Source organism: Catharus ustulatus, chromosome 7 (assembly GCF_009819885.2).
Source record: "Catharus ustulatus isolate bCatUst1 chromosome 7, bCatUst1.pri.v2, whole genome shotgun sequence".
NCBI classification, from domain to species: domain Eukaryota; kingdom Metazoa; phylum Chordata; class Aves; order Passeriformes; family Turdidae; genus Catharus; species Catharus ustulatus.
In genome coordinates, this window is record NC_046227.1 from 37249059 (window position 1) to 37393237 (window position 144179).

Sequence of the window (144179 nt, forward strand, 5' to 3'; positions counted from 1 at the left end):
CAAAAACCTTCCACACAGGAACTGTTAATTAGGTAATTGTCATCCTTTTGGGAAGGAACTTGCTATGAACCTAAAAGTAGTCCCACTTTCAGCCAAATGAGTGCACTTCTTTAAAGAAATTGTTTTAGAATTGCACTATAATCCATATTTAAAGTCCCTCTCCCTGATATTTCTTTATTCTGAGACTGTTTCTAATTTGTGATTATGCTTTCTACCATACTAAAACTGAAATCTTTATTCCAGTCAAAAATAATCACCCCGTAATTACTGTGACAAACTGCCCAAGCTGTATCATTGTGGCCATTCCAACTAATGATATTGTATTAGAATGCCGAGCAATAGACTTCAAATGGAAAATATAATTATGTGCATTAGTTTGTCTAAGCATTTATAAGATCACATATCCATCAGTTATCAGGTCTCATAAAAAAAGCCATATATCACTGTCACTGCTGGTTTTGTTATTGGAAATGGGGGCTGTTATGGACTCAGCTTAGGATGTGTGGCTCAAATTCCACTTTTTCTGTTGTCCAGTAAATCCTCGTGAGCTGAACTCCTGTAAAATGAGCAGAATTTGTGGCTGATGGCACGGGAACAGATTATTTGACGGTCTCACCCAAGTTTAACTCAATGTTTAAGGTGCCAGAGTCTTGGAGATGTGTTTGGCTTTACTGTGCAGAAAGTGGATCACAGAACCAGAATTGTGGGATCTCCCTGAACACGGAGTCCAAGCTGTGCCCACCTTGTCCCCAGTCCTGAGCACTGGGTGTCACATCCAGGAATTCCTTGGATAAACTCCAGGGATGGGGATCCAAACCCCCCTGGGCACTTCCAATCCCTGAGCACCCTTTCCATGGGGAAATTCCTGCTGTGCCCATCCTGAGCCTGCCCTGGGCCAGCCTGAGGCTGTTCCCTCTGCTCCTGTCCCTGTTCCTGGAGCAGATCCCAAATCCCCCCTGGCTGTCCCCTCCTGTCAGGGAGTTGTGCAGAGCCACAAATTCCCCCTGAGCCTCCTTTTCTCCTTCTGAGCCCTTTCCCAGCTCCCTCAGGAATTCTCCAGCCCCTTCCCATTTCCCTCAGGAATTCTCCAACCCCTTCCATTCACTTCCCTGGACATGTTTCTGCCTCTCAGGCTCTCCTCTCTTGTCAGGAGGGGCCCAGAAATGATGCCAAGATTGGAGATGCCTCATCAGTGTATAAATCTTTTCTGAACATCTCAATTTCTCCCATTTTCCAAAGCTAAGGAAACTCCTGAACACCTTCTAAGCATCCTGAGCAAGCTGAGCACCAACCAACCCAGCTTCACCTTGGCAGAACTGCAGCTCAATTTCACTCAGGCTCCTTCTCAACATGCTTTGCTTTGGGAAACTAAACTGTTCAGGAGATTGGTAGGGAGAGTCCTTTCCAACCTAAACAATTCCATGATCCCATGTCAAGGAGGATACATGGAATCGTGGAATAACAGAATGGTTGGAAATAACAGAATGGTTGGGGTTGGAAAAGATTTTAAAACTCATCTCATTCCACCCCCAAAACTTTCCACTATCCCAGGTGGCTCCAAGCCCTTTCCAGCCTGGTCTTGGACACTTCCAGGGATGGGGCAGCCACAGCTTCTCTCCTGTGCCAGGGTCTCCCCACATTTCAATAAAAAACAAGGATAAGTTATTACATCACCTATTTCTACATAACAGCGATGAGCTACCCTCAGATTATATAAATAACATTTTTCTCCCTCTTTTTGGGTCATCTGAGCTGCATCTCTGTGGTTTTGACACCCTGCTGAAATAACACTGTGCTGCATTTTGGTGCCAGTATAAATTTCAGCCATCCAAACAAGGCTGTGTATTTGAACTGACAAAGAATAAATTATTTGCATCTGGCATAACTGATGGTTGTGTCAAAGCCCTGGCATATAATTCTTAATCTTATAGATGCCTGTTTACTTGTGCATAAGATAGCAGAGCTGAGTCTCTTCCCAGAACAATTATCAAGTTGTTGCTACGGGCGAGCCTGGAACTTCCAGGGAAAGCCACATGAAAAGCATCCTGGAGCAGTGTGAGAGGGATGTTTGGAACCAGAGTTCACTGCCCTGCTTTTCTCCTCTGTGCTCCCAGGAAAATGGGAATTGGAGCGTGCCAGGCAGGCACAGAGCTGCAGGTATTGAACTTTGGGTATTTAACTTTGCTTCCATGTGCTTCCCAGGACCCCAAAAAGCAGGGGAGAAATGTCACTCACCCTCCTCCATGGGTTGAGAACATTCTGGGATAAGCTACATGCTGTAATACAAGATTTTTTAAAATGGAAACTATCTTTTAGTGGGCAAGGAGTTGATTTTTTGAGGGTTCTCTTTACGGTTGGTTTTAATTAACAATGATTTTTCTTTAGAAAGAAAATCCACCAATGCAGACCTGGGGAATGTTTAGGATATGTTGTTTTTCCAGGAGAATTTTCACTGATTTATATTAATCCTGTAGTTTGTGATGGCTGGGTTTTATCTGATGTTGTGTGGTTTACACTTATATTTAGATTTAATAACCTATTGTAATTGCTACTCAGATATGCAACAAAAGAGAACTACAAGTCCTCAAAGGGACCTTCACTGCATCCACCTGATTTTACCCCAATAAAGAGCTGGGGCTCGGTTTGGAAAGATGAATAGGCCCTGAAATTCCTGCCTCTTTATTAGCAGAATTAATTTTAAAGGGTCAATGTACATCCTAGAAAATTTGTCTCCTATTAAGATGTCCAGATGTTTTTGGTCTCTCTGTCTGACATTCCCACCATCAGAATAAATTGTATTTCCAGCCTAATGCAATAGATAAGAGAGAGGAATAAATCTCATCCAGTTCAGTTGATAAAATTAACATGCTGATGATATTTTAATGTTTCCATATAATCAAGGGAGCATGGATCATGCCTCCATCAGTTCCAATGTAATTCTCTTCTTTAATCTTTTCTCAAGAAGGAAAAATCGGGCATTAGGGAGGATTATGAACCCAGTTCTTGGGGTGAGTTGTTGGCTTTGCCCAAAGGTATCCAGAGATGGGGTCAGCTCCAGTGCCACCGTGTCCCTCACACGTCCTGGCTGTGCTGGGGGAGCTCCACTGAGCTGGAGAATGGCTTTAACATCTCAGAGCACTCAGCCCTCACAGGGCAGAGGGCATAGAATCATCCTGGGGGCGCACGGAGGGAACGGGAGCGGATCTGGAGCCAAGGCTGGAGTAGGGAACTGGAACAGCTGGAAATAAAACTGCATTTTGTGATCAAAGGGGAGGTAAAGACAGTGAAGGCAAAGGAAAAACAGGGGGGAAAGGGAGGGAAGGGAAAAGGAAAAAAGGGGAAATGAAAAAAAGGGGGAAGGGAAGGGAAGGGAAGGGAAGGGAAGGGAAGGGAAGGGAAGGGAAGGGAAGGGAAGGGAAGGGAAGGGAAGGGAAGGGAAGGGAAGGGAAGGGAAGGGAAGGGAAGGGAAGGGAAGGGAAGGGAAGGGAAGGGAAGGGAAGGGAAGGGAAGGGAAGGGAAGGGAAGGGAAGGGAAGGGAAGGGAAGGGAAGGGAAGGGAAGGGAAGGGAAGGGAAGGGAAGGGAAGGGAAGGGAAGGGAAGTTTCTGTATCAAACCTAGGAATTATTCCTACTTGGCAAAAATTATTGTTTTGTGGCAGAGTTGGGTTTAAAAGACCCAATTCCCACTACATTTTGATGCTCTCTGAGTATTTAACTAGTTCACAGAGCATTCAACTCCTTTAGTCTGTACTGTGAGAAACATCAAGATGCATCCCCTTCACAAATTTGCAAGGGAAACATTCATCAGGTCCAGGAATAAATGGGAGACATCAACAATCAGAATATATTCATATAATCTCCCTACTGTGTGTACTCAACTTCCTTTGGCATAGTTAAAAATAGAAATGTTATATGAGGAAATTGTTGTAACATTGTTATAAGTTATTGCAACAATTGTATCATTGTTACAATTACTGTACACATGGTTAAAAACTAATTTAGAGACAACAACAAAGAGAGATTGTCCAAACTGAAAAATAGGGGAAATTCTATTTAATAGTATGAAAACTTGATTCCAAAATAACTCCTGTGTGTTTGCAGGTGGTCTGTGAGCTGGGCAGAAAGCTGCTCAAGAGGAAGGGAAAGGCAGAGGTGACAAGAAGAGCTGTGCTGAGGACACACAGCTCGGTTGGGGCCAGTGCAAGACCCAGGGACAACTCACACAGCAATTGTTCAAACCACCTCCAGTAGGAATTTCTACAAGGAAAGTGTGGATAAACACTGGAAAGAGCTGCCCAGGGAGGTTTGGAGTGCTCATCCATGGAGATGTCCAAGCTATTCATGAGAACTCAGGGTGGGGACAAGGTGGGGATTGGGACTCCATGACCTTGGAGCTCCTTTCCAATCTGGGATTTCCACATCAGAAAAATATAACCGCAGAGAGGAGTTCTGGGAGGATGAGATAGAGGATGCACAGGCTTGAATCTCAGTTATACCCTACAAACCCCAAAAAACCATTCCCATTTTCCTCATGGCGTTTGCAACCCCACCCTCTCACCCATCATCTCCCCATCCCTGGGGGGAAGAACAGCAGCACCAAAGCTGTGCCACCCCCCAGAGCTCCCCACGTGCCCAGAGCTGCCCAGCACGTGCGCTCCAGAGCTGCAGGGGCAGAATCCTCACCCCTGAGCTCGTCAGTCACGGCTCTGGCGGTGATCTCAGCGCTCCTGGAGCGGCTCAGACGCCGCGGAAGCGCTCGGAGCTGTCAGCGCTTTTCCAGCAGATTGATGGCCCCCAGGACCTCCATGTGGAGGGTAATGCTGAGGAGCTGCAGTTACTCAGCTGGGGCTGGGATGAGGGATGCCTCCTTTCCAGGCCTGGTTATTGAATTTGAAAACCCTCATAGGTTTTGCTGTCACTGGTGTTGCTCGAAACGGACGATTATAGGGATGAGTTGGGAAGGAGTGACTGGGAGAAGAAGCTTAAAGGAAAACGAAGATGTATCTTTATGTTTTTGAGGTTAACGCAGCGACAAAAAGATAAAGTTTCACTGTAAAGTTAAAAAAAAAAAAATCATTGTGTTAGATTCTGGTTCTTAGAACAGCCTTTTTTTTACAGTCAAAATCTTAGTGCAGAAGAACAGAGACAAAACATATTTTTATACAAAAGTTTACCCTAAGTAGAGGCTCACCATGAACTGAAATGTAATTTCCATATTCTATTTCACTGATTTTATTCTATTTCATAACGAATAGTCTTCAGCACCAGATTAAAATAAAAAAAAAAATTAAGGATAGAAAACAGGCTGTAAATAAGTGCCAAGTCATACAAATATTAAAAACCAGACCAGCCAAAAAAAAAAATCAGATTTATTTTCTAACTTGTTACATTTGAAAGGAAAAGAACTATTGATTATCATTTTCTCTATAAAATCATTTCTACTCCTGAAGTAAAATATATTATTAACCCTCTGCCTTCACAATCCCACACATTTCTTCACTTACCCAACTCATTGAACTGATCATGCTGCACATTTGGCCTTCAGTGCTCAAGGTATCTTGGTGTAATGAACACTTTGTGCAACTTAATGAGTATAAAATGTCAAAAAATTGGAATGGGAACTTATGAAAAATCTTGGAGCAACAGATTTAATTCTTAAGTGGTGAACCTGGCTGTACACCAGTAAATTTGTGAGAAATGTGGTTCTAAAACATAATAATATAATCCTGAATATGTATCTCTCATTCCTGGGGCTGGTTTCTTTGCACCAGAAAAAAAAAAAAAAATTGTTAAATTACAAGTACATTTATTATTAAGCATCAGGAAGTAGCCAAAATTATCTGGTATAGATGGAAAGGAAACCTTCCCCATAAAATGAATAGTTTTGAAAAGTGTTTCTTTTCTGAACTTCCATCTGTGACCTAAAACCAAGGGCTGTCATCTCATTTTGATGCTTCTGACTGGGAGCTCTGTGGGAAAAGCAGGATTTAGTGAATTTTGCTGGGAATTAAGTGCTTAAATTTCTCATCCAGAGGTATTTTCCTTTGCAGAAGAAGGCTGCTCCTCTCTTCTTCCAACTTCTTGGAGATATTTTAATTCTTCACTCTTTACCAAGCTTCCATGAAACCACCAGCAGGTTTTTGGTGGCTCCAGCAGGGCACTAATTATCCACAAAATGGACTCATAAATTCAGAGAGTGATTTATTGCTCTGGGATCCCTCTTTCCCTCTGCAGCACTGCCTGGAGCACAACCCACCCCTGCTTTCATCTGGTTTTTCAGCCACTCAAGACACTTTGCAGAACTTCTTCAGTGAACCAATAGCATAAAACTTCCCCTATAAAACAAAAACCAAAGCTGCTCACAAGGATTTTTTTCCTCTTCTTTTCATCTGTCAATGAAATATTTAATGAATCAATCAATGGAAAGTCTCTAGGCAGGAGGGTTCTAAACTCACTGCCATAAGTAGGCATTTAATTTTGATTTACTGAGGTGGTTATTGCTTATTAATCAGATAACATTATGAAAGCTGAGTACGTGTGTGTCAGCTGTACATTAATTAGTTACTAAAGTAAGAGAAGCTAAAGAGCACCAGGAGCTGCTTCCATGTCCCCTGAATTAATTTAATTACAGGGAAAAAGTTCCAGAGCACATTCTTCCACTTGGGTAACCATTCATATGAAAACAAATTGCAACAAATAGTGAGGTCTGCAGAAAAAAACAGCTTCTGGAAGTCACATAAATAGCAGATAAATGCTAAAACTTCATGGAAAAAAAAATTCAAGTAATTTTTTTGTCAACAAATTTATCAAGTGTTTGCAGGAGAATCAGAAGTTACCTTTTTTTTTCAGAATTCTCCATACACTGTGACTTAGGAACAGTTTGGTTGTAAAGCTGGACATGCCATGCTAAGGCCAGATTACATCACAAATTGGAAATTTGGAAATTCCCAGTAACTCTCAGTGGCCCATCACATCTCACTGTATTTTCACTTTCTGTTTAAATGTTTCTCTGAAATATTCATTGGGTACAGCTCACAAATGGAAAATCCCCAATACTGTCAGTGTTCTGCTCTGCCAGGCACCCCACACTGCTCCTGCTGCAGGGAAATGTTCTGGGATTCATGGATTTATTCCCAGGGGTGAGAAGTGCCCTCACTTGCCTCGCTTTCCCCACCACTCTGGTTTAGGTTCCCTCTCCAGCATGGCTGAAACAAATTTTCTAAATTTGTAATAGTTTTATAAATTCTGCAAATTTGGCTGTTGTGACAACATTATTTCTTAGGAAGCAAAGACATATTTACACCTAGCATACCTAAATAATTTGCTGCAGCTGAGTGTTACTCCCAAGGACTAATTCCAATTATTTTCCTGGTGATATCCCAGTGCAGCCAGGTAAGGAGGCTGCCAGGTTGGTGTTTGTCCTCCTCTGACACCTCCTGCCCAGCTGGGCCCTTTCCCAGTGCCAAAGCCAGCACCTCTCCAAGTCCTGGGAGTGTAAAAACAAGCAACAGCCTGTGTCGTGTGGTGACAAACCCAGTTCAAAGTGCCATTATCACTCGTTCTCATGGTGATAATTAATCCCATCATCATTATCATAATGAGAAACCACGTTCTGGAAATGCTGATTGAAAACCTCCAATATAACAAATACAGTCACTCACTGCCCTTTCAGCCTGAGGGATTCTTGCATTTGCTGTTGATTAGCACACAGCCTTCCAAAGAATTTTTATGCCCCAATCCAAACTTTTCTAGTGTTCTTATGTCTCACTTCGTGATTTTTTAAAATGTTCCATTCCAGCATGAAGTGCCAGGATTGCACTTTTGTTCATTAATTTGTGATGGATCTTTAATCAATTTTTTTTTTCCCCCTGATTTCTCTCCTCTCCCAGTGATGTGGTGACAAAGGAAGACAAAGAAATTGAGAGATATTGTCATGGTTTAACCTCAGCCAGCAACTAAATCCCACACAGCCACCTGCTCCCTCCCTCTCTGTGGGATGAAGAGGAGAACTGGAAACACCTGTGGGTTTGGTAGGACCAGATTATTAATTGAAATCAATTATGACAATGATTTTATTTATCATAATGAATAATAATGAAGTAGGAATATAAGGAAAAAGGGAAGGGAAGGGAAGGGAAGGGAAGGGAAGGGAAGGGAAGGGAAGGGAAGGGAAGGGAAGGGAAGGGAAGGGAAAAGGAAAAGGAAAAATGGGGGAAAATTTTTTCCAAAATTGAAAAATGGACAAGTGACCTCTGAATTGCCATAATTATTTAAAAAAAGAGTTGGCTTTAGGAAGTGGCCCCATGTAATGCCATGGACTGGCCCTTGATTCCAGTCCTTCCCACCAGGCAGAACTCCAGCCCCTCCTGCAGCTGCTGAGCATCACCTTAACACAGACTCTCTTTCCAACTCTTCAGACATCTTTATGGAAATTTTGAAGCTGATAAATAACCCAAGCCTGTCCCACAGACACTCCTCGTCTGCAAGGCTGATAAGGCAAATCCAAACTACATTAGATAAGCATTGCATTTTTAGAGGGCTCAGATTTGTCTCCAGTTTTAAGCTCACCATTGGGCTGTGCAAACATAAAATGAGGTGTGTGAAATCCAGATTTCCCTGTAAACGACCCAGTGAATCCTGAACTTCAAAAATATTTGTGAAATCTGTTCTGCACATATCATATTTCCATATTCTACAGATCTAGAGCCATGGAATGACCTGATACTGGTGAAATTAAAATCTTACACTGTAAACAAAGGTAAATTGATTAATCAGAGGGACTTCTCCCAGGGTTTTTATCTGTTCTGGATATATTATTGGTTGTACACATATGCACAATCATTACATGACAAATTAAAAAGGGGCACATAATAAGCTTAAGTCACCATAAATCATACAATAAACATCTGAATGAGAAAATTTAATAAGCAATATGTTCCCACAACAACTTCATCCCCTTCCATTAAATCCATAAACCCCCTAGGACTTGTTCTACTACTCTCAATTCCTGGCTACACATTATCTATTAAAGGAAGCAGAAAAAAATAAAAAAGCACAACTCACCATGCCTGGGTATGTCTCTTTCTCTCACATTTTGGTCTGGCAGTTTGTTTTCTGTGGCACGAATTCCAGCCTGTGGCTATTTTGGATGGAAAATGGTTTCCTCTGACATGAAAATTCCCTTCATTTTACAAATGTTTCTAATCTGCATCAACAAAAAACTCAGTGAATGGGTGAATGGGACATTGCCAGGGAAATATCTCCTTGTAGATTGTTGTTGTGCCCTTTTAAGCTTGGATTTGGGATTCCTGCATCCCATAGGAACAGGGATCATTCCCAAACAACTTCTCCAATAATGACCAGTGCAGATATTGCAAAATGAAGTTTCCTTTTCTGCAAATATTTTGTTGCAGCAAGTTCTGTCTGTGCTAGAAATAAACCACTTCTCCCAGCCTAAATCCCCTAGAACATATTTTCCTTTAGAAAGAAAATGGGTGTTCCTCTGGAGAACACAGTGGGATTTAGACCTTTTCCTTCACTGCACTCCAAAGTGACTTTGGACAAATCACTGTTAATCCTACAGTGCTCAGGTGTCAGAACTGATCCTATTTAACAATTTTGATAATTAACTTGACAGAGGATGCGACTACACCAATTACATTGTTTTCCCTGACATGAATTTGGAAGGCAGCGCCGACTCTGAGGAATTTTGGACGACAGGTAAATGAAATGATCTGGGGACTTCAATGACAGACATAGGATAACATTTAGTAGTACAAAACTTCCAGCTCAGGAATTTAGGAATGAATAATTGGTATTTTTGAGGTTGTTTGTGGAAATGGAAGAAGAAGGCAAAGGTTTCATGATATTCTAAGTATAAATCACTGGTGCAACAGCCCCATGAGCAAAAATGGTGGGTGCATCTTATGATGGGGAAGGAAAAATATTCTCATTAAAAACAGGAGAATATTCCCATTATTCTATAAGCACCATGTTGGGGCTGCCTAGTGCTGCAGACTGCTCATAGGCTGAAGAAAAATTCATCAAAATGTGGAAAGGGATACATGGGGAAAAGTCCAACTTCTCCTAAGTGATGAGAATGAAACAAAATAATTTATTCAGGCAAGGTTGGTGCAAACATGAACTGGCTGCAGATTAATTCAGGCTTTTAAGAGAACATGTCTAAAGGACATTTTTAGGAAGCAGAAAGGTTTTCCTTTGGTAGTGGAGGCAAACAAATGACTTTAAATTACAGTGGTCACTTTATAAACCCAACTCCATTGTACACTTCCCTGGAACAGCTGGGGAATTTTGCAGCCCTTGCTGCCACTTTGAGTATGTTGAGTATTTCTTGTCTATTCCATGACATTGGAAACGAGATCCTGACATCTTTAGAATTGCTCCAAAATCCCAGGTAGAACCAAAAGATGTGAGGGTTTGGGTGCACCAGATTTATTGGCACTCTTTGAATTGGATCTGTCAGCCAGGAGGGAGGTTTGGATCACATGTGGATCCTCACAGAGAGCTATTGCAGCACCTCATGTCTCAGTGAATATAGATAAATATATAGCTAATGAATATAGATAAGAAATATAGATAAGAATATACTATCTATATATAAATACAGATAATCACAGGTACCACATAGATGAGCCCATGCATGGCACAGGCATGCACATGCTCTCTAGACAAGAATGGATCTCAAAGTGAGGTGTAAATGTGGGTTTGAGATTTGTATTATTATCACATTAAACAATAAATTTGTGTTAAAGAGCCTGTTTTTGTTATTTCCACTCATTCTAAACACAGGGTGCAGCCTCCCCCCTTATCCAGACAAACTGCAGAGACAACCCAGGCTCTTAAACCACATTTTCTTATGTTAAAACCTTCCATCTTTTGCAGAAAACTCATCTGATTTTCATGATCATAAAGAACTGGATAACACTAAATTATAACAACAGCAATCAGGGGCATGGGGAGCAAGAGGATCCTCGATTGCAGCCCATGCATCACTCAACAGCCCCACAGAAGAAGAGATTGAAAAGCACATCAATTCACATAACTTCCTCCCAGTGCCCATTGTCTTTTTCAGTTCCTAATGATGCTGAAGTGTCTCCATGATTAAAATTTAAAGGTTTCCCAGTAACCAAGTAATTTGCCCAAAACTCCTTATCTAGCACTCACCACGAAGACTCTGATTTTAATATACCATTAATCAAGCTCCAGCCAAGTTTACTACTGATACTTTCAATTACAGAGGAACTAACTCCATTCTTCTCAGTGTGGCAGTGAGAGACCACTTCTCTGATTAGCCACAGCCCCTAAAAACAGATGGATAACAGGGCTGGGCTGGATGCACTTTCCTGAAGGAACTATTTGTCGGGAATTACGATTTAGCAAACAAAATTGGATCACTCTGCCGCAGGATAAACTCCAGCCAAATTCTGAGCCCTACGTACCCTAATTAGAATAAAAACTGAGCCGGTTTCGAGTTTTACGGTGTGACAATAACGTGGGGGTTTGATGGAATGGGAATTGAGGCGACGCTGAATCGAACGGGCGAGCTCCAAACATCCGCGGATTTCCCACCACAAACATTCCCACAAAATGCCCGCGGTGCTTGTTTAATTGAGGCACATGAATAGATCCACAGTCTTCAATAGGACATCTCGTGCTCTAAGTGATGCACGTGCACAAGTGATTGCAGGATCAGTTATCAGAAAATGATCCCCGGTACAATTTATAAGAATTCCAACAGATTGCAAATAGCTATGATTTGTCACACAACATCTGGTCTCTTCTCTCCACAATCAGATGGACAAATGGAAATAACAATACAGGCTGTGAAATCGCAGCTTGGAAAAAACAATTAGAGGGAAAGGGACCCCTACCTCACCCTGCCGGAGTGATGGAATTTGCACGGGGCTGCCTGGCTCAGCTAATGAGGAGCCAGTGCTCGTTTGAGCTTCGGTGTGATTGCCACAAAAGAAATATTTAATTCTGAAGTTGTTCCCACACCTGCAATCAAAATTTCAGACAAAAAGGGATGGTCTTGTTACTGACCTAAGAAAAACTTCACCTGTTCTGAAGGATTGATGTCCTGTCAAGATGGGTGACAAGATGAACAAAATTGTAATGTTTTATTTAAATATATCAGCATTATCATTATTTATATATATATATACATTATTACTATACTGACTATATGGTTCTGGATACAGCTGACCATTAATTCTATTTAATTCACCTAGAGAACATGACAGCACATTCCTTCCAAAATTGCAGCTGAAATGAGAGGGATGAGTAACAATTAACTGAACTGCAAATTAGGAATATCCATCACTGAGCTCAGGTTCGTGCAATACAATTTAAACTGAAAGGATATATGTAAAAATGTTGAGGGAAAAAATGAGAGGGTGTTTACAATAACAGCAACTGAGACAGATTTCCATTGACAGCTCTACTCAGTCTCTGGATGGCACTGTCTGCTGGTAAGTTTGATTATCTGGTGAAAAATCAGTTTGATATTTAAGAAAAGAGCAATGAAACATCTGAGTTTCCTGTCATTCAAACCCAGCCTCCACAGAGGAGATGATTCTTCACATTAGTTAAATAAAAGTTTGATCTGTTATGTGGAAGCCTCTTTTACTTACAGGAGAGATATTTGAGTGAGGTAACAGATTTCCCTTACACTGATGTCCAAAGAAATGAAAGATTTGGGCGTTTTTTTCAAATAATGAGTAAATCTGTTCTTTTTGGAGTGACCTCAGCACTGACCTCCTCTCTGTAGAACACCAGCATGCATGCAGTGAAGCCGAGGCAACATCCAGGCAAGGAACTTCATTTTTTTTATTATTCATCCAAAAGTTCCCAAATTCCTGCTGCTTACTCTTCTTTCAGAATTTTTCTTCCCCAGCAATAAATGGAATAGATAAGGCATACAAAAGAAAAATAAAAGCACTAAGATTGTTCCTGAAGTTCTGCTTTATCCCAAACACACTAATACCTTTTTGGAAGATTTACAACGTTAACCAATTCTTTTCTGTCAAGTAGCAATTTTTTGGCAGGTCCCTTTTGCATGATTCATGAAGGACCAGTAAAAGGCTAATTGTTCAAATTAATTTGCGTAAATGACTAAGCAAGAGATAACAAAATTACATCTGCACTTGTTTGGCAAAGATTCAATAGCAGTGGCCCTGTACTGCCAGCTGCTTCCAGACAACACTCTCGCAGAAATTAAAAGCTACAAATATTAATTAATACACTTTTTTGGTACGTTAATTTGCACTGAAAGGTTCCGGAGTACAAAACTGCTGAGAAGATGAACCATGATAATTAGAATTAATGGGATGGATGCGTGTTTTTTGCAGCTGAAGTTTTAAAAAACCCATGAATGGAGCCGGGAACTTGGAACTGACATTCTCATAAATCTCTATGATAATGCTGCTATTAGTATTAGAAGGATTAAGCGCCGTGGCTCCGGCGTTATCCATCACATGACACGTTGTATCCCATCTGTCACCGCCGCGCCGGAGACGCGAGCGCTGTCCTTGAGGAAGCCGCGTGGAAAGCTTTGGGAATTCAAGGAATTGCAGGATGGATGGCTCAACCCCCTGACTCTCCAGCAGGAGTAATGGCCGGTGCTCTGTTCTTGTCAGCTCAGGGCTTGAGCAAACACTCCGGTTGTGGTTAAGTTAAGTTAAGTTAAGCAGCCTGAATTGGAGATAAATCAGCAGCAGTCAAATGTCGCGGGTTTTTATCGTTCACTCCTTCCCCTCGTTGGGAGTTGGACGCTTCTGGATCTGGTTTTTACTGGGGTTCACCCCATTAATTTGGCATTTTTTAGGGTAGCCAGCACCATTGGGCTCCACTCAGGGCACTGAAATAACAAATATTTTTTACATGAAATCACTAATCAGATTCTCTACCTGCTTCCCAATGTTATCTGCATATTTTCACAATGCAAATCCCTTCTCTGTGGAAATACTGTTGTAAGAAAACAAAATTTTAAATGTGTCCCGTCTTGAAATTTTGCCTGGAACAACACCTTCAAATTTTATCTTAGGGTTTTCCAAACTTTTAAGAAATTATTGTATTCTACATCCTAAAATACTTCACAGGGATTACAGATATGTGACACCATATTTCACTAATTACTTTTTCAATGCTGAGAAAGGTTGTAAATAAGGAAGTTTCAAGCTTTTACAAGTAAGAAATTATTAAACAGCACTATTCCTTCTATTTTGAATGATGCACACAGGCAGTAGAATTGGTGAGAAAGGCTGGACCAGAAGGAGTAGCTTCCTCACTCTTCCCAAAAACCACCCCATGGTATTCAAAACCTCCCAAAAAAGCCAAAACTGAGGAATATCTAATAGACAGTATGATCCAGAATATTTCCCCCTTTGAGTATTTTGCTAGGAAAACCCTCAGAATTATGTGATCACAATTTATTAGAATTATTAGAATTTATTGTTTGTGGACTTCTTGGGGCTACCTTGTGCAGGGCCAGGAGATAAGAGTCCCTTCCAACTCAGGAAATTCTATGATTCTACTCATGTTATTATTCCTTTATTCTTAATCATTGGATCATTCTGAATTATTGGATCATTTTCCTTTTGTACAACAACTCTACTTCTATTCTGCTTTTATTCACCTACACGGGCTAAAGAAAAAAATAAAAAATAACAACTTGTGTCCCTTCTCTGATGACATCATGGAATAAAATAAAAAACTCTCCTTGACCCTGCCCCTGAGCATGTAGGTTGTTAATTTTGTGCAGTCGGAGTCTCACAGCTCATGAGAACTCAACCCAAATCTTCCATTTCTTGGATCAGTCAGAGAGTATGGCAGCAAGGGTTGTGCTCAGCTCCCCAAACCCAGATTTTCACAGCCCTATTCAGCAAAAAAAAAAGCCTGGAAAACACAAATTTTATTAATCTTTCAGAGCTTATATTTATAGCAATAATAAAAATGTATTATAATTTATTAATTACTAAGAATTATAGAATATGTGAATATTTTCCCTCAACAATAGCGTTGTGTTTATGCTCCAAAGAATTCACCCAGGTGGGCAGAAACCAATCAGCCTCAGAAATTACTACATTTTAATTAATAATATGAATTTATGTCTTTTTCTTTTCTGCACTCTGAAGGCACAACTGTTCGCCCCTATGCAGAGATGTGAGACAGAATTGCTCTGTGAGTCATATGGGGTAAATACACAAAGAGGTTTTGAGCCAAATTAAATCAGGGTTAAAGAGAAAACTGAATAAAGTTGTGAACCACAACCCCCAAATAACACAGGAGGAGAAAACAGGAGCATGGAGAAAACAGGGCACAACACCAAGTCCTTCCTAATCATTTAAATTGTTAAAAAGAAAAGAAAATCTGAGGGGGAAAAATTATACCAACAACAAAATTTTACATTTCTGTAGCAGAAAATCCAAAACACTTCATTGATGCTTCTGTGGTTATGATCCTGATATTCCCAGAGGGAAAACCATCACCACTACAGCTTGGAAAAAGCAACAGGAAGGGGACAAACTTTGTCCAGAGCACAGGAAAAGCCCAGTGGATGCCAGTGCTGTCCAGGATGCTGATTTTCTGTCTTTAATCAGCACACTGCACTTGCTGAGACTCCCCAAAACGCAGGGGTTTGGTAATTTTTGGTGTTGATTTTGGCATTTTTTGGTGTATGATTTTGGCAAAACCTTCACCTTGTTCATGCTGCTGTCACTCCTCCCTCACAGCTGCACCATAAAACAAATTCCTGGCCATTCCTGACACTAAAATTCATGCTAAGAGTAACTTGAAGAGCTTAATTATTAATTAAATGAACTTCCTTTAGGCTGTAATAATAGACCAGCATTACTAGAAAGAGTACTTAAATTTGCATTTATGGCCCTTTACTGAAACCATTTGCTTCCCTTGAGACAATTCTTCTTTCTTCCATCTCATCAGTCTCGTGGCCCTGTACAGGGGATCAAACCTGTCATTATCAGTCTTGGTCTGATTGATACGGAAGATTTAGGGAATATTTGGTGTTTCCAGGGGTCTAATAGCAGTAAGTAGGAAACTGTCACCTAAAATTAGGGGAATTTGTGCCATGGGGCAGGTAGGAAATAGTGGTCAGTGCAAATATACCAAACTCTGCTCACCAGTGCTCACAGTGCTGGGATTCTGGACAGGTGGATAAATCCAATTTGTGGAGGAGTTTGACAACCATCAGACATAAATAAAATAATAAAAATATGCAATAAACCACCCCCAAATGAGAACATCCTGGGCACCAATCTCATTTCCTGGCAGTCTCTTGGTGACTCTTAGAAACAGCTCCTGGTGGCAAAGGGGTGGTACCAACTCAACCTGAATTCCCATGTGGAGAATTCAGACAGGGAGAATAGGAACCATCTTACAAATCCATTCAATTTTCCAATGGAAAATCTTTTCAGTGCCTCCACAACAGCACTAAAGGAGTATGTGCAGGTCCCTTTGAGGAAAATTTCCTCCTGGACATGTCAGTGAACCTGCTCAGGGCTGGTTTTCTTTTTTCACATTCCTTCATTTTTTTCCCCTAGGAAGTCAAATTACAACATGAAAGGTGAAAACATGCACCACAGCCATGTTCCCCTCTATCCTGCTGCACAGTAGAGCTTGTTCTCTGCTGTCTTACTGGGATTTTGTGGGGACCCCTGGTGACTCTTTAACACATCCTGTTTGTTATCCCTGTCCCTGAGCCTCAGGTTATGAATAAAACCAGGTGGGACCTGCAGCACTTGATGCTGTTACACAAAACATCTGCACAGAAAGCCTCGGCTTGGGATCCAAGAGAAGGCTTAAATCATGGAATACCAGAATGGTTTGGGCTGAAGGTTAAAGACCATCCCATTCCTCACCCTGCCATGGGCAGGGACACCTTCCACTCCCCCAGGATGCTCCAAACTCCATCCAGCCTGGCCTTGGACACTCTCAGGGAACCTGTGCCAGGGCTTCACCACTCCCTGAGCAAAGAGGACTTTCAGAGGTGTAAGAGATGGTGTTTCATCATGTTTTAGCACAAATATCTCTGTATCAAACACACTACTCTTAATTTCTCAAAGAGAACCCCCACAATGTCACTGAGCAATAAACGAACATTCCAGGTCAATGGTCTTGGAGAAAATTTGCATGGGCATTGCTGTTTATTTTCCCTCTAAACAACCTGCTGTGTTTGGAATATTTTGGTTGCTTCCACGAAGGAAACCAGCAGGAAATGAAGTCCTGCTTCCCCAGGGAGCAGCTGTGTCCGAGGGGCTGCCCTGATCCGAGCAGCTTACGCCGTATCAGCCCCGTCCTGCAGGACCCTGCCAGGGGTGGCGAGGAAAAACTGATTTATATTTGTGCCTCAGACACCCTAATTCCCTCATGCACACTTTCAATGGAGAGAGACACCACGAGCTTTAGAAATGTGTGGCTAATTATACATCTCATCAAATGCTCAACACTTAAACTCATGATGAGCACAAAGCACTTGTCTGCTCCGCCACCTATCCCCTTCCTGGGATGTCCTTTTTAATGGTCTCTTATGTAAAGAGAGTTGGCTGCTTAAATATTTGAAGCCTGCCAGTTTAAAAGATTTAAAGTATTTTTAAAATGCAGAATAGATTTGGGTTTTGTGCGCTCTTATCGTTCAAGAAAAACCTTCACGGATACTTTTTTTTAATTAAAAAAATCCCTTTGGGCTATGAATGCCAAGTTTCAGCCTGGAGGGAATTTTTATTGCAGATATAAACCCCTGGAAATCAGAGTATGTACACATCTACCACCGAGCCTGATAAACCCTTGACTGTGACACTGCTACTGAGGGCTGCTATAATATCTGATGACAAAACTGACAGATTACTTCTGATGAGAATGTGGAACCCTTTTTGTTTTTAACTTGACCCTGAAGACATGTCATAACATTTGTAATATCTGCAATAAAGTGTCAACTATACTGCTCTAAGACTGCTGGAGCTTGGAGTTAAGCATTCAGTTTAGTGCTCCTACAGCTTTCAATTTCAAATAAAAAAAGACTCTTAATTTCCTTTTGGACAGTCCAAGCCCAGTAGAACTGCACTAATCTGTCTTGGCAAATATGAAGCAGTAGTGGGGAACACGACTGCTGGAAAGGAAATCCAGAGGAACAGAACGAAATAAAATAAACCTATCAATCGTCTCCACATAAACTGGGGATTTACAGTTCAGCAGGAACAATCTTAAGAGGGGGTGGCAATAAAAGGAGTGTCAGTGACCACCTCAGTGGCAGGGCTGGCTGGATTTCAGTCTAACATTTCACTGTGACCCTCCAGCTGCACAAGGTTCAAGTATTTTAAGGCTGTTTCCAGAGGAATAAAAATGTCAGTGGTCTCTCTCATCCCATGCAGTCAGATGTGATGCTTTGGTTGTTCAGTTAGGGAGAGGGACCCCCCTGGTGAGTGTCCCCAACTCCTTTATCTCCCATGTTCTGGCCTTGAACCACACTGGGACCAGAGCATCACCAGGGTTTGGAAAGTCCCCTGAGACCACAGAGCCTCACCCAAAGGATGGGTGTACAAAGCCAATCTTGCCATGGATGCCACATCCCTTCGACTCAGAGACTGCATTTCTAAAGGTGCTCTGGAACAGAGAATCCCCACTCCTCTGATAATCTGGCCCCAAAATTAATAGCTTGATATAAAAGTAAGCACCAGGCACAAGGCTGTGAAAGACAATATTTTGCTGCCACTAACAAGGGCTGATTTCTTTGTCTAAGTGTACAATATAGTCAAACTCAGCTTTATTTCCCAAGAGATGAGATACTTCATTTATTTGCGTAACTTCCTCAGACTTTATATTCTTGTGTGCTTCAGGACTTCAGTAGTTGCCTTCTTGTAATATTTCAGCTTTTAAGCTGTTTTCTTGCCTCACTGAACTCACATAAGATACATCTGAAAGCTTTAGTACAAATTTACTTCGAATAAAGTCTTCAATTCATTTTCATGGCACCAAAAAGACAGCTTTAATAACTGCAATGACAAATAAACTGGAAATCATTCCAGGCCTTTTCACTTAACTGACAAGTAGAACGCTCTCATAATGAGCCGCAGGTTTTACGTTTTCTCTTTGACCATAATAGCTTCATTTAAGAGCGTCAGACCCTGACACTTCATCATTTATCTACATTATTTCTCATCTTCTTTCAAATAAATTATGGAATACTAGACTGAGCACATAAAAACAAAGTGACTTGTTATCTGTAAACAGCAAGATAAATTGTCCAGAAGTTCCTCATTTAGTTCCTTTTAAATTTAAGGGCAAGTTATTGGATGTACCTTTTTTTTTTTTTTCCCCATCCCAATTTTTTGCATTTTTTTACAGCCATCTTATTCTGTTGCCAGTGGCCTTTGTGCAGCCATCCAAAGCCTGATGATAGTGCAAAAGGCATAAAATAATTCCATTATCCCAAGGTTGGACAGGGTAGTGCAGAAAAGAAAAAAAAAAAAAGAAAAAATTGGAAAAAAATCAAATAAACAACTTCCATGGATATTTCCCTCCATCTGCAAAACTCCTCGTCCGTAATACATCTTGTCACCCTGGCAAATGTGACACATCCAAAGTAATGAACAGTGGGGCTGTGACTGTCCTCACCCTCGTCCTGATACTTCCCGCCAGCCAAGCCCCCCTTCCCGCCTGGAATACATTAATTCCTGGCTCTGAGTTCACATTTCCTTTATTTCCCAACCACACTGCCCTGAACACAATTAGCAACCTTGCTTTTGTGTTTTAATTAGCGGTGAAATCAAGAGAGGTTCTGTTTAAGGACACCCCGTGTGTCCCCAAGAGCCTCTCCCTGTGGAAATCACATTTTCCCGATATTCCAGGGTGTGGAGACCCCCCTGGAGCCCCAGCCAAGTCCTGAGCAGGAATTTGTGAAGCCACATGTTTAACCCTGCCAGGGGGGACTCTTTGGGAGGGCTCTGGGGCTATTCCTGCTTTAGGAACAGGGAACGAACACAGAGGATGTCTCCAGCAGAATTCCAATGGATAAATCCAACAGCCTCAGTCCTGGCTGTTTCCAAGCCTTGTGTTTCAAAGGCAAAGTGAAAACCGGAAAAGCAAAATGTAAGTGGGAAGTCTTCATCTTCACAGACTTGTCCCTTTTTATACCTTGAAGGATTTCTTTAAAATGTACAAAATTTTCAAGGGATTCGCTGAGTATTCCTCATCCGAAGAGAGCCTCTGTCACTCAGCACCATCCTTGGGAAGTCAAGGAACTGGGAAGGACATGAAAAACTGCAAAGGACACCTCACCCAAGCAATGCAGCTCGTGGGAATTTGGGTGTTGGTGGCAACTTTGGGCAGAGCTTTCACTGGGCTGAGACACGAGGACGTTCCCTGGTGTAGAGCCAACATCCCAAGCTTTGGGTGATGCTCAGTCTGAGGACAAACACAAGGGTTATTAACAGGTGGATAAATCCATCAACATAATAAATTCATAATTCATGTGTGGGTTCCATCAACCCCACAGAGCAGAAAGGCACCTACACATCACTGCCATTCCCACCATGAAGAATTCCAAGATTCCCAATCCCACAGGCACAGCCAGGATTGCAGAAAAAAAAAAAAAGGCATCATCAGAGGAAGGCTTTCATAGAACTCCTCAGCACATTTCAAGTCATACCTGGACCTGTTTGAATTTCCAGGTAATTTTATTTCCAAGCTTTTCCTTTCCCTCTCCAAATCCTGGCACTGTGGGCACCCAGCCATCTTACAATTCAATCATGTTCTCTGTGCAGAGCAGGCAATAATCAAATAAAGACAAAAATAAGGGTTTAAGCTGAGGTTCCCATCAGCTGCAATTCCATATACATAACATTTTAATTATATCTCATCTCCAGTGTAATAGTTAGAGATGCCATTTGATACAGCTTTTTTTTTTATTATTTTATTTGAAAAATTAACTCTAACTAAATTAGCAAAAATAAAGTAGTAAAAGTTAATTGGGAATTATCTACTCCAAAATAACTCTTACTGGTAAATGCTTTGTGTGGTTATAAAAGGCTGATAAATATAATTGTATTTATGTAATGAGTATCATGTTTAATTTACTGTACTTGGTTGTTAGACAGCATTTTATGCAGGCCTCATAAGTGAGCTTCAGATTATTGCTTGTATTGCTTTTAAAACAGAAAAAAAAAAAAAATCACCATTAGATGCAGCACACAGGAAACATCCAGATTTGAAACAAGGTGGTGATGAGTTGTTCAGAGAAATATTTGGGATGAGCTGCATCTGCCTGAGCTAAACCAGAGTGTTCAGGATGGGTTGTGCTCACATGGTTTAAGGACTGGGATGATTTCTGAGATTCACAGACAATCACAGCCCAGTGCACAACAAGAGGGTGATGCTTGCTCCTGGTACTGCTGGGAAAACAGGGAAATTCTCTTTTCTTTTTTTATTCTTCAGTTAATATGATTTTGGTCAGAGGTTTTTACATTCCAGAACGCACAAGTCAAAGCAGCTGTTTATTTTGTGGGTTTCTCAGTTTGCTCTGGTTTAGGAGCAGACTTGACACTGTGCCACCTTTCTGCTGCTGTGATTAAAAATTATCCACAAAAAGCCTTGGCAAACCTGGAAAGACTGGAAATCTGTACCTGCTCTGTGCTTTTTCATACCATTTACTCTGGAAATCTGTACCTGCTCTGTGCTTTTTCATACCATATACTCTGAAAATCTGTACATACTCTGTGCTCTTTCACAGCATTTAAAATAAAGAGAAACCCTAAAAGGAAAGTAGAATTTCTCTTTAATAAAGTCAATTTTTTAAAAAAATCCAAGGTTGAACAAAATGCTACTGGTCTCTGGAAAAATAAAAGTGAAATCCAGGCCCTGATCTCTATGGAGCAAACCAGTCCCCATCTCAATACTCTTAGTGACATCCTCAAAGCAGACAAATAAAGAGGCAAATATGTGCTGGTTTTTGTCACAATCTTAAGATTTTTCCTTTTTTTCCTAATTTCTAAATAAATATCTTTGAATGTAGAGTGCTGGCAATACCCAGAGACCATGAAACTCTCTAGTTCTAATTGATATGTGACACATGGAATGGAGGAAGTTGTTTAATTTTTTGGGAGAAATGTCACACTTGGCACTCTCCTCTTGGTCACCATTTACTGCATCCTCTCTCTGGACAAATTTCTGAGGTATCCTTAAAAAATTAAAAGCAAAAAACCTCTCAAAAATTAGTATTTTTATAAAAATTATTAATATTGAATGTTCAGATTTCCTTTCAAACCACTGCAGCTCATGTAGCAACTGAAAATCTGAGATTCTCATGAAATTACAGCAGTGGGGTCAGAACACAAACTCTACAAAATGAATACTCAAAATTCCAAAGCACATGTGGATCTGGAAGATTTTAGGCGAAGAATCCAACCAAAAATCCTCTTTTTGGAGCAAAGCAATTGGCAGCAACAACTTTTTGACTTGAATACCAGAAAATCACCATATATTTTTAATTAAAGAAAGAGAATGTTTCTCTTCAACTCCCCCATATCTCCTCCAGCTTGGCCTGGTTTCTGTTATTTCTGTTCTGGATACATGGCTGCAAGATTTATTGTATCAGATTAAAAGTAAAGGCTATTAATGTCAGATTCCTTAGGGATTTTTCGTTAAGGCTTCTTGGTTTTACTTTATTTATAAATTATCATCTTGAGGCTTGTAAAAAGGGCTTTCCCCCCTCTTATTCCAATGACATTGTAATTTATATTGCTTGTAGTTCCATAGGAGAATTCAATTAAGAATTACAATTTGTTTCCTTATAACAGCAGCTAAACAGGGACTGTGTCTCTACACGCAGGCTATTAACAGATTTTACACTGCTAGAGCTCAAAAAAATAATATATGGCATACCAACACCTTAAAAAACAGTTAAGTCATTCAGTTTGGGTGGACACAAATGTGATTGTGCAGTTTGTGTGATGTTTACCCACCTACCCAGCCCAGGAGGAGAAGCTTGTGGTGAGATTTTTAGCTGCTCCAGAGGAAAGATGGAAAAATTTCTCTTGGGTTCCTCTCCCTCTGCTCTCATTTGAGGCCACCTGCTTGGATATTGGGAAGGAATTCTTCCCTGTGAGAGTGGGGAGGAGCTGGAATGGATTTCCCAGAGGAGCTGTGGCTGTCCCTGGATCCCTGGAAGTGTCCAAGGCCAGGTTGGATGGGGCTTGGAACACCCTGGGATTGAGGATGAGCTTTGAGGTCCCTCCCAACCCAAACCATTCCACAATTCCATCATGTCTTAAATCCTGTAATGCCATTTGCTTCAAATATTGCTTTTCCCATAGCTTGAGTTCACAAACACTCTTTATGTTCCCTTGACTTTCTGCATCAGCAACCCTGAGATATTTCATGGAATATTATTTGATACAAATAAAGAGGATAAAAAATTAACCAAGAGTAAAAATTCCAGGCACAGAAAGCACTCAGGAAAACAAAAAGGAAGCTCTTGCCCCAGCCAGTCCTGTCCTCCAGTTCAGTGCCCCAGCATGAGGCTGCAGCATCACAGATCCCAGCAAAGGCCAGTGAGCACAGAAATCACACACATCTGCTCCAGATGTTTGTGCTGCATTGTGCATCAGCAGTTTTTACAATAGCCTGCAAAAGTTGCATTCCTCCTCTACAGCAGGTTGGTTATCATTCTCATTATTTCCAGTGAAATTAATGCTCATTAAAGGGATTAGATGGCAGCTGTAAAGATTGAGAGCCTTCCTTTATTGCCAGACAAACGATATTGTAACAGCAACAGCAGAGCAGGTTTTTCTCAATGCTGTGCACATCTGCACAAAATTATGGATTCCACAGTGTGGGAAGTTTTTATGGACATGGTTGGAACCCCCAGGGAGCCCTGGAATGGTCACACCAATCCATGGTTTCACTCAAGGACTGGTGAGGGTACAGTCAAATGACATGGATTACACAGAAAGGAGCATCCTGATCACCCAAGTTCTACAGTAAACTCAGCGATTTCTGGGAAAATTATGCTTTTATAAGGCTTTAAAGTCGTTTGGAAACACAGTATTTTATAGAACCATGGAGCCATTTGGGTTGGAAAAACCCTCCAGGATCGAGTCCAACCTGTGACGGCCCCCACCTTGAACCCAGCCCAGAGCACTGAGTGCCACATCCAGGAATTCCTGGGACACCTCCAGGGATGGGGACTTCCAAACCTCCCTGGGCAGCACATTCCTGTGTTTAACAGCCCTTCCAGTGAAGAAATTCCTCCTGATGTCCAAGCTGGACCTCCCCTTGTGCAGCTTGAGGTACAAATCCATTTTTCCTGACAGTGGCTGCCTACAACAAACATTTGCAATAAAATTCACAAACCTGTTCTCACAGGCAGAAAAAAATACTGATTTTTTTCTGTTTTGACACAGTTTAAGGTGCCTCAGACGCTGGAATAAGGCAGTGAAAAATAAAGTGATTGAGTCACGATGAGCTGGGCAAGGTAAGCGAGCATCAGTTTCCTTTTCCCTTTTAAAGCTGTCACACTTCTCCTGCTCCCTGCATTTTTAGCAGTGAAGGATCCCTGTGTTTCCCCGAGACAAAGGATGGGCTCGGAAACTCTGTCTTCTGAAGTGATGAGCTAAAGAACACCGCAGGAGTACTTGCCAAATCATGCCACCATTATTAATTCAGGCATGATGAAAGTGTTCATTTTAGCTATAATCATGTAATTCATCAAAATACTACTAGAGCATATCATTGGGAACTATTACACTGATAGAGCACCTTATTGCACCTTCCCCGAAAGCAGGAAATGTACTTTTTGATGCTTATCTGCTGAAAAGCAATTCAGTTTGGGATTTTGGAAGCGCTGTCTTATGGCACAATAAAAAAAAAAAAGGACATTTCAAACATATTTTCTTGTACTTGGATGGTGTTGTTATTATGTTTCAGGGTGATTATCTTCAACGATGAAGTTTAAAAATGGTGCAGCACTGAAATGTTGCGTTTACCCGGCGCTGAAGGAACGATTGGGTTATGAATATACAATATATGAAATGTAAATGTAGATTTTCGATCTGCCCACTTTTAAAATAACTTCAGAGGCCAGAATCTGGCTGCCACAAGAACCTTTCCAAATGGGGGGTGGGTTTGGAGTTTTTTCAAACTATGGTTGTAAAAAAACTGTATCCTGTGATAATTCTCAGGATGGTCAAAGGAATAGGAATTACTTGGGCTCTGAGGGAGTGCCAGATCCTGAAACCATCATGATTGCCCTGCCTGACTCCTCCTGAGCAAGATGGAACCACAGAAAAAAAACCAAAATGATGGAAAGAAATGTGAGATTCAGTCGATTCCCTTCCTGGATTATCCTGGGTACCACAGCTGTGCTGACTGAGGCACCTCAGCAATTTCAAAAAAATAAAAAATTATTAATTGTCCATGTCAGAAATGCCCTGTTGCAAACAGAAAAGCAAAGTCACCCTTTCCCATGCCCAGCAAATCACAGAAAAGAGGTGGATGCAGGTGAGATGCAGAAAAGGACACATTTGGGAGAGCTGGCATTGAGCTCAGAGCTCCTTCTTGTCTCTCTGCCCTCTTCCATCCTCCAGAATGGATATAAACTGGAATTTGGGGGTTGGAGGTGCAGGAATGACCATGCACAGGTCCTGCAGCCCCATGTCTACACGCCTGAAGGATCTTGCCCTAAACCAATGAGGTGCCAACCTCTCAAGGTTTAGTCCATCATTATTTATCAAATATCTTTTAATCTATGGCAAAGGAATGTGATGTAAATTCACAACCAACAGCTCTTATAAACACAACCCTCCCTTGGGGACTTGACAAATTTTTCTGGATATTACGCCCTGAACTATAACAGGCTTTTATTCTCGATACATCAAACCACAAACTCTTTTCCTTCAGGAAAAAGCATGGGGTCTCAAGTCACTTGCAGGGGGCAGAGATATGTAAAAACTCACCAAAGATGATGATGAATACAAGTATTAATATAATGAATGAGTAATGAAGATAATTCTAATATTATTAGAATAGAAATTAGGCCTCTATATGTGGAAATCAGAACCATATTTACACATCCAACTCCTATTTTTCCTCTTGGTGTGGGGATTTGGATTTGTCTTTTAGAATCTAAATCTGCTTCTACACTAAATGGATGAGTATTTTAACTCCAATACAAGCAGGGAATATGAACTTGGAGGTCTTTTCCATCACCTTAATAATTCCTACAGTGTACAGGTCTCCTCCACAAAACCCTCAGAATAATTTCATTTATTACAAATGTTTATGAAGCAGCCCAGTTTTACATGTATTTACATTAAAGCTGAAGAAACAGTAAATTATTGTTGGAAGCAATGTTTTATGTTGAATATTAAAGTAAGCTAATAACATTTACTATTCTATTCAGTAATTATTTCAGAGTAATTAGAAGCTAATAGCTGCCAGTTTATAGCTATTAAGTCTCTTCAGCACTCCAACTTGGCTTTTATGTGATCCTTTTGTTTATTTTCATGGCAATTGTCTCTGCAGAAGCCCCCATGCAAACACAACCCCCTTCTCCTCCACTCCTTAAAGATCTCAAAATCAGGGAAATCAGTTGGCCACTGAAAAAAAAAAAAAATTATTTCCCCTTCAAGGAAGCTCTTTCAATTCTCCAGCTGCAAAAGTGATTAAATTTAAGCATATGACTAATTATATGAAGTGATTTACTGGGATGAGCAGGAGTGTAAGGTACATCCACACACACCTGGTTCCTCCAGGATTTTATGTCTCATGGAAAAAGGGACTAAAGCTTCTTTTGTCCCATTTTCCAGTGAGAAATGGATGCTCCATTGCTGGAGCAATCCCACACCAGGAGGATGAAGCAATTTTACAGCAATGTGGAAGCAAAAGGAGGTTTTCACATTATTCCCTTTGAGCAAATTCCTAAATGCAGCAGTGGATCTGAAATTTTCCACAGCTCAAGGAGCTGCTGTCCAACTGCAGATGTGGCAGCACAGCTGGAACAGCACATCTGAGCTTGGGACCAAGGAGTTTTGCAGCCCAGGCTGGCCCTCAGCCTGGCACAGCTTCACAGACACATCCAGGTGGGCAGCAAGAAAATTCAGGATAAATGAATAATCATTAATTTCATAATAAAAAAATTCACCTGTCAAACAGCAAAATTCCCATGGAGCAAGATATAAATCCAGGCCTAAATTGATTACACGTGGAATCAGAGAGTTGGGATGGAAGAGACTTTAAATCTCATCCCATTCCCAGGGACATCTCCCACTGTCCCAGGGGGTTCCAAGCTGGCCTTGGACACTTCCAGGGATCCAGAGGCAGCCACAGCTGCTCTGGGAATTCTCACCCAGCCAGGAATTCCCAATTCCCAATATCCCAATACCCATCCCTGCCCTCTGGCAGTGGAGCCATTCCCTGTGTCCTGTCCCTCCATCCCTTGTCCCCAGTCCCTCTCCAGCTCTCCTGGAGCTCCTTTAGGGGCTCTGAGCTCTCCCTGGATCCTTCTCCTCTCCAGGTGAACATTCCCAGCTCTTCCCAGGTGGTTCCAGAGCAATTCCAGATCCTTATTCTGGGGTGCCAGAGCCGGACACTGCTCCAGGTGGGGCCACTGAGTGGGACCAGGATCCTAATCCAAACATCTCCTACAAGTTGAAGCAAACCCTAAAACTTGAGGATTTGGGGCCAGCTACCCTACAGACATTTTTATCCAGGAAATTTTCATTCCATTCAAGGAAAACTTCCAAAAAAACCCAAAAAAAACCCAAAACACAAAAAACAGCAGAAAAAGCTGAAGCAACCAACATTTACAAAACTAAGAGGAAAGCCAATATTTAGCTCCAAAAATCTGCTGTGTTGTGCTGAACCTTTGGAGGGAAAAACTCTGCTGTGCTTCCCAAGCTTCTCCACATCTGTATCTGGGAAAGGAGCCTCAGGACACAGAGCAAAAGGAAACCTTCAGCCATCAGAAAGTGGAAAAAAAAGGAAAAAAAGCCCAAATGAGCAGAAATAACCAAATAAGGTGTGACAGGAGCATCACTGCACTGAGGGGCAGCAGCCTGTGGGCCACTCCTCACCTTCCATCAGCAAAGTGACAGGAATAACCATGGATTTAACTACTCCTGAACTTTATAGGCTACATTTAGCTGTAAAATAAGCTCACTCGTGGTGTTTTGTTTTTTTAAAATCATTATCTAAGCTCATAAGTAATATTTCTGAAAGAAGAGACTGGTAGATATAACAAAATAATGACGAAAATCTCATTTGCTTAATAAAATTCCTTTGATTTTAAATCAAAACTGATCTTCATCCATTTGAACTTTAACTACCTAATTTTGTCTTGCATTTCAGATAACACACAGTAAATGCAATTTGTCATCATAAACGTATTATTATTTAATCATATGAAACTTTTGGTTTATCTTGAGAAAATATTTATGGTAGTTTTAATACACGGGATCCATTCTTGACAGAAATGATGAAACAGATTTATCACCCTTGACAAATTATATTGCAAAACGTCCTCTCCTGGCTGCTTACAACAAGAATATTAACAACACACACAACTGGAAAACCACCTGTGATCCTCATTTTTTAGGCTCAAATCCCCTTTCACAGACACTCCACACTACTTGGAATGTGAGTTACTTATAAGAGTAATTCTATGAGTGACTGAAACCTGTAGCCCTTTAAATCAAACTAAGCAGTGTTTTATTAAAGTGCCCAGCAAATCAATCTAAATCCAAGGATAATAAAGCCCTAATCAGGTGGTAGAAAAAATAATAGGTTGTCATGCATGAGGAAAAATAGGCAATCATGGAATGTTTTCTTTAATTAGGTTGTGTAAAGTGGAAGGACTGAGTAGGAACTGGCAAGACATTCATCATGAGCAAGGTGGGAAATTATTGAGATTACTGAGGAAGGAGAATTGAGTGTGAAATACTAAGATTTGACTGGACAGAAAATTAAAACTGGTTTGCTGCTCGTGTCACTTGCTCTTGGAACTCCTTGGCAGGTATGGCTTTTCCAAGGAGTGGGAATCCAGAGGCCTCTGTAGTTTAAAGACCCCAAAAAAGTCCTTCTAACTTATAATGGTATTAAAGTGTGCAGGTTCTGCCTGTGCCTCCCAGAGACACGGAGTGCAAATTCATGTCCAAGGAGTTTTAGATGGAAAAATCACGTGGATTCAATGGCTACTCCAAAGTAAAGTGGTTACTCCTCTTATCCCAGGTCATCTGGACATTGTCATATATTGGAGCCACTTCAAAAATCACAAACATAATGGAAGAGATTATTTAGGCTGATAATAAGATTTTCCTAAGTTAAGGAAAATGTCTTAGCCCATTAAATAATTATTAAATAAATAGTTGTTATTATAAAATTATTTCTGAGCCATCCAGCACTGAATTCACAACTGCCATGGACAAAAATATCAACAGTATTAAAGCAAGATTATAAATAGTCTTAAAAATATATATATATTCTGAAGCCTTTTAGAGACTTTCTAATTAAGGTATTTATATTGCACTTTAATTTAGGCAGTTCTTTTAATACCTGTCCTAAATTTTAGGCAGCACAGGATACACAGAGAACTCCTGACTTTTTCCCAGCTGTGATAAATTTTCAGTGTCAACAAGACAGGGTGACATCTTCTCTCTCATTTCATGAAGCAAATCATAATTTTGGAATTACATATTTATAAATGTGGCCATAATAGGTTTTGTTTTTTTCAGTATTGGCTTATGAGGGAGAGAGACCTTGACTCTTGCTGCTCCCTTCTCTGACCATTACGTTTGGTGGTGGTTCTATACCACAAAAGCAGAGAAAATTCCTGAACACCTTTAATTCTGATCTTACCAATGAAAGCTGCTTCCTCCTAAAATCACTACAAGAGCAGAAATAATTTTAAACTTAAGCTGACTTCAAACCTATCTTCGTTTAGGCAGAGTTTCTGTTTCATGAAAAGTGCTTCACTAAGATCTCCAAACATTTTGCTCAACTGAGATTTCACTATTTCCTTGCACAAGCTGCATCAGAGGGGTATTCACGAATTAATTCCACTCCACAGATTTTTTTGGGGTGGTGGGAACTGGGAACTCTTCAGTAAAAGGCAACAGACACTTTTGAGAAGTCCAGAAAAACAAACATAGGAGCAGGGCAGAGATTGACAAACCAAAATCTGTTATTACTGTCAGATTTTTATGGAAAGTTTGTTCAGAGAAAGTCTTCATGAAAATAACAAAATTTGAGCTTAAAACTTGGTATTGTTGCTCTCCAAATGAGTGCTCTCTGATTTTTCACAGGAGCACCGAGCAGGTGGGATAATTGACGAACGGAGGTGCTTTCCCTTCTCTGCTATTTTAAGAGTAAATAAAAAACGCTTCATAGAAGAATTTTCACATCAAAAAAGAAGTTTCAAGATCATTTTCTCCTTATTAACCAACCTGACCTCAGCCTGGCACTGAGGATTTTCCTGGGAGGCTGGGTGGGGAGGTGAGAGACCGCCCGGTTTGGGATCACGGAGTCGCGGAACCATTCAGGTTGGAAAAACCTTCAGGATCATCAAACCCAAGCCACTGCCACCTCCAGCCCACCCCTCCCGCAGAGCAAAGCCACAAATCACTTGTCACCAACTTTGATCTACCTTGTTTCAGGTGGTTTCCCCCCTCTGTCTATTATTTCTGCCAAGAGACCCGTGAAAATTAAATACAGCCCCCATCCCTGCTCGAGTGACCCAGCGCTCCATCATCCCACGGCGTAATGGCAATAAATCATTTCAACTTTAATCTATTGTTATTGATGAACGTACAATTATTTGTCATCTAATATGCTGAAAATGATGACCAAAGAAATAGATCAAGTTTTTTTCCTTCTCCCAAGTACGGCATTGATGGATTGTATCCCTAAACTGTTATTACACTTATAATGTACTCCTCTGCTATGACAGCACAGCTAGTTTTTTAATCATTCCATAGTAATCAACTTAAGACAACACAGCAAGACTCATAACTCATGTTCTTTTCATTTTTGGCAGTGATGGGAAATGAAAATGTTTTTATTCTTTTGAAATAATTCTTACCTGACTAGGCTGAAGATTGCTTTAAAATTGTAAATAAATGGTTGTTTATTGAGCTGGAACTGAAAAGTGACACATTAAAATGCCCGTTTTCTGAAGAAAAAAATATTAATTTAGGCCTGAGTGGAGCTAGAGTTGGTTAAAGATATACTTTGTTTTTCTTTTAACTGGTTCAGTGCTAACTAAAATCTCACTTACAGGTTAAGTGACACAAGCAAGGCTCTAATTTTCATATTTAGGAGCAGAGTTAGTCTGCAAACACAGACTGGTTCAGGAAAGAACTATCAGGGTGCATTTTCCAGAACCGCCTTTGAAAAATCTGTGGGCTTGGGAGCCACTTTGCTCCTTCAGTAACAACTCATAGGTAGGACACGATCTAGAAATTGTCATCAACTAAAGTCTGGCAGATTTATAAAAATCCCCTGGAAGAGGAAAATCTCAGTCATTCCTCCAGGAATTGTAAGGATGGGAAGATCAGATGCTGCTTTCTTGGACTTACCTTGCTTCTGCAAAATGTGTGCAATATAGAAGAGGAGAAAATACTTCGGGAAACTCTTGATTAAAAAAAATGATCTGGGAAAAAAAAAATGGTCTGGAAAAATCTGACATTGCAACCCTACCGAAAAACATACATGAATAACAACAAAGATTTTAAAATGTACCTATGGTGACTTTGTTCTGATGGGTTTATATATTATATATACATACATGCATATATATATAATTTTATAAATATATTATATATATTATATATGTGTGTGTATATATATATGCAAATTATGGGATTAGTCCCATTAAATGGACTGATAACAACTTTTTGAACCACTTTACTGCCCAACAGCCTTTGCACTGCTCACAGCAGATTTTCCCCACTTCACATTTACCTCTATATATTTCTATCTATTTCTGAGGCATTTTTTAACCAGTATGCAATGCCATATCCTTTGCTGAGCAAAATCCAACCTCCTTCCTTGCTTCTGCTTCTGTTGTGTCCCCAAGGTATGTCCCTCCCCACCTGGGCACTGGTGGCTGCTGCTCTGGGAGTGCCCTGGCCCTCCCTGGGCTCACAGGGGTGCCACACTTCTGCTGATGTGAGGGTTTGTTTCCAAAGCAAGAATTGGACAATGAAATCTGACATCACTTTAGCCTTGAAATCCCTTTACTCTTAGGGCTTTTACCCTGGGAACAAATGAAACCACATCCCGATTTTCCTCACAACCATTATGACCAATTGTTTCCTCATTCTCCAAGATTTTTCTTTTTAATTGCCATGAGTACAACTTCAGTAAAAGACCCAGAAACAATGGATAGGGCTGAATGTCCAAAGTGGATTCTCCATTGATGAGGCAGCACGGACCTAAAAATCCATCTGGTTCCACCTCACCACGGGCAGGAGCATCTTCCACTAGACCTGGCTGCTCCAGCCTTGCCTTGGCCTCACCAGCCTTGCCAACACATTTTTTCACAACGATTTTTTCACAAAATCTGATCTAAATTCATGCTCCTGCAGCTTAAAGTTTGTCCTGTCCCTCCCTGCCTTGTCCCCAGTCCCTCTCCAGCTCTCCTGGAACCCTGGAAGAGCTCTGAGCTCTCCCTGGAGCCTTCTCTTGCCTTCTTTTTGACACCTAAGAAAAATACTGCCCCACAAAACTGCCCTTGCTGCATCCTTGAGGAACTTGCAAAGGAAATTTTGCCAGGACCAATCCTCCAAAGAAACTCCTCTGACCAGGAGTGCTCCTTTAGAGCCTTTTAAAAATGTTAACTTTCCCAAGTGCCTTTAGCAGAGCTGGTCAGCACCCAGCTGGAAAAGGAATGGGAGTGAAAATGCTGCTGCAAGCCATGAGAAATGCAGAATCCCAGCTTTAACAAGGCTCCAAAAATCACCCCCAGGTCACAAAGGTCATCTCTGGCTTGGGCCTGATCCATCCCACTTGGTGCTGGCTGTTTGTCACCCAAAGAAGCAAAGAAATGGCTCCAAAACAACCCAAATCCCTCTGTCCTGGAACACAGGAAAGTCAGCAGTGGAGAGCTTGTCTGCCACCCTAAAAGATCCACAATTACCCCATAATCACCCCAAAATGCCCTCTTTTATATGCCTACACTTTCAAAAGTTCTTAAAGTCAATAGAGTTTTGTTCTTAAAATCGGTAAAATTTTGTCCTGATAACAGTACATGGTAAAACCACAGCGTGCAGTGTAATTTTTAAAAATTAGGGAAGGGATTTGGAGCAAGCATAGGAATGTTTGAAGTCACTTTGTGCTCTGTCCCCACTGGGAAGCTCACACATAGATTCCAGAGAACACATCAATCACCCCTGAACACAGACAAGGTACAGAGGAAGAGCTGGGCTGGTTCTGGTTCTGCAGAATTTTTAATTTTTTTTTAATTATTTTATGGGGAAAGTAGAGCAACACTTGCCATGCAAACAGGACAGCAAGTCTGAGCTCTGGAGTGACTCCAGCCTCACACACAGGGATCAGCTCTCCATGGGAGAATTGGGAATGATGGGGGATAAATTCATTCCTGTTTAACAGTTTTTCACCAACCCTTTGCATGGCCTAATTCCTACACAGTCCTGTGATATAAAGCACATCTTCCCAGAATGAGGAGCATTTTATTTTCCTCACCAGCCCTAATTCCCTGCCTGTTTTGGTTGGATTCCTCACCCCTCACTTGTTGCAAATGCCTGCAGCAATTTTCATCACACCACCTCCAGTGCTCCCTACAAAACATTTCTTCACCAATGCACACCACTGAGGCAGCAGAGATCCACTCCACAACTCCACACCAACAGGAATAACCAAGCCTGGAATATAAATTACTACATCTGCACCAAAAGCTCACAGTACTCAACTCCAGAATCTTGCTTTTGGTTACTAAATGTGGGAAAAACCATCAATCATGCTCGTTTTAATGGGAAATGACTAACAAATAATTAATGGGGAATGTTACACTTAAAACAACATCAAAAAGAGCCAGCAAACCAACACCCAAAGTGCTGCCTGTTTAGCCACCCAACACACCAAGCTCTATTTGCTTTTCCACTGAATTTACTTAGGGAATTATGGATGTTGCTAACTTGCTGGGATCTCCTTGCCTTTAGCCATCATTATCAGTTATCTTTAGGGGTAATCATTTTTCTTAAAATCATGACCCATTTGATATCTTAAAAACAGCAACATTAATTTTCATTTGTCACAGAGCAGGGTATAAATTGGCTAAATGATAATAGCATTCTTCTCAGGCAATCAGTTCTACATGATTAACCTAAATATTGCCAAAATATTGTTTACCATTCATTTGTATCCGAGGCAAGGGATCCATGAGGTAGAGCAGGATTAATTTGGGTTCTGATCTGTATTAAAACTTGCCACAATGATTCATAATCATCAGACTGGATATTTATCCTGACAAAACCATTTCATTTGGGGAGCTCCTCATCACATGATGCCCAAAAAGCATCACTGCTTGCTCTTGGTTGCAGTATACACCACAGAAAGGCAAATGTGGGTTTGGGGTTGGATTTGGGGTTTTTTAGGTGCTCCAAACTTTTTTCACTACTTCATTTTATTTTCTTCCTGCGGGAGGATAAAGTCGATGGTCTTTACCACCATCTAGTGGATTTAATGACTTACAACATGCCACAATTATATCAAAAAATAGGGATAAAAATATTCAATCTGTAATATAGATGGAATGTATCTATTTTATGGCAAATATGACATTATTTCTCACTTTGTTTGCATTCATGTGCATTGTGGTTTGTAATACAACACTCTGTGAAAATGGAGAAAAATTCTGAATCAGTGACTCACTGATACAAGCAATAGAATAGGGAAAAAATCACCTTAATGGCAGATTTAGGTTGGATATTGGGAAAATTCCTTCATGGAGAGGGTTGTCCAGCCCTGGCACAGCTGCAGTGGTGGAGTCCCCATCCCAGGAGGGGTTCCAAAGCCATGAGGATGTGACACTTGGGGACATGGGGCAGTGTTGGCCTTGGCAGGGCTGGCAATGGTTGGACTCAGTGGTCTGAAACGGTTTTTCCAACCCAAACCTTTCCCTGATTCCAAATTCTCCTTTTTAAAATGCCTGGTCCCTTTTTCCCTCTAGCAGCAAAACCATCTACACCTAAACCACACCTCTGAGTGACAATTTTTTTTCCCCCATTCTTATCAAAACAGATTCCAACTCCCCAAAAAGACTTTTCAACTGGACCCTGCTGCCCATGACCTGGAGGTGGGAAGAGGAGGGAGTTTTCCATGCTGGATTTACTCATAAAGGGCTGGGTGGTTTTTGTGCTACAGGATCCAGATATGAATTTTGAGACAGGATTTTTGGATTATATCCCTTTATCTGCATATTGGAGAAAATACCTCCCTTATATAAGGGGATTCCCCCTCCATGGTGGAAAAAGTATAAAAGGTTTGGCTGATTTAACAATATTTTTAAAATAAAGAATAATTGTTTGGCAATTATATAAACCTGGTTTTCTGTCTCCACATGCAGCAGGATGGACTTAAATTGATTCTTGTGCTTTCCATGACACCATAAAATATGGACCAGTATTTTATCCCTGAAGAACCAGGGACTTTTCAGATTTCTTGCCTCAGGAAAGGGATGGACAGCAGCCAACAACACCTTTGTGTCCCTTTTTTATCATTCCCTCTCACAATGCCTTTTGTGATACCTGACAGATCAAAAATGCACCTCCAAAACCAAATTAACTCAATATTTGCTTCCAGCCTTCTTCCAGATTGCTCCAAGCCCCATCCAGCCTGGCCCTGGACACTTTCAGGGATGGGACATTCTCCACCTTTCTGGAAAACTTTTGCCAGTGTTTCATCACCCTCACTGTAAAAACTTTCTCATCTCTAACCTCAACCAACTCTCTTTTAATTTAAAATGCTGAATTACCAGCATTGTCCTTCTCAGCTACACAGGGTTTTATTTTAAACTCTGGCCTTAAAAAAAAAAAAAAAAAAAAAAAAAAAAAAAAAAAAAAAGAGAGAGAAAAAAAAGGGAAAATGAAGCAAAACCCCGAAGCAGTTTCTCTCACTGACACCCAGCAGAGGATTGTGTCCTTCCTGGAGGGACCTTTTTGGATTTTGCACCTGATTAAGCCCCAGCTCAGGGTTAGAGTCATGCTTTCAGTGACTCAGTGCTCTGGTTGACTGCCTGACAATCTCCACAGGGTAGAGTGCAATTTACTTGTGTGCCCCAATTAGCAGTGCTAATTGGGGCACAAAATCTGTGTAAATCTTTTTTTTTTTTCCATTTTTTAAAGCCAACCACCATTCTGGGAATGGTGAGTGGGCACTGAAGGAGGAGGGGGCTGATGTGCCCTGTCCTTCAAACGTCTCACAGAGAGCAGGGAAAGGTAAAGGGTTTGGAGAATCATGGAATTCCGGGATGGTTTGGGTGGGAGGGACTTCAAAGTTCATTTTGCACCCCCTGCCAAGGACAGGGAGAGCTCCCACTATTCCAGAGTGCTCCAAACCTGGCCTTGGACACTTCCAGGGATCCACTGCACCCTGTGCCAGAGCTTGCCCACCCTCACAGCCAGGAATTCCTTCCCAAAAATCATCTAAATCTGCTATTTTCAGCTAAAATCCACAGCCTGTAGATAAAGGCAGAACTTTTCTGATAACATCAAGTTTCAGAAGTTTTTTCTTCAAACAGCCCAGAAGTATTTTTGATGAAAATGTGCAGAGGTTCATACAAAAATATTTCAGCTGTGTGCCAGATTCCACAGGTACTGAGTGATGCAGTAACCCTTTTAAAACCAACATTCTGCTGTTTCCACACAGAAATGGCCCTTCAGGTGCCATTAGCATGCATTAATCTTTGTTTTTAACCCAGGCTTGTAAGTTTGCCTGTGTAGAATCAGGCAGAAAAACCTCTGCACACTTTTGCACACACAAAAATCAGCTTGCTCAGGATCAAGTGACACTCACTGGATCATTGTTAGGGCTGATGCCCCAAAGAATCCCAGATTGGAATATAAATATTTATCAATTCAAAGAGGATATGCAAAAGAAACAGCCTAGAAAATGAGATGCTTTTTACTTTTCTGTGATGCCATTTGATAACACTGGAAAAGAATTATTGTACATTCCTCCAGCTAACACACTGCCCATTTCTGAAGTGCAAACTGAGGCGTTTTTATCTATTATAATAATAAAAGAACAATTATCTCTTCCCCAGAAGCTTCAAGCCTAAATCCTCTCGTGTGCTTAATTCAGGATGCTGTGAAAAAATCACAATATTTAGAAAGGAGCCCAGTCAGGAGCTGAAGGGTTCAAAACCAGAATAGTGACAACTTGGATTTGTTCTTTGTGGGTGTTATTTCAGGGTGGCTGAAACAGCACAAGGAAAAGCACTTCATCTGTGGAAAGTTTGTGAACATCTTGCTCCAAAGTCTCCATCCAAACCAGACAAGATGGGATGTGGAGAAAGGTTCTGAGAACTCGACTTTAAAAACCTCCATTGTTGCACTTTGAAATAAAAAATAAAGAAGATATAAAGATATGGAAAAAAAATCTTTATATATAAAGATATAAAATAAAGTAAAAAATAAAAATTAAATTAAATTATCTGCTTTTATAGCTCTATCCTAAATGTCAAGAAGAAAAAAAAAAGTTTGCTCCTATTTTTTTGGGAAATTATTTGTTCATACTGTTATGCTTAAAACAATTAAGCTCACACACCTGCTAAGGTGCCAGGGGGACAAATGTTGTGCCACCAGCATTGCCATCCTTTGTCACTCATCCCTTCAGCACCCAGAACCCACAGTGACATTCTTTATGCAGCCTGGCTCCTGTAAAATAATTCCCTTTCTCTGGCCAACATCTCATCTCATCTCCCAACCAAATTGCTCCAAGCCCCATCTAGCCAGGGATGGGGCAGCCAAAACTGAAATTCTGAACTTCAGAACTCAAATGCATATTCTGAAATTAATTGCTTAATTTATATTGAGAATTAAATTTATGTTGGGAACAATTCTTTCAGTAAAACAAATTTCCAACAATTTTTTTCCTCCCACAGGAAGATAAAAACTCAAAATGGTTCGAGTGTGATGCAGAGGAAAGCCCAAAGAGGAAGGAGCTGGGTGCAACTGAGAAGGAAAAACTTTTGGAGCAGTAATTAATATGAAATAATCTTCACCCAGCCTGTGGAAAGCCTGACATATGTTAAGGTCAGGCTTGTGCTAACTCAGAAAATCTTTTCTAAGCTGAATCCTTGAAGGAGGATGATTTAAATTAATAGGTACAAATACCCTCAGCTCCCAGTGACTGCAGTCAGGGGCAGAGGCCAGGGCAGAGGAAAGAAGATTGGACAAACATGGTTTGACCCGACAGCATCCTCTTGATGTGTGATTTTGGGGTTTGTGCAGGGCCAGGACTTGGACTTGATGGTCCTTGGGGGTCCTTGTGGCTCACAACATCCTATGAGGAGGACAAAGGCAGTTCCTTGAAAATCCAATGAATGGACACAGAGATGAGGAGCTGTAAAATCAGCATTTCTGCACCAGATATCCCTGCTGGGGGATGTTTGGGAAGAGCACAGAGGAGTGTCAGGGATCACACCCTCGCAGCAGTGACCTCTCTCCAGTGATCCCTCTGCACCTGCACAGCTCAGTCTGTCCCCTGATAACTCCTCATGTTCTTCCTGGGAATGACAAACCCTCTGCCTCCAACACCAACCAGGATTTCCTATGCAAATCACAAGGGCAAAAATATATTCAACATGACAGAGCTAATCAATGACAAGGCTGGGGACAGCTGAGCAGCATTTCCATGGAGCAGCCCTCGTTGGGGAAACTCTGGGCCACAAATAACTCATCTCCCCTTTATTAAATAATTAGATATTAGCAGAGAACCACTGATTAGGCTGCACTGCTGTGATGGTGTGTGTTTCCTCTCTTGACTTTGTCGCCGAGGTCACCAAACCTCCCAGAGCCAAGGAGCAGAGAGGGAGACAGAGCATGGGCATGGCTGGAGAGAGAAGCCTTTCATTAACCTTCCTGATCCCCCATAATTTTATGTGTCAGCAGCTAATCAGCCACTCACTGACATCATCAAGGGACAGGGAGAAAAGATGTCCCAAGGGAGCGATCACTTCTCACAGGAGAAAATCTACACTTGCACCGGGAGCGTGAGCGGATTTTGCAGATAAATAAAGTGGGTTTGCATTCTAATCACTGCTCCAATTCATGTTTATGCTGCTGGCAACCAAGATTTATATCCAGCATGATGGAGATCACAGTTAAAGGAGACAGTCCTTGATAGTCCAACCCAGACCTTGTCTCATGCTTTGTCACTTAAAAAACACAAGGAAATCATCTCCTTGCTGCTCCACAGCTTTATTAATGCCACTGGTTTGCCAGGCAGAAGAAGAAACACGAGGCATTGCTGCATTTTCCAGAGCTGGATTTTAATCATTCTGTATTTCCTTAATACTTTTATCCCGAAAGATTTTGCAAATCTAATCAACACAGCAGTTAATTCATCTACAGCCAAGAGGGAGCCCCTGTTAAGCAGATAGAGATGTGACTTTAACAGGGGTACCAAAAGGGCAGGGACATGGGGGGGCCACCCCATCAGCCTGGGGTCTCCAGGGCACAGCAGGTGATGCTGGGGGGTTGTGCAGCTCAATTCCCAGGGTTTGCATGGGATCTGCAGGGATAACACAGGGACAAACCCAGCCTGTGCTGTTCCGAAGGTTTCCCAAAGGAACGTGGTGCTGGGGGAGAAGGGAACGTCCTGCTGAGCATCCCTGGCTCTGCCCAGGAGCAGTGCCAGCTTGTCTGTCTGTCTGTCCTGCCTGGGTGGGATTTTTTGGGATCCCACTGGAGCTGCAGGGATGTTTCCAGCACAAGAGTGGATGGGGAGTGTCACACACGGAACAAGGAAGAGGAAGAGGCTGGAATGAGGTGCCTCACACCCCAAAAACCAGCCTTGAAACCCTGCTACACTCTGATGGGGATGTATTTTATATTTGGAAATAGGAATCCTGCCTGGATGGTCTTTCCACGCTCCAGGCATCAATTTACCAAACCCCACCTGATAATTTGGACTCGATCCTGAAGGTCTTTTCCATCCCAAGTGATTCCATGATCCATTTGGAAAGCCGGAGGCCATTCTCTCACACACTTCCCACAGTCCCTTCTCACAGCACCCTCAGTCCAGCTCAGCACCATGCTGAGCACAAACACGAACCAATAAACCAAAAATAATCTAAAATATCTATTCCTTGATCATCATAATCTCATGGATTAATGGATTTGTGCAGCTGGACCTGATTTTGCAGGATGCTGGAGCTCCTAAATCTTTAATGACTCCACATTAATGTGGTGCCCACATTTTCTGTCTCTCACTGACCATCCAGAAGGAGAAATCCCATGTGCCCATATGGAAAAATGTCCCCCACCCCAATTAGGCAACATAAATTCATAATTAACATATCACCATCAATAATCTCAATAAAGATTTTCCAAATAACCAGATCAGCTTGGATGAGGGAGGTTGACTTGTATCCAAAATTTAATTAAAATATTGCTTAATAATGGTTTAAGTGCAGAAGAACCTACACTTGCAGTCCTTCACAATGGAATAATAGAGATTCCTGCCCTGTATGGGCAAAGAACTTTGAAGAAATATAGAAAAGATATCATGGTAAGGGGAAAAAATATGGAAAAAATAATTGTGGAGTGTGGGGAATACTACTGTCAAATTCTAGTTGGAATTGATTATTGTTTTCTGCTGGAATAGATGTTGTCCTTCCAGCAAGCAGATCTTAGAGAGTAGATATCTACTGATTTTTCTGAGTTTTGGAGAGTTATAAGCTAAAAAATAACTCATAGAGGGACAGTCACTTAATTTTACTCAATTATTTAATGGTAATAAAGAATTGACAGCCCAAATCACTGAATTAAGTAACTTTACAAACACACTCAGGTGATAACATGACACACATGCCTGCAAAACAGTAGTGAAAGAAGTTATTTTTGTAAAGAGTTGCACTTCTTTTTTGGACTGTAATTATGTATTTCCAAATATATAGATATGTAAATACATCTATTCAAAACTCCATTTTTATTAGCAACTCTTCTCTTAGCACTGACAGATTCTGCACCTACTCATGTTTCTCACCAAGCAGCCCTAACCTGGGATTAAAAATGTTGGGAATCCAGAATTTCCCATTGGAATCTTCATTCCATTTGCTTTGTTGGACACAGATATTGGAATTTCTGGAGAACTGTGTCTAAATCTCTGTGTTCTAGCTCAAATCATGTATTACAACACAGAGCAATTAACAGCAGAGACAAAAAAATGCCACTAAGGATCAGCTGCCACCAACACATTCAAACCACACCAAAATCAAAGGTGAAACTGATTTTTCCTAATATTAAGAATATTTCCTCTAATTTTAAATGTTTTTTGTGAAGTAGAACATCACTGAGAGAAACTTTTGCAGCTCTCCCATGATTTTCATTTTCTAATGTGTCCATTTCCTCATTTTTAGTTCCAACTATGCTGCAAAATTCAAATTTGAAATAAAATAAATAAAAGAAAAATAATAGTGCTTTAATTTATTTGTTTTCAGCATGGGTTATGATTTATCCCATCCTAGACCTAATCTCTACTTACTAGGTTTTTTCCCCCTTATATCTGGTTCTTCTACAAGGTTCATTTACAAATAAAAAGCTGAATTTAGTTCGGTTTTACTTTAATTATGGAGGTTCATAATTGAGAATAAGGATTTTTTAACTCATGACCAAATACCCCATTTTTGTGTGTGATCTGGATATCATCTTTAGGCTTAAAAATAACCTCAAATGATCACATTTTTGGACAAAACTTACACAAAAAGATAAATGAGCAATAAACACAGCAAAGTCTAAACCCAAGGCAAAAATAGGATTTTCCAAGACTCATCTTTGCCATGGGTCCATGAAAATGAATTTGCCAAATGCAGCCCAAGGTTCCCCAGAGTTGCCATGGGATAGGAAATTCAGTAAATTTATGCATAAACAATATATAAATTCTCAGCATATGCAGAAGCTGCATCTGACACAGTCTCATTATACATTTTGTTCTTCTGGGGAGAGAATAAGTTTCACACCTAAAAATATGAACTTTCAGGTACTAAATGTTAAATATCTCCATTCCCACCTACCCCAGCGTTACCAAAATCTCTTTTTTTTTTTTTTTGCTGTTATCCACCTACCCTGAAGTTACAAAAAGCTGGTTTTTCTGCTATTAGTGCTGTGAAGAGGATACAGCCAATCTTTTAATTTTAATTTTCTCTCAGAATCCCCTTAAGGACATGGAAATTGTTTCTTTCGAGACACTGAGTGCTTTGTTTGGCTTTAAAACCAAACAAAACTGGGCTTCAATAACTCCTGAATGTCAGCACATCTCTGATTCCCAAAATATGTGGTTTAGGGAGGGATATGGAGCCTGTTCCAGCTCCAGGATAATTCCAGCATTAATTTTCACCTCTAATTGTTTCCTCCTCAAACAGCCCCACGGAGAGGGACTCCCAGCCCTGCATTGCACATAACTTATCACAGCATTAAATTTGCCTAAATTGTGCTCCAGTGCTGCCACACTGCTGACCCTTCAGTCTGTAAACAAATACATTTGTTCTCCATATATTTATGTTTTTGTCTTCTAAATGGTGAGAAAATGAGCCTGGAATCTTCATATTGTAATTGTATCATCAAAGCCTGTTGAGAATACGATAAAGTAACCAGGAGTTAAATTATCAATAAGAGTCATTTATTTTGCATTTTTATTTTAAAGAATACTTATGAGAATTGTGATAAATTAGCAGTGACAAACTACTTCTTGCAGGCTGATTTTGTGTGGAGAGTTTAATTAAACATTGCAGCTGTTTATCTCTATGGTGATTAAATTTTCATATGTAAATTACATGTATTAAGATCAAGATACTTATGTAAATGTCACTTGCCTTAATGTTTTGTGTTACTGTTATTAACATCTCACCATCAGCTTGTAATCTTCTTGTATTGCATTACGCCGCCGTGCACGACACGACTAAAATAAGTAGATTTATATCTTAATAACAAACAAGTTTTTAAAAAGAACATCTCGCTATGTAATTGAGATGTAGATAAAAAATAAAAATAAAAAAATATATCAACGAGGGGGAGCTGCTGGAAAGTTGAGAATCCCATTGGCTCGAGCTGTGTTTGTTGGTGGATGTGGCACTTGGGGTTTAGGGATGGCTCCATGGCCTTGGAGGGTTCTCCAAGCTGAACAATTCCCTCCCATCTGTCTGCAAACAATATTCCAACTGGGAAGCAGCGTTTTTACACACTGGGGCCAAGCACAGCCCCCAGGGGCAATTGTGTTACTACCACTGTGAGTGAGAACAGAATAATTTCACTGCACCTACCTGAGAACAAAAACTAGAGTTGGACATCTAAAAATCCACCCAGAATAACTCTCCCATCTGCTTAGAGCAACTGAGGGCATCATGTTTTATTATTATTTTGTGTTGTCCCCACAAACCAAAAAGCAGAATTCTATTGTAGATCTGATTTGAACACTTTCTAAATAACAACAAACAGATTTATATTTCAAGTAGAGAAAAAAAAAACCCTCAAGATCTGTCCATGTCCATTTCCAACAACCAAAAGAAACCCCTAAGAAGTCACAAATATTTCTTTATCAATAGAACTTTAAACTCCTAGATCTTAACAGTGAGTTTAAAGAAGAAAATTACTGAGATTTGCCATTTACTAAATTTTCTACGTATTTTTTCTACTCTTGCTGTACCCTGATGAGTATCATTCTTATTTCCTTTGATGATAAAGGTTAACTGCAACTTGGAGTGGAGATATAGGAAGATCTCCCATCTGATCTGAGTTACTAGACAGAGGGAAGTTCTTAATACACAAAGTTCCAGCTCTAAAGCAAGAAAGACTTTTCATTATGCCAGTCATGCTTGGAGCCTTCCGACAGGCAGACAGACATTGATAGCAGGAAATCAAATTCATCGTTTGCAAAAACAAATTAAGAGCCCAAATTGCAGTAGGCAATACACAGAAAATGAGATCAAACCACTGGGGATTAATTTCTTTGGAGGAATCCATAGGTTCTGTGTGATCTTGGAGTTTGCCCTGGCTGCTGTGATGGGCAGGAATAAAGGGAGAGATCCCTGGGAAGTGGGGGATTCATTTTCCCCCCACTGCCATCCAGAGCCACTGTCAAAGGAGGGCACATCCTCTCCAGGATCCACTCCAAAGCACTGAAACACTTTGAAGATGCCCCAGATTTAGGTTGGATTTTAGGAAAAAAAGTTTTTTACTGAAAGAGTGATAAAATACTGGAATGATGTGCCGGGGGAGGTGGTGGAATCACCATCCCTGGGTGTGTTATAAAAAGACTGGATGTGGCACTGGGTACCATTGAGGTGTTGGGGCAGGGGTTGGACTCGATGATCTTGGAAGTCTCTTCCAACCTTGTGATTCTGTGAAATAACTGTGTGGATGTTCTGATGGACAAATTGAAGATGTGGCTCAGGAGCAGTTCAGTAACTCTCAGTGCAATGTGCTTTGAAGGAGGTGCAGTTGGCACAAGGAGTCAGAAATTATTTTAATGGGCACTGTCCCTCAGTGCCAAAAATTCCACCTGATGGGAGCCTGACTTTTTACTCTCAGGGTGTCACAAACACATCTCACCCAACAGCTGCAATCCCTAAATCCACTCTTGAGTTGCCTTTTCATTTTAGAGTCTTCAGTTACACCCCAAACACACTTTGGGGATTAAATCCATTTCCTTACAGAATTTTCGATTTCCAAACTTAAACAATATCTAAAAATCCACTCACATGTTATACTGCTAGAAAAAGTGGGGGTTTTTTCCCTTTTCCCAGCACCAGATTTCAGGTCTTGCCAGAGGATGTTTGCAATGTTTAAACTGTCCTAAAATCTTGATGCTCCCACACACCCCAGCTCTGCTCTGCGTCCAGCACGTTATTCCACATTTTTCCTGCCTTCATTGTTCAGCTCAAAAGATGAGAGCAACATTTTGGATAGTACCAACCTTGCACTAAGGAATGTGATGGATTCTTGAAGGTCAATTGTTCTAGAAAGAATTGGTGTGGACTCCCATTCACTCTACTTTGAAGAGGCACAAAAAAAATCTACCCAGAAAACCACTGAAAATTTACCTTTGAAGTTTCTTTTTCAAGGTAAAAGTGTTGTGAGGTTTTGTTTCAATGAGATAAAAATCTGTGTTTGCAACTATTCTTTCCCATGGAAAAACTGCTGTGGCAGAAGAATAAATCTTTCCAACTTTTATGGATAGCAACAACCTTACTTAATTGGAAATTGAATTTTACAACATTTTGGGTTTTGTCTCCTGCACAGATCACAGCTTTGATGGGAAACTCCAACCTGTGACACTTCCCCATCTGAAATGGGACAGAATTTTTGCAGCTGCAGATAGACCTAATGCAGACATGGAAAACTGGATCTGAGTGCCTTTTCCAGTGTGGGAGAAGCCTCCCAGGCTACCAAGGGGAAAGACAAAAATTACAAATTAATTTCACAGATCCTTCCTCACCAGTAGCTCCACACTCAATGGATTTCTTGGACACTGAAGAGTCTTTCAGATGAGTGGAGGATTTGTCCTTGCATCCGCTAATGGATTCATTTTCTACCTCTGTGTTTGCAGCAGTTCAGGCTGGAGCATCCTGGTTTATCACCATTACAGCCACCACAACCCTGGCATGAAAAATGGAGTTTGGGACCATAAAGAGACAGAGACCAGAGAATCAGGCTGATGGTGAGGGAGAACATCCCTCCTTCTCCACACAAATCTCACTCATCATCCCCAGTCCAGGAGAAAAGGTGAAGTATTGTTTATGGGGGCTTTGGAAATGACTGCATTATCCTAAAGATTGCCTGGATCTCTCCACAGCTCTTAAACACAGACAGATCATGATGAAGTTCACCACGAGGCATTTTTCTTCAACAAGAAAACCTACTTGTGCTATTTAAGTTTAGTTTGCCATAAAACTTCCTCTATTCACTGGCTGACTGTCTACAGAAAATAATAACCCTGAGTAATGATCATAGCTGGGATATTTGGCAGCAGGTCCACCACAATTACCAGAAGTTAATTAGAATTATTAAAATAACAAACACGAGGCCACCAATATTGCACATCTACATTTAATAATGGAACTCAACAGTGCATCTGATTCATGAACTACATTTATTATTTTAAAGCCTTTTCTTTCTTACCAAATTAAATATTGATGGATTATACTCTCCAAATCAGTTGGTAGATTGGATTCTATTTATACAGGTCCTAAAAATTAAGCTTTAGAGCAGAACTATAAAGAGTCTCTTGTCTCCCAGAACAGTAAAACAACTTGCAGTTCATTTTTGCTTGTTGCTGCCCTCTCCACAGTGTTCTGTTTGGAAAATGAAATTCCAGACTTAAAACCAATTTGCCAGACAATTTCATCAAACACTGTTTCACCTCCTGTTGCTGATTTAATCCAAATTTATTTAAGGCCACGCTTGTAAGAAATTTCAAGTTCAAGTTGTCAACATCTTTGCACCCACGTGAACCCTAATAATTTTAACATGCACAGCCTCCACAGTTTCAATTTTCAAGGGCATTTCAACACTTCCCTGCTCCCTGGCATGCTTGGCTGTGCCCCTCCTGCCTCCTTCCTTCACACCACGATTATTTTAATCAGACAACTCGGAACAGATTGAACACGTGTTTACTCCACTCCAGCATGTGCACAGTGTTGTAAAGAGCCTGGCTTTATTTTTAGACCCTGAAAGTGAATTATGCAGCACATGGGATCAGGAGAGAATTTTTAAGCTTCAGCATTGGTGGGTTTGAGGAGGAATTGCTGACACACATCACGCTGCCTTGCACAGGCAAGCATTGTCAGGGCCATGCATCATCATGTTTTCTGTTCATTTTTTAAAGCAAATCAACCCCTTTTCAGACCACTGTTCTCCTCAGTCATCTGGCAAAAAAGTAAATATCAGTTTAATTGCAATTACTGAAAATCTGTGGAGCTCCCTGAGCTGCTCAGAAAGTTTTCTTTTGAGGTACAAGAAAAGTTCAATTCTCCTTTCCCTATCCAGCTATGTTGGTCACTAGCCTTCCTCTATCCTTTAGGAATGAGAGAAAAATATATAAATAGTTTAAAGTTTTACAAAGATAGATAGAATAGATAGATAGCATTATAGTTTCTTAATATTTTAAAGAAAACTATTGAAGAAAAATTTCCTAAAGGAAATCAGTGACAAAAGCAAAAATTCAGATGGTATCTATTCAAACGCCGAAAATTACAAGCCAGGTACTGGATTTGCATCCATTCTCCCTTCAATTACTTACTGTGGGTTCAAACGACCCTAAATAATTAAGGAAAAAGGAATATAAGATTCAAAAGAACCCTTAAAAATGCTGATAGATCTTCAGGCTATAAATTGCTTTTCCAAACTTCACAAGAGCAAAAGGGATGAAGAGGTAGGAAATGCAGCTCCACTTAAATGACTTAAAATAAAGATTTACACTTCCTATAAAAGGAAGTGTCTCCAGATAATTTTCACTCTGATTAAATCCCTTCCAACCCAAACTATTCTAGGATTCTACAAAAGTTTAAAATTAACAGAGGAAGGAAAGAGCAAGAGGGAAGAGCTTTAAGAGCTTTCCATGTAGTTGGAACTTGAACCAGATTTTGGTGTCAAACATTGTGGGACCAATCCATCCAAGGGGCTGCTAAAGCAAAACCCACCAAAGAGCTGAACTCCCAAAAAAAGGTTCTGCACAAATTCTGGGGGTAATACACGGAGTCTGGGAAACAGCTTGCTGTGAGAACAAGCTAGAGACTCTCAGCCTTAAAATAAAAGTTCAACAACCACTTGCCACAGCATAAAAGCCCTAATAAAGATCAGCTTTAAACAGCAGCTCCCCAAAACGAGCCCCACACAGCAGATCCAGCAGGAAACACAACTTGAATTTTTCCTCCCTCCTCCAGCAGCAGCACGAGGGCTCCCACACTCTCTCCTTGACCACTCCAACACTGCCCCCCTTCCAGCCTGCTCCTCGGTGTTTCCCAGAATATCTGGGGATTTTCCTTAATTAAATGATTTCACACCATGTTATCTGTGGTTAACACGAAACCAAGCTTTGCTAATTTGATCTCCACACGTCTGGCACCATTTGTTCAGGCTCTGGCACCACCTCTGAACACAGCCTGGGTTTGACCTCTTGGGCTCAGTCCTGAACCTTTCACAGGACCCTCGACTGCCCCAAGCCAAGGGTTGAACAAAACCCAGCATCAGGACTTAGAAAGCATCCAGCTGAATTGTACTTTGACTAGAAAATCATTATTTTTTCATAAATAGGCATAATTTTTCAAGGAAGTTTGTCCTTGAAGTGAAGCACTGGGAAAGAAGGGAATTTGGGACTTCATGATCCTCTTTTTCCTCTCTTTCATGCTCACCATTCCTCTTCTTTGTTTCAAAACTTGGCCACCGTGGCTGAACAGTTCCTTTGGTTTTCATTATTGGGAAGACACATTTTTTATTGCCATTCCATCATTAATTATTCCCATTTTCCTGCTGTCTGTGGTGAGCCTGAGGTTGAGCACATCTAACGTGGACTCCTCTGAACACGGGGAAAAATCCAATTTATTCAACTTTTACCCAGAGCAGACACCTGGATTCCTTTTAAAATCCCCCTTTTGTAAATTTTCAAGAGTTGATGTCAGGTTTGCTGGTTAGGGCAAGAGGAAAGAGCCCCAGGTTTTGCCAGGGGAGGTTATGTTGGATATCAGGAAAATCTGTTCCCTCAAAGGGCTGTGCAGCCCTGGCACAGCTGGAATCCCCATCCCTGGAGGGATTTCAAAGCCATGTGGATGTGGCACTTGGGGATATGGGTGGCTTGGCAGTGCTGGGCAGAGTTTGGATGATGTGAAAGGGTTTTTCCAAAGTTAATTCCTCATGGGATTCTGTGATCATCATTCCCTGAGGATGCTAAACCAAATTTTATTGGTTTTATTTTTCTCCAGTCCAATTGCCCACTCTGCATTCCCATGAGAACCGCTCCCTGTCAGAAAACAATTAAATGATCCTTGAAACTTTTCCAAACTCTGCGACATCACAGTTTGAACAGCTGAGAAGTTTGAAAAGTAGGATCCCTCACCAAAACCTACACAGCCAGTTCTGTGAGCACCCAAAATAACAAATCACTGAAACTTTGGGGTGGGGGTGTCGTTTTTAACGCTGATTTCCACTGCTGGGGCTGAGTCAAAGGGAGCCTTGTCACCGACTCTGAAGTTCCCATGAAGCCAGGCCTTTGTGCCCCAGCTCCCAAATCAAAATTCCACCCAGCAGAAGTGTGAAAATATTTTCAGCGTATTTATTAGCACCTCCTCTCGCTCCCAAGGCAAACAGAACGACGAGATTTCAGCAGAGTGAAAGACAGAATATTAGCCCCCTGTGCTGCCAGTGCTCCCAAATTTCTGCCAATTCTTGTCACTCCCGACCCCGGGCGGCCTCACGCGATTTTATTTAATCAGCCCATTTCCAAATCCTTCCGAAAAAACAAATGAAGTTAAATAACAAATAGCATAAATATTTTAATAGGCCTTCACATTGCCAACTGCCAGACCAGCTGTCTAAGAGTTTTGGTGGGTTTTTTTTTAATATATTTTAATTTTTTAATTTTTTTTTTTACAAAGCAGAAACACATACGTCTGCGCCTCCAAAGGCATCTGTCTTGGGAGAGATCCCTGGCCTCGGGGACTGGGGCACAGATGCTCTTTGGGGACACTTGGAGGGTGCTGGGTCCCATCTCTGCAGCCTCTGCACGCTCCCATGGCAAGGGGAAAGAGGACAAAACGAGTCCTGAGCTCAGTGTTAAAAGCTCAGATTCCTCCCTGGGTAATTTTCAGCAGAAAACAGAATGGAAAATAATTCCAGTATTGTATCAGGCAAGAAGAAGCAGGTTTGCTTGTGGTTCCCTACTTGTGGGAAGCCTGGTTTTCCACAGCCATGATCCCAAAGAGCAGATATGAATTCATCCAGAAAGAGGTTTTGAATCTGTCAGTGAAATACCTGTCACTGAATTGAAAATAAAAATGGAAAATCATAATAAAATACTCCCAAGCCAAATGCCTTTTTCGGCAAATCTGATTTTAAATATTGTGAAACTAGGAGACAGGAAACTTTAATTTCTCAAATGAATAAAATAACTACAATTAAAAAAATATTTGGTGATACAATTTTTGGCTATGAAATCTGAAAATAAACTGTCTCACCCCCTCTTATGACACTGAAAAAGTGAGAGGAGGATGAAAATTCCTTCATTTTGTGCCTCATCTAGGATAAACGCCATGAAAATTCAGTTTTTAAAGACAGGATTAATTCCCACTGACTGCAGAAGAGAGATGAGCTCACCAACTGAATTTTAGGGGAAAAGTTCCAGTACAGAAACTGGAAGTGTCCCATGTACTGGACACTGAGTAGACCCAGGTTCCACATCCTGGATAACCACAGCCAAATTTTCCATCTGAACTGATTATACTGAAAATACATCTTACATATACATATTTATATAGACAGTTTTAATGATTATAAATATATAAAAATAAATTTTATATATTTAATGCATTATCAGTTCATACATAGTGTGTCTCTATGTGATATATAGACACACTATATATACTGATGCAATTTAATTAATATGCATGAAGCAACAGCAGTTGATTGCCAAATTCTGCCCTATTCTCAGCACACTGATTTTCATTAGGAACGCTGATTTTCCTACAACACCATATTAATAACCTGCTGTTACAAGTTAAATAACCTGTTCCCTACAAGTTTAAGTCAAAAACTTATTTGGAGCCTCGGGAATAGTTAACATTCAGAAAAGTAAAATCTTTAAACACTTACTATTGCTTAGCTTGAAGTTGTCAATTGTGCATAATAGAAATCTTGTGATTTTTTGGGATTAGATTCCTAGAATGGTTTGGGTTGGAAGGAATAGAAGAGCTCAGTGATGTTTTCTCTTTTCTCAGCCTCTCCAGCAGTGGAAAGGTCCCCACACAACTGTGTGAAAACTGCTGGGTTTGGGAGAAGAACGGGGAATTTTGGGTTTTCCTTGCAGAGGAAGCAGCTGAAGGTTTTGTGGTGCCACCACGCGAGGGAGCCCTGTGCTCAGAAATTCACATTTTGAGGGGAGAACAAACAAAGCAGGAGTGATCCTGCATTCCCAGGGGCACACCAAACACCAGAGCCCTGGTGCTTCACAAACCCCAAATCATCCCACCCAACTGGGAGAGAGGAATCCTCAACTGGTGAGAAAAAAAAATTTACTTTTTTTAATACCATCCTCATTTATACTTGAGGAAGTTTGTAGTTAAAACAGTGAGGTGCATTATTTCTGTCTGAAAACCAAGATAAGATCAGAATAATATCAATCAAATTCGCAGGCAAAGAGTAAGACAAAACTGAGCCTGGAAATACGAGAGCCACAAAACTTTTAGATTTTGCCCCATAAATTATGTTTCTATCCCCCAGTGAGTATTTTGAAATATCCACACAAAAGGGTTTAATCACACAGCCCAAATGTCTCCCACCAACCTGCTCTGACAGAATTCATTACCAAGCAGGGGCTAAAACAGCCAAGGTGGTTTTCCATCACACAGAGACCTTTACAATATTTAAATCACAACTTCAATGAGTCAAATTGAGCTTGCTCCTGCATCGTGATCCTCCCTCCCTGCTGCTGTCATGTGCACTGAGCATGACCTGGGGTTCCCATGGAAAAGGGGATTGTAATTACAGCCTGAAACACCACGAGCAGAGCAGGGAGCTGCATGGGCTTCCCACAGCCTTAAATCCACTCCTTCCTCATGTCAAACCTTCAGCTCCAGCCCTAAACAGCAATTTCCTGCAGAACAGCCCTCCCTGCAATCCTGGGCTGTTTGTGCTGCAGAAAACCCCACAATCAACTTGTGAACGCTCATCTGCCATCCCACAGATCTTAAATGGTTTAAGGTTTGGCAGAAAGTCATGGAAATTAGGTGTTGTCAGCAGCACTCAGCCCTCCCAGTGCTGCTGGGCACAATGGGGTGCAGACAGCCCCTTCCAAGGGTGAGGGATCCCCTCCCAAATGTCAGAGCCCCAAGGAAAAACCCAGGAACCAGAGGAATTCCTGTATTGGAAAGGGCCATGGAATCATGGAATGGTTTGGGTTGGAAGGGACCTTCAGGATAATCCAGTTCCACTCCAACACCTCCCACTCTCCCAGGCTGCTCCAAGCCCCATCCAGCCTGGCCTTGGACATTTCCAGGGATCCAGAGACAGCCACAGCTTAACCTCAGCATCCTCCCAGCAGGAATTCCTTCCCAATATCCCATTTAACCCACTCTGTGTCACTCTGAATCCATTCCCCTTGTCCTGTCACTCCATCTCTTGTCCCAGTTCCCTCTGCATTCTCTCAGAGCCCTTCAGGCACTGAGCCCTTCAGGCACTGAGCCCTGCTCCACCCTGGCTCCCCTCAGACACATCAGAACAGGTTATCAGAACAGTAAATCTGAAAAAGAAAATTATCAATAACCAAATCTCTCACTTATCAAGAGTCTTCCTGAAATACTAAAATACAAGAATGTTTCTGCTACCTCACATCCCTTCACAGCACCTTTGTATCACTTCCAATGTTTTGCAAACTCTAATTATAACAATTACTTTAAAAAGGTGTCTTCTCACCGCCAGCCAAAATATTGGGGAGCGTGATTGCACACCTGTCCTCAGTCTCTCACTTCTTTTACAAGATCCCCACGATCCAAAAGCTTCAAGACAAAACTTCTGAGGCACAACCTCCACCCACCCCCAGCTGCTGTGCTCCCTGATTGATCCCTGGGTTGGAGGCTGGAGCAGGAGGGGAGCAGCACGGTCTCCTACCCTCCAATTACCAGGAAATGGGACAGCTTTGACAGTGCACTGTATCCTCCTCACAAGGGTCTCATTTTCTCTCTTTACTTGTATTAACTAACTTAGTCTGTAATTAAAAGAGCTGTGAGAAAGCAACACAACTGCTTTACTCTTCATTTCTTCTCTCCCTGCATTATGCCACCCGTGTCACACCATTAATCCAATTAATAAACAATATTTCATTTGTTTAATGTGTTTATTGATGGATAATAATCACAGAATCTGAATGGTTTGGGTTGGAAGAGACCTTAAAGCCCACCTTGTTCCCTTCCCCATAGGCAGGGACACCTTCCACTGTCCCAGGCTGCTCCAAGCCCTGTCCAGTCTTGGACACTTCCAGGGATGGGACATCTCCAACTTCTGGGTTCTCCACCCTGCCCACAGGGAGCAGATTTGGCAATGGGAGCTCCACACCTGTGCCAGAGCCCAGGGAAGCCAAGGATGCCTTCAGAGGAGCAGTGCTGCAGCCAGCAGACATTTAGGTGTTAATGTGAATTTAACAATTTGTGAAGGCAGCACGGCGTGCCCAGGAAAGAATGGAAGGCAAAACTCTGCTTGGGTCAGCCATGCACGTTTCCTCCTCACACACACACTGGATTTCAGTGGCTGGATCAAGCTCTCAGTGCCTTGTGCTCCTTTTCTCCCCAAATGAGATTTGGGAAAAACTAATGACTTGACAAAGAAACATCCTCCTGCTTTCCTAACAATTCTATTTTCCATTTCTCTAAATTAACCATTCAATACATCATCACATCAAGCTCTCCATCCCTTGCTGGACTCCCAGCCCCAGCAGGGCTCTGCAGGAAGCTGTCACCACCCTGCCCATCCCTGACCACACGGATTGGGAAGGGATGCTGCTCACACCACTGAATTCCCGTGGTTTCACCCTGGCTAAGAGTTATTTCCTTGGAAGCAAGCAGAGGACTGAGCAGATTTATAGAGGCCTGTGTGGTCTGCACACAAATCACACTCTGTGCTCTCCCTCCCTTTGATCATCCCACTCCCTTAATCCAGGACTGCTCCCAGGATGGCACTACCAGGGGAGGATGGGCAGCAGGGCTGGCAACACCTCATAAATCACAAAAATCACAACTCCATGTGATGGCATCGAGCTGCCATCAGTGCCTGGAGCTCCTTCCCCGAGCAGGGGTGGGATGAATGAGCAGAGCCTTCCCTAATTTGGCACTCCCATCCTGTCAGGAGCGCAGCACTCGATGCTCCCATTCATCTCATTTTGCCTGGCGGTGTCAGGCTGCCCACAGAATGTTCTGTTCACAATTCCACGTGCACTGCTGCAATTACTGCTCTGCCCACGCTGCTCACCTGGGGCTGCAGAGCGCCAGAAAACTCTGGGCATGCACATAAAACACCCGAATTCAAGGACAGATTAAAACTTCACAGCTTTGTCCTGAAATCAGCATTAAATCCAAAATGTTTAGGGACATCTAATCTCTCATGCACTTTGGTGACTCTTCCTGCTTGAGAAAAAGTAAAAGTAGGACTAACAGATTTCATGGACAGGGATGTTATTTTAATTTCATCCTTTCTTAATTTCACACATCCTCAGAACTGCCCCAGGCCAGGTTGGATGGGGCTTGGAGCAGCCTGGGACAGTGGAAGTTGTCCCTGCCCATGGCAGGGGTGGAATTGGGATGAGCTTTAAGATCCCCTCCAAACCCAAACCAGTCTGGGATTTTAAGATTCTGATTCTATTCCTCTCCCACACGGACCAGCCAAGAATTTCTACAAGTATTTGCTTAGCATAAAGCCCAGGAGTTCATCTCTCACACCTAGGAATAGGAAGCCAAGGTTGGAGACCTCTCAGATAATTGATAAATACCAGTCAAATCTGTCCCTCATGACAAGGTCACTGATGTAGATACTGAAATACCAATTAAAAGCCTCCAGGAATTTCATTTACACGTTTATCCAGAACTCCTGTTTGTCTGGGAGCTGAAAATAAATAGATTTGTTGACATTTGTGATAATGACTGCTTGAGGAAATAAAATTTCAGATCTGAAACATCTCAAATTTACAGAGAGGATCCTGGGACCATCACCTGCCACAATTTACATGGATATATCATTAATCTCTCAGAAACAAAAATTACATTTGGTAAAATCAGTAGAAAGCAAACAAAATATAGCCCATGCTAAAGAAAACATAATCACACAAAGCATTATTCAATTTTTAGTAAAACATAAGGGTTGTGATTGCAGCAGATTTTGCAAAGCATATGAAGCATAATCATTTAGCATTAGGTTAAGTTGGATTTTTACATATCTGAAGAAACAACACTAAGAGAAAAAAACTTAGGAGTGAAACACCCTCATTCATGCTGAACCAAAACTTCTAAATATCTAAAACATTCTTTTAAATCATTTTTTCTCCACTTATTAATGGAGTTGCCAGGTCTTCCATCTCCTTACAATAAACTCTAATCATAGTTAGGTTGGAACTGAAGGGAAAATGTCCAGCACTGCCATGGCTCAGATTAAAAGTGGTTTCTCTTAGCCAATTTTTCTGCTTCCAGAGATGACCCTTTTGGAGAATATCGTTATTTTAATTTTTTTTTTTATAAACTGCTGTGTGAATAGCCTGCTCAGAATATAAAAGACAAACAACTCTTCCCTCTCCCTATAACAATTAGCAGCCATGATAAAGCTCCAATTTCCAACTTAGTTAATTTAGCATGTCAAAAAGCAATCTTTGCCTGGTAATTTCAATGCACTGAATGTCACAGAAAGGCCAAGTGACAGATTGCTGCATTTCAGTCAGAACACTCATCCTACTAAAAATGTAATCACTGATGTTCAGATCTCATTTGATATGCACTGTACAATATTTGGGTTGGGGGCAGCCTTTGGCATCTTTTTTACCCCCCTCTCATACCATAAAAAATGAATTCATGTTGCATTCTGAGTTCCACCATCAGTTTTGATAATCGCATGGACAGGTAAGCCTAAACCATAATACTTCAATGTAATTCTGAGTTTATACTGAACAATCTGGAATTCACTCATCTCTGAGCAATTCTGAGTTCAGATCAGTAACACTGGTGAGAGCTGAAAGTCTGATTCCTTGTCAAACTCAGGAGGCTGCAGAGTCCATCAAAAATCAATCAAAATACTTTACCAATCATTAGCATGCCCTGTGTTTAATCCCATTCTTAAAACTCCACCATTGCAGGATGGAGAAGCTCCAGTTGGAAGCTGAATTTTAGGGCTCTCGTGCCCCATCTTCCAGCAAGCTTTCCATGAATCTATTTGTTACAAATTATTTTGGTGTACCAGAAATTTATTTGTCTTCTTTCCCAAGAATAGCTTCATAACCTCACCACATTCCAAATCTAAATAACACATATGCTCCATGTTTAACCAACTCCAGTTGGTGCTTCATATGTGTACTTTTCCTTTTTATTCCAAGGAAATGGCTGCAGAGCACTGGGGATCAGGCACCAGCGTGGGTGCACGCTCTCTGAATCCCTGCTTTCCAATTGTCAGGCAGAAATTGACTGAAATTGGGGGGGAAATGATTGTTCTGACAAGATTTGATAAGCCATTGGCTCCAAAACTTTCTTTTCCAAGTCTCCTGTGCCTATCAGATGCTCATTCAGGAGTGTGGATCTCCTTCTTGCAGTGCCCATCACTGCCCTGGCACCCTGAGCTTGGTGCCTTTAATTTACACTTCAGGTGTGAGGGAATGGGGATAAATCATTGATTTTGGATAAATCATTGATTTTTTGCCCAAACTGAAGCTGTCCCAGATGGAGCTGTGTCAATAAATAAGTAGGGAAAGGAGCTGTGCTGGAGGATGAAGAGCTACAAGAGTGAGGATCTAAGGCACAGTCGTTTATGCAACAGCTCGTTCTGACTCTTTGCAATATTTACACCAAATCCTAGGTCAGCTGGAGTGGTGGGCAGGAGATCAAGCCCTTGATGAGGCATTAACTGCATGTCCCCACCTGTGCATGGGAAAGCAGCTGAGATTATCTCACTTCAGGCTCTGCTTTTCCCCTTCTTCCCCTTCCCAGCTTCTCCACGTGACCTGGCACACCTGGACAGCCCCACCAGAAAATTAATTAAGCATTAAGATGAGTCCTGGATGGAGACAGGACCACTCTGAGCCTCTAGACACCAATGTATGGAAAACAGCATTGGAAACACAGGTGTTCCCATCCCAGCCCTTATTAATCCCCTAAGGAAGTGCCTCCTGCTCAGTATCAGATCATAAACAGTAATGAACACTTTAATTAACATTACCCCACTGCCAGGGAGAGATATCATATGTAAATTCAATAAATCATGGTTCTTCACAAGCAGGGTTGATGCAAGCTGAAGACCAAGAAGGGTGGTCTCAATCCCCAAAATGATCTCAAACAAATTCCCTGGGTTTAAACACAGATCTGCATCCAAATCCTGAGACCTTCCCAACTGGCTTCTTAATACAGATCTCCTCATTTAGAGTCATTTTTATTCACTATAAAGAGCTCAAGGTACAGGGAGAAACAGCAAGGAGAAAGAAGAGTGAAGGAATTTCCATAACACCCCAAGATTCACAGAGGAATGTTCTTTAAGTAGGTTATTTCCAAGAAATGGCAGCCATAAATGCACATTATGTTTTGTGTTCTTTCTGGATGGGTAGAAAGAACTGCACCTCCAAGTAATAAGAAAAACTTTAGTTCATTAAACAAACCTTAAGGGGAAGAGCAAATGAGAAGTGTTTTATATTCAGTGTCATCAATTCAGCTGAAAACATGTTTGTACCACTCCATGAAATGAATGCTTTTTATAGCGCCGTTCCTGCCAACGTTGCCTCATGAACATAATAAAATTAAACATGTAAAACCGACTCTGGAGATGGCAACAAATAAATTCCAGAGAAACAGCTACACAAAGTAAAACACATTCCTAAACAAACAGTTTGTGGAATAAAAGGAGAAAAAGTAGGTGAGGAAAGAAGAAGTGAGGAAAGCATCGTGTAGGGGTGGACTGAGTTTATACAGAGGTCAGGGAAAGGATTTTTCAGCCTTTCTGAATTTCCAATGCATTCCAGCCTTTCTTTTCCAATGCCTTAACATTACAGCATTGGCAGCACCACCCCAGACCACAAATTAATTACAGACATTTCTGCACTTGACCCGCTGATGGAAGTTACCATCAGTGAGGGCTCAGCTCCATCCCCCAAATGTGGCCTCTGACCACTGCTGAAGTGACCCTTGTGCCATGGAATGATGGACTCACATGGAAAAGATCTTTAAACCATCTTTGAGGCCACATCCACACGGCTTTTAAATCCTTCCAGAAATGATCAACTCCATCATTGCCCTGAGAAAATGATGATTTTTGGGAAGAAATTGTTCCTAAATCCAACCTGACCTCCCCTTGCCCAGCCTGAGGCTGTTCCCTCTCCTGGGAGCAGATCCCAAATCGCCTTAGCTGTTCCCTCCTGGCAGGGAATTCCAGAGAGGGAAAAGATCCCTCTGGATCCTCCTTTTCTCCAGGCTGAGCCTCTGAGCCCCTCCTGAAGCTCCAGCCCCTCCAGCACCACAGCACAGCAGGATCAGCACTGCTGCTCTTGGCCATCCTGTCCATGGGGAAGGGGAGGATTCACCTGCCAGAAATTCACACAAATTCTCACATTTCTGTTCTCTATTCCTCAACAAAACAAACAAACAAATAAAAAAACCCAGGTAAAAAGGAGGATGAAGGAGGTGGTTTAATTTTGGGGAGTTTTCTGCAGGTTGTTTTTGGGATAGAACAATCCCAAATCCCTCCTTTCACATCCCTCCACTCCAAAGGCAACAAAGACAAGGCAGATCTCTGCCTGCCCCCCAGTGATCTCCAAACAGCTGAGAGGAGGCACACAAAGCACACAAAGTTATGCCACAGTCATCAAATACCAGAGGCGTTTGGAAACCACTATTGTGGCCCCGAGTAGGAGCAAACCTCTCCAAATAAGGCAGCATTTCTCCTCCAACGTGCAGGAATTGGCAGCTCCCCTGCTGGAGTTTATGTAAGATTTCTCAAACAGATCAGCCAGCTAACAAATGTCAAAGAGCCCTCCTGGCTTTGGAGGGCAATCGCCAGATTTTTGTCGCAGGAGGGGATTCGGACCAGGTTTGGAGCTGGGAAATGAATTTCCATACTGCCAGGATGGAGGTGAAGGAGGATTCCAAATTCCAGTGTTGAATTGTGACACCTCAAAGTGTCCCCTCTCAGATTCCCATAGGGGTAATTTCCAGAAAAATTGCATTTCCAGAAAAATGGGGGTTCAGGGTCAGCAATGTGCTGCTGGAGATCAAGAGGACCAAAAGTGACAAATATGAAATACTGACAAACATGAGATACCACTGTGATCATAATATGGAGACAAAATATTCCAGAAAGGTCTCAGAGAGGTCAGGCAATGCTGTATTTTTAACATTTTTCTATATCTACTTATCTCAGAAGATTGACCAAGTAAATTCAGCTTCACTTTCCAGCAAAAGGCTGCAGGACATTTACTAAAAACTTACTGGGGAGGAGATCTTAAAACCAGGCTATCCTGGTTAACCAAGACATGATATGGCAAGTGCTTAGCAACACTCTCTCCCAATTTTTTTAACCTCCACCAGCCTCCCACGGAGAATGACAAGGAGTTATTACCTCCTGACAATGAGCTCTTTCTTCTGTTTCTTGTCCCATTAGGCCCTGATCTCTGCTGCTTCTGCACAGGAGGTATTTTGAATATCTAAATACCTGAAAGATGTGATTGTGTGCACAAAAGGCTCTTCAGAGCAGGGAGGATTTGGGGCTACTCTACACAAAAATCTCAGAATAAAGGACCCAGCTTGTTTTGCCTCTAAACTGTTCAGCACTGCAGCTCTCAGAGCAATGGTGGCACTGGAAAATTTAGGATTTATTATTATTTATCAAGCTGCCCATCAGAATTAGTGAGATTTATACTTGCATTCACTTAGATATTTTCACCTTCTGAACAACAAATAAAAATAAGCAACAAACCACTGACACAGTCCACTAAAGCAGAAAGCAAACCCAGTTCTGTGGGATTTGAAGCCTCAAGGCACACCTATTGCTTTTTTACCTTAATATACAGAGCAAGAAACACAAAGACCAGATCTGTTTCACTGCCTCATCTCAATCCTAAAAAAATATTCACACACAGACAGCAAAGTAAAAAGGACCCAAGGCCAATCAGCTGCTTGGGGGCACTGAATAAAAGAGGCTTTGATCCATGGTCACAGAGGAAAAGGAGGATGGACTTTTAGCAGGGTTTGAAGGCACTAAACACACAGAAGCAAAATAAGGATTAGGTTTAATTCCACTTTTCCCACACCATGCATAAAGGCAAACAGCTGATGGCAAGGGAGACAAGGGCAAAAACACATCTGGGAAGACACATGAAAAGGGTTTTTTTCTTGCCTCCTTCTCTGCAAACTCCTTTCTGGTTTGATCATCCCTTCCACCAGCATGAGGTCAGGCCCAAGCTCTTTTATGTGGACAATTAATAACTCTTATCATCACTTGATTTATCTCTCTTTAACATGTGTGCATCACATGGAGATGGGCTGGGTGAGTTATTACCTTGTGGAGCTAAGCAAAGAATTTTGTTTTTACTGTCCTGAAGTTCTATTTCCTAACTGGAATAAGAAATACCACAGATCTATATTTCAAGAGGGACACAAGCAATGTCTTTGCCTAAACACATGCCTGATTTATTATTCAGATTTATAACTGTGCTCTCTTCAGTGTTTGAGCTACACATATTTTCTCTGCTGAAAAACAAGGATTAAATCTTAACCACAATGCCTTGATTTAAGCTTAATTTTCCCCTGCACCATTTTACTGCCTCCTGCAACTCTGAGGTTCCATGACTAAGTTCTTCCTGCTGCCACAAACTGATGGTTCAAACACAAGATTCCTCTTGTTTGGCCCATGCATAGAATACCACAAAATCCAATCATAGTGTCTGCATTGAGTAAATCTTTGTTTAAATCTAACTGCAGAGGCTCAGGGCGCCCTTTCCTTCCACAGATCACTGGAGACAGCTCAGAGGGAGGCAGAGCACAACAGGATTCCTCCAAGGACATTTCTAAACCAGCCCCAGCAGAGGGGCACTGAGAAGACAGACTTTCATAGTTCAGCATTCAGCTTTTGAGTCACATTTCATGAAAAATAACTCCCAATATAACACAATCAATCACTGCATTGCACAGAGGAGTTTTCAGTCCAAAAGCGTCTTTTCTGTTCAACTGGCAAAGATAAATAGGAGAAAATCTCTGATACCTTTTCACTCTCATGACCCTGAATATTCACCTTTGTCTTCAAGTCCAGACCCAGCTGAACACAGAGAAATTGAGCCAAGGAGATCTGAGCCATAATTCTCCATCCATGGCTGTGGGAAGCACAAGGACTCTGGTTTATTGATTCAAAGCCATTAATGAATGTGAATGGCCAAACCATGAAGGTTTCTGCAGCTCTACATCCAAACTGGAGCTAGGCACCCCAAGATCAAATGAAAATGCAAGAGTAGGATCCCTACATTACATTTATCTGTGTTGTTCTCTATCTCAACAGCAGCAGCTGTAGCCAGCAGCAGTTTCATTCCAATTTGTACCCATGAGCTCTCAGCATTTCAGAGTCACCCTGACATCCTGGGAAACTTTCACTGCCAGGTAAAACTCAGATAAAACCGAGAATATCACAACAGCAGCACTCAGGGATCTCTGAAATTTAATGTTTTTTCACGTGGCAGTGGGTCTCTCTCTCCCTGATCTTCCCCAACCTGCACAAACCAAACCCAGCCTTGCTGGAAACTCTTTCCAGACCAAGGTACTCCCTCAGGTTGTTGAGAGGTTGAGATTGGATACCAGGAAAGAAATTGTTCACTGGAATCGTGGTCAGGCATGGAGGGCTTAGGACAAAGGTTGGATTTGATGGTTTTGGGAGTCTTTTCTAACCTTAATGATTCTGTGATTCTGACAGGCTCTGCACAGATTCCAGAAAGACTCCAAATTAAACCTCAGCCTGAAGGAGCCTGGGGAAAGGTAATCAAGTTATTGATTATACTGAGCTGCAGCCTCTTTTTCTGCCAAAATTTGTCTATGAGAGGGCAGAAGACAAAAGCTTCTGTAAAGCCCTCCTTGCTGAATTAAATCTATTCCCTCTGGGAATTTGCTCCATCAGATATATTTTCATTGCAGTCAAGATTTAGCCTTTTCCAGACTTTATTTTCCATCCAGTCAAACTGATCTGCAATGATTAATAAGCAGTAAAATGATTTAAGAACAAAGAATAAAAGTGTACTTAAGCCCAAATGTAGAATTAGAGATAGTGCTTGTATCTGTTAACTTAGAAATTAATCTGAGCCTAAAGAAAAGCCCAAGGTAAGTTTAATACTTCAAGTACAGTTTCAGAGAAGCAGAAATAGCCAATCCAGCATATGGATTGCCTTTCTGCTATGGACACAGCTTCCAACATGAATCTGACACACCAGTGGGGCAATTACAGCAAGCTGTGTTTTCTTTATGAGTATTTATCTCCCAAGTTGCTTTTAAATGAGATGTTTTGATGTTTCCCACAGACCTGAACCATATGGGAATCAAGAAATTATTAAAAAATGAACAGAAGCCTTCCTAATCAAAGGTACAAAACATATAAAGCTCCTCTGAGCTACAATAACCTTGTGGCTGCATGAGCTGCTGGATAAACAGAACAACCCAGATAAAGAAGAACTGGAAAGGGATTAATTAAATCAGAAGCAATAAAGACATATTAAAAAGATTTCTAGAAAGAATAAATCAAATCACAAATACATTATTATGGGGTCAGCAGTGCTATTATGGGAAGGATCTTTGTATTATTCCTTCCTTGCTTATTACCCAGGTAATCAGATGGGTCACAGGACTGAAGTGTCCCAGTGACTCCCAGCTGTCCAGGTTGGTCCTTCTAGATTAAAAATAATAATAATAATAATTTCTCAAGGATTAAAAGCACACAGTACCCTATAAAAAGACCAGAATCTTTCCTAAGCAAGAGTTAACCCCAGAGCTATGCCTAAGACAGGTGGGTATTATCAGAGCATCTTCCCTGGAAACGTTCATTTGTTTGCAAGTCAAAGTCCTGAAAGAATTTCTGACATTCCCAGTGAAAATATCTCAAGTCAAGACTTGGCTCAGCAGTTTAATTCAGCTTGTTTTGTTGTCTCAGTTGTTTGTTCAGTATTTATTGCCAGGCTTTGTTTTCCTGTCACCTCCACAGCCACGCCACTGCCCTTGTTTATCACGTGCCTTTTACGCTCTCATAATCCTTTGAGCTTCCTTTCAAGTAGCTTGGGGGAAAAAAAATCACAGTATGAGTTCATGAAACAATGTATGAATAAGTCATTTCCTCCTTTAAATACACCTCTGAGTAAATGATCCAGAGACTTTTCAAGAACCATTTACATAACAGTCGCTGATACAGGCTTCAAATTTTCATGTCAATCTCAGGATGGCATTTTAAATCTCCCCATTTTCCTAAATGAGGTGAGAGAATTTTAACAGCAGATTTTGCCAACTTCTAGACCCCTTCTTTTAGACCCAAATCTTTAAATGGTGAATTCTCCTCATCCTTCTCCATTTGGGGTAGTGCAGAAATGTCAGAAGTGCTCTGGGTGTATAACCTATAATCCAAACACAGTTGGGTGCTACTTCAAATACATTTTCTTTTACGACTACAAATGCCATAAATTTCAGCAACTGTCAATCCCACTTCACAGCCTGCAGCTTGAAAATAAAATTTGGAGGCTTTGCTAGATGTGAGTAACCATCTACTGCAGTACTACTGGGAAGACACCTATGAATCACAAGATGCTCAACTAGTTGCAAATAAATTTAGGTAATTTCCAGGCATAATTCACAGACAAGTAAACAAGAGAGTGGAGTTTGGCTTCTACGTGGATTTCTGAAGTGTTGTAAGAACATCCATCCTTCCTTGGGCTCAGAAACCAAGAACAGGCTCAGAGGTGAATTTCTCCCTCAAATCCTGGAGTTGGAAGAGCAGTGAGGAAGGAGAGGGTCGGGTTCTGCTCCCAGGGAAAAGGGACAGCAAGAGCAAACAGCCTCAAGTTATGCAAGGGGAGGTTTGGGTTGGATATTAGGAATTTCTTCCCAAAAGGATCACCTGGCCAGGGCAGTGGGGGTGTCCCATCCCTGGGGGGATTTAAAAGCCATGTGGATGTGGCACTTGGGGACATGGGGCAGTGCTGGGACTCTGAGATCTCAGAGGGCTTTTCCAGTCTAAATGTCTCCGTGACTACATCCCAGAGAAGTTTCTGGATGTGGTCCCTGCAGCAGCAGGACTGCTCTGAAGGCACCAAGGGCCACATGGGGATACATGAACTGGATCATCACGAGCTCCATGTGCTGCTCCAGGCTCCACTGGGAACTTTTCCGGAGCCTCAGGATGGTGCAGGGCTCTGCTGAGCTTCCCTTTCCCTGGGATCACAGGGATGGAGTCCAGGACTTCCCTGCCAGCCTGGGAACAGGAAGTTCACATGAGCTTCTCTTGGAATGTCCTTGCAGTCAGAGGTCTTGGATGACAAAAGGAAGGGCAGAGCTGGAAATTGGGATCTCTGGCACTGTGGGAATCTCTTTGGGGGCCAGCCTCTACATCCACAGCCCTCCTGATTAATCTTTGTGCTGAGCCAGGAGTTTGGGCAATGGAGGGATAAAAGAGCTCCTCCACAGCAGCTGGCACTTTTGTTTGAGTGACCTAAAAGAACCCAGGGGTTGGGAGCCATAAATTCCCAAAGGTGTTGCCACTTTTCTTTTTTTGGCTGCGAGTCTGAACGCCAAAATCTGGGCCAGCTGACTTTGATGTGCCCCTCTCCCAGACAGCAGAGGCAGCAGTGGTGACCCTGAGAGCCACAGAAAAAAACATTCTTCAAGTTCACTGGAGAGGTCACAGCCTTGGAGGTGTGGAATCCAAAATCACGACGTGATTTAAAGCAGAGCTGGAGGAGAAGACAAAGCAGCTGGGGGAAGGGAAGTGGCAGGAAGGCTGAGGTGGGAACAGCACAGGGAAAAGGCAGGGCAGGTTCACAAAGGGAATCTGCAAAGAGCCAGGGGTGAGGAGCTGTGACCTGTCCCAGCTGAGCACTGAAAGGAGCCCAGGAGCAGAGATTCAATCCATCACTTTTATCTCTTCCACACAGAGCTCGGTCACCCCCACGCTGGGGAACAGCACTGGGAGGATTTCTCAGACAACCCACAAGCACCAGGCTGAGAAACAGGACAGCACTGCCAGAGCAGAGGGAATTCAGAAAAATGATGGAGAAGAGAAAAAGCCGGTGTCAAAACCAGCAGAAATCAGAGCTTTTTCTGGTAGAAATCATGATTTTATCCAATTTCAACAGGTAGTGGTGCCAACTGTGCTGCACAATAAACACTGGCGAAGAGGCTTTGGAGAACAAATCCGTCACCACGACGTGACATGTTAGTGCTGCCTGCTTCCCAGAGTGAGAACAAACAGCAAAATCCAACTCCTAATGAAGTCAAACAACCCAAAAAGGAAAAGAGCAAAAGGAAACACTCTGTCTGTCTCTCTCCCCCATCACCAAACACATTAGCAAAATGGAGTGTTCATGATTAATTCACATTCCTTTCCCACCGTCTCTCCAACCCAGCTCATTGTTCCTGCTCCCTGAAGATGCAGGAGCCCTGTGGCATCTCTAACAGAGCTCTGGAGCTTTCCCAGGATGTCTGCAGGGATTTTTACCTGTTTGGTGACAGCTGCAGAGTGTCAGTGCCAGGAGGGGATTTGTCAGAGCTCTGCAGAGTGCTCACTGTGCCTCGACCCACACGGAATTCTGCAGCATCACATTATTGCTGGGCTCAAGGCACCAGAATTAGGCCATAAAAACACAGAGAGTGGAGACCTTTACAGCACTGAGATGGGCAGCATGGCTGGAGAGAGAGATAATTAGAAGTTAGTGACAATTTGCACAATGTACAAGGAGAAAAGGCCTTTCTTTTAAAAAGAAGAAAGCTAAAAACGCTTCGGCTCTACTACACTTCATAAAAGCCAGCTTTTTGAAGGTATTTCAATTAAGCCCAGCAAACTCTTCAAAAATCTTTCAGATTGTTCCAGATCTCACCTGACTCTGTTCTACATTTTCAGGCAAGGGAAAAAAAAAAAAAAAAGTTATTTTACTTTGAAAATCTACATAATTAAAACCAGCACTGTCTTCTGATTGATAAAGTTTCAAGTGACAGCTTTGCAGCAAGCTGCCTCCCACACAGAAGCAATTTGTAAAAGCCTTTCAGAGTTTTATGTAACTGAAAAATCCAAGTTGCTTTCATCCAGGTCTTTCTTTCCAGCCCCAGTTTAAATGTGGCTGCAAGGAACTGCAACAAATAGATGCCTGAATATAAGATTAATTTAGGGACCAATCACTTTGTCTAATGATCAGGCAGAGACTGACTGCAAAGGCTTTTTCTTGTTGTTCTTTTGTATTTGGGAAATTTTGAAACAATTTTATCTTTAAAGCCCAACTCAACCCTAATTTTTCAAGCACAACTGGTCACACAACACATTTGCCACCAGCTCAAATGGGCTGAAGCTCCCATGAGAGCAAAGCCAAAAGGAACTGGAACAACAAAGAAATAAAAGATGACATTAATTTGTTCCCTGGGTTGGTGAATACAAATTTGTTTTGTTTTTTTAGCCATGCAGCACCTTCAGCACTAGAGGGAGTACCCAAAAAAGCTGAACATTTCCTTCATCAAAACTTCTGCAAAATCTGAACATGAGTTATAAAACTCTCATCTGAATCCATGTATTCTCAAAGATATTGAGAGCTGGGAGGGATAGGACAATCAATTTCATATCAATTTACCTGGTGGTTTATAAGAATTGTAGCTCTTAGGAAATAATCTAAACCCCAAACCCCTCACCTGGATGCAGGTATCAGCCTCCCCAACCATATCAAGAGCTTTTGAGATTAAAAAAAGGTGATTAAGGTAATGCATTTTCCAAATAAATAAATAAATAAAGAAAGAAAAGTAGCTCAATCAATGTTGGCCCAATATAGTTCAGGAAAACAAATTTTTGTTAAATGCAAGCATCACTAGTAGGTTTTTTTTTCCCCCTAATAAACTGATCTAGTTCTTATAACCAAATAATTGTAACATTTACAGGCCAACCCCTGTAATGTTCCACAAATGCGGTAGAAACTGAAAACACTGAATATTGAAAGATGAGAGGAAAAAAAGGTGTCAAAAAGAGTAAAATACTGAGAGAATGTAAAGATATTTCTATTTCAGCACTGGTAGATAGGGCTAGTAAATTATCTTAATGCTCTAAAATTATAGTCAGTCATTTCATAAAATTCTCAATAACTGCATTTCCTATCAGCACAAGCATGAATTCCCATTTCCTTTGTGTTTTGATGGTTCAACAGAACCAGGCTGAAGTGAATTCATATATTAGGTGAGACTATTAGGACTAAAAGCCCAGAAGAAGCAGAGCTGCATGTAGGTGATATTTTTGGGTTGTTTTTTGTTTTTCCTTTTGTGATAAAGAACCAGAACCCAAATTTGACTTGCAAGAAGTCATGGTCAGGTAACAACACAATGGGAGGGTTAGGAAAAAGAGAAACAAATCCAAAAAACAGCTCTTCAAATCAGCAAATAGCCAAGCAAACCCACAGGACAAAGATTTGGGCTTCATAAAATAAATCTCTAACAGTTTCCAGTTGGGAAGGAATTTCTGGCTGGATGGAATTCCTTCCCAATATCCCATCCATGGAGCCATTCCCTGTGTCCTGTCCCTCCATCCCTTGTCCCCAGTCCCTCTCCAGCTCTCCTGGAGCCCCTTTAGGAACTGGAAGGCTGCTGGTGTCAAACTTCATTCCCAGACACTTGAACCACCCTATCCATCCACAAATTCCTGACCAGAAGGGAAGGACACAGATCTTTCCCTGCCCTGATGTTCCCTTTAGCTGCACCCCGCAAGTCTGAAGGGTTTTGTTTCCTACAGACAGTGACAGTAGCCTGAGTGATGGGTGAAAACCCTCCAGAAAACCCTGAATACCCTTTGCCAGGCACATTTGAATGATTTGCTTCTTCAGTCAGACTCTTCTCTTTTGTTCCAACTCTGTTGTGATCTTTCAACAGCCAAGTATTACTTAATTCAGGAGTTTGTCACATAAAAGCCATTTTTATTCTTCTTTAGAGGAGGTTTTCATGAGAGATTTGTTCTTGCTGGGGAACATTTTCAACAGAAAAAAAAACCTATATTAATGGTATTTTGCAAACCAGAATGCTAAAGACTTATTAAACCATACATTTTTTTTTTTTTTTTGCAAATTTAACTTGCTTTTCTAAAATTCCCATTAAAAGGGAAAGTAACCACAGCCAGAAAAAAAGGAGAAATTCTTAAATTTTGCCTCCCCTCCTGTGTAACTTTGTCCCAAACCTTGTTGTGTGTGACCCCTTCAAAGGGAAAGCGTGGAAAAAGAAAATATTTGTGTGGTAGCAATGGCCTCGTCTCTCTGAGGCATTTGCCATGCCAGCTGCAGGGATAAATCTCCTGTTACAGATAGACTGTGGCCTCAAAACAGCCAAAATGGAATGTTAATTTAGGCTCAGCCATGCTAAAGCCAGGCAGGGCTCAGGGCATTCTTGGGGAGAATGAGGTCTCCAGGAAAACCTTGCTGTAAAAAAGCCCTTGGCAAAGTATTTTAAATTTCTAATTTCTGTGATTAGTTTGAGTCTGAGAGCTGTTAGAGAAAGCATCACCCTTGGAAAATCCTTCTCACTATTTTGTCCTGCTGGCTCAGACTTCAGAGTTTTCCAGAATGTATTCCCTGTCCTTTTCCATTGTCTTTATCTCCTCAAAGAGTTATTGGGTTCTTCCAACCCGTGCAAAGACATTTCCCCATTATTCAAATTCCTGCCCATCTATCTATGGGATTTGGGGATAAACCAAAGATAGGATCTCCCACATCCAATAATTTAACTCCATGGCTGCCCCCAGAACACCACATATCCAGCCCACCACTGTTTTTCTTGGATTCAAGCATGGAAGTAAATTTCTGTGGGTTAAGGACTCAGCCATCTCACCCAGCCCTGCAGGGTTTTTGGCCAAACTGAAGGTTAAACTACAATAACATAATGAGGAACCTGAGCCCTCAGAAATCATGAAAGGGAGAACTACTTAATCAACAGCTCCAAAAAGAAATCCAGTGTCAAAATGAGCTCCTGATATCCTCCTGACTTGCAGCATCTGGGGGAAAAAGGCAGGAAAAAGGAAAATCAGCCCAGCCTCGATATTTTCACTGCTGGTTCTTCCCAAGAGTTCCAAGCTGTTGTGTTTCTGTGAAGATTTAGTTCCTTCTGACCAGCACCTCCCACTGCACTTGCAGATGCAGAAGGCTGAGCCAAGGCTGCTCCAGGAGATCATTTCTCACGTTCTTACTGATTTTCATACACAAACCCAAAGCTGCTGTTAGTTGTCCACCAGAACAGGCAGCCAGAGAAAGCTCAGGACTCAGGGCATGCTCCTGGACATGACCCCAAACCATCAGGGAAAAAAAATTGAACTTCCTTTGCTGTCCTCCAGACTCTGCTCTGATCTGACACAAATCCATCTCTGCAATCAGGGATTTCATCAACAGTGGTAAAACTGCCTCTGACTTTCAATCAGATGCTCACAGGTGCTTTTAAAAACCTTGTGTTCATCAAAAACCTGGAAAACTTCATCCCCCTGAGGTCATGCCCACATGAAAAGGTGACTTGCTCCAGACTAAATGAAATAATTTAAATTTTTGGTAAGTTTTGAGTGTGTAAGGACTAACTCAGGCTAGATGGACCTCAGAAATTATTCACTTCTCCTCACAGAAGTCAGGACCAAAACCACTATGAATTTATGTTCTCTATTCATCAATTCATACTTTTTTTTCAAGGATAAATGGGATGAGTCTGGCCAGCTGGATCAAACCCTGAGATGACTCTGAGCAGCACCACGAGGGCACTGAACACTAAGAGGAGTAAGATGAAAAATCCAAAACAAACAAAAAAAAGTTTTTAAATTCCTTGTGTCAGTAAGAGCCTTTGCTCTCATGTTATAGACAGAGAACATCCTTGTTGTCACTCAGCTGGTCCAGAACTTCCACTAGGCACTGTTAATTATCTAATATCGAGCCACTTCTTCTACTTCCAAGTAATTTTCCATCCTATTAGTTTTTATATCAGAAGTCATGCAGAACTGACTCTATTTATCTTTTGCTCTCTGGTGGAAGTTGGAGTTTCTTAAAGCGCAGACCTGAGTGAAATCTTAATATCCCTCTTAATTTGTCACCCATCTGAAAACTGAACTTGAAGGAGTTTGTAGAATCTCTTCCACACAAGCCTTTTGTTTTAATTGAACTTTTCTTTTTCCCATAGGAAAGCTAATTTAGTATGACTTGCCACTACGAAAATTGAAATTCTTGGGCTAATTAATTTTTGTAACTGAAAGTGAATACGATTTTTTTTTTTCAGTTTTTAATACCTCCCTCTGAAAAATTCAATCCTCGGCGTGTAAAACCAAAGGAGAGATAGAAAAGTTTTCAAGAATTAGAAAACTTTACAGGAATTAGAAGGTTTAACAGGGATTACTTTACAGGGTGATAAAAGTTTTTCATCTTTACGAAGCCAGTAGCTGAAATATAAAATCTGGAGGCAGTGAGAGTTTCCATTATAGAACTTTGACATGATGGAACAGGAACAGATGAACTTTCCAATCTCATTTCCACAAGTAAAAAACAGGAGGGACATTAAAATAATTTTCATAGGCAGAGATGAGATACACTGGTTGTATTGTTGGATAAATCCCTAAGAGCTAAAAGAAACAACTTTCCTGTACTTGCAGCTCACAGGGGTGAGGTTCATCCCAGGAGGACCAAGGAGATGACTTCAAGCACCAGGGCTGATGTTGACATTGAGTTTGACACCAAAATGATTTTATTGCATCAGGCTGGGCCTCAGATACTGTTCTGTTATTTTATTTCATCTACTACTTTCTATGTAAGTATTTCCCCCACTAAAATAACCCCATATTTTACACCAAACACCACAGATCTTTCTGTTGTTCATCTCTGTAGCCCATTCCTCACTCTGGATTTTTCCCTGCTGATAGAACAACACCTCACTGACTTATATTTGCCAACAGCAGAGCTCAGAGCAAATTCAGTAATTGCAGTAAAACCAGTAATAAATTGAAGGCACTTACATCACCCATACAAATGGTTCTGTGCAGTGCCCAGAATACAGAAGAGGTGACATTTCACAGCCAGGTGGGACAGGGCACTTCTTCAGCAGCACAAAATTCCAGGGCTGGGGATGTTCCCCACACACAGATCCCAGCAAGATTTGCCTCCCCACTTTGCTTTCCCTAACAAACCACCCAAAACCCCAACAAGGCCATTTAGGGATGGGATTTACCCCAGGGCAGAAGGTAAATGGGGCAAAGTCTGATGAGGAGCTGCTGAGGGATTTTAGCCTGGAGGAACGAGGCTCAGGTGGGATTTCATTGCTCCCAAAAATTCCTGACAGGAGGGTGCAGTCAGCTGGGGGTCAGAACAAGGGATAGGACAAGAGGAAATGGCCTTGAGCTGCACTAGAACAATCTTAGGTTCAATATTTTCAATATTAGGAAAAAATTCTTCACTGAAGGGTGACCAAACCTTGCCACAGCTGTCCAGGGCAGGGTGGAATCCCCATCCCCAGAGGGATTTCAAAGCCATGTGGATGTGGCACTTGGGGACATGGAGCAGTGGTGGCCCTGCAGTGCTGGGAATGGCTGGAGTGGGATGGTCCAGAGGCTTTTCCAGCCTCTGTGATCCCAGGATTCTGTGTAAAGAACACCGCGCTTCCCCACATCTCCAGCTGGGCCGTGTCCCTCAGTGATGGATGAACCCAATAAGCTGCAGAACAGTTGTTTTCTTTCCCATACACAGCCCTGGAAGCAGAAAACCACTGTTTTCCCTGTTCCCTTTCCCTTTTGCCTTGTACATCTTTCCACACCACTGATGATCTGGCTGAAAGTTTTCAAAGGATTAATCCGAGACTCCGGAATGGACAAAGCAGCACCTGCTGAACGCATGACAGCAACACTGGGCTGGGGATCAGCTCCTTTCCCTGCCTCTTATTCCTCATGCCTTGCAAACCTCTAAACTTTCATCCTGCAGGTGCTGAGAGCATTTGTGGAAACCCAGACTGTGAAATGGGCACATCCAACACCGCACGGGTCAGACGCCGCAGCCATTTGTGCCCAATCTCACACAGATTTCCAAGGATAAAAGTTTCAGCCTCATATTTTCCGAATCATCACCAGTTATTTGAGCCTTTTGAACCTCCAGGAATGAGGGCTGCTGTGAATGAGGTGGGGTAGCTCTATTTCACAGGGTGAGATGGAGAAATTCCTTGTGGGCACGTTGTAATTTCGGAGCAGACCCTCCAGAGCCGCCGCTCCAATGCCCAGAAGGTGATGGGAACAAGACATGACAGCAACACCCTGCACAGGCTTAGCCCCCCTGAAAAGCTCAATTAAAGGAGGAGCAGGTGTCTGTTAAGTCTGGGCTTGCAGCTCCTTTGGGTACGTGGGGAAGTGTCAGCGTTGCACCCGCGCTGCTCCGCTCCCGTCGGGGTTTGGAACGGAGCGCGAGCCTCAGGACGTGCCCAAACCCCAAGCACAGCCTCCCCTCCGTCCCACCCACCTTTGGGGTCCCCTTTGCACTGGCACAGAACCCTCTAAGACCCCAAACACCCCCACAAACCAGTGCTGATTTCCAGCAGCACAAACCGCTGCCCAAACCCATTTTTCAAACATTTTTCCCAGTTTGGGAGCTGCACTTTTACACTGGGACCCACACCGAGCAGGATATTTATGCAGCTTGGGATGTCTGAGGCAGCAACAGATAAATATGACTTTTTCAACCCTAATCTTCATGTTATAAAATGAACTTTTTGCAGATTCGGATTTTAGGGAAAGAAATGCCACGTTTTATTAGTACATCCTATAAAAGGAGCCACACGTGAAGCAACTCATCAGCTGTACATCCCAACCAATCTTCATTGGTTCTCCTTTCACTTGAACCATTCACCTATAATTTATCACCTTTCCCAATAATTTTTTCTGTGGTAGGAAACATCTTTCTGAATCCAAGTATGGTAAACACAATACTGCATGAAATAATGAAGTTGACGCTTATTAAATTAATCAGAATTCACAATACATCAACGTCCAGGCTAAAAGACAACTTTAAAGACATGCCAGGAAATGCAGATATTTAATAAAAATGGGCAGGGAAGTGTTGGAGTTATTTTTTTCTGACCTCCCCAGCAGCAGGGGAACCTCACAGGATCTGTGAGCTCGCTCTGGAGCACATCCATAACAAAACCTGCAGCTGTTTTCCTGGATTCTGATGTGAAAACAGATTTTTTGGCAAAACAGGATTATTTTGGAGCTCTGCAAGGACATTTCACACTGCAGGTATTTTTACTTAAATCTTTCAAAAAGGTGGCTTTGTCTTTTCTAGAGACATCCATCAAGCACCACGTCAGCTGTCAAACATAAATCAATTAACCTCTGCTGAGTAATTCTTTTTAATTACTTGAAAAGTAAAACCTTTAGAGGTAAACCTGTGACTTTTTAGGGTTTTTAACAAGACATTATTTTGCTGTTTATATTGGTCTGGGTCCTGGTGGTTTGTGAGTGTGGTTTTGGCCCTTGTAAATAATCAGGAATAAACAGACACCCATAATTCAAGGCCAGCCCAGGATCTGTCACTGCTCTGCCTGAGCAATATTTTAAAATGCACCAGAGCAATGCTTCTGTTCTTTTCCGACCTGCAAGGGGAAGAAGTGACACCTAAGGCTATGTCTACATTATTTATACCACTTTGATAGATTAAATCTTTACCACAAGGCTGAGCTTTTCAAACATGCCTGAAAATGTTTAAAGATTCCACAGGTGCTCTTCCCGAGTGCAAACAAAGGCTTCTCTTTGTAGTGCGAAAACAAAATTAAAATGGAACAAAACCCTGGGAGCTGTAGGTGGTGCTTAGAACAAATCCTTGACTGGACATGTTGGATTTGTTTATTTTTAGCTGAAATATTTTTGGAACTCAGCAGAGCAATACCTATATAAATGTGGGTGGGGGGGATGCACCATGTCCCCAAGGGCCACACTCAGGCACCTCTTGAACCTCCCTGGGCAAATTATTCCAGTGTCTGACCACGCCTGCAGGGAATAATTTTTTCCTGACACCTGATCTGAACCTCCCTGATGAAGTTTAAGCCCATTTCCTCTTGTCCTTGTTGGGATACAACAGAAGAGCCTGATGCCCCACTCACCCCACTCCACCTTCCTGTCAGGGCTGTAGAAATCACTGAGCTTCCCCCTGAGCCTCCTCTTCTCCAGAAAATCACTGACATTGACTTGGTTCTAATTCTTAAACTGTTTAATTATTTCCCAATTCGGAGGCAAGCAAGAATTAAAAGAATAAAAACCTCCAAACCACATCTGAGTCTGCCATTAGGGTTAGAACAGTCTGAAATGAATTCTCTGCTCGCTGGCTCTCCAAAATACAGCAGAATTCATGGAACAGTTTGGTTCTCAACTTTGCAGCTGAAGAAAGATGCTGAAAGATCAGTAATAACTCAAGTGGAAGAAGATCTGAAAATATTCTTTATTTTGATCACTGCAAGATCACAATGACCACTGGATTTTCATTCCCCATGTCTCCATGACAAGAACAAAAGGCCAGAATTTTAGGCCTCACTTCAGCCTAAAATTACTTTAAAATGTTCCTTCTCAAATAGATGTCTTCCTTCTAATTCCCAAGGAGTTCACAATTGTATTTTTAGAAAGGCAATTTGGAATTTAACAAATACAGATACTTGAAAATGTCTCTGTGCTTTCCTACTTTCACAAAAAGACATTAAGGTCATCGATTTTTTTTTTCCTGAGTGGAGATGACTTTGGGGTGGATGTAACCATGGCTACCCCACTCGAAACCAAACCAAACTGCTGAATTTGGAAGTCACTGAAATGCACAGAATGCACATGATTTGATCCACAGTAATTGTGACTCAGATTTATGGAAAACCTTCTCGGTTTCTATTCCCAAAGAGGGAAGAGGAGAGACCAAATTCATCCATGGATCTCTTAGTCCATTTTGCAGCATCCACTCCAATGTTGCCATCACCCTCAACCCTAATATTTCTTTGAATTGAGGTTTTACTGACCTGTCCTACAGGAAATGGCCTCAAGCTGTGCCAGGGGAGGTTCAGGTTGGACATCAGGAGGAATTTCTTCATGGAAAGGGTTGTCAAGGGTTGGGAGGTAGTGGAATTCCCATACTCACTGGCTCCCCAAAATACAGCAGAATTCATGGAACAGTTTGGTCCTTGACTTTGCAGCTGAAAACAGATGCTGAGTTCCTTTGAGATCAGTAACAGCTCAAGTAGAAGCAGATCTGAAAATATCCTTTATTTTGATCACTGTAAGCTAACAATGGTGGTGGAGGTGTCCAAGGAAAATCTGGAGGTGACACTCAGAGCTCAGGGGGATTTAGTACAGCTTGGACTTGACCCTCAAAGTTTTTTCCAACCTCAGTGATCCTGGGATTCACTGACCTGTCCCTAATCCAACATCTTTATTTTGTTGAGGGCTGGTTCTCCCATCCCCAGAGACACAGAGAACTTCAACAATCAGGAATCTGCTTCCCTCCATTCAAACTAAACAAGCAGAAATGAGAAAATCAGATGCCACCCAAATTATTCACATTAAAAAAGCATGTTGCCCTACTCTGTGCTTTGTTCAATCAGCTCTGCTCCTGTTTCAGAAAGGTTTCACTACAGAAACCAGGGCTCTTCAAAATCTCAGACTTATAGGGGTGAGTGACAGGTATATTCATCTCTGATGAGTGATGACACTGTTTTAAATATTTAATGCACTGAAAAACATATGGAAAGAAAATAATATGAAGTTGGCTTTTGCACAATAACACCATATTTTCTGTCTCTTTCCATGCTGCAGCCACATTGTAGAGAACTGTAAAAAAAGGAAAATGGCAGATTTTGAATCAGTTACCCTGGTGCTACCAGCTTTCAAAAAATTAATTTTTCCCCCCATTTTTTTCATTTTTATAGCACAATCAATAAACAGGCCACGGCCATCAATCTCCATGCCACAGAGCAATATTTTATTTCCAAACTGATGGCTTCCCATGATGAATTACAGTCATTAGAAAGCGTGACAGCCTGTTACAGTGCTTTTAGCACACGTGCAAGTGTTGCTGACAGAAGAAAGTGGGATTATTATTATTATTATTATTATTATTATTATTATTATTATTTTCATTTGAGATCACAGAATCCCCAGATGGTTTGGGTTGAAGGCACCTTAAAGCTCAGCCCATTCCAACCCCTGCCAAAGGCAGAAGTGCCACCCATCCCTACCCACATAAAGATGTAAATATTACCCTGAGCATGGATCATTCTGGACAGCCCATCAGAGACAAATTTAACTTTTCCAAAACATATAAAATGACATTTCAAGGGTTTTTTTTTTCCTGAATAGATATTTTGTGTTTGCAACAGTTGGACTTGCAACCTTCAATCACAGTTTTGTGGTCAGGTATTTGGGTAGATCATCACAAACATGAAAATCAATCAAAAATAAAATTATCTGAATAATTTATCTGCTCCCCAGATAAATTGGAATGTCCACAAATAGAGTGTCATGACTGCAAATGGAATTGGAACTTGGCATCTGTGACTTAGCAAGAGAAAGAATACTTTTAGTAAATAATTATACACGTAATAGAGCTCAGCAACACTGAGCTTACCAGGCTGCCAGAAGTCTGAGCTGAACTTAGTGGAAGTGAGTCCCTGTGCTAGGGAATCAGAACAGCTTTTCCAGCTTTTGAGACCTTTCTTCTCAATCTTTTCCCACGTAAAAGCATTTTTTGCTCCTGCACTTGGAGCAGCCAATGTAAAATTGAGGCATCTTCAGATGGATCGCGGGTCTGGGAATTAAAACAGGTCCTGAAATGCCTTTGATGTCACAAAAAACCACCCTGGCAGGGGGCACAGGCTAAGGACACACGGTGGGAATGGGGTTTGGGGATGGAGAATTCATCCCCTGGAGCAGTGGGATCAGCAGGGGGGAGAGGTGAGGTGGGAGAGGGAGCAGAAGGGGATAAAAGCCCTGGGATAAAACCTGGGAGAAAACTCAGTGAAGGCACAAGAAGTGGTGGGAAGAAAAGCTCCCCATCCTCCCTTTTCATTCTGAGCCACCCAGAGCTGAGATTAGAGCTAAAAGCTTCCACTGACAAACGTAATGGTCTTCAGATCCAAAATGTGCCTGGACACCCTGTGGTGCTCCAGGATCTGGGAATAAATAACAGCTCCAAAGGGGCTGCAGGTGACAGCACAAAATGTGAGCATGGGTAATAATTAACTTAATTATCATTGTTTTCTGTGGCAATGATCTGCAGAGGATCATGAACCTCGAAAAATTCCAGAAACATCTGAAATCAGGGAAAGAAGTTGAATTTCACTGGAGAAAAGGGGGGAAAAAAAATAAAATCCCGAAGCCACAAAGCAAAACAGGAGAGGAATGAAATATAAATGATAAATTTGCACTAAAAAAAAAGAATGAGGAAGCCATAGATAATTATAAAAATTAAGAGTAATATTTTTCTCACTGGTTGCTGGGAGGGACTCCAGGATTGCAACTGAACGATGGATTTCAGGTGGGATATTCAGAAATAATCCAAGAGGAACTTCTGACAAATTAACAGGGACTAAAATGCTTCTTTTGCAAAATCTTGCAGCAAATTCTCCCCTACGTTTTGCTAAAGTTTGTTAAATCCAAAGAGTTGGTTTGGGGGGAAACTTCCCACTGGAAGAGCAAACAAGCAGCATGTCCAAAGGAATGGAGAGCAAAGAATAACTTCTCACCCCTCTGTGGCCCCACAAACCTTTGAGCAGAGTACAACAATTTTTTTTTTGAGGCATTACCAGTGTCATGATTGAGATTTCAGTGTCAGGTGTTAGTGCTGGAACTGAGATAACCTTGGAAGTGTCCCAGGCCAGGCTGGATGGGACTGGGAGCAGGAGGACACTTGGAGATGTCCCTGGTCATGGAAGGGGTGGAATTAAGTGATTTTTAAGGTCCCTTCAACCCAAACCATCCCATGATTCACTAAATTTCTTCTGCCCCTACCAAACTGACTGTGCTCAAAATTCCTCCATTCCATTTGCACCAGCTGGCACCAGGCAGCCCAGCCTAGGACAGGCTGCAGATCCCAGCACAGAGCTCTGTACTTTTCTCTCTGGTTCAACAAGAAACTCCTTGGAAAGACAGGAATAACACAGCAGCTGTCAGTCATTGCAAATGCCTGGTCTCCTTTATTCCTTTCTATTTCCCAGCTGCATGCACTGACCCACTCCTCCGATGCCAGAATCTGCTCTGGGCACTTCTAAATCTGCAACACCCAAACCTGAGGATTTCCATAGCCAGGGGAGCACATTCAGTCGCATCCAGACCAATATTAAGATCACTCCTGTTCCAGAACCTTCCTGCTTTTACACTGAGACGGATCTGAGCCTATTGCACTTTTTTTTTTTTTTTCATTCCATGCAAGCTGCCATCTTGTGAGGAAGGAGGAATAAACATATGGATCCAAAATATGTTGGAATAATCACTTTCTGCACTGATACTTGTCTGTCTGTGTAGACATCAGAGAACACATAATAGTAGCTTTGTGCATGCTGTGTTATTTCACACCGCCTCCCATTTCACACGGAAAAGGCATTTGACTTTGTCTAATACAGCCTGGATTTCTCATGGATTTACCACCCAGAAGAATCCAACTGTCTAAAGCAGCCCTGTTTATCTCAGCAAAAATGCTGGAAATTTAAAGTGTGAAGTGGCAAAAGAGCATCAGTGACCAGTGGCCAATGAAGATAAAGGTCACAGAATGTGCCTGAGGGCACACTTCACTATTTTTTCAAGAAAAAAGGGTAAAAAAAAAGAATCTTGCTAAAAGAGTTGTTCATCACTTATGCACTTACAACTTACACTGTTCAGACTTAAAATTATATAAATTTAGAAAGAGCACTGACATAACTTTATTAGAAGCCACAAAAAAAATCCATAGAATAACTAAGCATGGCATTTAAGGAACTCATTTAGCTTTTCTAAAGACCACATGGAGCCAATTGCACATGGAACAACAATGCAGGGATTTATATCCTAAAGAGATTTGGATATTCAGACAAGAAAGAATTTGAGGAGAGGGAGAGAAGTAAGTGAGGAGCAGACATTCCTCTGTCTGTTCTCCTGCATGATTAATAAGCAAATTACATCTCCTCTCTTCCTTCTCCAACATTTCTGAAGCGTATCTGGTCTTTTTGGGAATCTATCTTAGTATGCCAAGTAGCTGCCAAGACTTCCACACTCTCCATGCAGATGATTAAACTGGTCAAAATATTGTTGTGTGAAAAAATGAGTAAGAGGATAATGAATCTCTGGATTTGGAGTCGTCTGTGAAACCTCAGAAGAAATCTGGCAGCAGGGAACACGCTCAGGATGAAACAGAGAAGGGAAGAGAGACAGGAGGTCTCAAAAACAAGTCCTGCATCAGAACTGCTCAAGGGTTTGTGCCTCTTTGTGGATGAATTTATCCAATTTTGTTCCTATTTTTTGTGTGCCCACTGAATAACTGTGGATATGAAGGAACACAACAATTTTCTCATGAAAATCTGCCCCTGAAGAGGAGTGAACTGACCACTTTCATCACCAAGAGTTTGAATTAATTTGTGCTGCATTCCCTGACTGGAAAGACAATGCCATGGATTTCCATCACTGTTTTCCCAGTGCCTCTGGTAGGAGCATGGCACACCCACACCACTGCTCAGCTCACCTTTTCTCACCTGAAAAATGGGACAGACCTGCTGGCATCACAAGGGCCTTGCTTTAATTAATTACATCTTCCCCCAGCAGAGCGTTCAGCCCGCAGTGCTATTATTAAAATTATTGAGGTACAGATCCTCCACACTAATGAGGAGCCTGGAAAGATGTGCAACTCCATGGCTACACATGGAAAATATGAAAGTTTGGGGTTGGACTTTGATCTGGGGGTGCTTTCATTAATTAGAGCAAAATATTTCAGTGCCTGAAGGGGGACAACAAAAGAGCTGGAGAGGGGCTTTTTGCAAAGGGATGGAATGGCAGGACAAGGGGGAATGAATTCACTGTGACAGAGTTAGATGGTATATTGGGAAGGAATTCTTCTCTGTGAGGGTGGGGATGCCCTGGCACAGGTGCCCAGAGCAGCTGTGGCTGCGCCTTGATCCCAAGGCCAGGTTCAAATGTGTCATATTGGAAATAAAAGCAAAAAATTCACCTCTTTCCCTGTTGTGTTTAGAAGAGCTCAGGTGTGATGAGGAGCAGCTGAGGGAGCTGGGAAGGGGCTCAGCCTGGAGAAAAGGAGCTCAGGAGGGACCTTGTGGCTCTGCACAACTCCCTGCCAGGAGGGGACAGCCAGGGGAATTTGGGATCTGCTCCAGGAACAGGGACAGGAGGAGAGGGAATGGCCAGGGGAGATCAGGGTGGATGTTGGGACAATTCCTTCATGGAGAGGGCTGCCCAGCCCTGACAGAGCTCCCCAGGGCAGTGCTGGAATCCCCATCCCTGGAGGGGTTTTAGAGCCATGTGGAAGTGGCACTTGGGGACATGTGGCAGTGGTAGAATCCCCATCCCTGGAGGGGTTTCAAAGCCATAAAGATGTGGCACTTGGGGACATGTGGCAATGGTGGAGTCCCCATCCCTGAAGGGGTTTTAGAGCCATGTGGATGTGACACTTAGGGACAAGGGGCAGTGGTGGAATCCCCATCCCTGGACAGGTTTTAAAGCCCTGAGGATGTGGCACTTGGGGACATGGGGCAGTGCTGGAGTCCCCATCCCTGGAGAATTTTAAAGCCCTGAGGATGTGGCACTTGGGGACAGGGAGCAGTGCTGGAATCCCCATCCCTGGAGAGATTTTAGAGCCATAAGGATGTGGCACTTCGGGAGGTAGTGTTGGAATCCCCATCCCTGGAGGGGTATTAGAGCCATGAGGATGTGGCACTTGGGGACATGTGGCAGTGGTGGCCTGGGCAGTGCTGGGAATGGTTGGCCCAGTGTTCTGGGAGATCTTTTCCATCCCCAATCCACGATTCCCAGCCTGCTGCCCTGTCCTCACAGGGACTCCCAGCCAAGGAAGCTCCCGGAGCGCGGAGCTGCTGCTCCTGATCTGTAAATACTCCCCTCGAAACCCAGCTCCTCCAAAGCCACACTCACAGCCTGATTTCCATGCTGACAGTTTCGCTCCATTTGTTGAATTGTAAACCATGGAAAGCTCAGCAATAAAACGTCTGCAATCTGGAGCAGTAATGGGAGGAATGTCTCATAAACAAGATAAGTTGTTTCTTGCCAATATTGTTACACTTCATAAATACGAACTCGAGTCTGTTTTGCGTCTCCTAGATCAGTAGCAGACTTTTATTTTAATTAAACACAACATATAAAATATTCATTTAAAAAACAAACATCATTGTTTTAAAGACATTGTGCTAAATTAAATTACAGCGCTTTTGCCATCAAGTTCTTGCACGAAAGAACAATTTGGAATTGAGTGGATTGAGGCAGCACAAGTGTCCATCAAGAACCTGCAGCAAGAAGCCTATGAATAAATAAACTATTTATATTTCCTGATAAGTGCTTGTGTGAACCCAGTCCAATTCCCAAAGACCTCTCATTCCAGCTGGGGCTGTAATTAAGAAACTTTATCACCTGGCAGGGAGGAAGATGCTGCCAGTCCCATTTTCTGCAGTGAAAACTCCTGAGTTTTCTCTTCCCACAAACATGATTTATGGTCTCATTTCATTAAACTAATGTTGGGTATCTTTGATAGAGCCATTTTCAACAGCCTCTACCCCAAAAGTACTTGAATTTTGAAATTTACCCCTGCAGCTTTTGGAGGGTCTCAAGTACAACAGAATAGGTTAGCTGGAGCCTCACTCAATGCAAATGTTATTCCTGGTTTAGTAACACAAATCCAGCTCCTGGGTTTAGCTCAGAATCCAAACACATTTCTTCCGACACAAGCCTCGGTGATGACATAAATTACAGAAAGCAAGTTTTTAAACTGTCAGCAAGGAAGAATTTTAGGAATTGAGAAGAAATTAGCCAGAAACAGCTAAATACTGAATTTTCTATAGAACCAGCAGCCCCTAACCACGGCCTGGAAGGCACCAGCCACACATTTCCTTCGTGGTCAACATGGAAAAATTTATCCCTCAGTCATAAATCTACCAAAGCAGGAATAGAGCAAGCAGGACTTTATTCAGAAACTCCACAGCTGAGAGTAAAACTCAGCAGCATCACATCACCATTCTGTGCCTTTAAATAAAAGTTTAAAATAACTGAAACTGCTCAATTAGGGCTTTAAAGCCACTATGTGACACCAGAGTGCAACACAGACCAGTAGCCAGACTGGCCAGAGCTTTATGTTGATTTAATTCCATCCTTAATCCAGGAGGAAAATGGAAGGAACAGGCAAAACAAGAAGCAGCATTAATGTCCTGCAAAAATGTCAGGTTTCTGTGAAATTTCAGCAGAGTTTAAATGGTAAATATGAAATCACTGAAGTTTTGAGATGTGCCTGGGTCTTGGGTCACCAAAAAACAAGATGTGTCTTAAATACTTACTCCTTGAGTTATTTTCCAGAACAGAAGTCCTCAATCAGAGCCAGTGTCAGGAAGATGAAGAAGAGATGCAATAAAATCTCTGTCCTGTCAGGTTCAACAACCTGGAGCAGTCTTGGAGCCCTCCAGCTCCAGGGCAAGAGAGGGAAAATTAGAATTTTTATATATTTTTTATTTGTTTTTTCCTTCCTTCCTCAGGGATCCTTCTCTGGGATTTGCCATGTTTTAAGCCTGAAATCCACCTTTTCCCAAGGAAAAAGAAGAAAGGATGAACAAGATTGATTTAAGGCTTGAAATGTGTCATTTTCACCAGAAAATAATAAATAATAAAATGCACAAACCTCAGCCACCAACATTTCTCCAGGTCTGATGGCTGATAAGTTACATTTGTTTACCAGAGAATAAATGCAAAAAGAACACAAAACACCCTTTTCTTCACATACCCATCTACTGCAGGAGTCATCTCAGCTCTTTTATTTTCAGTTTGCAATTTCTAAACTTTTAATAACTGGTTCTAATAAGCAAGATTGTGGTGTTTTAAAATTTTTAAAAGACCCTGTCCAATTTCCTCTTATTTTCTGCAAATGAATTGTTTTTATTAAAAGTAGAGCCTGTTTGGCAACAGGCTGGATGCTTTTAACTCCTAAGAGAGACTTTCCCCAACCTTTTAATTTGGCAGGGCCCATACTTGCATTCCAAATTGCTTTTAGTACCTCTACTGATTCATTACACACAGATATGGTGAGAGTGAAGTCATTTTAGCAGCTTTTATGATACTGTAGGATTTCTATATTAAATAGCTTTAAAAGAAAAAACCACACTGGGAATGTTTCTATTCCTGGTCAATTTATGTCTTTTTTTAAAAAAAAGCAGCACAGGAATAAATTGCAGGAATAAACAAGTGGCACTGATCAAACCAAATATTGTATGTAATGGGGAAGGGAAAAGGGATTTTTTTAATATCCTGATTGAGAAGAAATCTGTGAATTGAGAAGAAATCTGTGAATTAGGATTCCTGCCTGATTTTTTCTATTTTTTTCCTTTTTTTTTTAATCCAAGGTTGCCAAAATGCAAGTTCAACCCTGGAACAAAAGGCTGAAACTCCTCATGGGAGACCTGGGTGAGCTGGGTGAGTATTAAGTGAACTAATTCAGTCCCTGCTTCCTGTAAGCCTGAGACACAACACTTGATGCTTTAATCACACAACCATTTATTTTTATAAAATGTAAAATGAAAAATTACTAAATTGGGCTGGTGCTCAATCCATCACCAAACTGGGCAGTAATTGCTCTTCATATGGATTCCTAGTCTGGGCTGTTTCCTGATCAGTATTTCCCTCTAATGAAAAACTTTTAATGCTTTCAGATTTTGAGACAACACAGCAATAAAAGTTGTCAGTTGAGTCCCTTTTGTAGCCCTCAAGATGTAAAATCACCAGATGGATCCTCTCTGCTTACCCTAAACCCTGAGTGAGATTTATTCTGAATAAATCCCGAGCTGTAGTGGCTCAGAAAGGATGGAGACACATCAATTACCATTGCTCCTCAGTGGGTTTTCACCAAATTCAGCTTTCCCTCCCCTCTTTTTCCATTAATCCCAAATTGCTGCTGGTGCTGGGGAGAGCTGATGGACAACCCTGCTGGCTGGAATTCCAGGGGCAGGAGATCTGCACTTCTCCCAGGACCACACATCCCTCAGCAAGGCAATATTAAATTCCTCTTTGGCCAAGGAACACAGAACCCCAGGCTCAGTAGCCCCAAAAAGGGACTAAAATGTCTCAGTGCTAACAGGCCTGTCCAGACTTCTTCCACTTCTGCACATTTTTAAAATCCCACAGAGCTTCAGGGAGTCACCAGCTTCTCTAATAAAAGTCTGAACCAAAGCTGGGCTTCTGAAGGATTTGGGTTGGCTTTGTATGGCCAAAATCTCTCTGTTCCCCTAAGCAAATCCATCCCCCAGCCCCTCACTCTCACGCTGACCAGGGAAGTCTGATCCTGCCCTGGATATCACATTCCTCACAAATTGTAAATATTTGAGCTGTGTGAGAGAAGTGACTCACTGGAGGGATTTCATTTCAGAGCAAAACCAGAGGATTATTACTGGCAATGCCAAATAAACCCATATGCAAATCTTTGCCTGGTTAATTCAGGCTTCAGCACAGAGTTTGCCCAGGCTGAGATCCCTGAGGAGAGTCACAGAATTGTGGAATTATGGAATCATAAAGGCTGGAAAAGACCTTCAAGATCATGAAGCGCCAGCACCAGCTGATTCCACCATGCCAAATAAACCCTGTGTTCAACCACTATGGAAAAATTGTCCCTAAAATCCAACCTGAACCTCCCCTGGTGCAACCTGAGGCTGTTTCCTCTCCTGTCCCTCATTCCTGGGAGCAGAAAGGCAGGAACCAGGGAGAACCAGGGAGATTGTGGGAACCAGGACATCCCTCTGGGTGCACTGGATGGTTTTAGACTCAGGCAGGGGGCTCAGAAACCCTGGCACAGAGCCCAAAACCCTGCACCTTTGATTGGGAAAAATTACCAGCCTTACATGAAGAATTACAAGTCACAAAAAATATGTAGAGTGTAAGTTAGATTATTATAAGGGGATAAAGTAGGTTTTTAAGTTTGTTTATAATAAGGGTCTGGGGTCAGGATGGAGGAACCTGGGCGTGTTCTGTCCTTCTTTCTCCTTCTTCCTGCATCCATCTTTTGGGTGATGTTGGCACTTTTAGATTGGTTGAGAGCAGAACCAACTGTACAATGTAGGTGATAGGTGTTGGAAGATAATTGTAAATAATGTTTATGTAGTTTTTAGTATAAAAAATAATCCCACCCCAGGGTGGGCAGTGCCTGGGGCTGAGCTGCTGAACGGACCTGGGCTGGGAAAGAACTTTTAGATCAGATAAAATAAACACCTCTGGAAACAATAGAAGAGTCTCCTGACTCTTTCTCCAGTGCTTGGGCTGGGACACAGAGACTCTAAAATAACACAGGTGGTCGACTCAAGCTCCAGAGACACCACCAACCCAGGAGATGCTCCAACCTTTTCTGTGCTCACAAACAATTCCCCCTCCTCACTGCAGCAGCCTTGTGCTGATAGAATCCAATTGGAATAAATTACTCCTTTTTTTCCTGATTGTTATTTATCTGGAGAGGCTGAGAACTGTGTTTTTTGCTGATCTGAATGGATTGCTGTTCTAAATAACAACGAAATTAACTTTGGTGTTTCGATTAGCATAGTGAGAGCCTTGAGCTGGTTATTTTATAATCACTCAAACTGCATTTTTATTCAACAGCTTTATCATAACATTCTGCTAAACTAGAATTTGCACAGCATTTAGCAAACTGAGAGAAGTTACCAGTGTCAGTGTCAGAACACAAGCAGTACATGGAAATCTAACAATCATTAAGGTTGGGAAAGGTTTCCAAGATCATCATGTCCAGCCTTCAACTGGATAACACCTTGTCAACCAAACCAAAGCACAAATTTCCACTCATTTTTATGAGACTTTACTCATTTTTGGAACACTTAAATTTTTTCCCTTTTTTTTTTTTTTTTTTTTTTTTAACTTCTGCCCAGCCCCAAAGTTATCAGCAGGATGAGCTGAAAAAATCATTGCTGGAAAAGTTAAGGATGTGCTCAGCAGGGAATGGACAAAGCATCCACATGGAGTGTTGGGAATTCCTCTGGGAATGTTTCAGCAGGTGTGTGAGCCTGGTAACACCTCCTGGCCAGGAGTGGGAATATGGAATGGCCTTTTATTATCACTCCACTTAGGAAACAGACCTTTAGAAAAATACATACCCGAGATTCCTGCCAATTTAAACACTTTCTCACAAGTTAACTGTTATTAAAAATGCTCCAGCAAATCCCCAGGTATCCTTATTTTCCCCAGATGTGTACAATACTCCTCAAATATGTGATCCTAATAAACAGCCCCATTTCTGGTGCAAATACAGGAAAACCTCTCACAGTGCTCAGCTGGGATCCCTGGAGCTGGTAATTCCCAGCATCATGAAACTTAGGAGCAACCCAGATATTTTTCAGCTGGAGCAATGTCCAGCTCAGCACCATTTCCCAAAGTTAACAAAATTTACTTCCATCAATTCTAAATATATGTGGAGCTAAATATAGCAAACCTCAAGTCGAAAAATCACGGCTAAAGCAACATACACTGAGTCTCAGTCTGTGCACCAGCTGTGGGTAAAAATGTGCTGAAAAGTAGAACATTTCGTCTCTTTTCATTTATCAAACATTCAGTTGCAAACACACAGTCATCTGTTTAAGAAGAGCTGAGAATCTGTTAAAATTATTCATTTGATGGTCTTCTGAATTTAAATCACAATTTTCTCTGGAATTGGAATTCTCAGGTAACTTTTTCTGGATAAATGCTTTCAATCAAAAAAAGTTTGGTAATTGGAGGGTTTTTTTTTTTAATGTACTTTTACATTTTAGCAATATTTTTTCATTTATTTGTTAATATGAGCAATGACACTTTTCTAGACAGTTGTAAAATACGTTCCTACATCAGGATGAAGATAAATGAACCAAGCTAGCTGCTGGGATAAATTCAGATATCAATTTATTTCTTTTTTTCCTGTGTTATCATAGATAAGGAGATTGCTAATGCCATGTCAAATTTGACATTTCCATCTCTCCCAAGGAAGGATTTTGTTGTTTTTACAATTCACCAAGTGCCTGCATGGATCTGTGTGAAGAGGAATAAGGACTCAGGTGGAGTCCAGATGAAAGATTTTGGGCAGATTTAGCATTTTATCATTTCTTTCCTTTTAAAACCTGCAAGGATAGCAAAGGATGGCTGGAACTGGTGACTCTCTGTGAGCCAAATCAAACTTTCACTCTTTAGAACAGTTGTCTGGAGCTGAACTAATTCTGTGCAGTCTCTCTAAAGCCAAGAGTAAGAGAGAATTTTACTTTTTCTACTCACACACTCCCATTCCTTCAGTGGCTGTGTCCTGTTTGAGCCCCACTTCTAATCCTCCTCATCATCCCTCTTTTCTTTTTTCCTTGCACATTCCCTTAACATTTTGCTCTCCCCTCCTTTCCCTCAGTAGTACAAACCTGTAGTTGTCCTCTGTCCTCTTAAAAATGTCTGATGGTCCCCCCATAGCCCTTCCTCTTTTTTTCCATATTTTTTTCCTTTTTTCTCCATTTTTTCTCATTTTATCTCCTTCTCCCTCCTTTTTTTTTCAGAGTTCTCTGATGCTGCTTTGCCATCTCTCTCTAACATCCCTCGGAATTCCTTCAGCCCTTTCCAAAGAACCTCCCAAGGACAAGCCCACAGCAAATCTTTACTTCCTAAACTCTAAACCACAAATCCATCCTTTTTATAAAACCACAAATCACCTAATTTCCTTGCCAGATCTTTTTTTTTTTTTTCCCTGACCTAATCTTCCAAGCTCCATCTCCTTTTTTCCCCCCTGTCTGCTCCCAGGAGGGGAGGATGTGCCTTCCAGACACCCCTACACCGCGTTTTCCACCAGCAGCTCTGACGTGTCTTTACATTTGAGGACACCCTCCCACTCTGCTGCCTCCTCATCCTCTGTCAGATGCTTCCCAAAAAGCCACGGCGTTCCTGGTGACAGGAAAAGAGTTCATCAAAGTGCTGGCACCCAAGTGCTCTGCCAGTGAACCTCCTACGCCCCGGGGTAAAAATAAACAACAACAGGCAGAAATACGGCTCGGGAACCATATGTTGGGATTTTTTGGCTATCACCAAAAGAATGGGAATCGTCAGTGCTCTGGGTCCTTGAGAATCAAGCCACCCATAAAGCAAAAATAATTATCATCCATCATGCAGAGAGGTTTGCAGCCCAGACAATCTGATGAAGTGCACTGGCTCGTGTTTGTTAATTCTCAGCGAACTATTTTTTGATTGTTAAATTGTCTGTTAGGTTGTTTTTCCTCCCAGCTCCCAGCCCCAGACAGCTGGAGGTGTTTAAAGGAAAAGTAATGTGCTTTTTTTTTTTCACGATATGGAGAATTCCTATTCTTACATTAGTTTTTATTCTTAGAAGCTTGGGCTGAAATTTGAGTTCCACTGCAATGCTTCCACTAATTGCCTTGAATAATTCAAATTTTACCACTCTCAAGGGCACAACTGGAGCCAGACTGTTCTAAGCCATATTTGTTACTCTGGAGCCAACAAAATAAGTCCATTTTATGTTGTAGAGCATGCTGAGCTTAAGTTACATTATTTTGTTTGCTTCAAATTTAGACAAGTGGAAAAAAAAAAATCACAGTGGATCGACTTTGCCAAAGGAGTCCACCAAGAAACCCAGAACAAGCCCAATTTTACTCTGGAAGCAGCAGGAACACATCAAAAATTGCAGTGTAACCCTGAAAATTGTCCTTTGTCGAAGAAAATTAGCAAAGGCCTGAACTGTGGGATCTCTCTATTTTTGGCTCAAGAGAGAAATTCTGAAGCTGCTGATGATTTGAAATGGGTCCTGAAGAGAAGGAAGGAAGGAAATTAGATTTTTTTTTAACTTACAAAATTGTCTTGCCTGTGTAATAACACTGAGCATGACTGTCACTCCGAAGACATATTAGCTCATTTAGGTAATTAGTGTGAGCAGCATGTTTCCCTGCTTATTCCATTCAATTATAGGGTGCTCACTTTGTCATTACTGGAGTATCTTAATGTGACTTGTAATTAGTGTAATTACAATCCAATGTTAATTATATCTGCCACTTAGACATAATTTTATATAGTAATGGTCTTATTCTCAATAACCTTATTATGTTGTTTATTCAAACAGGAATTTAGCCTTCTTTCATGCGTCAAATATGGAGATTACAAAAAGTACTGCCTGTCATTTTTGTAGTTATGACTCGGGGAGCTTCGCCTTGCAAAATCATATTTGGGGCAATCAATGAATGGAGCAAACCAAATTATAGGGCCTGATTATTAGAGACATGCTGAACTCACAGAAATGATTTGCACAGGAGGCACATGAAGTCATCCTACGGTTGGTGAGAGCCACAGAGAGAGGTCAGGGGCTGTAAATTAACCAGGGAACAAGAGATGGGATGCACAAAACCTGCCTGGTGCTGGCTGTGCTTCAGGTGCTGGTGGTAGTGGTGCTCTTATTAGCAGGGTAATAAACTAGCAGGAGTGGAAGTGCCAAAAAAAAACAAAAATAAAAATTCTGGGAAAAGATTCTCAGTGTTAGTGACGCCTTTTTGCACAGGGATTGCACATCTGATGAGCAGTTTTGATTTTTCACAGGTTTCCTTTCTCTGCTCAGCAGCATTTTTGGGGGTGCAGCCACACTCTGGGTTTAGTTATCAGGAGAAGGGCTTTGAAGAGTTTTTCCTGATTCCTGAGCTTTGCTTCCCACTCTGGGAATGAATTTCTGCTTCTTTTCCCATGAGGGAGTGCTGGGAGAGCTGGGAATGTTCATCTGGAGAAGGGAAGGATCCAGGGAGAGCTCAGAGACCCTAAAGGGGCTCCAGGAGAGCGGGAGAGGGACAAGGGATGGAGGGACAGGACACAGGGAATGGCTCCACTGCCAGAGGGCAGGGATGGGGATTGGGATATTGGGAACTGGGATATTGGGGTACTGGGATATTGGGGTATTGGGATATTGGGATATTGGGGTATTGGAGTATTGGGATATTTGGGATATTGGGGTATTGGGATATTGGGAATTGGGATATTGTGATACTGGGATGTTGGGATACTGGGATATTGGGATATTGGGATACTGGGATATTGGGATATTGGGATATTGGGATATTGGGGTATTGGAATATTGGGATGTAGGGATGTTGGAATATTGGGATATTGGGGTATTGGAGTATTGGGATATTTGGGATATTGGGGTATTGTGATATTGGGAATTGGGATATTGGGATATTGGGATGTTGGGATACTGGGATATTGGGGTATTAGGAATTGGGATATTGGGAATTGGGAATTCCTGGCTGGGCTGGAATTCCCAGAGCAGCTGTGGCTGCCCCTGCATCCCTGGAAGTGTCCAAGGCCAGGTTGGACATTGGGGCTTGGAGCACCCTGGGACAGTGGAAGATGTCCCTGCCCATGGGACAACCCAAATAATTCTGGAATTTTATGGACAAAAACTGAAAGGCATATCCCTGGAAAATCCATGGTACCCTGGTACTGGGTGCTTTCCCACAGCACCAGAGACTGGAATAAAATTCCACCAAAAAATAAAAATCCAAAAGCAGCCAGAGGGTTCTCAGCACCTCCTTGCTCTGGCCCCACTACAGCCATGAGCTCCTTCCACAGCAAAGACAGATTCCTTCTGTAAAATAATATTTTTTAGAAATTAACCCCAGCCTGGAATAAACTCTGTCTGGAAGCAAAGTGCTCTCCAGGCCAAACCCCACTGTGCCCCACACTCTCTTATGGGCTACCTCAAAGAGCCACAGTGAAATATATTTGGATTAAAAAGCCCTAAAAGAGCCAGTCAAAACAATGCACATGTCTGTGCCTCCAGAGAGGCCCAAAAGGACAAGCCACACATGACAAACATCAGTCATGTCATTTAATGCACAGTGCTAAGAGTGGCAGGAGAGCCACAGGAGCAGAGAAGGGAATTTGGCAGCTCTCTGGGAGATGGAAACCAAGATCCTCCTAATCCACGTCTTTTACTGAGTCTGAAAAGGGTTTCAAGCTTTGAGCTCTCTCTTTGGAGGCAAATGAATCATCCAGATTTCCATGGCTCAGGGTGATGTCCCGAGACAGCTGCCAGCTCTCTTTGAGCTCAGGAAAACCAAGAAGTTTCAAAATGAAAGCAGAGAGTCAGTGAAAATAAAAGTAAATTGGGTATGTACACCAGAGAATGATGCTTAACCCAGCTGGAAAAGCAGGAGACATTCTCCAGTCCTGAAGAGAAGCTGAGGGAGCAAATCCCATGGGGATCTGAGCCCCCAAATATCTGGGTGATATTTGAGGTCCCTTCCATCCCAAACCACTCTGTAATTCCATTATTTTAGAAATTATTTGACCATTCTTCCATGCAAGACTTTTCCTTACTCCCTTTGTGTTTCTTCCATGTAAAATAGGATTACTTTTACCACTAAATCTTGCATTTGGTGGGTATTAAACCTTCTTGGATTCCTTTTCTTTAAAACTATCAAGGACCCCAGAACAGACATTTTTAATGGCCCAAAGCAAAAGCAAAAATACTTTTCATTGTTGTTTGAGTTGCACATTTGGATTAATGCAGTTCTGAAATCTTAAAGTTATTATCTAGGAACTTCACATGGGAAAGAACCTCAAACCCAACACACAACTTCATGCACAGCATTGCTTAGGCAGATACTGCATCATCAGGTGATCAAATACATCAGCTGGTTGTAGAATAACCATAATTTATTGTCCCTGCAATACAAATCTTACTGGCATTTCCGCATAAATAAAGTTTTCTCACTAGCTGCTGAGTAAATCATATTTCTGCCAGTGACACTCAGCAAACTGACATTTCTACCTATTTTACTTGCTTTTTTTTTCTGATTTTTTAACTCAAAGTCCATCTCCTTAGAGCAGGCAGTGGATTTAGAGCTCCCCAGCCACTAAAGTCACTCATTGCTCACCTTGTGCAGTGTGACACCACACCAGCACTGCTGCAATCACCATTTGGATTTTATTGCTTAAATACATCAGCAGTGGCATCTCTGGAATGTGCATTCAGGCCCAGGAATTAACCATTAACCAGCAGTTTTCCTAAAAACCCTCTCCCCCTTTTTTGGTAGCCAAAAGGGCACAGCAGGAGGAGCAGATCTGCAGAGTAAGAAATGTCTCTTCTCTCTTCCCACCTGCTGCCCTAAACCAGGCCAAAGTCACACAGTTTAGTCAGAAGAGGTTGTTCCCTACATTTTTGGGGTTTTTTTCCTACATTTTTGGGGGTTTGTGGACAAAACACCATCCCTGCCCACTCCAGCAGGAGGAAAGCTCTGCTGGGAAAGGAATTCAAGGTGATTGATCCAGGCCAGGCTGGACAGGGCTTGGAGCACCCTGGGACAGTGGAAGTTGCTTTGAGCTCCTTTCCCACCCAAACCAGGCTGGGATTTGAGCCTGCTCCAGCTCATCACACATATTTTTTAATCCTAGAAAAGACTGGGAGCTGGTTTCACCTCCAGGAATCATTTCCTCCTGGATTTGTTTCCCTTTGAAAGGTCACTTATGAGCCCTTTGCAGCAGTACAGACACATCCCAGGCTATCCCAGGATGGATTTCTGCCTTCCACAAACCTCCCCAAACAGTGCCTGTTGTCCACCCTGGACTCCACCTGGTCAAAGAAACCAAATCCAGCTCATCCAAAGATGGAACAGGCTCCACCATGATGCTCCTCAGGAAGGTTTCCTCACATGCTGCCCTGAGAACTCCACAGAACTTTTCACAGTCTCCAGAGGGAATTAATTCCAGTAATTAACCACTTTAATATTAAAAACTGTTCCCTCATTTTTAACCAACTCTTCCCTGCTGTGATTTTTTGCTGTCATTACTCATGTTCTATCACAAGGGGCATGGAGAACAAATTGTTTCTTTTCCCTTCCATATCTAAGGATTTACTGAATGAGTGGAGAGAAGAGAGCAAGGACTAAATGTGGACAATTTGAGAGGTCTCTTCCTATTCATTCCTGCACCTTCTCCACCCTAAAGTCTCTGTTTCACAGATCACCAAATCATTAAGGTTAGAAAAACCTTTGAGTCCAACGATTCCCAGCCCTGCCAAGGCCAGCACTGTCCCCTGTCCCCAAGTGCCACATCCTCATGGCTTTGAAACCCCTCCAGGGATGGAGACTCCACCACTGCAGCTATACCAGGGCTGCACAACCCTCTCCATGAAGAAATTTTCCCTGATAATCAACCTAAACCTCTGCTGGTTTAACTTGCAGCGTTTTCCTCTCCTTCATCCCCTCCTTCCCAAAGCCCTGGGAGGACAGAGAGCTCCACCAAACCAACACAGCTCTGCCCCAGCAAAGAGCCTCATCCCATTCCTGCCTTCCCCTGCAGCCTCTCCATGCCCAGGATGTCAAGGCTGAAGCACCTGATGGATTGGGGCAATTACTGCATCTCAGACATACAAGTCACACTAATGCACAGCAAATACAGCTCGCCCTTAATTGCAGCTACAGACATGGACATTTGTTTTTCTTAGTAATTAAAATGTTCTATTGTGCTTAATACTGTTATCTGTATTCTTTGGTTAAGTGCAATTTAATTTGCTTAAAGAAAGCTGGGTATAATTTAAAATGAAAAATGTATCCCTTCTGCTATTTCCACCCCCCCAATGCTGTTGTTTGCAGATCTAGAACACAGTAAGTTCTGAGTTTGTTCACAAAGTTTCTGGAAGGTGATGCTGTACTAAAAAAAAAAAAAAAAAAAAAAAATAAACAACAACAACAAATAAAATTTAGTTGTGACTGGTTCTGGAAATTTCCTGGTTGCTAAAGCACTTAGTGGGATAAAGGAGATCCCCAAGGCATTTCCAGGGCAAAGGAGATTTCACAAGGGAGGCAGAGGCTGCTCTGGGGTCCCTGGAGTCCCCTGGTCAGGCTGAAATGAGAAACATGGATTAAAATCATGGATGGGCTGGGCAGGATGGGGCTGGAAGCGACCTGGGATGGTTGGGATGGAATGTGGACACATGGAAAGTGTCAGGAGATTTGGAATGAGAGGATCTGCAAGGTTTTCTGTGAGCAACCTGTGCCAGGGCCTCACCACACCCACAGGGAAAAAAATCTATTATTATTAATTAATTAATTCAAAACCAGCTGACAGAACTCCCCTTAAATCCTCTATGATGTAAAGCTCCCCTACAAAAGGAGAAACATTTTTGGATGCCCCACATCTGAGAATAAAAATATCCCAGTGGTGTTGGAAACAGCTCCACCTGCACAAGGAACCAGAAAACTTCCTACTCATGAATTTTTAACACAAAACCAGGTGGGCAGGTCTGCAAACATAAATTTGGCCTGTCATTAACGCTGTTGTTTTATTATTTGGCTTGTCAGAGCACAGAAAGAATTCCTTCCCTGCAGGAAATGGTTGAATCTCCTCTGTCCCCTCTGGAATCAGCTCCCCCAGAAGGATCCAGGACAGAAGTCACAGGAAGGAGCAGTGTTCCAGCAACCACTCAGGGATGAAACACTGCAGCCTGTGGGACTGGCTGCCCTCTGTCCTGCACACACCAGGAAGGGATCCAGCCCCAGAGCTCCAAACCACGCTTTGGCTGACTCTCATTTCTGGAGAAGAGGGTTTTTGTAAACAGCACGAGCTGGGAGGCTCTCGAAGAACGGGTGTGCTGCACAAACAAAACCCTTTCAAAGCCTCTCTCCTCAGCTTCATGCCAGCAGCTGACTCTCCCCATCTCACAGGGTCACAGGAACTGGGATATTGTGAAATCACTCACCAGAGATGACCTGCTTTAATCTCAGCTGTCACTTCACACGCTCGAGGAAGGATGGAGCAATGTTTGAACATCACCCGCTCCCTTCCTGTAAATTCCTGTGCTGTTTTTGCTCCTTATCTCAAGCTGGAGAATCTCAAACTCAATCTGAGATCCTGCTCTCCCTGCATGACTCATTAGAGCACAGAAATTATGATGCCAACACTCACTCAAAAGAGGTCACAGTCTGGGCCAGAACTTCTTCAGCTCAAGAATTGAGTTTTCCCCAGCCCACCTTCCACACAAAGGTTTGCTTTGGTCAGGCTATAAAATATTCCACCAAAGCAGAATTTTGCTCAACATGAAACACAGTCCTATTCAAACCCAAATTCCAGGATCAATGTTATCTCCCACTGAACAAAAGTTGCCCAGAGAAGTGTTGGATTGCCCATCCCTGGAAACATTCAAGGCCACGTTGGATGTTGTTGTCTGCAGTTTTTTCCTCAAATTTAGGGAGATCCAAAGCTTGCAAAATAATAAACATCACAAAACCTTGTGGCATAGAAACAGAAAATTGAGGGAGGAGAGAGGTGTTGTTAATTCAGAATAAACTTTCTTCCACCCCCAGAAAGTATCTCAAACCCAGACAGTTAATGAACGAAGAGTGCATTTGTAATGAGGACAAACCAAACAACTTTGGGTCACTTCTGTGAATATTTCACTCTATTTAATGACAAAAAGGTCAACTTTCAAACAGAAAATTTTAAAATGGGGTAAGGATCTGTAAATTCACTTAATGAACAGTTTCAGGGACCTCAGTGCAGTGCAAGGCTTTTACCAGGGTTTCTTCTTGGCTCTTTCCCTGCCTTTGCCACCCTCCTGTGACTGTGGCTCCTTCCACTCCAGTGCCCTGAACCCATCCCACAGCTCAGAATTTGTTCCTCTTGCCACTCTTCAACCCTAAACCAGAAGGGCACAAACAGAATTAATTTCTTTTCCTGGTATTGTGTTTTGTTGGGTTTTTTTCCTGTTGGCAAACAAACCCCTGCCAGAATTCTGCATTGCTGCACTGCCCTGACCTGGGGTTTCACTCAGCCAGCTGACACACACTAAAATCTCAGCACCACAATTTAAAAATTTAAATTTAAAAATTTAAATTTAAACCATGTGTTGCTTAACCTCTGTAAAATTTCCCCTGTTTTCCCTCGTGGCTGCAGGGACACATGTGCAGTCATGAAATGCAAAAGCCCTCCTGGTCTGCATCCACCTGAACCTCTCTGTCCTGAGAGAAACAGATAATATAATTAATATATATACAATTATCCATAATTAACAACCTAGCCAAAGCTTGCTCCTCTGAAAAGCAACAGTTAGATAACCAAGCTCTGTGTCAGACCCCATAAAATACTTTGAAAAGCAATATGTACAATTGCAATTTTCCAGCAGAGACCAAAACAAATTAGCAGCTTGTATTCCTCTGTGCTTTGCTAATAATTTGTTTCCAGTGCTGTGTAGGGGAGCAGCAGTGGTGTAATGAGGGGCAGGAAATAGTAACAGCCTAATTAAACTGGGGTGGGTAGAAGCAAACCATCAATCCTGCTTAGCTGCAGCTCGGGGGGCAGCACTCCCCCATGAGCTGGCAATAAATGATTATTTTAAAAAATAATAATAAATTAAAGAGCTAAGCAGAAGCAGAGAGAAAATGGTTTTGACCTGGATCACATTTACACGAGTTATTTATCAAAATCTTTACCCAGACTGCCTGATGTTCCATCCCAGCAGGGTGTGTTCATCCCCAGAGCTCCTGATGGACCTGGTGCATGTAGGGCACAGAACACAGGTGATGCACAAATTGCCTTCTCCTTTATGGAATTAAGCTACTTTGAATTCACAAAAACCCACCAACATTTATGGATCAAGGAACTTCTGGCCTCAGCAGCAATATCACAGCAAAGAACAGCAGCATCAGCAGAACTCTGCTTTCCACTCAGCTCACCTGCAGCACTGGTAGAAAATATCCTGACTGTGAAAATTGTGCCTCATGTGCAGGAGGAAGTCCCTGTGTCCTCCTCTGGCAGAGCCCTGCTTAGGGAAGGAGTTTTTCTGCTGGTTTGGGGACTTCAGCTTTCAGGAGCATGAGCCAAGCAGGAGAGCTCCTGGGTCAGGAGAGCTCCTGGGTCAGGAGCGCTCCAGCCACAGCCCAGGCTGCTCATTTCTGCACAGTGGTATCACCTGGAGCCAGGAATTTTTCACTCTCAGAGCAAACACAGCAAAGCCAGCAGAGTGTGAGGCCTGATTTCACTGAGTCCACTCTCCTCACAGCACCAGGGAAAACTGCACATGTCTGCATGGGAGGGGGAGAGAGAAAACCCAAAGTGCCAGCATTTCAGGGGAATCGATCCCTTACATTTTTGGAAAGTTATCACACAAGCCCCAGATCCAGAGTTTACAAGGTGTCCATGCAGACACAGGGGCACCTTCTGGATCAGGATTTAGCATTGTCACACTCACTCTGTTTCCATATTTCCTTCAGTTATTCCACTTGCTGATCCATTTGGATACCACAGAACAGAATCTTTAAGGTTGGAAAATACCTCCAAGACCACCAGGTCCAACCTTTGACCACATCTCCCACCACTGCCACATCTATTCATTCTTTGAAGATTTCCAGGGATGGTGACTCCACCACACCCCCAATCAGTCTTTCAGTCAAGAATTTTTTTCCTAATATCCAACCCAGGCCTCCCCTGATGAAAATATTTCTCTTTGTCCTGTCACTGATTGCCTGAGAGATGAGTCCAACCCTCACCTTACCTCAAACTCCTGCCAGGAGCTGTAGAGGAAAACCTTGCTTAGATTTACCTCCAAAACTGTCCATAATATCAATAGTAATAACACCAAATAGTAACAGGAAAATCAAAGAACTTCACAGGCATCCAAGATTAAAAATGAATGTTTAAAATTGCATTAAACCAGTATCTCCTTCCACAGAAAAAAGTTTTGGAGACCTGCAGATCATTGAGGGTTTTTTCAGCTGGACTCATTAATCCACATTTGAGCTGTGCCTGTCCCATCTCACAACCATGAATGGTTCCATTCATCAAGGAACAAAAAGGGTTAAAGCTCTGGAAGTTATTTGAACATGAAGTGAGCCAAGTGTATTTCACCAAACACAACAAGGGCTGAAATATCTCAAAACCCAGAAGACCTCTGCAGTGAGATTCCAGAAGCCCAGTGTGGCATGAGACTGGGGATGGTGTCCTAAAATATCCCTGAATTAACATTAAATCTCCAGCAGAGCATTTGCCCTGATCTCTTATCTATCATTTATCTGATATTAACATCTATTTACACCCAAACTGAGTTTGGAGCTTTGCTCATTACACAAGATTTCTTCCAAATAAATAGATCTGGTGCTAATAAATCCCTTGCAGTCACTGGCACAGCAGGGCTAATATCTGATGTAAATAATGTATTCAAGATATTCCTTTAAATCAAGAGTTGGACCACGGTGCTGAGACTCCTGCCGGAGGGCTCTAAACCCCTGTGTAATGTTAATTATAATTACCTCATTAAGCTGCTGCTCCAGCACCTTTACACCAAAGCAATGCCACAGAGGGAATTTGAAGGAATCACCTCATTCCTAAAGTAAATCATGGCAAGGTGGGGATCTCTGTTCCTGAAGCATCCCAGAAATGTCCTTCAGAACCAGTTAGAAACCAATCCCAAAGAACTGAAAACTGTGGGGGAAAAACTGGGAAATATCAACAAATAAAGGAGTTTATTATTAATATAGTATTAACAGGGATTATTATTATTTGTTTTCACCGTTTTGTCCCCAAAATTTGTATTTTTAAGCCAATACCTTCTTGTGATCATCTTAGCTGTGCGGTGAAGCTGACACCATATCTCAAAACATAGTATCACTTTTAGGGCAGTAAATCCAAAAGGACCAGGTGAGCCTGGAATTCCTGAAATGCCTGTGGGATTCCGAAAAGTGGGGCAGGGAACAGCAGAGGACTGACCAGGTTGGTAACTCAGCTGCCACACTGACAGCATCGCCTCTCCCAGCTGAACCTGGAACTCAGCATCACCCAAGGTTTGGGTTCAGATGCCTAAAATACATTCCAGGATGATGTTTCAGGGAGAGTCTTGTGGTTTTTTTCCCCCCTTTTATGTCAGTTCAGTCCCATGTCACACAGGAGGGATTTCTCCAGATCAGGAGGTTTCCACCACCAGAATACAGGAATTAAAATGCAGCTCTCGTTGTCCTTCTGCTCCCAGTACTAAACTGGAGAGGGGAAAGGTGCTGCCAGGAGAATTTGGAATATTATACACATCCTTACATCCACAAACTACCTGAGAACATTGGTTGGAAGAAGATATGTGAGCATTTCCTACACATTAATCACCAGTGGTGGGTTTGAGCAGGTTTGGCCTTCAGCTAAAGCAGAGGAATTAAAGATGTAAAGTTTTCCATTAAAAAACACCAGGAGTTACCTGGTAACTCCTTAATCTGCTTAAACTCTCCATGGGAGGCCTTATTTCCCCATTTAACTGTTTTTTTTTAAAAAAAACAACTTATTTTGGTATGGTCATGATAAAGCACTTCATGGCCTCATTTATACAACAGAATGTGAATATTTCCCTGTGGTGGTTCCCCAAAAAACACATTTGGGGTGAAGAACACAGTAGGAAGACCCTCTGTGATATAGGATTTTATACACTTTATTGTTTTCCATTTCAGTCTCAGCTTTGCCCAGCCCTGGTTTCAGGAAGGAATTGTGCTGGCATGGGATGAGGTGAAAGGGAGAACCATCCATAGCCCCAAGACACAAAACCAGCCTGAAAAGCCACGGGGATATTTGAGAAGCCACCAGGTAAAGGCTGAACAAAGAGCCCTTCTCTCAGCACTCCCCACAAAGAGGCCACATCTGAAAGGATCTGTTCTCACACGACAAAAATACACATTTTAATTCCCTTTCAACACCAAGCTCTTCACAGCTCTGTTTTCAGGGTATTTGTGGTGTTTTCTTGAGTTATCACACACCTAGCAGAGATGCACCTCTTCAGGTCTGCCACGTATCCCAGCCTCGACCTGGAAAACTTTCCTTGCTTTGCACATAAAATACAGGCAGGCACAAGAACAAATAAATACAATTGAATTCTGTTTTGATAGGTGAACCTTTTGTCTGCTGAGCACCTTATTGAACGGTGTTTTGGGGGAAAAAAAGTGAAATACTCAGCTCTGAACCAAGCTGTGTCAAACTTATTGCCAAGTCTAACAAAGGGCTCCTGTGAAACATAACTTGTGTGGAATATACTGTAATTGTACTTTTTGAAAGCAATGTCAAATCATTGACATCGACTTGGTGTTCCACGGGAGAAGTTACAATATATAGAAGCTGTAAATTAGACCCTAATCCAAACTTATCACTTTGATAGTTGTTAGGCAGACTATTTGGGTGCCTGTTTAGCTCTGTAACGTTCCCATTCCTTTTTCAGGCTGTTGTCTTTCCCTCAGATTCTCCAAATCGGATTTTCCGATAGCCTGCACGATAAATTGGCGTTGCTGTTACAGCACCATAAAGTTAAACTAAAGCCAAATCACAAATTCAAACTCTCCAAGGATTTATGAAGAGGAAAATCAGGGTCTGGGAGATGAAATCCAGGTTGCAGGAATGTGGCCTGTGAGTTGCATATTCCTGAAAAACAAAATCCATATAAGCTCCAAACTGAGCAGTTATCCCATTTACCATATACATTAGCATATATTTTTAAAATACATCTTGTCTAATTAATGTTTTTTTTTATTCTCAACATGACACAAGGAAGAGCCTAAGCCATTTTGCATTAGTGAGCACTCACATCCAACAGCAGCATCCCAATGAAGCAAAATATTGGTGCTGGGGAGTCTCCAAGCACAGAAACGTGGACATGACACCCCCAACCCAACCTAAAACACTCCTTTGAAAGCTGGAAAATCCTGAGAAATTCAGGCTGAGCAGATATTGGAGTGTAATGGATTTACAGACAGAAATTCCTCCAGCAGGATCTTGAGTGTTCCTTGTTAATCACCATCAGATGTTGGATGTGCTCATTATCACCTACTTTGGTGCTGTTCCATACAGCCACGGCAGAGATTTCAGAGGGAGATTTTACCTTCCAGATGGGAATGAAAACATAACAACACTCATGTGCAAATAGAGGAGGAAAAAAGAAAGAAAAGCGTATTTCCCAGAGAAAACAAGTTCTTGTTCTCTTGAGGAGCCTTCCTCAACTGCAACAACTATGACAACAAATCCCACTTTGGAGATAGATTTAAGGGAGATTTTTTAAAAGATTTTTCTTGTTTTGCTCTTCATAACACAGTCAGGTGGTTTAATTATCACAGGCCAAACACAGGCAGGAGATGAACCCCACCTCTAATTCCTGATACCCCAGAACTTCACACGTTGGAGACACATTTACACAGCAGATTAAAGGCTGCAAATTCACAGAGAACATTTCCTTCACAGAGCCTGAGGGACATGCTGACAGCGCTGTGCCTGCTGACATCTCCCTGGAATGCCTGGGGATGAAGATGTCCTCCTTCAGATATCCCAGGGAATATGGATATCTGGCTGCCCCATCCCTGGAAGTGTCCAAGGCCAGGCTGGACAGGGATTTGGAACAACCTGGGCTAGTGCAAGGTGTCCCTGCCCATGGAAGGGGTGGGACTGGGTGATCTTTAAGGTTCCTTCCAACCCAAACCATTCCATTATTCTCTCTGGAAAACAGCTTTTCCATCCCACCCCCTGGAAAAAGTCCCCTCAGCACTTTTCCACTGTTTTGCACTGGGTGTCTGTGAGATCACCAGGACAGAGCTCTAAACCAAGAAGCTCCAAGCACTCTCACACCTTGGCTGTATTTTAATAGTTGAAGTTTTGAGGCTGGTGAGTGGAAGCTGCTCAGAATCCAGAGGGAAATACCCCAAGGGAGAGGAGTCCCAACAAACCCATTTATCCACCCCAGGAGCCCCTCCCTGAGTGTCTGAGCCCCAGATCTGCCACCCTCTGCCATCCAGCATCCCCTCCCTGTGCTCCCCGAGCTCCCAGCTCCATCCTCCCCACTCCCAACACGCTCAACAGCTGAAAAGCTGCCAGCTTTTTCTGAAAGCAACCTATTTCCAGAACTGTTTCTCTACCTCAAGATCTGTAATTTCTCCCAAAACACCCCTCTGGAGCAGAGCCCAGGACTGGCAATATGTTCCCCAGGAGCAGGGAGAGGTTTACGTTTCAATACCTATTGCACCTGTCACCATTATAGCAGGCATTTTCCACCCACGGCGCAGGAGAGAATCCAAACTTCCTGTGGGATGTGCAAAAGTCGCACTCAGCCTTGGGAGCCATCCAGGCATGGTTATCAGGGAGAGAAAAGCTATTTTTCTGCTGGCTTGCAGGAATTGATGGCACCATTTAATGTCTTGTCTTTATATGCAAGTGTGTCTAACCCAGTTTCTCCACAGCTGCTGTGACGTAAATAAATTCGGTATTATCTCCGTTTTACATTGTAGGGTGGAATATAAATAATCCCAGAACTTGTGCTGGGCATAATTCAGAGTACAATTCACCCACAGAGCTGCCTAACACAACACAAAATATTTGATCTGCTTCAGGTATAGCAGGACAAAAATATTACCTGTGATCTGTGTCTCCCAAAGTAGGATGGTATTTTTGGGGAAAAAAAATGTCATTGGGTTGATAATTTTTTTATCATTGCAAAATGAGATTTCAAGGGCTCCTTTAGAACAGTACATCCCTACTATAGTGATCAGGAAATATTAGTATATGTTATACACAATTAAGCCCTAAAATATCTACACTTGCTTTACAGAATTAGCTCCACTTGAATGGTAACTATGTATAAAATCCTGATTTTTTTTTTTTGCACATCCTATTACCTAATCAGACAAAATCATTTGCTCCAGCTGAATTTACTAGAGGAAAAATGTATCTCCTGGTACCTATAATTTTACTTCAGGCTTTTCCTCTTAAGGTAGCAGTGTTTCAGCTGAGGGCTGGAGTGAAAAACTCCATCATTCCCAGGAAAAGCCAATCCACCCTCAGAAATACCTAACCCAGAAAAGGAGACACAAATTGAGAGGGTTTTTCACCATAAATACAGCTTTGGGCAGCAAAACACCTCCTATTTTGTTTCAGCAATAAATCACCTCCCTGACTTGAGCTAGTGATGAGATTTTTAATCATGTGGATTGGGCATATCCTGGAGTTAATAAAAAAGTATGGCTTCCTCTTTATCTTTAATAAAAGATTTGTACACTGCTCAAATGATCAGTATTACGTTTTTAAAGAACCTGAGATTGATGTTTTCAATTCTCCATCCTATTTTTCCAGGCTTTTATAATTCAAAGGTAATACAAGGAAGAGTTAATAATTCATGAGGTAATTTTAAGGCTTTTATTCAGAACCCTTTTGCCTATTGACTTAAGGATGTGCCATAAAATATCCAGGTATTACTATCCCAGCAATTTGCAGCTCTGCACAGATGAAATCTCTGGATTTATGCAAGTCAGGATTTGTGTTTAAGAATCAGAGCACATCATTCCAGCCTTGGAAGGGTACAGGGGGAGGAAATAGCTTTCCAGCACTATTTAAACGAGAGTATTTCATGTCTTCACACAGTTCTGCTTTTTCACCCTTGTTTGCAGGTTTATTCTTGATGGAGTTATTTTTGCAGTTGCCAAGAGACAAAGGAGTTGGGGGAATATTTTAAAAAAGGTAAATTCTGCTGCACGAGTCCTGTGCTCCCACCTGCACGAGCTCCAAACCCAACCCTGCACTCTGGGAGAGCTGGACACAAAACAGATCCTGACAACAACAAAAACGGGCTTGTTTGAGATGAAAACATCAAAACTGGCCCCTAGTTAGTACAATCCAAGAATATCCCGTGTCAGTCACTAATGGGTGCAGAGTTGGTGCTGCTGGGGTGAGTCAGGGAGGGACAGCAGTGTCCCCACAGCCTCTCTTGTCACAGAGCAGCCACCTCCAAATGAGCTGACTGCAGAATTCATCCAAAAATTCCCAAGAAAAGTGGAAATTTTGATTGTGCCTGTCACTAGTTTGCAATGAAGAATGGAAGTGAAAACGGGATTTGGGGGTGCAGTATTTGATTCTTGTAAATTAATTTCTTTTATTAGGAAAAACCAAACTTCACTTAATTTGTTGTTTAATCTTCTTCTCTCAGTTGTTCACCAGAGTGAGTCTGCTAACCTCTACAAAATACTGAACTAATAACAGCCAGGCTTCAACACAGAATTTGATATTGGGAAGGAATTCTTCCCTGGGAGGGTGAGCAGACCCTGGCACAAAAGCTGTGGCTGTCCCTGGATCCCTGGAAGTGTCCAAGGCCAGGTTAGAACAGTGGGAGGGGTCCCTGCCATGGCAGGGGTGGAATTGGATGAGCTTTAAGGTCCTTTCCAACCCAAACCATTCCATGAATCCATGATATTTGGTTAAGACATTTTTTCCACTTTAAATAGCCAAGGCATTTTTTACCACTGTGTGTTCCACTTCCAGCTACTGCAAGGCAATCTCCCATCTCCCACAAGGTTTCAGGGAATGCTCAGTAACAAGAGTAGAGAGCAATGAAAATTGATGCTAATTAATAATTCCACCTCTAAGAAAGAAAACAGAGCTCAGGTGAGCACTGAGCTGACATTTCCTGCCATGAGAAATCAACAGCCCCACCTTTATGAGCATTTCCCTGCATGGGCAACTGTGGAACTGTGTCTGTTCCTCTGAGTTTGCCAAATGGGACCCAAGTTTTACCATCCCAAGGAAAATGATCTCTTTATGAATTTATAGTGGCATCAACTGGATTATATTTCATTTCAGGCCAGCTCTGTGCTCCATCCTCTGTTCTCCACCCAATTCCCATCTCTGCTGGGGCCTCTCTGAATTCCTCTTCTTGGTTTGACCTCAGAGTCCCAAAAACTCCTGCCTGAAGTTTCCTGTGTCTCTTCTGCAGCTCCAAAAATGCAAATTGCTGTCAGGTTCTTCAGTTCCCTCTGAGAGACAGGCAGCATATGTCATGTGCATTATTCAGAGCTTTCCATGGCTGCTTTTCCAGGGAGGTTTAAAAAGGAACAGCAAACCGTGTGTCAAACCCAAAGCCTTTGCCACAATAAAGATAATCACAAAGTGACATAAAGTCTAAAGCTGGTCTAGCAAAGAGGTTTGTTTATAATGAAACAGGGTAGCAATATAATAAATTTAAAGCTTTTTTAGCCAGACAGGACTGAAGATGCACTTTACACAGCTGAGGTTTTTGTAGATGAAACTCTGAGAAAATAGTTCAAGAGGAACATGGAAAATTGAGTTTTTGTTATCCTGAGGAGCAGGAGAACCACAGCAATGAAGCAGAATGAGAGGAGTTTTCTTTGTGCTCAGCTGAAAAATAAACACATTTTCCCTGTAATGAGTGGCCTTCAAAATCCTGAGAGCATCTCGAGGCTGTCCCACTCGAGAGAGGAGCAGAGGAATTTCACAGTGGGCACACGAATTCTGGGAGCCACTGACATTATTCCTCTTGGTCACACAACCACATCTCCACCCTCCCAAAAGAAACACCCTGGGAAAACCCAGACTCATAGAAACACCCCAAGGAGACCCCTCCTTACAGGGCTCCCCTGGAGATTCTGTCACCTGCATTTCCACCACAAACAGAGATAAATAAATTGCTCAGAATTATGCAAACCCATGGATATAACTCAGTACACAACAGCAACCAAGCTGTGGAAGTGTAAATTCTGTGATCCTTGTTCATGCTCCCAAAGATTCAGTTTCTATGCATTTGTTCAGCATTATTAGAAACAGCCCAGCCAACAAAGCAAACCCCAAATCCTGCCCTAACTAAGGTTTAAAAAAAAAAATTAAAAATCCCAAACCTTTGAGTGACTCCCAGCACTCAGCCTAGAAGTGCCTGCCAGGAAAAAGGGAATTTTGGAGATAGCATCTCATCAATTTTCTTCATTTGTGTCAGAAGTTGAGCAGCTGTCTCCTTACCAGACTGAAGTGGAGCCAAAAACCTTGTCAGGCAGCCGAAGAAAAAAGCACTTCAGAGGAGCTCATCTCCAAGACCCCAAAGGGTATCACATTTTGGAGTGGGCATGTGTTAATATTCCTACTCCAGTATCAATTGGCAAAGTTCTGCAGCAGGAGGGGGAGAAAAAGGCTGGTTTGTTTTTATTTACACTGCCTGCTCAGGGAAAGCAGGATGCCACACATACTTGAGCTCCTGAGTTTGTTTATTTATTTACTTATGGCCAGCAAAAGGATTTTAGCTTTATCTTCCCCGAGCTGGTGAGGAAAGTGAAATAAGATTCAGCATGGATGCACCTGGGCTTTGTGTGGCAAGCAGAGCTCTGCTGTTCCCAGGCTCTGCAGGGATTTCAGCATGGGATGAACAATCCCAGCTCCAGCAGCCTGGGACTGGGAGGGACTGGGAAAAGCCAGCTCTAAATCTGTGCCTTCTTCATCACATGCAGGGCTCAGAGCAGCTCTGTGTGATGAGGGAAGAAATAAAATTCCAGCAGTTATTGCACCAGGAGTTTTGCCAAGTGGGATCCAGCACAGTGAGGCACAGCTTGATCAAACTGAGGGAAGTTATTGATCTTAACCCAGAGCACAAGCCAAGGAAGGTCCTGCCATCCTGCTTTTGTCATCAGAATCCCAAATATGCACAGAGCACAGCAGATCCGGGGCTCTGCCCTCTCCCAGGACAGGTTTTTGTGATCCTTTTAACCTAAAAGGCCATGGTTTTTTCTCCTTGTCCTAGTTTGGAGAACAGGTCTGCTTCTGACATGGAGAAGGTAAACCCCCTCCCTCCAAATTATTATCGTTTTGAAATCAAGGGGCTTTCAGGCAAAGATATGGGAATAGGAATAACAGTTCTTTACTAGGGAAATTAAAATAGAAATACAGCACTACAAAGAACAAACCCCAAACCCTGACACAGTCAGAGTACAACCTGACACCCATCAGTCAGGCAGGGTGTTGGCAGCAGTCCCATTCCATGGTGGCTGCATCCTCCTGCAGTGACAGATGTGGCTCAGTTGGAGCAGTGCTCCTGTACAAGGTGCAGTTTCCCTCCGGAGCTCCAGTGGGGATGTGGAGAAATCCGGTTTTCCTCTGGAGTCCAGTGGAGAAAGGGGCTCCCTTAGTGTCCCAAACCCTCTGTTTTTATCTTGGTAAGAAATGTTGGGCTCTTCCCCCTGGCTGGAGCAACTCCCAGTGGGATGCAGTAATTTTATCAGTGCCACAGTGGGACTCAATGGCCATGAGCAGAAAATGACTGGCTGGAGGAAGGATGGGTTGTGAAAAGATAAAGAACACTGCCCCAGCTGGTTTATAAACCATGGCCATGAACAGGAGATATCCCATGAGATAAAGAACACTGCCCCAGCTGGTTTATAAACCATGGCCATGAACAGGAGATATCCCATGAGATAAAGAACACTGCCCCAGCTGGTTTATAAACCATGGCCATGAACAGGAGATATCCCATGAGATAAAGAACACTGCCCCAGCTGGTTTATAAACCATGGCCATGAACAGGAGATATCCCATGAGATAAAGAACACTGCCCCAGCTGGTTTATAAACCATGGCCATGAACAGGAGATATCCCATGGAGGTAAAGAACACTGCCCCAGCTGGTTTATAAACCATGGCCATGAACAGGAGATATCCCATGAGATAAAGAACACTGCCCCAGCTGGTTTCAATGGATGCCCATTAGCAGAATATCTCCCACAGAGATCAGGATCACTGCCCCACCCTCAGCAGATGGTGACAGAACAGACACCTTTGATCACACTTTGTATTGTAACCCTTTGTGTGTGACAATTCCACTCCTGAAGCAGACCCCCCTCAGCAGGATCTGGGTGTTAGGAGGAGACAGAACACCCTGGGGTTTGCTGCTCCCTCCCTGTGGGATGGGGTTTGCCCAGACCCCATTTCAGAGCAGGAACAGTCTGTACCTGCAGCCAAGGCACAGTATTGATTAATTTGATTTTGATACAACAGTTTGGGGTGGAAGGGACCATAAATCTCATCCAGTCCCCACCCCTGGCCACAGGCAGGGACACCTGCCACCATCCCAGGCTGCTCCAACCTCATCCAGCCTGGCCTCAGGCACTGCCAGGGATCCAGGAGGATGAACTGTCAACTATCCCCTTACAGGTGCCATGTAGAAGGTCAGAATTCAAGTGAATAAATAAAGGGATAACCGGACATTCAAGATCCTCCTTCACCAACCATCTTCTCCCAGCCAGGTTTTCCCCCAAAATGTTTATTTACTACACAGCCAGGCTTTTGGCAGCCTTCCCACTGCAAAATGTGCTTCCCAGATATTACAAAGTGAACTCCAAATGAAAAAAGGCTTTTTTGTTCTTAGGTCTCCCTTTCTTCCACACAGATAGTGCTTCAGAGCTGTGCCTTTAAGGCACAATTTTGCCCAGAATTTCTCAAATACTCAGTTAAAGAGAGATGAGTCCACAGACCATTGCTAAAAATGAGATTTCCTACGTGGTCTTGAGCAAACTACTTTAAACAGATATTTTGCTTCCTCTATTTATCAAAGCAACACTTCCTTACTTTTCACAGGTCTAGAAATGCAAAGAATAAAATGAAATAATGAACATGAGAAATCATTGCTGTTTAATTTCTAGCATGTTTAAATAATATTTTTAAAAGTTGAATAATAGAGCAACAGGATTTTGGCATTTAGGTATTGCATGGTGGGAAATAAGAGTTGTTTAGAGCTAGAGAGAAAAAAAGCAAAGAATAGAAAATAATGGTGATGTGAGTGGATGATGTTCCCCAATTTCTGTATAGAACCATCAGAGAATCATGGAATGGTTTGGGTTGGAAGGGACCTTAAAGCTCATCTCATTCCAGGGTGCTACAGTCTGGCCTTGGACACTTCCAGGGATAGAGATATAGAGATATAGAGATATAGAGATATAAAGATATAAAGATATAAAGATATAAAAATATAATGATATAAAGATATAAAGATATAGAGATATAGGGATACAGAGATATATCAATATATAGATGTATAGATATAGATATATATAGATACATTGATATATAGATATATAAATATATAGATATATAGATATGTAGATATATCTATATATAGATAGATATATAGATATATAGATATATAGATATATTGATATATAGATATAGATATAGATATATAGATAAATTGATATATATGCACATATCCAACTATTTTTCACAATGACATTCCAGTCACAATCAAGAGCTCTCCAAAATCCAGATACACAAGCAAACCAGTAAGAAAATAACGAGGTTCAGCTCCTTTCCCTGCAGTCCAGCAGCAATTCCTGCCCATCCATGGCTGTGCACCCTGGATATTCCAGGCTGGAAATGCCTGCTGACAAATTCCCGAGCTGCCAATGCCAGTGATGGAATTGAATAGCCTCCCAGCTGCACACTTGTGCCTTGTGAAGGCAGGGAAACGTGGGGATTGGCAGCAGGCTCTGGCAGATGAGCTCCCTTACAGATGACACCAGAGATTCTGCCAGGCTGACGTTGAACTCTCCTCTTCATTTTTTTTTTTTTGTTGTTGTTGTTGTCATTCCAAAGCTCCATCTTGGATCTTCTCCTGGGCTCCCACTGCCTGTTCTCCTGAGTCTCCTGTTTACTTTTCTGACTCTGCAAAGTGCTGGGATTGCTCAGCTCGGTTGTCTCAGCTCTACTGATGTGGACTTGACATGGATCAGTGTTTGCTCTGGAAAAATTCCCTCTTTCTCTCCAGTATTTCAGTGCATTATCCCATAGATATGTCCCAGTTTATTTCTCTGTTCAATTCACTGCAAGGGACCCCCTCCAGAAATAGCTGGAATTATTGTGCCTGGATGGTTGAGATCTTGCAGACCACACAGAGAGAAAAAAAATTCCTTACTAAAGACAAAAGGAGTTGATGTCCAGTCCCAGCACTGGGTGCTGAGCTGGCTCTATCCAAAGCTGGTGATGTGCTGGCTCTCAAAAAATCACAGGAATAAAAGCCCAGATTGGTTTGGGTTGGAAGGGATGGAAAGATGGTCTTGGTTCCACTCCCTGCCATGGGCAGGGACATTTCCATTACCCCAGAGTGCTCCAAGCCCTGTCCAGCCTGGCCTTGGACACTCACAGGGATCCAGGGGCAGCCACTGCTGCTCTGGGAATTCCACCCCAGCCAGGAATTCCCAATTCCCAATACCCCAATACCCATCCCTGCCCTCTGGCAGTGAAGCCATTCCCTGTGTCCTGTCCCTCCCTCCCTTGTCCCTTCCAGCTCTCCTGGAGCCCCTCCAGGCTCTGGAAAAGTTTCCTGAACCCTTCTCCTCTCCAGGTGAGCATCCCCAGCTCTCCCAGCCTGGCTCCAGAGGGGCTCCAGCCTTGGAGCAGCTCTGTGCCCTCCTCTGGATTTCCTCCACATCCTTCTCACACAGGAGATCCCACACCTGGACAGGATACTCAATTGTAATTTTGATTATTCTTTGTAGTTTTTCTCCCCCATGAGCTCTTTGCCACCACCACTGAAATGTTCAACTGAGATCTGTGACCAGACACAGAAACAAAAAACTCAGCTAAATTTCTTATGGTTGTTTTTCTGATGCTGCTCCTGTAGTGGTGTATATCCCTGACTTGGACTGATAAAAAAGTAGATAATATATTATGTCAATTGTATTTATTTTATTGTGTATTTAATATAATAAATCCAATCAAATAGCATAGGATATCATAGGCTTTTTAACAAAGGTTAATTGTGGTATTAACTGTTCTCCCTGTGCAGACTTTTAATGTGAGAAATGTTTCACACATTTAAAGTCCCCTTTAATCACCAGACCTCAAGGCCACACTTCTCATTCCCAGCTTCCACTAGAGAAAAACACAGGTTTTTTTCCCGAGAAAAACTCCTTTTCTTTATATGAACAATGAAATATTATTCATTGAACAGACACCATCCCCACGAAAAAACAACTTTAATTTCTGTGAGGTTCTGTAATACCTTTAAGAGTTGCAATCATCCACCAGAAAATTTTCAAGGGAAGCCTTCGGGTTATTGCTCACAGTAAGAAATGGAGAGGGAGAAAAATTCTCTGGACTCCCAAAATAACTCTCCCTCTCTCTTTTGCTGTCTCTGATTTTTGAGGGAGAGAGCAAATTGCTCTGCAGTAGATTTGCATGAATCACAGCACCAAATGCACACGGGGAGCTGTGATTTGGGGTGATTTCCTGCAGGAGGGAACAGGGAATCACCTGCACAGAGCCCAGAGAAATCCAGGGGGAAAATCAAGGTGGTGCTCTCTGTGCCAGCAGCAAGGACAGGCCAGGGACTGCAGAAAAGTTAATTATTAACTGGAATTATTCTCAGTATTTCACGTGATTTTGAATTCACAGCATCTTCCCCACCCTTCTTTTGGATTTTGATGCTCTTGAGTAGGATGGGAAAATTTCTCTTGGAAGTGGGATGAAAATATCCAGGAGAGGGGTTTGTTTAACAAAACCCCAAGCAGGGAACAGTTCATTCCCAGCCTGTTTCTCAAGACAGCAAACACACAGGATCATTACTGATCCCTCTCCTTTTTTTAAATCTTTTTGAGAACTCTTGCACAATCTGCTGTTCCCCAGCGTTCCAGCAAGAAGAATTCACCACTCTCAAGACTTTATTTCTTTATTCACCCCAAAAGCTGCAAGTTTCCCTTCAAACTCTGCACGTCATCCTCATCAAATCCTACACAGAAATGGGCATTAAGTGTTTTGTTTACTCATAACTCAGCAGAGCCACAACAAAGAACAGAATGTAAAGAATGAACTCCCTTTGCAAAAATCATTCAGAGCCAAACAAAAGCCTTTACCTTCCCCTAAACAGATTTTTCCAAGTGGGCCTCCTCTCTTTCTGAATTGTCCAGCATTACAGGGAGCTCTCAGATAACTCAGAAACATTTCGGAGCCAAGCTAAAAACAGAAGGAATGAGAACATTCTCCTGCATCTGATTTTTTTTTTTTTTTCATTAAAAAGGCATTAAGAAAATATGGGCTTTTCACCACTGCATTGTGAACAAGCAGCCTCTTTTCCACATGACGTGCAGGGACCTGCTGGATCCAGGCTCCTTCCAACTTCCCCTGGGCTGTGGCAGCTGGATGGATTTGTTTCCACCTGCTCTCCCCGTTTGTCATTCCTGAGGTATGCTGGAGAAAGCCAGGTTAGCTCCAAACTGTCAGCCAGGCTGCAGCCAAAACTTTTCATTTTTTGTTATCTGATCACATCCCTCCGAGTGCTTCGTGTTCCTTTGGTTCCCAGCTCCCCACACCTCTGCCCCCACGGAGAACAGCTGGGCTTTGGGTTTTTTTTTTCAAAAGAAATTCCCATTTTTAAAGCCCTCAAAGGAAAAGCACTTGTGGCCAATCCTATGGACCCCACTGTTTGCTCCAGGAGTTGCAAACTGGTCACTGGAGAAGGGATGGTCCAAACGTGGCTGCAGAGACCAAAATGCCTCTGAAAGAGATTAAAATATCATAAAAAATGTTAAAACCTCTGCCCCCAAACGCCTGCCTCCATCTCCTGTGCTGGTGTTGGAAATAAAGCTGCCAGAGAGATCTTCTCCCATTCCTCCCGAATTTCAGGGGGATAGGAGAGAGTGGGTGTGGGGAGGGAAGGTATCTGGAGTACAAGAAAGGATGATTATCAAGTCTAAAGAGAGCACGTCATAAAATGAAGAAATATAAGGCTATTTTTAAAGCAATTATTTTGTTTTCAAGCTGAAAACGTGCTGCAGTATTCCCCCTCTGCTTGGCATTCCAGAGGAGGTGTTGCATTTAGCTACAGCAAAATTAATTCCCTGGGAGAGAAGAAAACTGAAACACTGGGAGCAAAATAGAAAAGCAGAAGAGGAGAGTTTTTGTTTCCTCTGTTTTGAAAGGGAATTATGTTTTCCAAACTCGATCAAGTCCCAGGCCACAGCAATTCCCTGAGAGGATTTGTGCAGGAGACCCCCCTGGTACCACAGCAATGTGTGAGTTCAGAGCCATCTCTTCACCCTCTGATCTTCATAATTTATCAGGAGATATTCTGGAAGTTCAGAAACCTCTCCAATAAGTTAGAAAGATTTAGGAAACTTTTGGGGAGAGAGAAAAAAAAAAAATAAATAAAAAGAAATGTGACCTGTTATGTAAACCTGTATTTTAAGAAGTGAACTAGAGACAGGAGGAAGGATCACAGGGGTTGGACACATACCCAGCTGTCCCAATTTGGCAGAGCTGTTTTAGCTGTCAGTGTGTGAATTCTTAATGTGTGATGATTATAAAGTATGGAGAGGGAGCTCTGCTCACTCATTGGAATTATTTTGCCTTTTTCTCCGAGGAGCAGACCCAGAATTGCTGCTGGCGACTGCCCCAGCTCAGACCCACACCTCAAAGCCCCTTCCAAACATTAAACCTCAGAATATTGATTTATTAAGATCTAAAGTGATAAAATCCTGCTTATCCCAGGCTCAAATTTTCCTGCCACCTCCACTAATTACACACCATAATGAAATCCCAGAAGCACTGAAATAATTGTTCCAGCAGGAACTCAGCCAGCAGAACACCTATGGAAGCTTCTTTCCCTTCACTCATCACTGTGGGAAGCAATCTCAGAGTCCTCTCCAAAAACCCCCTCAAACAGATGTCTTGCAGCACAGCAAGACATTATCAAATTCAGACTTGGAGAGAGCATGTTCCAAAATCCCTGGGAGAGAGAGTTTTGCCAGGCACACCTCACCATGCCCAGGAAAGGGAGTGGGATCCAGGAGGGCCCTGGCACAGGGAAAAGCAGCTCTGTGACCTGTCCAAACCCAGGTGTGACCAAAAAACTCCTAAACCCTGAGCAGTGCCCTGATCTCTGCCTGGGGACAGAATCAGAGTGCCATGGAATTGTTCAGGGTGGAAAAGACTTCCAAAATCCTCCAGCCCAGCCATCCCCAGCACTGCCAAGGCCACCCTGACCCTGTCCCCAAGTGCCACGTCCACATGGCTTGGAAATCCCTCCAGGAATGGGGGTTCCACCTCTGACCAAGCTGGACAATCCTTTCTGTCAAGAAATTTTCCTCATGTCCACCCTGCCCTGCCCTGCCCAGCCTGAGCTGTTCCCTCTGCTCCTGTCCCTGTTCCTGGAGCAGATCCCAAATCCCCCCGGTGTCCCCTCCTGGCAGGGAATTCCAGAGAGGGAAAAGATCCCTCTGGATCCTCCTTTGCTCCAGGCTGAGCCCCTTCCCATTTCCCTCAGGAATTCTCCATTCCCTTCCCATTTCCCTCAGGAATTCTCCATTCCCTTCCCATTTCCCTCAGGAATTCTCCATTCCCTTCCCATTTCCCTCAGGAATTCTCCATTCCCTTCCCAGCTCCATTCCCTTCCCTGGCCATGCTCCAGCCCCTCAGGATCTCCCTTGCCATGAGGGGAAAATCAAAAATTGGGAGAAAAAGTGAAGGGAAAAAAAAGTGAGGGAAGTTTGGGGAGGGCTCTGCTGCAGAGCTTTTCCCTCCTGGATCCTCCTTTGCTCCAGGCCGAGCCCCTTCCCATTTCCCTTAGGAATTCTCCATTCCCTTCCCATTTCCCTTAGGAATTCTCCATTCCCTTCCCATTTCCCTCAGGAATTCTCCATTCCCTTCCCATTTCCCTCAGGAATTCTCCATTCCCTTTCCCATTTCCCTCAGGAATTCTCCATTCCCATTTCCCTCAGGAATTCTTCATTCCCTTTCCAATTCCCTCAGGAATTCTCCATTCCCATTTCTCTCAGGAATTCTCCAGCCCCTTTCCCATTTCCCTCAGGAATTCTTCATTCCCATTTCCCTCAGGAATTCTCCATTGCCTTCCCATTTCCCTCAGGAATTCTCCATTCCCTTCCCAATTCCCTCAGGAATTCTTCATTCCCATTTCCCTCAGGAATTCTCCATTCCCATTTCCCTCAGGAATTCACCATCCCCATTTCCCTCAGGAATTCTCCATTCCCTTCCCAATTCCCTCAGGAATTCTCCATTCCCATTTCCCTCAGGAATTCTCCAGCCCCTTCCCATTTCCCTCAGGAGTTTTCCAATCCCTTCCAGCTCAGGAAGAGCTGCAGGATGATTTCTGCCCGATCTCCATCCCAAGTTACGGATGCTCCATGTCCCTGCTCTCCCTTGGAAGTTTCCATGCTGGGATCATCCAGAAGAGCTGACCCAGCATGGGCACCAGCACCAGCTCCTGCACTCCCAGATCCATTACCAGGCAATCCTGAGGCAGATTCACAGCTTTCCCAAGGAAACATTTCCAAGTGGGATCGATTTTTTTTTTTTTTTTTGCTGTTTTAAAACCAACGTTAGCAAACGCGACTGCACGGTGCACAGATCTGTCAGATTTGTTCTCAGCTGCAATCCTGAAACGTGTCATTATCGTGTGCTGTGTGAGCAAAGCTGGGCCTGGCTGCCATGTGACTGAGCTCTAAATTAGTTTATGGGTAAAGTTCCCTCCCAACCTGCTCCATCTTTCACTCCAATCTTATCTTAATGAGCTCTTAACCTCTTAAAAATAAGTTACTGCCGGAGAGGCTAAATACAGGGTATTAAAGTCTCCAAGAACACCACAGGGATGAATGGCCCTGCTCAGGTAGCTCTGCTCTCCTTGAACAACTCCTGCAGCTTCCAAGTGTGCTGGAAAAAGTAATTTCCACTGCATTCGTTGTAAAGCTCATTTGTGATTACAAGGTCGTGCTATTTTTTATAAATAAGTGTGGGAAATGATTGTCTGAAAAATGTGCATTTCTCCCAGCAAAACTCCAGGGTTCCTGCACTTGCAGCCTCAGCATTTTGGTTCTGGATACCTTTTTAAAAATGAAAATATTAGTCCATGCAAAGTGTGATAGAATATCCTGAGCTGGAAGAGGCCCACAAGAATCATCACAGCCTGACACTGCTTTTGGCACAGGATAATTGATTCAATCCCAGAACAACCCCTTTCACCAGGAACTCCTGCTGGAAGGACACAAATCTCATGGAATATCATCCTGTTTGGGCTGAAAGTGTGGCAGGTGTATCCAGAATGCACCTGAGCACATCCAGAGGATGCCACAGGCATTGGGATCTGATCCCTGCTGGGACCCAGAGCACCCAACACCCCCATGAACAAATTCCATGGACAGCAGTCTCTCTCCAGGCTGGAACTGAAGCTGCCTCCCCTTACCCATTCAGCCAGCACATTTTATATAAAATAATTATTTCATTTAATCCCCCCATGTCCCTGGATAAAGCTGCTGCTTGAGAAGCTGAGGAGCAGCCCATGGACCAGAGGTTTTGCTGGATTTGTGCCATTCCAGAAACAGCTTGGACAACTTTTGAGCAGAGAGATGGAAAACAATATGTGGAATTCTGGACTTCCTTAGCAAGGATGTTCCAAGGGCTGGAGCCCTTCTGGAGCCAGGCTGGGAGAGCTGGGAAAGTTCCCTGGAGAGGGGAAGGATCCAGGGAGAGCTTCCAGAACATTCCAGGGCCCAAAGGGGCCTCAGGAGAGCTGGAGAGGGACTGGGGACAAGGGATGGAGGGACAGGACACAGGGAATGGTTTCACTGCCAGAGGGCAGGGATGGATATTGGGATATTGGGAATTGGGAATTGGGAATTGGGATATTGGGGTATTGGGATGTTGGGATATTGGGATATTGGGGTATTGGGATGTTGGGATATTGGGATATTGAGATATTGGGATATTGGGGTATTGGGATGTTGGGATATTGGGATATTGAGATATTGGGATATTGGGATATTGGGATGTTGGGCTATTGGGATGTTGGGTTATTGGGATATTGGGATATTGGGATATTGGGAATTGGAGTATTGGGATATTGGGGTATTGGGATATTGGGATATTGGGATATTGGGGTATTGAGATATTGGGAATTGGGCTATTGGGAATTGGGGTAGTGGGGTATTGGGATATTGGGATATTGGGTAATTGAAGTATTGGGATATTGGGAAGGAATTCCTGGCTGGTAGGGTGGGGAGGGGCTCAGATGGAATTCCCAGAGAAGCTCTGGTTGCTCCTGGATCCCTGGAAGTGTCCAAGGCCAGGTTGGTACATCCTGGGACAGTGGAAATGTCCCTTCCATGACAGGGGGTGGCACTGGATGATCCTTAAGGTCTCTTCCAACCCAAACCATTCCCTGACACCAAAACAGGAGCTGCTCCCACGCTGTGTGCATTTAGTGTGATTGTATCACTGGATTATTTTTAATAAAAGATAAAAAGACATTAGAATTTCCTTTCAAAATCCCCACTTTCTTGTGCTCCACAGCTGGCCCATAATTCATGTTGGGAACTGCAAGAAGTAGGGGATGTACAAACTGTCTCCCACACCCTGTCTGCTCAGGAAACTCACTGTCATGTGGAATTAATTACTTTTTTTTTAAAAATACATATAATTTCAAGCTCTTGGTCCAGCATCTCTGATTCATGGCAATGAAGGTTGCACAAGAACAGAACTGTGTAGAGCAGAGGTTAATTGGAGGGTGAAATCCCCTTCCTAACAAAACCCACCTGGAAACCTGCTGCTTCCAGAGACAAATCCTGCAGCTCTATTGATCTTCCATTCCTGATTGCCAGGTTTAGGAACTCAGAGCCTTTAGACAAGAGCAGGAGGAGGCAGAGAGGGGAAGCAAAGAGTTCCTGGGATTCTCCTGGGGTGTTCCAGGCTGATTCCTCAATGTCACACAAGAGGTTTGTGGCACCTCCACCTTCTCCCCTTCAGCCCTGGAGTTTTCAGCCAATATCAAAACCCCAAGATCAGAACTCAGGTGTCTGTGCCAGCCTCATGGATTTAGAAACCAGAGCCAGCTCTTGAGCTCCCAAAGTAGGAGATAGTTTTAAAAGAACACTTTTTAACTACTGGGTTTTATATTTTCAGATTCTCTTTCATACCAGTGAGGGCTGGACGTGTCCTTTTGTGCCACAGCTCTGTGGATTTGGGAAGGATCCCGTATCTGACAAGATTCCCAACAGCATCAGGAGGTCTGGCAGCCACAAGATCGTGCTAAAAAAATAAATGAAATTATAAAAAAGCAGCAGAGGAGGAGAGGAGAGGATGGAAAAGCGACGGGAGAGTAGCGAAATGGCATTTTCTAAGCATGAAGAATGATTACAGAGGTCAAAGCTGAAGCTGCTGCAGGAGTTTCTGATTAAATCCTGCTTTGTTCCAAGCTGCTGACGTGCAGAATCCCAAATGGTTTGGGGAAGGTATCAATCTGATAGGAGCCATTCCTGCAGGGTCATTTGCCTACTTGCCTTACTCGAAACCTTGGCTCCTCGACAGCTGCTGGGCTATTGGGAAAGCCACATTCCCAGGCTCCCCAGAAACTGGGGATTAAAGGAAATTAATTATTGATACAAGTCTCTGCTCTGCATGTTTGCCTTATCGAGTGATCTGTAGCTGTGCCTGTGGCACGGGAGGAGCACATCTGAGATCTTTTAATGATGCAAAAAGCTCCTTCAAGGGGCAGCCAAGGCGAGCAGCGCTCCTGCTCTGGGCTCCCTTCCCGAAAAATGAGGGGAGGAATAAGAAGTGCAAACGTTCTAGAGAAGTTTTAAAGAGTTAAAACTTTCCTGTTTCTGTCAGCAAATCGTTGGAGCAGCACTGCCTGCTCTGATGAGCGCTGACTTTGTGGGATAATGCATTTCCATGGTGAGATCCAAATATCCTGGGCATTTGGGGCTGGGATGGGCTGTGGAAACCAAACCAGCTCCCTTCAGATATCCCACTTTCGGCCTGGGATGTGGTGTCTGAAGTTGTGCAGGCAACAGAGGGATGAGGGATCAAGATCCAGGGATCAAGATCCAGGGATGAGGGATCAAGATCCAGGGACGTGAGATCCAGGGACAAGGGATCAGGATCCAGGGATGTAGGATCCAGGGATGTGGGACTCAGGGATGTGGGATTCAGAGATGTGGGATCCAGGATCCAGGGATGTGACATCAGGGATGTGACATCAGGGATGTGAGATCCAGGATCCATGGATAAGGGATGTGAGATCTGGGATGTGGGATCAGGGATGTGGGATGCAGGACCCAGGGATATGGGATCAGGGATATGGGATCAGGGATGTGGGATCAGGGATGTGGGATCAGGGATGTGGGATGCAGGACCCAGGAATGTGGGATCAGGGATGTGGGATCAGGATCCAGGGATGTGAAATCCAGGGACCCAGGGATGTGAGATCCAGGGATCCAGGGATGTAGGACTCAGGGATGTGGGGTCCAGGATCCAGGATCCAGGGATGTGGGATAAGGGATGTGAGATCCAGAGATGTGGGATCCAGGGATGTGGGATCAGGGATGTGAGATCCAGGGATCCAGGGTTGTGGGATCAGGATCCAGGGATCCAGGGATGTCAGGTCCAGGGATGTGGGATCCAGGATCCAGGGATGTGAGATCCAGGGATCCAGGGATGTGGGATCCAGGGATGTGGCATCAGGATCCAGGGATGTGAGATCCAGGGATCCAGGGATGTGGATCAGGATCCAGGGATGTGAGATCCAGGATCCAGGGATGTGAGATCCAGGGATCCAGGGATGTAGGATCCAGGGATGTGAGACTCAGGGATGTGGGATCCAGGACCCAGGGATGTGAGATCCAGGGCCCAGGGATGTGGGATCAGGGACGTGGGACCCAGGGATGTGAGATCTGGGATGTGGGATCAGGGATGTGGGATGCAGGACCCAGGGATATGGGATCAGGGATATGGGATCAGGGATGTGGGATCAGGGATGTGGGATCAGGGATGTGGGATGCAGGACCCAGGGATGTGGGATCAGGGATGTGAGATGCAGGACCCAGGGATGTGGGATCAGGGATGTGGGATGCAGGACCCAGGGATGTGGGATCAGGGATGCTCTGCACTGTGCACCGATGCCATTAGGTGGTGCTTGAAACAGAAGATTGCAAGAGAGACAAACAAGAGCAGCGTGTGTGCTGGCCAGGCAGCCTGCTCGATAAATATTTTATTCTAGCAATTAAAAACTAAAAAGTAAAAACACCAAAAATAAAAAGGGAGAGAGAGAGGAAATTTTTTTAAAAAAAATTCTGGGATTCAGCTTGCCATTTAAAAACCTGATTCCCAGGCCTTGGCAGAGCTGAGTAATTAAATAAATAAATAGTCAACTCTTCCTCCTGCCTGGAGCAGCTCTGCTCACACACACACAAACACTCCCTTAAATCAGCCTCTGATATTTCTGTGCTCAGCCAAACCTGCTCATCATGCCTGAGATCTCTATCTCTCTCCTAAGGTTGATAACTGGATTTCCAGTAAGTTTTGAGTCAGAGATTGAAACACTCTTTAATGCACCAGCTTGAAAATGGGCTTCCAGGAAAAACTGTCCAAGGAAAACCTCGCTGCAGGAGTTGGGAAGAAGTCTTGACCCAGCTTAGAAAAGTTTGCCTTTCTCTGGCAAACACCTCCAGGCAGCAGGTAGATATTTATATATTTACACATTTTCACAGCTTCCCTCCAGAATTCCATTCGTGGCAAATGGTCCCTGCTAAGCACTGACAAGAGTCCATCAATTAAATAATTGCATATTATTAGATTTAGCTGCCACAAATAAATTTGTGCCTCCAATTCTGTGGGACCCTTTAGAGACCTCCTGATTTCCTACACCCTCTTAGGATCCAGGAGCTGGATCCTTGTGGGGTCCTTCCAGCTCAGGATATTCCAGGATTCTATGAATAAGCAGTTCTTTTAGTTCTTTTTCTCCAGCTCCTTTATAATTTCAATTCTTTCATTATTGAATTATCATGAAATAGTGAATAATCATTCATTATTCATGTTCTCTGTGCCACTCTCGATTTTATAGCAACTATATTTTAACAACTCTCACAGCAAAGGGCAGAGTGGCTGCAGATTAAAAAGAAATACAGAATTATAGATCATGGAATCATGGAAAAGCCCTTGAGATCATCGAGTCCAGCTGTTCCCCAGCACTGCCCCATGTTCCCAAGTGCCCCATACACATATTTTTAAGATATTTTTCAGAGGTGGGGACTTCACCACTGCCCTGGGCAGCTGTGCCAGCCCTTTCCATTGATAAATTTTCCCTAAATTTCCAATCTAAATCTCCTCTGGCCCAACTTAAAGCCATTTCCTTTTCTCCTGTAATAGATATGCTCCAGGAATTGTTTATGGAGATACTTATAAAGCCAAAATTTGTTTATGTACTGCACAGAATAATTAGAATAGAAATACTTTGAGAAATTTGGGGTTTAGCAAAGGCAGAACTGCTTGTCCTATTTGTATGAGGACTCAGGGATCATCAGTCCCTGGAAGAGAACAAAGCAGCATTCCCTCTTCTTCGTGAGTTACCTGAAACACCAAGAGGTGGGAGGGAGGTGGACAAAATATATAAAATATACAAAAAGCTGATCCATTTTCAAGCCTCTCTCATTCCTTTTAGGTTTTAGATTTCACATAAATATTTCTTTAAATGCGCACATCTCTGTACCAAAACTACCATTTGAGAAGCTTCCAAAACTTGGCTTTTAATTAAAGCCATGAAAGTATAATGCTCACACTGAATAAGTATCAAAAATAGAGACAAAACTGAGAAAATATGCAGGCATTTTTCTTGGGGTTTGTCAGGCACTGCAAAGACAATTAAGTTTCTTTTCTTCACTGTACATATAATACTCAGAAGTGAAAGCTTAATTAACTTGTCAGAAACTCTGGCATCTCTTTTCTTGAGCTGCTGAACCCACCTTCCCCAAAGACTTGAAGCGAAAATAAAAAAAAAAAAAAAAAACCTGAATGCTCATGCTGAAATACCTGATCATGCATGACATCCCTGTCCTGTTCCACAGTTTGTCTGTCATTACCAGAGGGTTTTTTTCTCCATCTGGGTGAGCACACTCTGTTTCCATTTGTCTGGGAATGTCTCAGAGTTGTAACTGCTCCCAGTGCTGGACTGTGCTGGCACTGATCACAGTGCACACAAATTCCTCAGGAAAAGCCTGGAATTTGCACCAAATGCCCTCCATCACCTGGATTTTCCTGCCAGTTCAAGGCCCTGTGAGCAGCAGACAAAGCAGCAGGGAAAGGAAAACTTTTGTCACCCTTTGACAACAATTCCCCATCCCTGCGCGAATTTAAAATCCGGGGGGATGTGGCATTTGGGGACATGGGTGAGAGGTGGCAGTGCTGGGGAGGAGTGGGCTCCATCTGGGATTCTACATCCTCATTTTTCTGGGTGGGATTTGATGCAGGAAGAAGCAGAACCCCAAAGCAGAGACTATTCGTGCTGCTTTTGGTGGATATTTCACATTTCTCCTCGCTGACTCCAGGGGCAGCTGTGGCCAAGGAGTCCCTGCCAGCAAGCACTGCCTGGAATTGTGCTTGGAGCAGCTGGAGGAGCAACTCCTGACCCTGCTTCCAAGAACCAGGAGAGTTTTGGGGAAAAGCAGGAGCCCACACACCCTGCAGCATCTCCCTCCTTCCTCTGCCCCACACGTAGCTGCAAAGAACTTTCCTTTAAGCAAGGTTAACCCAACAAACCCACTGCTGCCACCTCAGCTTGGCAAAGGCAAGAAGTGGCTTCCACATTTTTTAGGGGATTTTTAATGCAGTGTTTCAACCTGAGCTCACTTAAGTCTGAGAAATATTGCACTTTATCCTGCTGTAATCTCCTCTGCAGGATCTGCATGTTTAACCAAAGAGCAAAGGTCCAGGTGCTGCTCTGCATTAGTAATGACCCAAAGTCTCCTCTTCAATAATGCAGCACGGGCCAGAGCACAGCAGCCTTGAGCTCCCTCGTTTTAAAAATGGATTAAAACTTCCAGAGAGCACCAGGGAGCAGAAATTAGTGGGGGTTTTCCAAGGTGATGCATTCAAAGGGTGATTTTTCACTTCCCATATAAATCACCATCTTTAATTCTCCACTAATTTTGCTCCTCTGTTCCCAGCAAATCCCAGGTTTTAGTGAGCTCTGGGATCAGATGCTTGGATCTGGCTGTTCAACAGTAATTCCAAGCCCAAGCAATCCTAATAAAACATCCTGTTGCAAAACCCTTGTCTCTTCTGATAGATGTTAAAACCAAACACACACAGTTCTTAACCACTCCACACAAATTCATGCTTTAGGTCTTTTTTTTTTTCCTTAAAAAAGTATTTAGATTTCGCATTCTCCAGAGATTCACACGGCCCCAACAGGAGAGTTTTCAGAACAATTCTCTCAATTAAAAAAGAGAGCTTTTCTGCAATCCATCATTTTCTCACCAGGCCTCTCTGGGCACTGCTGGTGGTTTGGAGAACACCTGGAATAAGCCCCTCTCTCTGTTATTCTGCCTCTAAAATGAATTTTTTTTGAAGTGAGGCAGCTCTCAGGAAATTCCAGGTTCAGAACTCCACACACCAGGACAGGAGCTCCAGCAGCTGATGAGCACTGGCCACGTGTCTGTATTTATTCAGCTTAAACCAAAACCAGGCAATGGGGTGGGCTCAGAGCTGGGAGAACCAGTGGGAATAAAACACAGCTTGGGGGTTCTCCAGGAAAAGGGCAGCTCCTTCATCTCCCATGTTCCTGGGGTAAAACCCTGTATCTGCACCTTCACCACGAGCCCAGGAGGCCCCACCTTCCTAATCCCTCCTTAGACCCTTCCTAAACCCTCATTTTATCTGCTCTCTGCAAAACCCAGGCAGACAAATGGATGAACATAAACACCAAGCCCTGGATGCTCCTGGGGAATTCTCCCCCCGCTCCCACCAGAGCAGGACAATAATCCTTCCCCCCACAGCAGCTCTAGATTGGCAATGGCAGCAGATTTAAAAGCAGGGAAACGTGCTGGGGGTGTGGGCAGGGTGTTGACAACATCTGTTTTGCAGGTATTAATGCTCAGGAGGCACTGGGGCTTGGAAGGGAGAGCAGGTCCTGCCATTTCCCCGGGGCCACCTCTCTCCTCTCCTCCCCATCCCTCCCCTCTCCCCAGAGCCACAGAATCCTTAATTGTTTTGCTGCAGGTACAGAGCCAGCCATAAAACACCCCAGCTGGGACACAATTAGTGCTCTGAAACACAGGAAAACCACATCTGGCAAACAAGTGAGGGAGCCCAGGGAGTGCTTTATTCCAGGCTGACTCTCCAAGGGGGAACAAATCTGTTCTTGAGCCTGGCTCAGCTTTGCAGTTGTGCTTTGGGCTCTCCCCCCTTCCCTTGCAGGCTCTTTTTTGGATAAAATAAACGAATCTCTGCCTTCCAAGCTGTTGCATAAACCCTGCTCACATCAAGGCTGGCTCTGGTCCCACGCAGACAAATGCCAGCCCCAGTGAGGTGTCTGTGGTCAGCACTGAGGCTTTTCCAAACAAGCCTGGAGGTGTTTGTTCATCAAAGCCCAAAGCTCCAGCCAGGCCTGCTGGAAACACAGGTTTCCTAACATCCAGCGTGCCCAAAACATTGAAATTCCACCAAAGTAAACTTGGAAGTGGGAAGGGAAAATGCCCACGGTTTGATGCAGAAATGAACTGTCCTGCAGTGGCTGCTTCGTATTTTATGAAGATGGAGATTATTCTGCTTTATATATATATTTTATAAAATTTTCCTGTGTCCATCAGACCCTCCAGCATTTGCTCCAACCTCTAAGGATGTATTTGGCCTAGAAAATCCTGTACTTTGGAAAAAAAAAAAAAGGTAGAATCCAATGGGTGGAAATAGAAATGGACTGACAGACCTGTGTGACAAGGAGCTGATTTTCTCAGCACACTCAGAAATTCAGTCCCCAAACCTCATAAATTTGGGTTCTGCTCTTGGGATCTGCCATCCCACTAACAGCAGAAATGCACACACCCCTACAGAGCAGCTTATTTGGGGTTAGAAAGTCTAGAAAAAGATCTGTCCATGGAAATAATTGATCCCTGGGTGGCCAGGGAAGGGAGTTTTGTTGATATTCATGATTCAGGGGAGGAACAAGAAATTATTTATTGGAATAATGGAAACAAACAGGGCAAACAATTTCACCAGTTCAACTTCTGAGTTTGTGTGCTGGTAATTTTTAAGCTGTATTTGATTATGTGTGTGCAACACCTATAAGCAGAACCACAGAAGCACAGAACCATTTAATTGGAAAAAGCCTCAAAGTGCCTCTCCCAGGGCTGTGTAAAACCTGAAATCTCCTCTCATCTCGCTGGGGAAACACCACATTTATGTTCCATTCCCACATGAAACTTCCTATCACAGCATTAAAACCATGCACCCTGTAGGACCCACACCAGGCTGGGGGCAAAAAACCCAACAACAAACCTTCCAACCTCAGGATTATTGTAAAGAATGTGTTTTCATACACAAATAAATCATCATTTCAAATGCAATTAGCCGTTTTAATTAATCTGAGCTATTATTTGTTGACGTGAGCAGCACGCTGGTGGCAGGAATGTGGTTAAGGAGCACACAAAAAAAAAAGCTGGGATGTGATTTACAGCTTTCCCTGCTGGTATTGACACCAACAGGAAAGCCCAAGGAGAGCCAAAAAGTCTAGAAATGCCTTTTGTCTTTTTTCCTACCATTCTTTAACAAATATGTCACTGAAATTCACCCCTATGGCTCAAGCAGTTACACTTTGCCTTTCTGTGGTTAATTAGAGCAGCAGAAATCTTGCAAAATACACCAGGAAAAAATCTAAAGATCTTGGTGACTCATCAGGTTTGACCAGTTCCTTTCATTTGCTGGTTCATTATAAATTACAAGGGGGGGAAAAAGTGGACTGGGATGGTTTGGGGCAGCAAAAAAAATTGTTCCAAGATGAGTTGTATGAAATTGTTTGAAGTGATGAGTGCACCTAAGTACTGTGAAATGCTGGTGAGAAGAGGTTTGACTTTGTTTCCAACAGAATTTGGTAAAAAACATGTCTATAAATATAAATATAAATATAAATATAAATATAAATATAAATATAAATATAAATATAAATATAAATATAAATATAAATATAAATATAAATATATAAATATGAATATAGATAAATATGTATTTGTATTTATGGTTTGTCTCTTAAAATTAGTCCTGCACAACCTTAATAACAGCACCAAAGTCTACCAGACACAATATTTGCATCCAACTTCTCTTGTTCCTTTTTTCTTTCTTATAAATAAATATATTGAATGGAAAGGTAAAATTAAAATAAAATAAAATAAAATAAAATAAAATAAAATAAAATAAAATAAAATAAAATAAAATACAATACCTAGTTTGCTTTATCACTGTTGTTAAAATGCTCTGCTTTTTCAAATTTTTTTTCAACTTTTTTTTCAATTTTTTTTTCTTTTTTTTTTTCAATTTTTTTTTTTCCTTAAGTAAGCTTGAAAACCTTTTGGCCAAAGTTTAGACTTGAAGATCTTGGAGGTCTTTTCCAGTTTAATGATTTTAGGGTTTGATTCCATTTGTGCTGTGCAGGAGGGAAGGGAGATAAACTTGCAGAGATCTAGTAAAGAAATACCTTTGCAAACTGTGTCTTTTCTCCAAAATAAAACCCTTTTGACCAGTTTGGGAGAAATAAGGATTCCAAGCAGCATGAACTGTATAGATAAATAAAGATATTGCTCACATTTGTCTACAAAACATGTTGCAAAAGGCATTTCAGATGCAATTCGAGTGCTGAAGGAACACCAGCAGTTTATGTTTGTTATTTCAGAAAATTCTCAATGAAAGTGTCAGCTCCAAGAGGAGGCTGAAGAAATCTGCTCCAGACTCCCAGAAACGACTGAACCCACAGCTTTTAATTGAATCTCAAACGACTGTGAGTGCCTTTCTCTCAGCACCCCGTTCCATGGAGATCCAGTTGGATGGAGGTAATAAGATTACTCCTGGGTTTCTGCCTGGAGCCTGCAGAACACTGCCAAGAGGGAATATGCAACATGTTGTGGGGTTAAGGAAGCCTCACACGGTGCCAACATCACACTGTGACATTGCCTGCGGAGTGTGAAAGGATTATATCCTGTCTTAACATACCATTTCCCCCCTGCCAGAAAATGGGAAAGGCTCTAATCACCCAGCAAGTATGCAAGGCACTAAATATAAACCCAAACCCCTTTCTGCTGCTGCAGGATCGAGTTTCCCTTCAGTGCCTCTGAAATTTGGGGCTGGAGGTTCTCATATTTATGGCATCTTGGTAATTTCCAGATGAAATCAGACTAGAAGGAAAGAAGCTGAGGGTTGGTGTTGGGTGGTTTGTTGTTTTTTTTTTTTTTTTTAAATACGAGCCATGCAAGCTTACTCCAGGTCTGGATTCTTTCCAAGTCACGCATTACTAAACAACAAAGATTTGGCAGCCAGATTTCTTACAGCTAATTTTTTTTTTTTTTTTCCATTCTGGCTGCTTGAGTCAGAACTGAATCCTAACTCTGCTCGCCTTCATATGTACTGGGTCTGCAGCAGGAAAAGTAGGTCAGGAAAGAGAAAAACAAGAGAAACCAGGACAAAGCTGTGGCCTCACCAAAGTCAATGGCAAAGTAGGAATTTCACCAGGGCAAGAAGTTCTGGTGATGTACAAGGACTGGGTGGCAGCTCAAGTGAGTTACAGTGAGGCCAATTTCATACATTCCAGCATTCTGGAGGTGTTTAGGTCAGGGAACACCTTTAAAATCGATTCCAACCAAAAAACCAGCCCTGCCAAGGTTAACTCTAATCATGTCCCCAAGTGTCACATCCACAGGGATTTGAAATCCCTCCAGGGATGGGGGCTCCACCTCTGCTCCAGCACTTTCCATGAAGAAATTTTCCTGAATTTCCAACATAACCCACTCTGGAGCTGCCTGACCCCAGTGGATAGAGCCTCCCTCCCTCCAGGGAGCTGTGCAGAGAGACAAGATCTGTACTGAGCCTCCTCAGTGCTCTCCTTGCTTTTAAAAACTTTGAATTTGGCACCGTGGTCACTCAGAGCTGCTCTTCCCACTCCTCCCAGGGCTGATTGCCCACCCCAGAGGGGCTCATGGCCAATGTGCCATGGCCCAGGGTGGCTCCAGCAGGTCCTGGAGGCTCTGCTGAGGAGCTGGGGGGCTCAGAGATGAGGCAGGAGAACTAGAGATATTCCCATGGGAGTGCAGGACACTGGGGCTCACCACAGAGAAATGGGAGCATCACATGGCAAACCATAATGGAGCAGACAGATCTTTGAGGCTTTCCAACTTTGCATCATTAAAAAAGAAAATCATTATTAAAATAAGAGACTAAAAAAGTAGATTTTTTTTTATGTCTTTTAATGCTGGTGAAAATATTTGGCCAGGGTACGTCATTCCCTGCATCTTGATTTACTTAAAGTGTAAATGTGGTGACCTTTAAAAACTGGAACAAAATGTGCTAGAGAGATTTTATTGTTTTATTATAAAATGATCAAAAAATACAATTGGGAAGAAGAAAGGAGGCACCTTTTCTCTGAGTAACCATTAGTGCTCATGCCCTTTAATTCTAGCTGTAATTTAAATCTAGTTATAATTAAAGTCTTTCATTTTCTCCTTAAACCCATCTAATCAATGTTACACTTTCTCCTCTACTTTTTGTTTTCAAGAATTAATCAAATTAATGTTCCTCCTAAACCTGCACATTTGTACTCAGTTATGCTGGAGCTACTTTTGATAACATCATTTCATTTCCATCTGACCTCTGATCAGGAAAACAATTTTAAATAATGCCAAGGAATATATAATTTAGCCAAAAAAAAAAAAGAAAAAAAAAGCAATTATAATTACAAACTAAAGATTTAAGACCTCCAGAATTGCATCAGACATTTTCCCATTTGTCAGTAAATCAAAACAGTGTTTCCAAATCAGACTTTAAAGGCAAGTTGAAATATCTTCTATATTTTGCACTTCTTCCCAGAAAGACTTAAGTCACCCTCAAGAGAAAGTAAAAAAACCAACGGCTGCAGCAGAACTTGAAGCCTGAAAAAGGAACCAGAAGGTCTGGATGGAAGTGGAAAAGGCCAATTAATGAGCAGACAGAACAAACAAAATGAAGATTCTTGGTAATCTGAAAAGCCAAATACACAAGAAGAGCTCTTTAATAGCTTGATATTCTGCTGGTGACACTTGCTGGTAAATAAAATTGCTACTTAAATAAATAAAGACATCTCAGCAAAGGTTTCTTCAATCTTTTCTTAAGGAGGTTGTAGATATTTCTTAAGTGCAACTTCCCCATTTCCCCTGCTCAACACTTGCCACCCAACTTCTGCTCTGATAATCAGAGTGAGGGACTTGTGCCCATGAAGAAAAACCTGCAATTGCTAAATTGGCTCAGATTAATCCAGGTGCTGTTCTATGGACTAGATCCAGTGAGATTTGGGATCTTTGATCTGACCCAAAACACCACTGTTTCTTGCTTCAGCAGAGGTTTTCTAGATGTGCCAGCAGATCCATGAGCAAACCCAGCAGGAATGGGCAGTTCTGCTCCCCTGCTCTCACTCCAGCTCCACTCACATCCCTCCAACCACTCTGACCCCTCCAAAACCCAGTTTACTTCACTAAACTGCCAGTAACTTTACACAGAAAAAACAAAAGACACATTTTCTACCAGCTCCTGTCCTCAAGCAGTGGGAGAAAGTGAGAAAAAAGACAATTTCCACACCAGCTGGAAAGGAGGACATGGTAGGGACAAGTCTTTGGTGGCCCCTATAATTTACAGGTGTGTTCTCATTACATTTTCAGGAGTAGGTATTTTATCCTTGCAGTAGCAAATCTGTTCGATATCTGGCTATTTTTGGTTTCTACTTCATTTTTTTTTAACCTAAAAATAGAGTTGTTGGACCAGCCCTTGCCACCCGAGTGAAACTTCCTCTGTGAGGCCACCCCTGAAACAAAGCTCTTCTCTCTTCCGAGACAGAGGCTGCTAATCTTTGATCTGAGTGAAACCAAAGACTCAGGCCTTGAAATTCAAGCCAAACACAAACAATAAAGTCACTAGTAATCGAAATATCAATTGCAATAACCGCCACCTGCAGTAACATTTCCCATTTCCACGCTCTTTTTACATCGAAAGTTCTGCGGCTCTTTGCAGACTGTGAGGAACAGTCAGATCCTTGAGCAAATTTCGGGAGCTCACAAACACACAGGATGCCACCAAACTTAAAATCTAATTTCAGATAGGAGCTGGAAGTGACTTTGGAATGAGAAACTCAACTCTCACGCAAGCCATGCCAAGAAGATCAATAAGAACCACACGTTGCTTAAGCTGTTCCCCTTTATGCCCATTATTACCACTGGCAGGTAGTCCCTCAGTTTTGATTTTTCTCTCTAGGTGATGGAAAGAAGAGCACAGAAATGTGGCAGGAGTTAGGGATCCAGGAAGGAGCAGGTGTTTGATCGGGGACAGCTTTTGGGGGATGAGGGAAAGGAGTCATTCCCACGAGCAGGTGGTCCCTGGGGCCTGTCAAGTGACTGGATGGATGTGGCCATGATTGACAGCTTCTGTGCTGGCTGTCAGGGGGGCTTGCTTCAGCGTCAGCAAGTTGCCAGGGACATATGGCAGCAAAGGGACAGCCAAATTTTAGGAGCACGTTGACAATGTGAGCTATAAAAATACCTTCTCTGCAACTTCTGGTGCTGGGAGGAGGCACAGGAGGGGAGCGCAGAGGGCAGGATACCTGAGAGCATCCCACACCTGGGTGAGCTCCCAGCAGAGCAGAGACAAGCTGGGGTGACTGTCCCAGTCCCTCACAGCCACCTCCACCCCACCACGGGTCTGTGAGAGCCTTGTTCTGTGACCCACAGCCACCCCAGATAAACCTGGTGCTGTGAGATGTGGCAGAGGAATTCCTGCTCTTCAGGAGCCCTGAGGAACCGGCTGGAGTCTCCATCTCAAAGGGCACAGGGCTGTGGAAAAGCTGTGTAAGACACAGCCCTGTAGGACATAACATCTCTGTAAGACACAGCCCTGGAGGATAATGTTCCTCTCTAGGGGACAGCCGAGTGTAGGACACAGCACCTGAGTGGGACACAACCCTGTAGGATATAACACTTCTGTAGGACAAATCACCTCTGTAAGTCACAGCCCTGTAGGACACTGCTCTATAGAACCCAGCCCTGTAGGATACAACATCTCTGTAGGACAAATCACCTCTGTAGGACACAGCCCTACAGGGCACAGCCCTATAGGACACAGTCCTGTGTAGGACACAGCCCTACAGGGCACAACACCTACATAGGACAAATCATCTCTGTAGGATACAGCCATGTATGTCACAGCCCTTTAGGATACAGCCCATAGGACATACCTCTGTAGGACAAATCACCCCTGTAGGACACAGCCCTGTAGGACACAACACTGTAGGAAACAGCAGCTGTGTGGGAAAAATCATCTCTGTAGGAGACAGCCCTGTGGGACTCAGTGCTATAGGATTCAACAGCTCTATAGGACATGACACCTGTGTAGGACAAATCATCTCTGTAAGTCACAGCCCTGTAGGATAAATCACCTCTGTAGGACACAGACCTGTGGGACAAGCCCTGTAGGACACAGCCCTATAGGATACTACACCTCTGCAGGATTCAGCCCTATAGGACATACCTCTGTAGGACGAATCACCTTTGTAGGACATAGCCCTGTAGGACACAGTCCTGTAGGACACAGCCCTGTGTAGGACACAGCTCTATAGGACACAGTCCTGTGTAGTCCTGTCCTTATAGGACACGACACCTGTGTAGGACAAATCATCTCTGTAAGTCACAGCCCTGTAGGACACTGCTTTATAGGACACACCTCTGTAGGATAAATCACCTTTGTAGTACACAGCCCTGTAGGACTCTGTCCTATAGGACACAACAGCTCTATAGGACACAGCCCTATAGGACACAGCCCTGTGTAGGACACAGCCCTATAGGACACAACACTGCATAGGACAAATCATCTCTGTAGGACACAGCCCTGTAGGACACAGCCCTATAGGATACTACACCTCTGCAGGATTCAGCCCTATAGGACATACCTCTGTAGGACAAATCACCTTTGTAGGACACAGTCCTGTGTAGGACAGAGCCCTATAGGACACGACACTGCATAGGACAAATGATCATTGTAGGACACAGCCCTACAGGACACACCTCTGTAGGACAAATCACCTCTGCAGGACTCAGCCCTACAGGACACATCCCCTCTGACCCACAGGACCCAGCAGAAGGCAGGACACAGCCCCGAGCCCAGAGCCAAGCCCTGGGAGCCAGTGCAGGGAAATCAAACAATCCTGGCCCACGGCCAACCCCAGAGCAGCCCTGCACCAAAGCGTCTGCCCCACACACTGAAACTCCCAGGGAAGCACAGACCCACGGAGTTTCCTATTTCTTTTAATTAATAGAATTTGCCTCAGGGCCTTTTGGGAGCGTTCAGACAGCCCTTGTTGCTGGTGTTCCCACACTTTCCCTTCCTGCGCTGGTGCTCTGCTGTTGCAAAACTCAGAGACAATGACACAAAACAGCGTGAGTTCAAGAAACTTCAGGAATGCCATCATCTGTCCCCGGAGCTGCTGGGGCCCCTCTCAGCCTCTGCACAGCACCTCAAAGGCTGCAAATGTCCCCACCGAGGCCAGCACTGAGCAGGCTGCTGGCACATCCAAATGCCTCTTCTTGCAATTTATATTCTGCATAGGCTTTGAGTGCTTTATCAATCTCGCAGGAGATAACATCCAAACAAACAAGAAAACGGGTTTAATGATAAAGCCTATCAGAAGATATTATCTTTCAGCTGTTAAATGCCTCGGTGTTTGGCCAAGGCAGATGGAGACAGAGCCGAGATGTGCATTTGGAAATGAAAAGAAGCACTGACAGTGGGCTGATTACAGTGATCTCAGTGGATGACTTGCATATGACTGTGACAATCCTGTGAATACAGAGATTATCTTGCAGGGATGGATTATATATTATTACAGTCCATTAGGTCCATCTCCCACGTCTCACCATTTTAATGGCACATTTAACATCATGCAGATATTGGGGGAAAATACTGGTTTTCTCTTGCCTTTTTCAGCATTGTTGATCCCCCAGACTAAATTTATCCAAGACCAGTGTGAGAAAATGTGTATTTAAGTTAAATGAGACTCAACATTTCATTTCAGCAGTGCACAGAAAGCAATCACACCACCCTACCAATAAAACCCCTTAACACACGTCCTGGGATATTTCACCACAGAGCACAGGAGCTGATGGAGGAGCAGTGGCTCAACCAGATCCATTTATTGCAATCCTTGAGGAGCTGAGGGGTCTTTCCACCCTTAAATACTGGCTAAAATATGAACTAGGAAGAAATGGAGGGAAGAGCCCCTCCAGGGCCGAGCACCACAGCAGGAACACCACAGACAACGAGGAGCAAGCCACCAAGTTTCTCCCTACAGGGTGCTGTAAAAATATTTCCTCCAGCCTCTCTCCATGAGAAAGTCAGTGAAGCCCCCGAGCCTCCCCTGGTTTCTTGCCAAAGCCATATGAAAACACAATTGTTGCCTGATTTCAACATATAATATGACACAGGCTTGATAAATACCGGGCTCAAGTTCATAGGCTTTGGGGAGATGTTTCATTGCATGTCTAAAGGGCTTGATCCCATTCCAGCTGAAGTCAATGGACGTTCTCTCATTTACCACAGGCCCCAAAGCCTTGAAGGATTCCAGCCTTGCAGTTATAAAACCCAGCCTCTCGTGGCCAGAAATGTTTCAGGCTCTTGAAAAAGCCGGGCTGACAAAATGCAAATCAGCCACTCGGTGCAAACCCACGTTGTAGCCCAAACGATCTAATTCCATTTTCCTCTCGTTTGCTCTTGTCTCTCTCCTTGCATTGAGCATTTTCACTACAAGGGTTTTAATGTCCTGCAGCTGGGTCTGCTGGAAAGGGCTGTAGGACACAAATTTAAGGCAGCAAAAGCCGCTCTGAAGACAGGCTCAGGTGCTGAGCACAGCAGCATCTCCTCAGTGGTTTGTATGGGATTGTTGAAGAAAGTTTTAATGTGTAAAATCCAGATGCAACCGTGAACTGAAACTCCCTTGAGCTCGTTAAAGATTTTATTCTGTAATGTGAACCCATCACTTTAAAGAAATAATTTTAGCTAATATTTGCTGTGAAATTCCTTATGAGGATTCCTCCTAATGGGATACAAAGAGTTTTTTCTCGTGGCTGTTGAACAGACCTGAAATTAGGACCACCACATTGTTAAAAGCAGATCCACTGAAAATAAACATTTATGTTCTAAACTCTGACATTTCACTTCTGCCTTCTCTTGGAAATCATCACGAAAAAGAACTTCTTTCCGGTAATAGAGACATAATCTGAACCAAAAAGAGTAAAAGTGCAGCATCCAGATGTTGAAATGTCAGCACAGCACACTTGGAAGATGCAGCAATCCCAAATTGTGTTCCTTCTTTAATCAGAAGTCCAACAAACCCCCAGGTTTCTGATAACAAATTATATCCTGTGGGAGAAATCTCTTCCTCCTGCCACTGTACAATCCATAAATTTGACAGGAAATCAATCAGTACCACTGCAAGAGCATTTTAAAGAAAATCCCTATTGAATTCTCGAGGAAACTAAAGAGAATAACAAAGAATCAGAAATTCCTATCCTGAGCTCCTTTGGAATGCACAACCTCCCAACAATTTCTTTCCCAAATCAGAAACATCTTTGGAAATGAATCAGATATTTCTCACACATTAGCACTGCCTTCCCCCAGTAACAATAAGGACATTTCAGAATGACAGGCATAAACTTTGTTTTTTTGGGTTTTTTTTGAAATCTTGCAGATTTCCCAGAGAACCTCAAAGATGATGCCAAAAACACAACTTTTGGCCACAGCATTTGGGGAGAAAGCAAGAATCAACACTTTTGAAATAATAACCAGGTCACCAGATCCTCTACTTGTGACGTAGATGTTGATATCTTCCAAATTCCTGTCTTTCTCAGCCTCCAAAAAAACACTGAGGGAATTGGGATTGTTCAGCCTGGAGAAGGATCTGGGGTGACCTAATTCTGGTCTGGCAGTACCCAAAGGGAGTTGACAAGGGGGGATGGCTTCCCACTGACAGACAGCAGGTTTGGATGGGATATGGGGATTAAATTCTTCCCTGTGAGGGTGGTGAATCCCTGGAAGTGTCCAAGGTGAGGTTGGACAGGGCTTGGAGCACCCTGGGACAGGGAAAGGTGTCCCTGCTCTAGGACTGGGTGATCTTTAAAGTCCCTCCCAACCCAAATCATTCTGGGATTCCACACCAGACAAAGAGAGCTCAAAACACCCCTCACAATGGGATACTCAAATCCCTCAGCCTGCTGGGGGGCAGAACTTTCTTTTTTTTCTTTTCCTTGTGCTGCCTCTGTTGTGACAAAAGCAGAGCAATGAAAGGACAAAGGTTACCAGCAAAACCAGCTCCTCAGGATCACGCCTTCAATAGCCAGTCCTGAAGCCTGGACTTGCTGCCTTGATGCTTTCCATGGCAAAAAGTGACATCAAAAAGTTGTTAAAGTTGGTGGTTCTGTGTGCAGGACTCTCCAGTTGTGCCCACAGACTCCTCCTGGTGAAACACACCTCAGATTAATCCCCACACAGAGGTGAAACCCCAAGGAGAGATTTAGGGGACAAAATCACCCCATCTATCTCCAGCTCACTGCTCCAGCCACTCATCCTGAGAGGGACAATGCTCCAGGAAGGTGACAACAAACTATGCCTGACCAAACCTGCCCAAAATCCCAGCTGTAGGGTGTGCAGAAGGGGGGACCAGCACCAGATCCACCCAGAACATTTGGAAAAAGAGAGTTACAGCACCCAAACCCTGCAGGGTGGGAGGATGTGCTCCAAGGATCCTCAGCCACTCCTGTCCCTTGCTGCCTTCCAGAGGGAGCCAGACATCCCTCTCCGACAGGCTGAGGCAGCTGGGCACAGGGGAGGCTGAAAACCACCAAAATTTCAGAGTGTAGGGGGACGGCCAGGACAGTTTCATTACTTCCACAGTCGAGCTGATGATATTTTGGTCGTGCAGTTTTGGATTTAGGCACTGAAGTCTGCCTCACTGCTAAATCCTTTTTTGGATTTGGCCTTAAAACCTTATGTTCAGCAGCATTTGTTTTATCTTCGAGACTCAGAACACAAGGAGAATTTGGCTTGACTATTTTCTTTCTTCATTCACACGAGGAATCCTGTGAATTCATGGGGATGGAAATATGATAATAATCTCTCCTTTAAATTCGTGCCCATTATAGGGCACTGAGGCTGCACAGCCACGCAGAGCACAGAGGAAGAGCTTCACAGTTCAGGATGTCAAATGTGCCTCCAGATTTCTTGGGTTTCACTGCAATATTGAACTAGACTTTTTGGTAGCAGAATGTGAGCTCTTTTAAAAATAGTTTAGACAAGACATTTGGTAGAAAATGTTAAAGCATATTAACTAGTGAATAAAAACTAACACAGGAAAATGTACTTTCTAAGCTGTGGAGCTGCTGCAGTCACGGCTGTGTGAGACCTGTAACTCTGTCTCAAAAGATTTAAGCAAATTATACATAATGGGCCAGCAAATTTTATATAATGAGGCCATTTCTGTTCTGTTTTATACTTTTCTTTTTAATTCATTGCATAAATGTAACACAGCAGAAGTTGATGCTGTATGCTTGTTTTATTTAAGTGCCTTTCAAAGAATAAGAGAAATCAGACCAAAAAAATGCATTTCTCAAAGCAATTTGATCATAAATATTTACTGGCAAGGCTTTATTTAGTCTGCTGAAACAACAGACACGAAATTAAGAGCACCTTGTTGATTAGAAGGCTTTTGTTCAAAGCTTTGGAGTAAAATAAGTAATTCTAAATGTGCAAGTGTTTGCATTTAGTCACTGTATATAAAAACAGAGAGTTTTCTCCAGCAGGGAGCTGCAATCGGAGCATGCATCCAATTGTGGCTGTTACTCCACAGGAATCTTTACATTTTTACAGGGACGGGCAGAATGTACATTTTTAGTGAATTCAAATGATTTTTGTTTTTAGAAAAACTGTCAGAGACTTTCACCGCGGCGTAGCGGGACGAAATAGCTGCGGCACCAAAAATACCTCAATTTCGTGTCCTCCACATAAAGAGAAAGGCAGTTTGGAGATGAGTGGACAGAATCCTGCAGGAGATGGGGGGGAAGGCTGAAACAAGTTTGTGGAGTGCAGTGGAAAGTCTCAGGAGCGAAGAGCCGCGGTACAAGAGGAGAAGCACAGATGGCAAACTGGCAGAGCGCGCTCCTCTGCCAAAACGAGCGTGTCAGGAGAAGGAGGAAAGTGGAATCAGACGAACGGAAGGAGATAAGGAGTGATTTGATTTGGAACCACAAGAGCTGTCAGAAGATGAGGAGGAGTTTGGCTGAACTTTGTGGAAGTGAGAAGCTTCCCGCAAAGCAGGGCAACGGGTTGGTGCTCCTCCAGTGGAAGGGAGAGCTCTGTGTGCTCCCAAGGTGGGCTGGATGTGCTCAGAATCCCGAATTGTGGCTCTTAGAGGGAGAGAAGTTCTGCTTCAGAACGGGGTTAATTCCCTCTCAGTGCTCTGAAAGAGCCTGGCTGAACCTGCAGCTCGGTGCAGTGACATTACCCAAACCTAACAAGTTAAGGAACAACAGTGGAAATAAATATTTCCTCTGAAATATTTATGTCACACAGCAGGAGTGTAAAATAAAGTGTAAGTGAGGACAGGGATGGGCAATCCTGTGACAAGGGAATTAAATATTATTTACTGCAAACAAACCAGATCTTACACTGCCCTTATTGCTGATCTCAGTGCATGGGTTAAGGCTGGAACAGAGAACAAAATCATTGAGTTCAACACAGGATTTTTGAATAAAGTGTCAGTGAGGACAGGGATGGGCAATCCTGTGACAAGGGAATTAAATATTATTTACTGCAAACAAACCAGATCTTACACTGCCCTCATGGCTGATCTCAGTGCATGGGTTAAGGCTGGAACAGAGAACAAAATCATTGAGTTCAACACAGGATTTTTGGGGTTCTGCAAATGTGATGCCACCCGTGCCAGCTCACAGGAGCCCCACCAAGAGTCATCACCAGCACTCCCTGTCCTCCCTCCTTATCAGCCTGAACAGCCTCTGATAAATGTGGGCATTCACACACCCCCTTTATCTCACTGAACAACCCCTTTGCCCTTTTAGATGGCACTGGGATTTAACAGACACGTTCATGGCCATCATGGACATTTACAGACATGACTAACATTAACAGACATCCACAGGCTGGGTGTACATGGAGCTTAGAAAGTCAAACCAAAACAAATATTCCAGTGAGGTGTACAGAAACACAGACCGAGGGTATCAAAGAGCAAAAAAATAATTAAATGATGGTCCACTTCTAAATTCTCAACTGCTTTAAAATATGAATAAATGCAACACTTAGAAATCTGTCTCCTGTTTACATTTAGAGCCACAGCAACACTGAATTGTTGAGGTTGGCAAAGCCCTTAAATTATTGAGTCCACCTTAACCCAGCACTACCAAGCCCACCACTAATCCATGTCCTTAAGTGCTACAAAATTCAGATTTTCTTATTCTTCCAGAGGGTGATTATTTATTCTATCTGAAAGGTAATAGTTCAAGTAATTTTGTTTAAGAAGTAGAAATTTCCCTTTTGAGGTGTCATGAGATGGAAAAACTGCCTTGTAATTGCATTCTGATGTAAAAACTCTGTTTAGGAAGGCAGTGAGAAAAAATGGTGAAAGTGTAACTGAGAAGATTTAAACCAAATTTTAGCATATCTTAACAGAAATCATGTTTGAAACACAATAAATTCTCATTGCTGTTGTGTGTTACTACAAAAGCCTGACCTTATTAAAACAGGAATTCTTACCAAGAATTCCAATCCCCTTTTCTGTGATTCCCCTGTTTATTTTGGCTTGATTCCCACTCTGTACTCTCTCCAGTCAGTCTTTGACCTTCTGGCCTTTGCCACTGGCCTTTATTTTTTGCAGCAGCCCTTTGCTGGAGAAACTCATCCCTCCAGCACCTCTCCAGCTCCTGGTGCTGCCTCCCTTTCCTGCTCCAAGGAGGCTCTTCCCAAGGTGAATAAATACAGGGAAATGCCAATGAGGGGAATAAAGTCAAACAGTGCTCAGCAAAAGCTCACTCCAGAGGAAAATCTCATTTCTGCCATGAGAAATGTGAGTAAACATCAATTTATCATTCCTGTCCATGGCTTAAACACAGCTTAGAGGCACAGGACAAGGGTTCCAAACCTGGGTACCTAAGATTTATTTCTACAATTCCATTTATTTGTGCTGCAGCTGGCAATCATGGAGCCAATTACAACATCATGGAATCATTTGAGTTGGAAAATCCCTCCAGGATCATCCAGCCCAAGCTGTGCCCACCTTGTCCCCAGCCCAGAGCACTGAATGTCACATCCAGGAATTCCTTGGACACCTCCAGGGATGGGGACTCCAACCCTCCCTGGGCACTTCCAATGTTTCATCAATTTACCAATTAAAACAGCAGGATCAAAACCATCCCAGTTTTCATGCTTTAAGAATTTACAAACTCTGGTAGATAAATAATAAAAATATTTTTCACCTTATTTTTAGTCAAAATAGACCTTATTTTTAGTCATTATTCAGAACTAATGCTTGTGTATCCAAATTAATTACTGATTTAGAGTCCAGCAATCCTCATCTCATTTAATACAGGCTATTAATGTTGTAATGTTATTCCAAATTACATTTCACCTGGAAAACAGCCCTGTGAGGCAGCAGGGAATCTTTGGGATAAATACCAGGAGGTGCATCACTGTGGCTCCTGCTTCCCTGGAATCATTAATGTCACCGAGTTTGAAGGTGGATCTTAGCTCAGAGGAGTTTCTCAAAGGTGAAAAACCTCAAGTGTTTTTCTTAGCTCTGCTTCAGCCCATGCAAGTTCCCACACAGGGTGTATCTGAGAGATCTAGAGGGGAAAAACCTTTAATCAGGATTATTACAGATGACAGAGGAAAGATTTCTTTAATTAATGGTCCTTGCTGGCAACCTGTGCCACTGTAAAATTAGCTCCAAATTTGTTCTGCCATGTTTATGGGCTCCAGTTCAAAAATCCATGGAGTGTGGAGTGTTTTACAAGCTCCTGCAGCAGCACAGGAAAGCAGGTGGTTGGACTCTGTGAGAGGAGAAAATAAATGCAACCATTTATCTAGAACAATTTGCATCCCACCAGGAGAGCTCAGATACCAACTTCAGGATATCCACGGAGCAGCACAGCTCCAGAGGGACTGGATTTGCAGAGAAATCTGAAAAATCCTGCTGCCAGGGAGAAGGGAAGGGGCACTGCACACCCCCAGCACCGCCAGGGCTGCAGCTCCACCCGTTCACCTCTCACAAACCTCACTTCTCCTGCCAGGATTTTACCCAGCCCTCCGCTTTTGACATCGTTAATCAAGCCTGTCAGGAGCTCTGCAATAGTTAATTAACTAATTAATTACTTTGCATGCCTGAGTGGAATGGGAAGCATTGCCAAGGCTGACTTTGTTCATCACAGAATCCCAGAGTGGGTTGGGAGAGACCCTAAATCCCATCCAGTGCCACCCCTGCCATGGCAGGGACATTTTCCACTGTCCCAGCTGCTCCCAGCCCTGTCCAGCCTGGCCTGGGACATTTCCAGGGATCCAGGGGCAGCCACAGCTGCTCTGGGCACCCTGTGCCAGCTCTCCAGGGTTGTCAGACAAAAAAAAAATCTGTATTTCCCTAGTGACAGGTGCTGCCAGTCTTCCCATCACAGGCTGAACTTTTGGAGATTTAGGTTTTTCTGTTTCAAACCTCACAGCCACCTGGAGCTTGTTCTCATGCTTCCCTCCAATATTCCATTTCCCCCCACTAAATGAAGCTTTTCCTGCTTCAAATCTACTTTCAAAAGCTGAATTTAGCCCAAGCCCCCCTCCCCAACAGAGGTTCTCCCATCCCTGCAGCTCCTTTCCCTGCTGCACAGGTGCCTTCCCCAGGATTTGAGTCACCAGGACGGGCCCCCAGAGCAGCTGCTGGAATCTGTGAGTGCAGGAATCACCAGTGCAGATGCAGGTGCAGCTGCAGAACCATCAGGCACCACGCTGAAGTCCTTCAAGGCTGATAAAACATGCACTGCATCTGTTCCACCAAGGAGGAGGCACAGAGGGAGCTCCTTCCTCCAGGCACACCTCTCCTTTTTGCTCTTGGCTTGGAATCTTTTTCCCACTTTCCCTTTTATTTATTTTTTTTTAAGTCCCACTGAACTCAAAATCCATTTCCTCTGATCTGTGGTTTGGTGTTCTAAGCAACTTGGCTCAACAATTTTGTGTAACTTAGATCTGCTTCAGGGCAGATTGTTCTCAAACTACTTAAACTTCAATCCATGAGCTCTGGGGGCTACTCCATGCTTTCTCCAAGGGGCAGCACCTCATGGAAGTTGTGCTATTGGGTTTCTGTAATTTTTTTTCCAGTAATGGAGCATTGCAGGTGAAATTGAGACAGAATTTTTATGCATTTCCAGCCCCCTGGTCATGTCAGCTATGGAGCATCCCTGCTTTGTTCATCTCCTGTGTTTGATGAGGAAGAGCTGAGGGAATTGGGATAACTTCTGCCTGGAGAGGAGAAGCTTTGGGATGACCTAACTGTGGCCTTCCAGAACCTGAAGGAGCCAACAGGAAATATTGAGAAAAACTATTTACAAGGGCCTGGAGTGACAGGACACAGGGAATGGCTTCCCACTGCCAGAGGGCAGGGATCGAGGGGATCCTGGGGAGAAATTCCTGGCTGGGAGGGTGGTGAAGCCCTGGCACAGGTGTCCAGAGAAGCTGTGGCTTTCCCTGGATCCCTGGAAGTGTCCAAGGCCAGGCTGGACAGAGCTTGGAGCAGCCTGGGATGGTGGAAAGTGTCCCTGCCATGGAGGGGGTGGCACTGGATGGGATTTAAGGTCCCATCCAACCCAACCCACTCTGGAATTTTCATTACCTCCTCCTCTTCAGAGCTGTCACCTTTCTGCTGTGTTTTGTTTGTTTTAATTCAAGCAGCTCCTGGGCACAGGATGAGATCAGGGAGCCACAACAGCACCTTTGGACCTCACCATTTATGAGATTCTTCACCTTGGATGTGTCTTCTCACCCCCTATTCCTCATTTTATTCGTGTCTGGTCTCCCAAGGAGCGATTCTCACATTGCTTTGCAAGCACAGCCAGCAGCAGCACGTGGGAGATAAAGGTTATTTCTCTGGGATTCTGCCCCAAGCAGAGAACAATCTTTCTCTGTCACCCAAAACCCCTCCCCAAGCTGCAGGGACAGCAAATTTCTTGTGTTCTGGGCCACGTTCCCTGAAGGGAATCACAGCAAAGTTCAGTGCACACAAACTCCACCAGGTTCATTAATATTTAGTCAGTTGAATGTCCTCAACACAGCAAATGAACAAGTGGGTCATTGATCCAGCCTTGGCATGAGCAAACATCATTCAGGGCAGCACAATGAAAATTTTGGGTGTGCTTCTAGGGACAAAGAGCTCAGCCCATATTTCTGGGATGGGGGATTGCTAGGAAACAGTGACCCTGGGAACAGCTCCCGTGGGTGTGGAGCTGAATGGGAGCTCCCAGAAAAGCCCAGCCCTGGGGTTGGGAATGCAGGAGCAGAGAACAGCCTTTGTCAGGCAGGGCTCTTTCCCACCATCAGGTCTGACCTGCAGGAATTGCACAGAGGAAACAATGAGCAGAATGAATGAGTTAAGAGCAAGACTTGAATGTGGTTTGGGTTTTTTTTTTTCTTTTTTTTTTTTTTTTTAAACCACCTTCTGGAGGCTATTCTTATCACAGTGGAAAAAAAGTGCTTTCCTAATATATTATAAAATGAGCCTGGCAGACAAAATATCAAGGAAAGGAAGTAATGATATGATTTATCTATAATTAGAAAGACTTAGACTCACACTTTTTTTTCTGTATCTTGAAGAATAACAAAGATGGGAATCAACAACCTGGATAAAATGAAGATAGCCCTGTGCTGTCTGTAATTTTTCCTACCCCTGGGATTTGCTTCGCTTCTTCCTATTCGAAACTTTGCTCTGGGCTTGAGATAAATTCTTTGCTTCAATAAACTCAGTTCTTTTTTCACTCAGGATTTCCATATAACCCTTTCTTTTCATACTGAAGGATGAAAAAGCATCTAGATCACACTTTGTGATTAACAGTGATCTCAAATCTGAATGTATTTTTCCTTTGAGTTGATGAACAAGGGGTTTTTCTGCATTGGGAAACAGACCAAGACCTCAGTGATTAAAAGACAAGAACCCCAGGATTAAATATGTTCCATACACAGATTTATCTATCAAACCTCTCTGCACTGACAACATCACTCAGCCTCACACCAGTGTGAACAAGTTTTGCAGCCAAGCCACATTCCATTAAAAGGAGTTAATTTTCTGAGCCCCACTCAGTGTCCCCCCCTTAGGAATTTAGTTTTCAATTAAATCCAAGCACTTTGAGATTCCAAAAAAAAAACAAAAAAGAGTTTTTCAAACCTCACAGCAGCCTCCTTTCCATGGTTTACATGAAGTGGCACATGGTGATCTGAAATTAAATCTGCTGCTCTTTAGGGTGGGGAAGGCAGGACCTGAGAGCTCAGATAATGTGCTCAGGGAATTTGGAGGGGACAAAGATGTAGGAAAAGTCAAGCTGATGTGGGGGATGCTGGACACTGGGTCTGCTGGTTTCAACTTGATGCTGTTTTCAATTTTTTTCTGTTTTAAGTGCCCAAGATGAGAGCAGAACACTTCTGAGTCCAGCATGGCAGGGAAGGAGCAGAGGAAAAAAGAAAGCACAACATCCAGCACGCACTAAAAATTAAATATTGCTGCAGTT